Source organism: Orcinus orca, chromosome 12 (genome assembly GCF_937001465.1).
Source record: "Orcinus orca chromosome 12, mOrcOrc1.1, whole genome shotgun sequence".
Taxonomy (NCBI): domain Eukaryota; kingdom Metazoa; phylum Chordata; class Mammalia; order Artiodactyla; family Delphinidae; genus Orcinus; species Orcinus orca.
Window position 1 is genome coordinate 88,686,045 of NC_064570.1, and position 144,179 is coordinate 88,830,223.

At 44.2% G+C, this 144,179-nt stretch overlaps 1 long non-coding RNA gene across 9 annotated transcripts; it reads left to right on the top strand.

Annotated features, from left to right (window-relative positions):
- Window positions 1–970: 970 nt before the first annotated feature.
- On the top strand, window positions 971–108,725 carry LOC125960632 (uncharacterized). Of its 9 annotated transcripts, none has more exons than XR_007470490.1 (2): window positions 971–1,107; window positions 107,772–108,725. It is a non-coding gene; the product is annotated as an uncharacterized LOC125960632 (long non-coding RNA). The 9 variants fall into 9 exon arrangements; XR_007470491.1 differs by lacking the exon at window positions 971–1,107 and adding an exon at window positions 11,663–11,799; XR_007470492.1 differs by lacking the exon at window positions 971–1,107 and adding an exon at window positions 22,416–22,552.
- Window positions 108,726–144,179: the final 35,454 nt, after the last annotated feature.

Consider the following 144,179-nt stretch of genomic DNA (forward strand, 5'->3'; position numbering starts at 1 on the left):
TGTCCAACTTTTTGAGAAATTGGAACAATCAAGACTTACCTGTATGGAATGCTATTAACGATGTCAATTCCCGCGACAGTACCTTTCATCTGACACACTTAGGGACTGTTAACAGATTAAAAGTAGTAAAAGACGCGGATAGAGAGAATTTTCATTATCTTGTGCACTGAAATCTTGGATTTTCGTTGGTTTGAATGGGCCCGAAAATGTATTTTTTTTAGTAGGGACATAGAAGCCTCTAGCGGTATTCTTAATAAAGCAAGGTGAGTTATAAGCAATCATCTGATGGAGGGTACATGTACCACAGTCCAGTTTAAGAAAAATACAATATAAAAGTCTTACCATGGAAGAAAATCTTTATATGATCTTTTGTAAAAAAAAAAAAAAAAAGCTTCAAGAAACATAAAGACATGACACCATATTCAGTTTAAAGTCAATGACTTGTAAGCAAGGCAAAGCAAAGACAGTCTGATTAAGGCCGTTGCATTGTTGTGGCATCTTTTAGGTCTCACCCATTTCTGTGGCCTTTTTAGAACCTAAGCTTCTAGGGCACAGGGAACTTCATCTTGACGTAGGGCTGAGCAAATGCACGGAGCATTTCTCAATAAGTAGGCATTAAATTCTTAGTCCAGAAGGGGCCTTGAGATGCCCTCTCTTTACTCCTTGGTAGAACTGTTTTAACCATCCCCCGAAAACAGATTTTTTTCTTTAAATCTCAAAATTCAGAGATTCCACAATCAGAACTTCCTTCTCATATTGCCTTGTGGTCTGCTGTGGACATCTGTCGAATGGTGTGAACTCTGCGTGGGGAGTCTGGCCTACCCTCGAGGCCCATGGTTTGGGCTGCGGTGGTGCCATGCTGTGCTCAGGGGCCTTCTTTTTTGGAAGTCTGGGCTCCAGTGAGCCTTGGTCATGCTCTTTTATGGAACCTTGGGTGCTAGACCACTCTGACCCTCAGTCTCATTTGCAGGTTCTGGGGAGGATTAAATGAGCTCATGTGATATCCAGGTGACTGAGGCAGAGTCGGCTCGGGATGAATCTTTGCTTCGTTTTCATTAGCTGCGGAGAAGACGATGACAGCTTGGTGCCTCTCCAACTTTAATATGGGTATGCCTCTCTTGGGGATCTTGTTAAATGCAGGCTGGTATTCAGTAGTTCTGGGTGGGGCCTGGATTCTGTGCTTCTAACAAGCTCCTAGGTGACGGTGATGCTGAGGGCAAGGGTTTGGCACCTGCGTTTCTCCCTTTCCGGAAGAGCAGGATGTCTACTGCACCCCCACCCGAGAGGAGCAAACATCCGCAACGTGACTACTAGGAACCAGCTTCCCTCACAGGCAAGGGACCTGTACCACTGCTCCCAACCATTCTGTCTGAGGCGCAGCAAGCCAAAACACTGAAATGCTGAGGTTTGCAGCAAAGAGGAGGTTTATTCACAGGGCAGCCAAGCGAGGACGTGACGTGACAATAGGTCTCAAATCTGCCTCCCCAAAGGCAAGGGGCTTTGGGTATCTGTGGGATAAAGAATAAAGAAGCAGGGCAGTATGAGGCATGGGGAGCGTGAGGAAAGGTGATTGGAAAAAGGTGTGCTCATCATTGTTCTGAGCTGGCGTAACTAGGCTACAGGCCTCGGCACATTCTCAGGCTGGAGTTGGGGAAAACAGGAGCAGAATGGAAGATGACAGCGTGTGAAGGAGGTGTGGTGTCCATAGGTTCGGGGTCTGACGTGCTTCCTGCTGAAGCACCGATGCCCATCAAAGCCGTAAATGGGGTGCTGGGGAAAACAGGAGCAGAATGGAAGATGACAGCGTGTGAGGGAGGTGTGGTGTCCATAGGTTCGGGGTCTGACGTGCTTCCTGCTGAAGCACCGACGCCCACCAAAGCCGTAAATGGGGTGCTGGGGAAAACAGGAGCAGAATGGAAGATGACAGCGTATGAAGGAGGTGTGGTGTCCATAGGTTCGGGGTCTGACGTGCTTCCTGCTGAAGCACCGACGCCCGCCAAAGCCGTAAATGGGGTGCTGGGGAAAACAGGAGCAGAATGGAAGATGACAGCGTATGAAGGAGGTGTGGTGTCCATAGGTTCGGGGGCCGACGTGCTTCCTGCTGAAGCACCGATGCCCGCCAAAGCCGTAAATGGGGTGCTGGGGAAAATAGGAGCAGAATGGAAGAGGACAGCGTGTGAAAGAGGTGTGGTGTCCATAGCTTCCATATTAGAGGTACTGCCTGCCTGATCTGAGAGCAGAGAGTGAAAGTGGGAGAGCCTCTTCCTAGATTCTAACTCCTCTGAATTTATAGCACTGGCTCTGCCTGGCTTTATGACATATCCATTGTACGTGTCACTGAGAAAGAGTGGGCGGGGCAGGGGGTGAGGCAGGGGTCACATGCAAGCCCAGCTGGTGGCTTAACCCCGGCCCAAAGGCAAAGGGCGGGGCCCCTTCTGGACTTTCTAGTGGCTGGGACGTCTGGCTGTGGGTGGCAGGTGTTTGGCACCAGCTGGGCCACCATGCGGAGACTGTTGGAGACTGTGGAAGCCTCCTCCAGAGCTCACCCTTCCTGGGGACTGGCTCTGCAGGCCCCTCAGCCCTGCGTATGTATCGGCCAGGCCTTCCCCACCACAGGGCCCAGAGGCCAGAGCCTGCTCAGACCTGAGGGCAGGAGGCAGCCAGAGCTTACCAGGGTGTGGGCCACCTCGTCCGGAGACCTCCCCAGCTCCTCTGCGAGACCTGGAGACAGGATCGCCTTCTCCAGGGCTGCTCAGCTGCCAGCATCACCATGAGCCAGGTGGCCAGGGTTTCTGAGCAGGAGATGCAGAGCCCTGATCCGACTGGATGCTGCAGCCCATGATGTCCCTTCCTGGCAGATAGGTTCTTTCTTCACTTCTTGTTTGAAATTTGGTAAAAGAACATTTAACCCTTGGCCTGTCCTTCGGGGTATATAGATGGTAGTGGCTTAGCCGGGATTCGATCCAAGCCTGTGTGATTCCAGAGCTTGTGCTCTGGACTGTGGTGCCTCCTTATCGTATATGCTTCATGTGTTACTTGTTTTTTTTTTTCTTGTAGTCCTTACGGTACTTAGCCCTAAGTGCCATACCTGTAACGAACAGCTACACTGCCCTGTAGGAGGTCTTCTTTTGTTCAACGCCTGAATTGGTCATCCACCACACTGTGTTCTAATCTCAGAAGATACAGGTCAGGGACCACCAGTTGTCAGCATGGCACCATTCCATATTTCGAATTGAGGCTTGAAGCCCGTATTTTCCCTTTGTCTAGTTTGAAGGATCCAGATATGTAAAGATGATATTCTAGATAAATCATGGGCTATCCTGAAAGAAATTCACCAGTGAATTGTTCCGTATGGATTAGAAGCCAGCTTCTCTGGCCTTCCTGGAGTATATCCAGTAAGGCGTCTCATTCATGTCTAGAAAGCAACTATATCATTTATTGCAACTTCAGCGTGGAGCGATGTATTGGTATAAAGTACGATCAACACAATTTGGTCATTGTGAGTATGACAGCTAGGTCCACTCTTTACTACACATATGTAACTCTAGGGATTCTTACGCCCAAGAAGGAGGAGACGTACTCTTGGCTGTCTAGGACAAGGGAAGCATGTGTTGTTATTCAGGAGCTGGAAGCTTCAGCATGACAGGTAGGAATTGAACAATCGTGGTCTATACATCACTTGACCTTGCTTAAAACTTGTTTCTTTGGCTTGCTTCATTGGAGTGTTTTCTCCCTCCTGGGCTGACAGTGTCTGTTATGTATCACGCATGAGACATATAGAAGTTTCAGAACCCAAAATCATATAAATCAGTAAAAATGTATATATATATATATATATATATATATATATATATATATATAAAATCTATTGAAACTCACACTGGGCTTAATTCATATATTCCAAAATCATTTTGACCCTCTGCTCATGAGATTCTTTTTATGGTATGTCCCAGCAAATCTGGGCTTCCATCCCCAATAAATTTTGGGGTTGAAGGACACAAAAGCTTTTGCTCAGACCTAAATTCTGTCTGAAACAAAGGGAAATATTATAAGCCCTTTGTAACCTCTCCAAGAGCAGAAATGATTTACAGCTGTGGCATTGAACCATAATTCCTCGATCTCATTTGAGAAGAGTTCAGTTAGAAACAGTGTCTTGATTTCTTGTCCTGTTTTCTTGTCTTGCTTACCAACAATCCATTGTAGTTCATGAGTTAGTATGGCAGCAGGCTGAGTGTTCCCTGGAGCTCATTAAATGAAGTGTTTTTCCTAAAATGACGTTTGTCTGCTTGTTTTCAGCCCCTCTTCTTTCCTCTGCCCTTGACTATAACCAGAGCTCAGCAAAAGCTGAGTGACTTTGTGCAGACCTTACTTAGGCTCAGCCTTTTTTTCTTCATTATTTTATTCATGGCTCCTCCGTTTCATTGTTTGCCTTCTCGAAATGTGTTGAAATCTTTCTGTGGTTGATGACTTCCAAAATATCTTGGCTTTTATTGGTTGATTAATTTTGGTATTTCTACAGTTTTATTTAGATATGGTTTCAGGAGGAACAGAAAGTAAATATATTTCCTAGTCTGCCATCTTGAGCTGAAAATCCCTGTGGATTTTAGCATCCAATGTTCCCATGGGAAAACACCCAACCATGGCCTTAATAGATGTAACACTCAAGATTTCAGCTTTTCTTGAGCAATCACTAAGGATTTCATATGTGGTCATTTCTAATGGGGAAATTATAACTATCTCATGACGTTGATTTGAGGATTAAATTAGATAATGAACATGAAAATGCTTTGTAAGATTTAAAAATCTGTAAAACTGTTTTTTGTTATTATTTGATTTGTTGCTATTTCAACTTCACTTGACAGTTGTTTATGACCTTGCCTATGTGAGAAAATGCCCTCTGGGTTATTTTTTTGAAAGCCAGAATGTATTTTTCAACAGCTCAATGGAACTGGCATCATTTGTGAAGGTTAAGGGTGAAGGGGTAAATGTTTCTTGACACCTATCACTTTACAGTGTTTTCAGGAACTAACTGACTCATGTATTCCTCTTCCAAATTTGGTTGAGGACCTCCTACCAGCCACATGCTTTACGTCAGGTGTTGGAAAGCATTTTCTGGATTTTAAAGATCTTAGGCTTTGTGGGCCATATAGAGTTTCTGTAGCTTCTCCTCCTCTTTCCTCTTCAACAAGCTTTCTAAACGTGAGAACCATTATTAGCTCACAGTCCCACAGATCCAGGCTGAGAGCCTGATTTGATTCGTGGCCATTATTTGCCAATTCCTGCTCTGCGTCTTCACTGAGGAGGGGGACCATGTTTGAGTAATCAGTTCTTTGAATCAACTGTTGGTCTTCTGGGCCTTGTCCTTGCTCTCCTACAGTCTCTAATCAGCGTGGCATCCAGAGAGATCTTGTTAAAACATAAGTCAGATCATGTCACTCAAATTTCTTCAATGGCTTCTTCACAGAAAATGCAAAGTCCTCAGAGTGCCTCCACAGACCTAGAAATCTGGGTGTCTGTTTCCTCTCTGACTGTTTCCTTCTCCTCTCCAATTTGCTCGCTCTGTTTTCCACATGCTGACATCCTTTCTGCTCCTTGGATACTCCAAGCCTACTCTTGCCTCATTGACTTTCTGCCGCAGGCCAGCCGCAGAAAGAGGATTTCACCGCCCAGGGTCAGAAGGGAAGGGGTAAGGAACTGAAGTAGCACCGACGAATGGGGTCAGAAGCCCATGGGTCAGAAGGCTGCAATGAGAAGCCTAGTCACCGCAACAAAGAATAGACCCCCGCTCGCCGAAACTAGAGAAAGCTCGCATGCAGCAATGAAGACCCAATGCAGCCAAAAATAAATAAATAAAAAATAAAGTATAGAATCTTAAAAAAAATCTATAAAGAATATTACAAGAATAGAATCACAGGCCAGTTTCTCCTTTGAACATGCATGCAAAATGTGTAAAGAGAAGCACAAACTATATCCATGGTATGTAAAACAATCATATATCAGAATCAAAGTAGCTTTATTCTTCTGGCAATGCAAGGTTGCTTTAATGTCCAAACGTGAAACTGATCCCAGGAATGAATTAGAGTGGGAGAAAAGTCATTTAAAACAGAAATCTTGGGACTTCCCTGGTGGTCCAGTGTTTAGAACATGGCGCGTTCACTGCTGGGGCCCTGGGGTCCAATCCCAGGTCAGGGAACTAAGATCCTGCAAGACATGAGGCAGGGCCCCGAAAAAAAAAAAGGAAAGAAAGAAGTCTTAACCAGGAGAAGCACAAGATCGAATAAACATAACAGGTAACACCTTATGAAAAGTAGGTGAAGATTATGGAATATTCTAAAATTTAAAACAAAAAGAAACTTTTAAAGATTCAAAAGGATGTGACAAATATTGTACATAGGCCAAAATAAAATGAAATAAAATATACAAATGATGGGAGCCCAAAATTCCAGATGCCCAAGTCCTGTCTCTGAAGATTCTCATTCAATGGGTTCAGGATTTCCTCCTTATTGAAAAACCTACAGGTGATTCTGGTACGATTCCCAGACACAATGTAAAGCTTCTCTTTTACAGGAAAGAATACCAGATTATTTTGTTATCTTATAGTTATACTAACAGGTTGTACTATTGACGGATAAGTCTGCTGTGAAAATGCACCCCCACTAGGGATAAAAAAGGAACTAGTAGTCTCTACTGCTACTTGGTGGCAGCACGCATGTATTGCAAGGGCAATTATTGTAGCAATCCAAATTAGTGGAACATTTTAGAATTGGAAGACGACATACAGATCATCTAGTCAAGCTTCCAACTATTATAGTTGTGAAAACTAAGGCCCATATAAATGAAATGATTTATCTCCAAAGAGCATTAGTGAAAGTATGAAATAAAAAATATCTCTGAACTTTTAATTTAGTGCTGTTTTTATTAATCTCAAGTATTAGCTTAAACTTCAGTGTGACAGATTTGGGATTGAATTCCTGCTCACGTTTACTGATTGCGTGTCTTTTAGTAAGTTACTAAAACACTTTTTTTTTTAAATAGACGTATTAAATTATTTATCTTTGGCTGCCTAGGCTCTTCGTTGCTGTGCACGGGCTTTCCCTAGTTGCGGTGGGCGGGGGCTGCTCTTTGTTGCAGTACGCGGGCTTCTCATTGTGGTGGCTTCTCGTTGTTGCTGAGCACGGGGTCTAGGTGCGTGGGCTTCAGTAGTTGTGGTTCACGGGCTCTAGCACGCAGGCTCAGTAGTTGTGGCACATGGTCTTAGTTGCTCCGCGGCATGTGGGATCTTCCCGGACCCGGGCTCAAACGTGTGTCCCGTGCACTGGCAGGTGGATCCTTAACCAGTGCGCCAACAGGGAAGCCCTACTAATACACTTTTAACTTTGCTTTTCACGTATGTAAAATGGTGAGCCTTGACTGATATAGAATATGAGATAACCTAGCACTGTTCTTAACACATATATGTAGTTAAAACTTTTTGGCTCTCATCCCCCTTAAACAGCCTCTATCCTCTTAATAATGAATGTGTCTTTCAGCTAGCAGAGCACCCCAGAGCTGACCACATTCTGGCAAGAGATATAGGATTCTTTTTCTTACTGGGGGTTCTTTATACCTGATAGTTGAAGTGCACTTAAACATGAACAACTCTTGTTTATACTGTAGTAATGGATTTGATGGACGAATTTTAGAAAGTAATATGCAGGAATTGAGCTGCCTTACCCTCAAGAAATATAATTCGATAGTGGTGGCTAGAACGATAAACAGTGTTTGGACAGGGAGTCCATATTGGATGTGAACTTCCTGTACTCCCATTCGTCTATTAAGAATAAAGAGAATCCTTTCAAAATGTGTTTTAAAGGGCAGTTATTTCTTTCTGCCTCATTTAAGTTACCTGCAAGAAAAAGACAATCTCCTGCATCCTTGTTTAATAGGCTTTTAATGTAAAGCAGATAATTTTTTGCAACATTTCCCAAACTTTTCCTTATCGAATTGGCTGAGGCTTCTCAACGATTATCATTTCACAACAATATCTCCATCTTCAGCTTCTTTCAATGAATTGGCCTAATAGATGTGCCATTAAAACAGAGCTTCACTCTCAACGTATTTTTAATTTTGTATTCAAACGGTATGAAGGATTCAGCCATAACAGTGAGTGGATTTCTGATACATGCTACATGATGGATGCAACTAAGTGAAAGAAGGCTACATATTGTATGGTTCCATTTATATGAAATGTCCAGCAGTGGCAAATCCATACACACAGAAAAGATTCTACATTCGTGGTTGCCAGGGGTTTGGAAGAGAGGGAACTAGGGAATGACTCCTTAAAATGGGTGTAGGTTTCCTCTTGGTTGATGAAGATGTTTTGCAGCTCGGCAGTGGTGATAGTTGCACAACATTGTGACAGTAGTAAATTCCACTGAATGGTACAGTGAATTGTAAAATGATCCAAATGGTGAATTTTGTGTTATGTTCATTTTACTACAATAAAAAGGAGAAAGAATTCGGGAAAGACTTAGAGTTTGGGAAACTAAGGTGAACTGGTCAAGAAAAAGACAGCTCTATTGTTCAGTTTTCTCTCAGCTCTCCCAGTGCATTAATCCTCAGCAAAAAGTAGGCTGAACTTGTAGATGATAGTCATTCAACACAGTCCAGGGAAAAGTAAATAAAGTAAAACCCAACTCTTCTTCTTTAGCACATGTATGAAAGGTTAACTTGCTGCTCAGCCACGTGGACCTTCATGAAGACGTTTCACTTTAGGTGTCCTCTACTTCAGTACTTTACTCACAGCTCATTCACACATGTAGGCAACAGCATTCCTTAATTCGATGGAATCTGCAGCACTGGTTGTGATCAGTCTCATGAAAAGAAAAGGAAAGGTGGCGCGGAAGCCAAGGGAAGAGAGTTTCAAGACAGAGACGTTGTTTAAGATCTGACTCGGCTTGGCGGTCACAAAGATAAGGATTGAGAAGTAGTCCCCTGGACTTGTCAACGGAGAAATCATTGGGGGCTTCAAGGAGATCAGTTTCACGAGAGTAGTGGGGCAGAAACCAGATCGCAGTGTAGATGGGAGGGGAGAAATGGGGGGCAAGTCAAGAAATTGATGGCAAAGGGAAAGAAGGGAGGGGTGGATAGGAGGACAGGAGAATGGAATGGAGGAGAGCATTTCCTTGTGGCTCTTTAATATGGCTGGGAGGGGCCAAAAGAGAAGGAGAGCGTGAAGATGTAGGAAGAGGGGGTGGCATCCCGAGCCCAAGGAGGACTGGCGCCTGTCTTCAGCTGCCACCAGCTGGATGGTCCCTCCCTCTAGCTTTCCACGTAGGCTGTGGAAGTTGCCCCTTGCCTCCTTGGATCAGCTGCCCTTGATTCGTTCGTCCTTTTCTTATTTCTCAGCACATCTGGGTCCTACGTTATGTGAAGACAAACAAATCACCACTGATGCTTAATTTTCTTGAAAAATCCCCCAGGCAGGTACCATTTTGGAGAACTACCTATTGTGCCTCAGCAAGCCAAAGTAGCCCATTTTTCCTCTCTCATTGGGAGAGATTGCTGTTTCTTGGAGAACCTGATGAAGAGGGTGACTCGCGCTTAGGAATAACGTTGCTTGAAAAGTGCAAAAGGTGAGGTAGTTTGGCTCTGAGGGGCCTCTGAGGCCTGAGACTTCCTGAGAGATGGCAGACTCACAGCTCCCATTTCCCTCTGACCCTGGGCTATGAGCTCATCAAATGAGATGGTAAATAAAGTCACTGACATGGTTTAAAGGATAATTTTGTTCTCTCTTGTTCACTCAGAGCAAATTGAATGGAATTTGCATACAACATATGGATGAACCATCCATACGAGGGGGCTTGACCATATCCTCATGGTTCCCCTTCCCTTTTCTACATCTGGCCCCTTTAGCTCTGCAGACTTAACCCCACACCATCAGTCCACCCAGTCGGTCCACTGGACGTCTCTTCCTCTTTCGCATCTGGTCGTTGTCGTCACCTTGTTCTCCACTACCGCCTCCTGCAGTAGCTGTTAGGTCCAGAGAGGTTGGTTCACTGTGAGCAAGTAACTGTCAACTCCATGGACAGGTGGAAGTGACTTGGCAGCCGGGATGCGCCCACCCTGAGTTCATTATACCCATGAGGGTCAAGGAGAATGGGGATGCAGCTGGTCTGCAGAGCCCCGGCAGTTCTGAGACACATGTTCCTGGATCCACACGTTGCTCCGTACCCAGCCTTGCCTTTCTTTTTCTCTCTCTTGACTCCATCCAGGTTTCTGCTCTCCTTGTCCCTTTGGGGAGGGAGGCCAGTACCAGTCCAGGTGTAGTCCCCCAAAGCTTCCTACTTCCAAGCGTTACGTAGGCTTGTATATCCACTTGCTTGGGTTGCCCTGGCATTCGTGCCAACAAGTTGAGTGGTTTAAGCCCTAGGCTCTCTTTTCTGGCAAGAATGTGCCTAAAAATCTCCACCTCTGGTTTGGTGGCCCCTAAAAATTCCCAGTCAGTTTTGGTGAGGGGACACTTGGTGACAGTGTTGTCTTTCGAAATGAGTAGTTCCGTTACTGACGATACTTTGCTCCCCATACATTATTTATAAGGTTTCCCTGTTTGTATGTGCAAACTATTTGTGTGTATATTTTGAGAAATACATTGTACAGGCCTCTTTTTTATTTCTTCTGCACACCCTAGAGATGTCATAGAGGCGGTAAATGTGTCCAACTTTTTGAGAAATTGGAACAATCAAGACTTACCTGTATGGAATGCTATTAACGATGTCAATTCCCGCGACAGTACCTTTCATCTGACACACTTAGGGACTGTTAACAGATTAAAAGTAGTAAAAGATGCGGATAGAGAGAATTTTCATTATCTTGTGCACTGAAATCTTGGATTTTCGTTGGTTTGAATGGGCCCGAAAATGTATTTTTTTTAGTAGGGACATAGAAGCCTCTAGCGGTATTCTTAATAAAGCAAGGTGAGTTATAAGCAATCATCTGATGGAGGGTACATGTACCACAGTCCAGTTTAAGAAAAATACAATATAAAAGTCTTACCATGGAAGAAAATCTTTATATGATCTTTTGTAAAAAAAAAAAAAAAAAGCTTCAAGAAACATAAAGACATGACACCATATTCAGTTTAAAGTCAATGACTTGTAAGCAAGGCAAAGCAAAGACAGTCTGATTAAGGCCGTTGCATTGTTGTGGCATCTTTTAGGTCTCACCCATTTCTGTGGCCTTTTTAGAACCTAAGCTTCTAGGGCACAGGGAACTTCATCTTGACGTAGGGCTGAGCAAATGCACGGAGCATTTCTCAATAAGTAGGCATTAAATTCTTAGTCCAGAAGGGGCCTTGAGATGCCCTCTCTTTACTCCTTGGTAGAACTGTTTTAACCATCCCCCGAAAACAGATTTTTTTCTTTAAATCTCAAAATTCAGAGATTCCACAATCAGAACTTCCTTCTCATATTGCCTTGTGGTCTGCTGTGGACATCTGTCGAATGGTGTGAACTCTGCGTGGGGAGTCTGGCCTACCCTCGAGGCCCATGGTTTGGGCTGCGGTGGTGCCATGCTGTGCTCAGGGGCCTTCTTTTTTGGAAGTCTGGGCTCCAGTGAGCCTTGGTCATGCTCTTTTATGGAACCTTGGGTGCTAGACCACTCTGACCCTCAGTCTCATTTGCAGGTTCTGGGGAGGATTAAATGAGCTCATGTGATATCCAGGTGACTGAGGCAGAGTCGGCTCGGGATGAATCTTTGCTTCGTTTTCATTAGCTGCGGAGAAGACGATGACAGCTTGGTGCCTCTCCAACTTTAATATGGGTATGCCTCTCTTGGGGATCTTGTTAAATGCAGGCTGGTATTCAGTAGTTCTGGGTGGGGCCTGGATTCTGTGCTTCTAACAAGCTCCTAGGTGACGGTGATGCTGAGGGCAAGGGTTTGGCACCTGCGTTTCTCCCTTTCCGGAAGAGCAGGATGTCTACCGCACCCCCACCCGAGAGGAGCAAACATCCGCAACGTGACTACTAGGAACCAGCTTCCCTCACAGGCAAGGGACCTGTACCACTGCTCCCAACCATTCTGTCTGAGGCGCAGCAAGCCAAAACACTGAAATGCTGAGGTTTGCAGCAAAGAGGAGGTTTATTCACAGGGCAGCCAAGCGAGGACGTGACGTGACAATAGGTCTCAAATCTGCCTCCCCAAAGGCAAGGGGCTTTGGGTATCTGTGGGATAAAGAATAAAGAAGCAGGGCAGTATGAGGCATGGGGAGCGTGAGGAAAGGTGATTGGAAAAAGGTGTGCTCATCATTGTTCTGAGCTGGCGTAACTAGGCTACAGGCCTCGGCACATTCTCAGGCTGGAGTTGGGGAAAACAGGAGCAGAATGGAAGATGACAGCGTGTGAAGGAGGTGTGGTGTCCATAGGTTCGGGGTCTGACGTGCTTCCTGCTGAAGCACCGATGCCCATCAAAGCCGTAAATGGGGTGCTGGGGAAAACAGGAGCAGAATGGAAGATGACAGCGTGTGAGGGAGGTGTGGTGTCCATAGGTTCGGGGTCTGACGTGCTTCCTGCTGAAGCACCGACGCCCGCCAAAGCCGTAAATGGGGTGCTGGGGAAAACAGGAGCAGAATGGAAGATGACAGCGTATGAAGGAGGTGTGGTGTCCATAGGTTCGGGGTCTGACGTGCTTCCTGCTGAAGCACCGACGCCCGCCAAAGCCGTAAATGGGGTGCTGGGGACAACAGGAGCTGAATGGAAGATGACAGCGTATGAAGGAGGTGTGGTGTCCATAGGTTCGGGGTCTGACGTGCTTCCTGCTGAAGCACCGATGCCCGCCAAAGCCGTAAATGGGGTGCTGGGGAAAACAGGAGCAGAATGGAAGAGGACAGCGTGTGAAGGAGGTGTGGTGTCCATAGCTTCCATATTAGAGGTACTGCCTGCCTGATCTGAGAGCAGAGAGTGAAAGTGGGAGAGCCTCTTCCTAGATTCTAACTCCTCTGAATTTATAGCACTGGCTCTGCCTGGCTTTATGACATATCCATTGTACGTGTCACAGAGAAAGAGCGGGCGGGGCAGGGGGTGAGGCAGGGGTCACATGCAAGCCCAGCTGGTGGCTTAACCCCGGCCCAAAGGCAAAGGGCGGGGCCCCTTCTGGACTTTCTAGTGGCTGGGACGTCTGGCTGTGGGTGGCAGGTGTTTGGCACCAGCTGGGCCACCATGCGGAGACTGTTGGGGACTGTGGAAGCCTCCTCCAGAGCTCACCCTTCCTGGGGACTGGCTCTGCAGGCCCCTCAGCCCTGCGTATGTATCGGCCCGGCCTTCCCCACCACGGGGCCCAGAGGCCAGAGCCTGCTCAGACCTGAGGGCAGGAGGCATCCAGAGCTTACCAGGGTGTGGGCCACCTCGTCTGGAGACCTCCCCAGCTCCTCTGCGAGACCTGGAGACAGGATCGCCTTCTCCAGGGCTGCTCAGCTGCCAGCATCACCATGAGCCAGGTGGCCAAGGTTTCTGAGCAGGAGATGCAGAGCCCTGATCCGACTGGATGCTGCAGCCCACGATGTCCCTTCCTGGCAGATAGGTTCTTTCTTCACTTCTTGTTTGAAATTTGGTAAAAGAACATTTAACCCTTGGCCTGTCCTTCAGGGTATATAGATGGTAGTGGCTTAGCCGGGATTCGATCCAAGCCTGTGTGATTCCAGAGCTTGTGCTCTGGACTGTGGTGCCTCCTTATCGTATATGCTTCATGTGTTACTTGTTTTTTTTTTTCTTGTAGTCCTTATGGTACTTAGCCCTAAGTGCCATACCTGTAACGAACAGCTACACTGCCCTGTAGGAGGTCTTCTTTTGTTCAACGCCTGAATTGGTCATCCACCACACTGTGTTCTAATCTCAGAAGATACAGGTCAGGGACCACCAGTTGTCAGCATGGCACCATTCCATATTTCGAATTGAGGCTTGAAGCCCATATTTTCCCTTTGTCTAGTTTGAAGGATCCAGATATGTAAAGATGATATTCTAGATAAATCATGGGCTATCCTGAAAGAAATTCACCAGTGAATTGTTCCGTATGGATTAGAAGCCAGCTTCTCTGGCCTTCCTGGAGTATATCCAGTAAGGCGTCTCATTCATGTCTAGAAAGCAACTATATCATTTATTGCAACTTCAGCGTGGAGCGATGTGTTGGTATAAAGTACGATCAACACAATTTGGTCATTGTGAGTATGACAGCTGGGTCCACTCTTTACTACACATATGTAACTCTAGGGATTCTTATGCCCAAGGGAGGAGACGTACTCTTGGCTGTCTAGGACAAGGGAAGCATGTGTTGTTATTCAGGAGCTGGAAGCTTCAGCATGACAGGTAGGAATTGAACAATCGTGGTCTATACATCACTTGACCTTGCTTAAAACTTGTTTCTTTGGCTTGCTTCATTGGAGTGTTTTCTCCCTCCTGGGCTGACATTGTCTGTTATGTATCACGCAGGAGACATATAGAAGTTTCAGAACCCAAAATCATATAAATCAGTAAAAATGTATATATATATATATATATATATATATATATATACACACACATATATATATACACACACATATATATATATATATATATATATATATATATAAATCTATTGAAACTCACACTGGGCTTAATTCATATATTCCAAAATCAGTTTGGCCCTCTGCTCATGAGATTCTTTTTATGGTATGTCCCAGCAAATCTGGGCTTCCATCCCCAATAAATTTTGGGGTTGAAGGACACAAAAGCTTTTGCTCAGACCTAAATTCTGTCTGAAAAAAAGGGAAATATTATAAGCCCTTTGTAACCTCTCCAAGAGCAGAAATGATTTACAGCTGTGGCATTGAACCATAATTCCTCGATCTCATTTGAGAAGAGTTCAGTTAGAAACAGTGTCTTGATTTTTGTTTCTTTTGTTTCTTCCCTGTTTTCTTGTCTTGCTTACCAACAATCCATTGTAATTCATGAGTTAGTATGGCAGCAGGCTGAGTGTTCCCTGGAGCTCATTAAATGAAGTGTTTTTCCTAAAATGACGTTTGTCTCCTTGTTTTCAGCCCCTCTTCTTTCCTCTGCCCTTGACTATAACCAGAGCTCAGCAAAAGCTGAGTGACTTTGTGCAGACCTTACTTAGGCTCAGCCTTTTTTTCTTCATTATTTTATTCATGGCTCCTCCGTTTCATTGTTTGCCTTCTCGAAATGTGTTGAAATCTTTCTGTGGTTGATGACTTCCAAAATATCTTGGCTTTTATTGGTTGATTAATTTTGGTATTTCTACAGTTTTATTTAGATATGGTTTCAGGAGGAACAGAAAGTAAATATATTTCCTAGTCTGCCATCTTGAGCTGAAAATCCCTGTGGATTTTAGCATCCAATGTTCCCATGGGAAAACACCCAACCATGGCCTTAATAGATGTAACACTCAAGATTTCAGCTTTTCTTGAGCAATCACTAAGGATTTCATATGTGGTCATTTCTAATGGGGAAATTATAACTATCTCATGACGTTGATTTGAGGATTAAATTAGATAATGAACATGAAAATGCTTTGTAAGATTTAAAAATCTGTAAAACTGTTTTTTGTTATTATTTGATTTGTTACTATTTCAGCTTCACTTGACAGTTGTTTATGACCTTGCCTATGTGAGAAAATGCCCTCTGGGTTATGTTTTTGAAAGCCAGAATGTATTTTTCAACAGCTCAATGGAACTGGCATCATTTGTGAAGGTTAAGGGTGAAGGGGTAAATGTTTCTTGACACCTATCACTTTACAGTGTTTTCAGGAACTAACTGACTCATGTATTCCTCTTCCAAATTTGGTTGAGGACCTCCTACCAGCCACATGCTTTACGTCAGGTGTTGGAAAGCATTTTCTGGATTTTAAAGATCTTAGGCTTTGTGGGCCATATAGAGTTTCTGTAGCTTCTCCTCCTCTTTCCTCTTCAACAAGCTTTCTAAACGTGAGAACCATTATTAGCTCACAGTCCCACAGATCCAGGCTGAGAGCCTGATTTGATTCGTGGCCATTATTTGCCAATTCCTGCTCTGCGTCTTCACTGAGGAGGGGGACCATGTTTGCGTAATCAGTTCTTTGAATCAACTGTTGGTCTTCTGGGCCTTGTCCTTGCTCTCCTACAGTCTCTAATCAGCATGGCATCCAGAGAGATCTTGTTAAAACATAAGTCAGATCATGTCACTCAAATTTCTTCAATGGCTTCTTCACAGAAAATGCAAAGTCCTCAGAGTGCCTCCACAGACCTAGAAATCTGGGTGTCTGTTTCCTCTCTGACTGTTTCCTTCTCCTCTCCAATTTGCTCGCTCTGTTTTCCACACGCTGACATCCTTTCTGCTCCTTGGATACTCCAAGCCTACTCTTGCCTCATTGACTTTCTGCCGCAGGCCAGCCGCAGAAAGAGGATTTCACCGCCCAGGGTCAGAAGGGAAGGGGTAAGGAACTGAAGTAGCACCGACGAATGGGGTCAGAAGCCCATGGGTCAGAAGGCTGCAATGAGAAGCCTAGTCACCGCAACAAAGAATAGACCCCCGCTCGCCGAAACTAGAGAAAGCTCGCATGCAGCAATGAAGACCCAATGCAGCCAAAAATAAATAAATAAAAAATAAAGTATAGAATCTTAAAAAAAATCTATAAAGAATATTACAAGAATAGAATCACAGGCCAGTTTCTCCTTTGAACATGCATGCAAAATGTGTAAAGAGAAGCACAAACTATATCCATGGTATGTAAAACAATCATATATCAGAATCAAAGTAGCTTTATTCTTCTGGCAATGCAAGGTTGCTTTAATGTCCAAACGTGAAACTGATCCCAGGAATGAATTAGAGTGGGAGAAAAGTCATTTAAAACAGAAATCTTGGGACTTCCCTGGTGGTCCAGTGTTTAGAACATGGCGCGTTCACTGCTGGGGCCCTGGGGTCCAATCCCAGGTCAGGGAACTAAGATCCTGCAAGACATGAGGCAGGGCCCCGAAAAAAAAAAAGGAAAGAAAGAAGTCTTAACCAGGAGAAGCACAAGATCGAATAAACATAACAGGTAACACCTTATGAAAAGTAGGTGAAGATTATGGAATATTCTAAAATTTAAAACAAAAAGAAACTTTTAAAGATTCAAAAGGATGTGACAAATATTGTACATAGGCCAAAATAAAATGAAATAAAATATACAAATGATGGGAGCCCAAAATTCCAGATGCCCAAGTCCTGTCTCTGAAGATTCTCATTCAATGGGTTCAGGATTTCCTCCTTATTTAAAAACCTACAGGTGATTCTGGTACGATTCCCAGACACAATGTAAAGCTTCTCTTTTACAGGAAAGAATACCAGATTATTTTGTTATCTTATAGTTATACTAACAGGTTGTACTATTGACGGATAAGTCTGCTGTGAAAATGCACCCCCACTAGGGATAAAAAAGGAACTAGTAGTCTCTACTGCTACTTGGTGGCAGCACGCATGTATTGCAAGGGCAATTATTGTAGCAATCCAAATTAGTGGAACATTTTAGAATTGGAAGACGACATACAGATCATCTAGTCAAGCTTCCAACTATTATAGTTGTGAAAACTAAGGCCCATATAAATGAAATGATTTATCTCCAAAGAGCATTAGTGAAAGTATGAAATAAAAAATATCTCTGAACTTTTAATTTAGTGCTGTTTTTATTAATCTCAAGTATTAGCTTAAACTTCAGTGTGACAGATTTGGGATTGAATTCCTGCTCACGTTTACTGATTGCGTGTCTTTTAGTAAGTTACTAAAACACTTTTTTTTTTAAATAGACGTATTTAATTATTTATCTTTGGCTGCCTAGGCTCTTCGTTGCTGTGCACGGGCTTTCCCTAGTTGCGGTGGGCGGGGGCTACTCTTTGTTGCAGTACGCGGGCTTCTCATTGTGGTGGCTTCTCGTTGTTGCTGAGCACGGGGTCTAGGTGCGTGGGCTTCAGTAGTTGTGGTTCACGGGCTCTAGCACGCAGGCTCAGTAGTTGTGGCACATGGTCTTAGTTGCTCCGCGGCATGTGGGATCTTCCCGGACCCGGGCTCAAACGTGTGTCCCGTGCACTGGCAGGTGGATCCTTAACCAGTGCGCCAACAGGGAAGCCCTACTAATACACTTTTAACTTTGCTTTTCACGTATGTAAAATGGTGAGCCTTGACTGATATAGAATATGAGATAACCTAGCACTGTTCTTAACACATATATGTAGTTAAAACTTTTTGGCTCTCATCCCTCTTAAACAGCCTCTATCCTCTTAATAATGAATGTGTCTTTCAGCTAGCAGAGCACCCCAGAGCTGACCACATTCTGGCAAGAGATATAGGATTCTTTTTCTTACTGGGGGTTCTTTATACCTGATAGTTGAAGTGCACTTAAACATGAACAACTCTTGTTTATACTGTAGTAATGGATTTGATGGACGAATTTTAGAAAGTAATATGCAGGAATTGAGCTGCCTTACCCTCAAGAAATATAATTCGATAGTGGTGGCTAGAACGATAAACAGTGTTTGGACAGGGAGTCCATATTGGATGTGAACTTCCTGTACTCCCATTCGTCTATTAAGAATAAAGAGAATCCTTTCAAAATGTGTTTTAAAGGGCAGTTATTTCTTTCTGCCTCATTTAAGTTACCTGCAAGAAAAAGACAATCTCCTGCATCCTTGTTTAATAGGCTTTTAATATAAAGCAGATAATTTTTTGCAACATTTCCCAAACTTTTCATTATCGAATTGGCTGAGGCTTCTCAACGATTATCATTTCACAACAATATCTCCATCTTCAGCTTCTTTCAATGAATTGGCCTAATAGATGTGCCATTAAAACAGAGCTTCACTCTCAACGTATTTTTAATTTTGTATTCAAACGGTATGAAGGATTCAGCCATAACAGTGAGTGGATTTCTGATACATGTTACATGATGGATGCAACTAAGTGAAAGAAGGCTACATATTGTATGGTTCCATTTATATGAAATGTCCAACAGTGGCAAATCCATACACACAGAAAAGATTCTACATTCGTGGTTGCCAGGGGTTTGGAAGAGAGGGAACTAGGGAATGACTCCTTAAAATGGGTGTAGGTTTCCTCTTGGTTGATGAAGATGTTTTGCAGCTCGGCAGTGGTGATAGTTGCACAACATTGTGACAGTAGTAAATTCCACTGAATGGTACAGTGAATTGTAAAATGATCCAAATGGTGAATTTTGTGTTATGTTCATTTTACTACAATAAAAAGGAGAAAGAATTCGGGAAAGACTTAGAGTTTGGGAAACTAAGGTGAACTGGTCAAGAAAAAGACAGCTCTATTGTTCAGTTTTCTCTCAGCTCTCCCAGTGCATTAATCCTCAGCAAAAAGTAGGCTGAACTTGTAGATGATAGTCATTCAACACAGTCCAGGGAAAAGTAAATAAAGTAAAACCCAACTCTTCTTCTTTAGCACATGTATGAAAGGTTAACTTGCTGCTCAGCCACGTGGACCTTCATGAAGACGTTTCACTTTAGGTGTCCTCTACTTCAGTACTTTACTCACAGCTCATTCACACATGTAGGCAACAGCATTCCTTAATTCGATGGAATCTGCAGCACTGGTTGTGATCAGTCTCATGAAAAGAAAAGGAAAGGTGGCGCGGAAGCCAAGGGAAGAGAGTTTCAAGACAGAGATGTTGTTTAAGATCTGACTCGGCTTGGCGGTCACAAAGATAAGGATTGAGAAGTAGTCCCCTGGACTTGTCAACGGAGAAATCATTGGGGGCTTCAAGGAGATCAGTTTCACGAGAGTAGTGGGGCAGAAACCAGATCGCAGTGTAGATGGGAGGGGAGAAATGGGGGGCAAGTCAAGAAATTGATGGCAAAGGGAAAGAAGGGAGGGGTGGATAGGAGGACAGGAGAATGGAATGGAGGAGAGCATTTCCTTGTGGCTCTTTAATATGGCTGGGAGGGGCCAAAAGAGAAGGAGAGCGTGAAGATGTAGGAAGAGGGGGTGGCATCCCGAGCCCAAGGAGGACTGGCGCCTGTCTTCAGCTGCCACCAGCTGGATGGTCCCTCCCTCTAGCTTTCCACGTAGGCTGTGGAAGTTGCCCCTTGCCTCCTTGGATCAGCTGCCCTTGATTCGTTCGTCCTTTTCTTATTTCTCAGCACATCTGGGTCCTACGTTATGTGAAGACAAACAAATCACCACTGATGCTTAATTTTCTTGAAAAATCCCCCAGGCAGGTACCATTTTGGAGAACTACCTATTGTGCCTCAGCAAGCCAAAGTAGCCCATTTTTCCTCTCTCATTGGGAGAGATTGCTGTTTGTTGGAGAACCTGATGAAGAGGGTGACTCGCGCTTAGGAATAACGTTGCTTGAAAAGTGCAAAAGGTGAGGTAGTTTGGCTCTGAGGGGCCTCTGAGGCCTGAGACTTCCTGAGAGATGGCAGACTCACAGCTCCCATTTCCCTCTGACCCTGGGCTATGAGCTCATCAAATGAGATGGTAAATAAAGTCACTGACATGGTTTAAAGGATAATTTTGTTCTCTCTTGTTCACTCAGAGCAAATTGAATGGAATTTGCATACAACATATGGATGAACCATCCATACGAGGGGGCTTGACCATATCCTCATGGTTCCCCTTCCCTTTTCTACATCTGGCCCCTTTAGCTCTGCAGACTTAACCCCACACCATCAGTCCACCCAGTCGGTCCACTGGACGTCTCTTCCTCTTTCGCATCTGGTCGTTGTCGTCACCTTGTTCTCCACTACCGCCTCCTGCAGTAGCTGTTAGGTCCAGAGAGGTTGGTTCACTGTGAGCAAGTAACTGTCAACTCCATGGACAGGTGGAAGTGACTTGGCAGCCGGGATGCGCCCACCCTGAGTTCATTATACCCATGAGGGTCAAGGAGAATGGGGATGCAGCTGGTCTGCAGAGCCCCGGCAGTTCTGAGACACATGTTCCTGGATCCACACGTTGCTCCGTACCCAGCCTTGCCTTTCTTTTTCTCTCTCTTGACTCCATCCAGGTTTCTGCTCTCCTTGTCCCTTTGGGGAGGGAGGCCAGTACCAGTCCAGGTGTAGTCCCCCAAAGCTTCCTACTTCCAAGCGTTACATAGGCTTGTATATCCACTTGCTTGGGTTGCCCTGGCATTCGTGCCAACAAGTTGAGTGGTTTAAGCCCTAGGCTCTCTTTTCTGGCAAGAATGTGCCTAAAAATCTCCACCTCTGGTTTGGTGGCCCCTAAAAATTCCCAGTCAGTTTTGGTGAGGGGACACTTGGTGACAGTGTTGTCTTTCGAAATGAGTAGTTCCGTTACCGACGATACTTTGCTCCCCATACATTATTTATAAGGTTTCCCTGTTTGTATGTGCAAACTATTTGTGTGTATATTTTGAGAAATACATTGTACAGGCCTCTTTTTTATTTCTTCTGCACACCCTAGAGATGTCATAGAGGCGGTAAATGTGTCCAACTTTTTGAGAAATTGGAACAATCAAGACTTACCTGTATGGAATGCTATTAACGATGTCAATTCCCGCGACAGTACCTTTCATCTGACACACTTAGGGACTGTTAACAGATTAAAAGTAGTAAAAGACGCGGATAGAGAGAATTTTCATTATCTTGTGCACTGAAATCTTGGATTTTCGTTGGTTTGAATGGGCCTGAAAATGTATTTTTTTTAGTAGGGACATAGAAGCCTCTAGCGGTATTCTTAATAAAGCAAGGTGAGTTATAAGCAATCATCTGATGGAGGGTAAATGTACCACAGTCCAGTTTAAGAAAAATACAATATAAAAGTCTTACCATGGAAGAAAATCTTTATATGATCTTTTGTAAAAAAAAAAAAAAAAAGCTTCAAGAAACATAAAGACATGACACCATATTCAGTTTAAAGTCAATGACTTGTAAGCAAGGCAAAGCAAAGACAGTCTGATTAAGGCCGTTGCATTGTTGTGGCATCTTTTAGGTCTCACCCATTTCTGTGGCCTTTTTAGAACCTAAGCTTCTAGGGCACAGGGAACTTCATCTTGACGTAGGGCTGAGCAAATGCACGGAGCATTTCTCAATAAGTAGGCATTAAATTCTTAGTCCAGAAGGGGCCTTGAGATGCCCTCTCTTTACTCCTTGGTAGAACTGTTTTAACCATCCCCCGAAAACAGATTTTTTTCTTTAAATCTCAAAATTCAGAGAGTCGACAATCAAAACTTCCTTCTCATATTGCCATGTGGTCTGCTGTGGGCATCTGTCGAATGGTGTGAACTCTGCGTGGGGAGTCTGGCCTACCCTCGAGGCCCATGGTTTGGGCTGCGGTGGTGCCATGCTGTGCTCAGGGGCCTTCTTTTTTGGAAGTCTGGGCTCCAGTGAGCCTTGGTCATGCTCTTTTATGGAACCTTGGGTGCTAGACCACTCTGACCCTCAGTCTCATTTGCAGGTTCTGGGGAGGATTAAATGAGCTCATGTGATATCCAGGTGACTGAGGCAGAGTCGGCTCGGGATGAATCTTTGCTTCGTTTTCATTAGCTGCGGAGAAGACGATGACAGCTTGGTGCCTCTCCAACTTTAATATGGGTATGCCTCTCTTGGGGATGTTGTTAAATGCAGGCTGGTATTCAGTAGTTCTGGGTGGGGCCTGGATTCTGTGCTTCTAACAAGCTCCTAGGTGACGGTGATGCTGAGGGCAAGGGTTTGGCACCTGCGTTTCTCCCTTTCCGGAAGAGCAGGATGTCTGCCGCACCCCCACCCGAGAGGAGCAAACATCCGCAACGTGACTACTAGGAACCAGCTTCCCTCACAGGCAAGGGACCTGTACCACTGCTCCCAACCATTCTGTCTGAGGCGCAGCAAGCCAAAACACTGAAATGCTGAGGTTTGCAGCAAAGAGGAGGTTTATTCACAGGGCAGCCAAGCGAGGACGTGACGTGACAATAGGTCTCAAATCTGCCTCCCCAAAGGCAAGGGGCTTTGGGTATCTGTGGGATAAAGAATAAAGAAGCAGGGCAGTATGAGGCATGGGGAGCGTGAGGAAAGGTGATTGGAAAAAGGTGTGCTCATCATTGTTCTGAGCTGGCGTAACTAGGCTACAGGCCTCGGCACATTCTCAGGCTGGAGTTGGGGAAAACAGGAGCAGAATGGAAGATGACAGCGTGTGAAGGAGGTGTGGTGTCCATAGGTTCGGGGTCTGACGTGCTTCCTGCTGAAGCACCGATGCCCATCAAAGCCGTAAATGGGGTGCTGGGGAAAACAGGAGCAGAATGGAAGATGACAGCGTGTGAGGGAGGTGTGGTGTCCATAGGTTCGGGGTCTGACGTGCTTCCTGCTGAAGCACCGACGCCCACCAAAGCCGTAAATGGGGTGCTGGGGAAAACAGGAGCAGAATGGAAGATGACAGCGTATGAAGGAGGTGTGGTGTCCATAGGTTCGGGGTCTGACGTGCTTCCTGCTGAAGCACCGACGCCCGCCAAAGCCGTAAATGGGGTGCTGGGGAAAACAGGAGCAGAATGGAAGATGACAGCGTATGAAGGAGGTGTGGTGTCCATAGGTTCGGGGGCCGACGTGCTTCCTGCTGAAGCACCGATGCCCGCCAAAGCCGTAAATGGGGTGCTGGGGAAAATAGGAGCAGAATGGAAGAGGACAGCGTGTGAAAGAGGTGTGGTGTCCATAGCTTCCATATTAGAGGTACTGCCTGCCTGATCTGAGAGCAGAGAGTGAAAGTGGGAGAGCCTCTTCCTAGATTCTAACTCCTCTGAATTTATAGCACTGGCTCTGCCTGGCTTTATGACATATCCATTGTACGTGTCACTGAGAAAGAGTGGGCGGGGCAGGGGGTGAGGCAGGGGTCACATGCAAGCCCAGCTGGTGGCTTAACCCCGGCCCAAAGGCAAAGGGCGGGGCCCCTTCTGGACTTTCTAGTGGCTGGGACGTCTGGCTGTGGGTGGCAGGTGTTTGGCACCAGCTGGGCCACCATGCGGAGACTGTTGGAGACTGTGGAAGCCTCCTCCAGAGCTCACCCTTCCTGGGGACTGGCTCTGCAGGCCCCTCAGCCCTGCGTATGTATCGGCCAGGCCTTCCGCACCACGGGGCCCAGAGGCCAGAGCCTGCTCAGACCTGAGGGCAGGAGGCATCCAGAGCTTACCAGGGTGTGGGCCACCTCGTCCGGAGACCTCCCCAGCTCCTCTGCGAGACCTGGAGACAGGATCGCCTTCTCCAGGGCTGCTCAGCTGCCAGCATCACCATGAGCCAGGTGGCCAGGGTTTCTGAGCAGGAGATGCAGAGCCCTGATCCGACTGGATGCTGCAGCCCATGATGTCCCTTCCTGGCAGATAGGTTCTTTCTTCACTTCTTGTTTGAAATTTGGTAAAAGAACATTTAACCCTTGGCCTGTCCTTCAGGGTATATAGATGGTAGTGGCTTAGCCGGGATTCGATCCAAGCCTGTGTGATTCCAGAGCTTGTGCTCTGGACTGTGGTGCCTCCTTATCGTATATGCTTCATGTGTTACTTGTTTTTTTTTTTCTTGTAGTCCTTACGGTACTTAGCCCTAAGTGCCATACCTGTAACGAACAGCTACACTGCCCTGTAGGAGGTCTTCTTTTGTTCAACGCCTGAATTGGTCATCCACCACACTGTGTTCTAATCTCAGAAGATACAGGTCAGGGACCACCAGTTGTCAGCATGGCACCATTCCATATTTCGAATTGAGGCTTGAAGCCCGTATTTTCCCTTTGTCTAGTTTGAAGGATCCAGATATGTAAAGATGATATTCTAGATAAATCATGGGCTATCCTGAAAGAAATTCACCAGTGAATTGTTCCGTATGGATTAGAAGCCAGCTTCTCTGGCCTTCCTGGAGTATATCCAGTAAGGCGTCTCATTCATGTCTAGAAAGCAACTATATCATTTATTGCAACTTCAGCGTGGAGCGATGTATTGGTATAAAGTACGATCAACACAATTTGGTCATTGTGAGTATGACAGCTAGGTCCACTCTTTACTACACATATGTAACTCTAGGGATTCTTACGCCCAAGAAGGAGGAGACGTACTCTTGGCTGTCTAGGACAAGGGAAGCATGTGTTGTTATTCAGGAGCTGGAAGCTTCAGCATGACAGGTAGGAATTGAACAATCGTGGTCTATACATCACTTGACCTTGCTTAAAACTTGTTTCTTTGGCTTGCTTCATTGGAGTGTTTTCTCCCTCCTGGGCTGACAGTGTCTGTTATGTATCACGCATGAGACATATAGAAGTTTCAGAACCCAAAATCATATAAATCAGTAAAAATGTGTATATATATATATATATATATATATATATATATATATATATATATATATAAAATCTATTGAAACTCACACTGGGCTTAATTCATATATTCCAAAATCAGTTTGACCCTCTGCTCATGAGATTCTTTTTATGGTATGTCCCAGCAAATCTGGGCTTCCATCCCCAATAAATTTTGGGGTTGAAGGACACAAAAGCTTTTGCTCAGACCTAAATTCTATCTGAAAAAAAGGGAAATATTATAAGCCCTTTGTAACCTCTCCAAGAGCAGAAATGATTTACAGCTGTGGCATTGAACCATAATTCCTCGATCTCATTTGAGAAGAGTTCAGTTAGAAACAGTGTCTTGATTTCTTGTCCTGTTTTCTTGTCTTGCTTACCAACAATCCATTGTAATTCATCAGTTAGTATGGCAGCAGGCTGAGTGTTCCCTGGAGCTCATTAAATGAAGTGTTTTTCCTAAAATGACGTTTGTCTGCTTGTTTTCAGCCCCTCTTCTTTCCTCTGCCCTTGACTATAACCAGAGCTCAGCAAAAGCTGAGTGACTTTGTGCAGACCTTACTTAGGCTCAGCCTTTTTTTCTTCATTATTTTATTCATGGCTCCTCCGTTTCATTGTTTGCCTTCTCGAAATGTGTTGAAATCTTTCTGTGGTTGATGACTTCCAAAATATCTTGGCTTTTATTGGTTGATTAATTTTGGTATTTCTACAGTTTTATTTAGATATGGTTTCAGGAGGAACAGAAAGTAAATATATTTCCTAGTCTGCCATCTTGAGCTGAAAATCCCTGTGGATTTTAGCATCCAATGTTCCCATGGGAAAACACCCAACCATGGCCTTAATAGATGTAACACTCAAGATTTCAGCTTTTCTTGAGCAATCACTAAGGATTTCATATGTGGTCATTTCTAATGGGGAAATTATAACTATCTCATGACGTTGATTTGAGGATTAAATTAGATAATGAACATGAAAATGCTTTGTAAGATTTAAAAATCTGTAAAACTGTTTTTTGTTATTATTTGATTTGTTGCTATTTCAACTTCACTTGACAGTTGTTTATGACCTTGCCTATGTGAGAAAATGCCCTCTGGGTTATTTTTTTGAAAGCCAGAATGTATTTTTCAACAGCTCAATGGAACTGGCATCATTTGTGAAGGTTAAGGGTGAAGGGGTAAATGTTTCTTGACACCTATCACTTTACAGTGTTTTCAGGAACTGACTCATGTATTCCTCTTCCAAATTTGGTTGAGGACCTCCTACCAGCCACATGCTTTACGTCAGGTGTTGGAAAGCATTTTCTGGATTTTAAAGATCTTAGGCTTTGTGGGCCATATAGAGTTTCTGTAGCTTCTCCTCCTCTTTCCTCTTCAACAAGCTTTCTAAACGTGAGAACCATTATTAGCTCACAGTCCCACAGATCCAGGCTGAGAGCCTGATTTGATTCGTGGCCATTATTTGCCAATTCCTGCTCTGCGTCTTCACTGAGGAGGGGGACCATGTTTGAGTAATCAGTTCTTTGAATCAACTGTTGGTCTTCTGGGCCTTGTCCTTGCTCTCCTACAGTCTCTAATCAGCGTGGCATCCAGAGAGATCTTGTTAAAACATAAGTCAGATCATGTCACTCAAATTTCTTCAATGGCTTCTTCACAGAAAATGCAAAGTCCTCAGAGTGCCTCCACAGACCTAGAAATCTGGGTGTCTGTTTCCTCTCTGACTGTTTCCTTCTCCTCTCCAATTTGCTCGCTCTGTTTTCCACACGCTGACATCCTTTCTGCTCCTTGGATACTCCAAGCCTACTCTTGCCTCATTGACTTTCTGCCGCAGGCCAGCCGCAGAAAGAGGATTTCACCGCCCAGGGTCAGAAGGGAAGGGGTAAGGAACTGAAGTAGCACCGACGAATGGGGTCAGAAGCCCATGGGTCAGAAGGCTGCAATGAGAAGCCTAGTCACCGCAACAAAGAATAGACCCCCGCTCGCCGAAACTAGAGAAAGCTCGCATGCAGCAATGAAGACCCAATGCAGCCAAAAATAAATAAATAAAAAATAAAGTATAGAATCTTAAAAAAAATCTATAAAGAATATTACAAGAATAGAATCACAGGCCAGTTTCTCCTTTGAACATGCATGCAAAATGTGTAAAGAGAAGCACAAACTATATCCATGGTATGTAAAACAATCATATATCAGAATCAAAGTAGCTTTATTCTTCTGGCAATGCAAGGTTGCTTTAATGTCCAAACGTGAAACTGATCCCAGGAATGAATTAGAGTGGGAGAAAAGTCATTTAAAACAGAAATCTTGGGACTTCCCTGGTGGTCCAGTGTTTAGAACATGGCGCGTTCACTGCTGGGGCCCTGGGGTCCAATCCCAGGTCAGGGAACTAAGATCCTGCAAGACATGAGGCAGGGCCCCGAAAAAAAAAAAGGAAAGAAAGAAGTCTTAACCAGGAGAAGCACAAGATCGAATAAACATAACAGGTAACACCTTATGAAAAGTAGGTGAAGATTATGGAATATTCTAAAATTTAAAACAAAAAGAAACTTTTAAAGATTCAAAAGGATGTGACAAATATTGTACATAGGCCAAAATAAAATGAAATAAAATATACAAATGATGGGAGCCCAAAATTCCAGATGCCCAAGTCCTGTCTCTGAAGATTCTCATTCAATGGGTTCAGGATTTCCTCCTTATTGAAAAACCTACAGGTGATTCTGGTACGATTCCCAGACACAATGTAAAGCTTCTCTTTTACAGGAAAGAATACCAGATTATTTTGTTATCTTATAGTTATACTAACAGGTTGTACTATTGACGGATAAGTCTGCTGTGAAAATGCACCCCCACTAGGGATAAAAAAGGAACTAGTAGTCTCTACTGCTACTTGGTGGCAGCACGCATGTATTGCAAGGGCAATTATTGTAGCAATCCAAATTAGTGGAACATTTTAGAATTGGAAGACGACATACAGATCATCTAGTCAAGCTTCCAACTATTATAGTTGTGAAAACTAAGGCCCATATAAATGAAATGATTTATCTCCAAAGAGCATTAGTGAAAGTATGAAATAAAAAATATCTCTGAACTTTTAATTTAGTGCTGTTTTTATTAATCTCAAGTATTAGCTTAAACTTCAGTGTGACAGATTTGGGATTGAATTCCTGCTCACGTTTACTGATTGCGTGTCTTTTAGTAAGTTACTAAAACACTTTTTTTTTAAATAGACGTATTAAATTATTTATCTTTGGCTGCCTAGGCTCTTCGTTGCTGTGCACGGGCTTTCCCTAGTTGCGGTGGGCGGGGGCTGCTCTTTGTTGCAGTACGCGGGCTTCTCATTGTGGTGGCTTCTCGTTGTTGCTGAGCACGGGGTCTAGGTGCGTGGGCTTCAGTAGTTGTGGTTCACGGGCTCTAGCACGCAGGCTCAGTAGTTGTGGCACATGGTCTTAGTTGCTCCGCGGCATGTGGGATCTTCCCGGACCCGGGCTCAAACGTGTGTCCCGTGCACTGGCAGGTGGATCCTTAACCAGTGCGCCAACAGGGAAGCCCTACTAATACACTTTTAACTTTGCTTTTCACGTATGTAAAATGGTGAGCCTTGACTGATATAGAATATGAGATAACCTAGCACTGTTCTTAACACATATATGTAGTTAAAACTTTTTGGCTCTCATCCCCCTTAAACAGCCTCTATCCTCTTAATAATGAATGTGTCTTTCAGCTAGCAGAGCACCCCAGAGCTGACCACATTCTGGCAAGAGATATAGGATTCTTTTTCTTACTGGGGGTTCTTTATACCTGATAGTTGAAGTGCACTTAAACATGAACAACTCTTGTTTATACTGTAGTAATGGATTTGATGGACGAATTTTAGAAAGTAATATGCAGGAATTGAGCTGCCTTACCCTCAAGAAATATAATTCGATAGTGGTGGCTAGAACGATAAACAGTGTTTGGACAGGGAGTCCATATTGGATGTGAACTTCCTGTACTCCCATTCGTCTATTAAGAATAAAGAGAATCCTTTCAAAATGTGTTTTAAAGGGCAGTTATTTCTTTCTGCCTCATTTAAGTTACCTGCAAGAAAAAGACAATCTCCTGCATCCTTGTTTAATAGGCTTTTAATGTAAAGCAGATAATTTTTTGCAACATTTCCCAAACTTTTCCTTATCGAATTGGCTGAGGCTTCTCAACGATTATCATTTCACAACAATATCTCCATCTTCAGCTTCTTTCAATGAATTGGCCTAATAGATGTGCCATTAAAACAGAGCTTCACTCTCAACGTATTTTTAATTTTGTATTCAAACGGTATGAAGGATTCAGCCATAACAGTGAGTGGATTTCTGATACATGCTACATGATGGATGCAACTAAGTGAAAGAAGGCTACATATTGTATGGTTCCATTTATATGAAATGTCCAGCAGTGGCAAATCCATACACACAGAAAAGATTCTACATTCGTGGTTGCCAGGGGTTTGGAAGAGAGGGAACTAGGGAATGACTCCTTAAAATGGGTGTAGGTTTCCTCTTGGTTGATGAAGATGTTTTGCAGCTCGGCAGTGGTGATAGTTGCACAACATTGTGACAGTAGTAAATTCCACTGAATGGTACAGTGAATTGTAAAATGATCCAAATGGTGAATTTTGTGTTATGTTCATTTTACTACAATAAAAAGGAGAAAGAATTCGGGAAAGACTTAGAGTTTGGGAAACTAAGGTGAACTGGTCAAGAAAAAGACAGCTCTATTGTTCAGTTTTCTCTCAGCTCTCCCAGTGCATTAATCCTCAGCAAAAAGTAGGCTGAACTTGTAGATGATAGTCATTCAACACAGTCCAGGGAAAAGTAAATAAAGTAAAACCCAACTCTTCTTCTTTAGCACATGTATGAAAGGTTAACTTGCTGCTCAGCCACGTGGACCTTCATGAAGACGTTTCACTTTAGGTGTCCTCTACTTCAGTACTTTACTCACAGCTCATTCACACATGTAGGCAACAGCATTCCTTAATTCGATGGAATCTGCAGCACTGGTTGTGATCAGTCTCATGAAAAGAAAAGGAAAGGTGGCGCGGAAGCCAAGGGAAGAGATTTTCAAGACAGAGACGTTGTTTAAGATCTGACTCGGCTTGGCGGTCACAAAGATAAGGATTGAGAAGTAGTCCCCTGGACTTGTCAACGGAGAAATCATTGGGGGCTTCAAGGAGATCAGTTTCACGAGAGTAGTGGGGCAGAAACCAGATCGCAGTGTAGATGGGAGGGGAGAAATGGGGGGCAAGTCAAGAAATTGATGGCAAAGGGAAAGAAGGGAGGGGTGGATAGGAGGACAGGAGAATGGAATGGAGGAGAGCATTTCCTTGTGGCTCTTTAATATGGCTGGGAGGGGCCAAAAGAGAAGGAGAGCGTGAAGATGTAGGAAGAGGGGGTGGCATCCCGAGCCCAAGGAGGACTGGCGCCTGTCTTCAGCTGCCACCAGCTGGATGGTCCCTCCCTCTAGCTTTCCACGTAGGCTGTGGAAGTTGCCCCTTGCCTCCTTGGATCAGCTGCCCTTGATTCGTTCGTCCTTTTCTTATTTCTCAGCACATCTGGGTCCTACGTTATGTGAAGACAAACAAATCACCACTGATGCTTAATTTTCTTGAAAAATCCCCCAGGCAGGTACCATTTTGGAGAACTACCTATTGTGCCTCAGCAAGCCAAAGTAGCCCATTTTTCCTCTCTCATTGGGAGAGATTGCTGTTTGTTGGAGAACCTGATGAAGAGGGTGACTCGCGCTTAGGAATAACGTTGCTTGAAAAGTGCAAAAGGTGAGGTAGTTTGGCTCTGAGGGGCCTCTGAGGCCTGAGACTTCCTGAGAGATGGCAGACTCACAGCTCCCATTTCCCTCTGACCCTGGGCTATGAGCTCATCAAATGAGATGGTAAATAAAGTCACTGACATGGTTTAAAGGATAATTTTGTTCTCTCTTGTTCACTCAGAGCAAATTGAATGGAATTTGCATACAACATATGGATGAACCATCCATACGAGGGGGCTTGACCATATCCTCATGGTTCCCCTTCCCTTTTCTACATCTGGCCCCTTTAGCTCTGCAGACTTAACCCCACACCATCAGTCCACCCAGTCGGTCCACTGGACGTCTCTTCCTCTTTCGCATCTGGTCGTTGTCGTCACCTTGTTCTCCACTACCGCCTCCTGCAGTAGCTGTTAGGTCCAGAGAGGATGGTTCACTGTGAGCAAGTAACTGTCAACTCCATGGACAGGTGGAAGTGACTTGGCAGCCGGGATGCGCCCACCCTGAGTTCATTATACCCATGAGGGTCAAGGAGAATGGGGATGCAGCTGGTCTGCAGAGCCCCGGCAGTTCTGAGACACATGTTCCTGGATCCACACGTTGCTCCGTACCCAGCCTTGCCTTTCTTTTTCTCTCTCTTGACTCCATCCAGGTTTCTGCTCTCCTTGTCCCTTTGGGGAGGGAGGCCAGTACCAGTCCAGGTGTAGTCCCCCAAAGCTTCCTACTTCCAAGCGTTACGTAGGCTTGTATATCCACTTGCTTGGGTTGCCCTGGCATTCGTGCCAACAAGTTGAGTGGTTTAAGCCCTAGGCTCTCTTTTCTGGCAAGAATGTGCCTAAAAATCTCCACCTCTGGTTTGGTGGCCCCTAAAAATTCCCAGTCAGTTTTGGTGAGGGGACACTTGGTGACAGTGTTGTCTTTCGAAATGAGTAGTTCCGTTACCGACGATACTTTGCTCCCCATACATTATTTATAAGGTTTCCCTGTTTGTATGTGCAAACTATTTGTGTGTATATTTTGAGAAATACATTGTACAGGCCTCTTTTTTATTTCTTCCACACACCCTAGAGATGTCATAGAGGCGGTAAATGTGTCCAACTTTTTGAGAAATTGGAACAATCAAGACTTACCTGTATGGAATGCTGTTAACGATGTCAATTCCCGCGACAGTACCTTTCATCTGACACACTTAGGGACTGTTAACAGATTAAAAGTAGTAAAAGACGCGGATAGAGAGAATTTTCATTATCTTGTGCACTGAAATCTTGGATTTTCGTTGGTTTGAATGGGCCTGAAAATGTATTTTTTTTAGTAGGGACATAGAAGCCTCTAGCGGTATTCTTAATAAAGCAAGGTGAGTTATAAGCAATCATCTGATGGAGGGTAAATGTACCACAGTTTAACAAAAATACAATATAAAAGTCTTACCATGGAAGAAAATCTTTATATGATCTTTTGTAAAAAAAAAAAAAAAAGCTTCAAGAAACATAAAGACATGACACCATATTCAGTTTAAAGTCAGTGACTTGTAAGCAAGGCAAAGCAAAGACAGTCTGATTAAGGCCGTTGCATTGTTGTGGCATTTTTTAGGTCTCACCCATTTCTGTGGCCTTTTTAGAACCTAAGCTTCTAGGGCACAGGGAACTTCATCTTGACATAGGGCTGAGCAAATGCACGGAGCATTTCTCAATAAGTAGGCATTAAATTCTTAGTCCAGAAGGGGCCTTGAGATGCCCTCTCTTTACTCCTTGGTAGAACTGTTTTAACCATCCCCCGAAAACAGATTTTTTTCTTTAAATCTCAAAATTCAGAGAGTCCACAATCAGAACTTCCTTCTCATATTGCCATGTGGTCTGCTGTGGGCATCTGTCGAATGGTGTGAACTCTGCGTGGGGAGTCTGGCCTACCCTTGAGGCCCATGGTTTGGGCTGCGGTGGTGCCATGCTGTGCTCAGGGGCCTTCTTTTTTGGAAGTCTGGGCTCCAGTGAGCCTTGGTCATGCTCTTTTATGGAACCTTGGGTGCTAGACCACTCTGACCCTCAGTCTCATTTGCAGGTTCTGGGGAGGATTAAATGAGCTCATGTGATATCCAGGTGACTGAGGCAGAGTCAGCTCGGGATGAATCTTTGCTTCGTTTTCATTAGCTGCGGAGAAGACGATGACAGCTTGGTGCCTCTCCAACTTTAATATGGGTATGCCTCTCTTGGGGATGTTGTTAAATGCAGGCTGGTATTCAGTAGTTCTGGGTGGGGCCTGGATTCTGTGCTTCTAACAAGCTCCTAGGTGACGGTGACGCTGAGGGCAAGGGTTTGGCACCTGCGTTTCTCCCTTTCCGGAAGAGCAGGATGTCTGCCGCACCCCCACCCGAGAGGAGCAAACATCCGCAACGTGACTACTAGGAACCAGCTTCCCTCACAGGCAAGGGACCTGTACCACTGCTCCCAACCATTCTGTCTGAGGCGCAGCAAGCCAAAACACTGAAATGCTGAGGTTTGCAGCAAAGAGGAGGTTTATTCACAGGGCAGCCAAGCGAGGACGTGACGTGACAATAGGTCTCAAATCTGCCTCCCCAAAGGCAAGGGGCTTTGGGTATCTGTGGGATAAAGAATAAAGAAGCAGGGCAGTATGAGGCATGGGGAGCGTGAGGAAAGGTGATTGGAAAAAGGTGTGCTCATCATTGTTCTGAGCTGGCGTAACTAGGCTACAGGCCTCGGCACATTCTCAGGCTGGAGTTGGGGAAAACAGGAGCAGAATGGAAGATGAAGGCGTGTGAAGGAGGTGTGGTGTCCATAGGTTCGGGGTCTGACATGCTTCCTGCTGAAGCACCGATGCCCACCAAAGCCGTAAATGGGGTGCTGGGGAAAACAGGAGCAGAATGGAAGATGACAGCGTGTGAAGGAGGTGTGGTGTCCATAGGTTCGGGGTCGGACGTGCTTCCTGCTGAAGCACCGACGCCCGCCAAAGCCGTAAATGGGGTGCTGGGGAAAACAGGAGCAGAATGGAAGATGACAGCGTATGAAGGAGGTGTGGTGTCCATAGGTTCGGGGTCTGACGTGCTTCCTGCTGAAGCACCGACGCCCGCCAAAGCCGTAAATGGGGTGCTGGGGAAAACAGGAGCAGAATGGAAGAGGACAGCGTGTGAAGGAGGTGTGGTGTCCATAGCTTCCATATTAGAGGTACTGCCTGCCTGATCTGAGAGCAGAGAGTGAAAGTGGGAGAGCCTCTTCCTAGATTCTAACTCCTCTGAATTTATAGCACTGGCTCTGCCTGGCTTTATGACATATCCATTGTACGTGTCACTGAGAAAGAGCGGGCGGGGCAGGGGGTGAGGCAGGGGTCACATGCAAGCCCAGCTGGTGGCTTAACCCCGGCCCAAAGGCAAAGGGCGGGGCCCCTTCTGGACTTTCTAGTGGCTGGGACGTCTGGCTGTGGGTGGCAGGTGTTTGGCACCAGCTGGGCCACCATGCGGAGACTGTTGGGGACTGTGGAAGCCTCCTCCAGAGCTCACCCTTCCTGGGGACTGGCTCTGCAGGCCCCTCAGCCCTGCGTATGTATCGGCCCGGCCTTCCCCACCACGGGGCCCAGAGGCCAGAGCCTGCTCAGACCTGAGGGCAGGAGGCATCCAGAGCTTACCAGGGTGTGGGCCACCTCGTCCGGAGACCTCCCCAGCTCCTCTGCGAGACCTGGAGACAGGATCGCCTTCTCCAGGGCTGCTCAGCTGCCAGCATCACCATGAGCCAGGTGGCCAAGGTTTCTGAGCAGGAGATGCAGAGCCCTGATCCGACTGGATGCTGCAGCCCACGATGTCCCTTCCTGGCAGATAGGTTCTTTCTTCACTTCTTGTTTGAAATTTGGTAAAAGAACATTTAACCCTTGGCCTGTCCTTCAGGGTATATAGATGGTAGTGGCTTAGCCGGGATTCGATCCAAGCCTGTGTGATTCCAGAGCTTGTGCTCTGGACTGTGGTGCCTCCTTATCGTATATGCTTCATGTGTTACTTGTTTTTTTTTTTCTTGTAGTCCTTATGGTACTTAGCCCTAAGTGCCATACCTGTAACGAACAGCTACACTGCCCTGTAGGAGGTCTTCTTTTGTTCAACGCCTGAATTGGTCATCCACCACACTGTGTTCTAATCTCAGAAGATACAGGTCAGGGACCACCAGTTGTCAGCATGGCACCATTCCATATTTCGAATTGAGGCTTGAAGCCCATATTTTCCCTTTGTCTAGTTTGAAGGATCCAGATATGTAAAGATGATATTCTAGATAAATCATGGGCTATCCTGAAAGAAATTCACCAGTGAATTGTTCCGTATGGATTAGAAGCCAGCTTCTCTGGCCTTCCTGGAGTATATCCAGTAAGGCGTCTCATTCATGTCTAGAAAGCAACTATATCATTTATTGCAACTTCAGCGTGGAGCGATGTGTTGGTATAAAGTACGATCAACACAATTTGGTCATTGTGAGTATGACAGCTGGGTCCACTCTTTACTACACATATGTAACTCTAGGGATTCTTATGCCCAAGGGAGGAGACGTACTCTTGGCTGTCTAGGACAAGGGAAGCATGTGTTGTTATTCAGGAGCTGGAAGCTTCAGCATGACAGGTAGGAATTGAACAATCGTGGTCTATACATCACTTGACCTTGCTTAAAACTTGTTTCTTTGGCTTGCTTCATTGGAGTGTTTTCTCCCTCCTGGGCTGACATTGTCTGTTATGTATCACGCAGGAGACATATAGAAGTTTCAGAACCCAAAATCATATAAATCAGTAAAAATGTATATATATATATATATATATACACACATATATATATATACACACACATATATATATATATATATATATATATAAAAATCTATTGAAACTCACACTGGGCTTAATTCATATATTCCAAAATCAGTTTGGCCCTCTGCTCATGAGATTCTTTTTATGGTATGTCCCAGCAAATCTGGGCTTCCATCCCCAATAAATTTTGGGGTTGAAGGACACAAAAGCTTTTGCTCAGACCTAAATTCTGTCTGAAAAAAAGGGAAATATTATAAGCCCTTTGTAACCTCTCCAAGAGCAGAAATGATTTACAGCTGTGGCATTGAACCATAATTCCTCGATCTCATTTGAGAAGAGTTCAGTTAGAAACAGTGTCTTGATTTTTGTTTCTTTTGTTTCTTCCCTGTTTTCTTGTCTTGCTTACCAACAATCCATTGTAATTCATGAGTTAGTATGGCAGCAGGCTGAGTGTTCCCTGGAGCTCATTAAATGAAGTGTTTTTCCTAAAATGACGTTTGTCTCCTTGTTTTCAGCCCCTCTTCTTTCCTCTGCCCTTGACTATAACCAGAGCTCAGCAAAAGCTGAGTGACTTTGTGCAGACCTTACTTAGGCTCAGCCTTTTTTTCTTCATTATTTTATTCATGGCTCCTCCGTTTCATTGTTTGCCTTCTCGAAATGTGTTGAAATCTTTCTGTGGTTGATGACTTCCAAAATATCTTGGCTTTTATTGGTTGATTAATTTTGGTATTTCTACAGTTTTATTTAGATATGGTTTCAGGAGGAACAGAAAGTAAATATATTTCCTAGTCTGCCATCTTGAGCTGAAAATCCCTGTGGATTTTAGCATCCAATGTTCCCATGGGAAAACACCCAACCATGGCCTTAATAGATGTAACACTCAAGATTTCAGCTTTTCTTGAGCAATCACTAAGGATTTCATATGTGGTCATTTCTAATGGGGAAATTATAACTATCTCATGACGTTGATTTGAGGATTAAATTAGATAATGAACATGAAAATGCTTTGTAAGATTTAAAAATCTGTAAAACTGTTTTTTGTTATTATTTGATTTGTTACTATTTCAGCTTCACTTGACAGTTGTTTATGACCTTGCCTATGTGAGAAAATGCCCTCTGGGTTATGTTTTTGAAAGCCAGAATGTATTTTTCAACAGCTCAATGGAACTGGCATCATTTGTGAAGGTTAAGGGTGAAGGGGTAAATGTTTCTTGACACCTATCACTTTACAGTGTTTTCAGGAACTAACTGACTCATGTATTCCTCTTCCAAATTTGGTTGAGGACCTCCTACCAGCCACATGCTTTACGTCAGGTGTTGGAAAGCATTTTCTGGATTTTAAAGATCTTAGGCTTTGTGGGCCATATAGAGTTTCTGTAGCTTCTCCTCCTCTTTCCTCTTCAACAAGCTTTCTAAACGTGAGAACCATTATTAGCTCACAGTCCCACAGATCCAGGCTGAGAGCCTGATTTGATTCGTGGCCATTATTTGCCAATTCCTGCTCTGCGTCTTCACTGAGGAGGGGGACCATGTTTGCGTAATCAGTTCTTTGAATCAACTGTTGGTCTTCTGGGCCTTGTCCTTGCTCTCCTACAGTCTCTAATCAGCATGGCATCCAGAGAGATCTTGTTAAAACATAAGTCAGATCATGTCACTCAAATTTCTTCAATGGCTTCTTCACAGAAAATGCAAAGTCCTCAGAGTGCCTCCACAGACCTAGAAATCTGGGTGTCTGTTTCCTCTCTGACTGTTTCCTTCTCCTCTCCAATTTGCTCGCTCTGTTTTCCACACGCTGACATCCTTTCTGCTCCTTGGATACTCCAAGCCTACTCTTGCCTCATTGACTTTCTGCCGCAGGCCAGCCGCAGAAAGAGGATTTCACCGCCCAGGGTCAGAAGGGAAGGGGTAAGGAACTGAAGTAGCACCGACGAATGGGGTCAGAAGCCCATGGGTCAGAAGGCTGCAATGAGAAGCCTAGTCACCGCAACAAAGAATAGACCCCCGCTCGCCGAAACTAGAGAAAGCTCGCATGCAGCAATGAAGACCCAATGCAGCCAAAAATAAATAAATAAAAAATAAAGTATAGAATCTTAAAAAAAATCTATAAAGAATATTACAAGAATAGAATCACAGGCCAGTTTCTCCTTTGAACATGCATGCAAAATGTGTAAAGAGAAGCACAAACTATATCCATGGTATGTAAAACAATCATATATCAGAATCAAAGTAGCTTTATTCTTCTGGCAATGCAAGGTTGCTTTAATGTCCAAACGTGAAACTGATCCCAGGAATGAATTAGAGTGGGAGAAAAGTCATTTAAAACAGAAATCTTGGGACTTCCCTGGTGGTCCAGTGTTTAGAACATGGCGCGTTCACTGCTGGGGCCCTGGGGTCCAATCCCAGGTCAGGGAACTAAGATCCTGCAAGACATGAGGCAGGGCCCCGAAAAAAAAAAAGGAAAGAAAGAAGTCTTAACCAGGAGAAGCACAAGATCGAATAAACATAACAGGTAACACCTTATGAAAAGTAGGTGAAGATTATGGAATATTCTAAAATTTAAAACAAAAAGAAACTTTTAAAGATTCAAAAGGATGTGACAAATATTGTACATAGGCCAAAATAAAATGAAATAAAATATACAAATGATGGGAGCCCAAAATTCCAGATGCCCAAGTCCTGTCTCTGAAGATTCTCATTCAATGGGTTCAGGATTTCCTCCTTATTTAAAAACCTACAGGTGATTCTGGTACGATTCCCAGACACAATGTAAAGCTTCTCTTTTACAGGAAAGAATACCAGATTATTTTGTTATCTTATAGTTATACTAACAGGTTGTACTATTGACGGATAAGTCTGCTGTGAAAATGCACCCCCACTAGGGATAAAAAAGGAACTAGTAGTCTCTACTGCTACTTGGTGGCAGCACGCATGTATTGCAAGGGCAATTATTGTAGCAATCCAAATTAGTGGAACATTTTAGAATTGGAAGACGACATACAGATCATCTAGTCAAGCTTCCAACTATTATAGTTGTGAAAACTAAGGCCCATATAAATGAAATGATTTATCTCCAAAGAGCATTAGTGAAAGTATGAAATAAAAAATATCTCTGAACTTTTAATTTAGTGCTGTTTTTATTAATCTCAAGTATTAGCTTAAACTTCAGTGTGACAGATTTGGGATTGAATTCCTGCTCATGTTTACTGATTGCGTGTCTTTTAGTAAGTTACTAAAACACTTTTTTTTTTTAAATAGACGTATTTAATTATTTATCTTTGGCTGCCTAGGCTCTTCGTTGCTGTGCACGGGCTTTCCCTAGTTGCGGTGGGCGGGGGCTACTCTTTGTTGCAGTACGCGGGCTTCTCATTGTGGTGGCTTCTCGTTGTTGCTGAGCACGGGGTCTAGGTGCGTGGGCTTCAGTAGTTGTGGTTCACGGGCTCTAGCACGCAGGCTCAGTAGTTGTGGCACATGGTCTTAGTTGCTCCGCGGCATGTGGGATCTTCCCGGACCCGGGCTCAAACGTGTGTCCCGTGCACTGGCAGGTGGATCCTTAACCAGTGCGCCAACAGGGAAGCCCTACTAATACACTTTTAACTTTGCTTTTCACGTATGTAAAATGGTGAGCCTTGACTGATATAGAATATGAGATAACCTAGCACTGTTCTTAACACATATATGTAGTTAAAACTTTTTGGCTCTCATCCCTCTTAAACAGCCTCTATCCTCTTAATAATGAATGTGTCTTTCAGCTAGCAGAGCACCCCAGAGCTGACCACATTCTGGCAAGAGATATAGGATTCTTTTTCTTACTGGGGGTTCTTTATACCTGATAGTTGAAGTGCACTTAAACATGAACAACTCTTGTTTATACTGTAGTAATGGATTTGATGGACGAATTTTAGAAAGTAATATGCAGGAATTGAGCTGCCTTACCCTCAAGAAATATAATTCGATAGTGGTGGCTAGAACGATAAACAGTGTTTGGACAGGGAGTCCATATTGGATGTGAACTTCCTGTACTCCCATTCGTCTATTAAGAATAAAGAGAATCCTTTCAAAATGTGTTTTAAAGGGCAGTTATTTCTTTCTGCCTCATTTAAGTTACCTGCAAGAAAAAGACAATCTCCTGCATCCTTGTTTAATAGGCTTTTAATATAAAGCAGATAATTTTTTGCAACATTTCCCAAACTTTTCATTATCGAATTGGCTGAGGCTTCTCAACGACTATCATTTCACAACAATATCTCCATCTTCAGCTTCTTTCAATGAATTGGCCTAATAGATGTGCCATTAAAACAGAGCTTCACTCTCAACGTATTTTTAATTTTGTATTCAAACAGTATGAAGGATTCAGCCATAACAGTGAGTGGATTTCTGATACATGTTACATGATGGATGCAACTAAGTGAAAGAAGGCTACATATTGTATGGTTCCATTTATATGAAATGTCCAGCAGTGGCAAATCCATACACACAGAAAAGATTCTACATTCGTGGTTGCCAGGGGTTTGGAAGAGAGGGAACTAGGGAATGACTCCTTAAAATGGGTGTAGGTTTCCTCTTGGTTGATGAAGATGTTTTGCAGCTCGGCAGTGGTGATAGTTGCACAACATTGTGACAGTAGTAAATTCCACTGAATGGTACAGTGAATTGTAAAATGATCCAAATGGTGAATTTTGTGTTATGTTCATTTTACTACAATAAAAAGGAGAAAGAATTCGGGAAAGACTTAGAGTTTGGGAAACTAAGGTGAACTGGTCAAGAAAAAGACAGCTCTATTGTTCAGTTTTCTCTCAGCTCTCCCAGTGCATTAATCCTCAGCAAAAAGTAGGCTGAACTTGTAGATGATAGTCATTCAACACAGTCCAGGGAAAAGTAAATAAAGTAAAACCCAACTCTTCTTCTTTAGCACATGTATGAAAGGTTAACTTGCTGCTCAGCCACGTGGACCTTCATGAAGACGTTTCACTTTAGGTGTCCTCTACTTCAGTACTTTACTCACAGCTCATTCACACATGTAGGCAACAGCATTCCTTAATTCGATGGAATCTGCAGCACTGGTTGTGATCAGTCTCATGAAAAGAAAAGGAAAGGTGGCGCGGAAGCCAAGGGAAGAGATTTTCAAGACAGAGACGTTGTTTAAGATCTGACTCGGCTTGGCGGTCACAAAGATAAGGATTGAGAAGTAGTCCCCTGGACTTGTCAACGGAGAAATCATTGGGGGCTTCAAGGAGATCAGTTTCACGAGAGTAGTGGGGCAGAAACCAGATCGCAGTGTAGATGGGAGGGGAGAAATGGGGGGCAAGTCAAGAAATTGATGGCAAAGGGAAAGAAGGGAGGGGTGGATAGGAGGACAGGAGAATGGAATGGAGGAGAGCATTTCCTTGTGGCTCTTTAATATGGCTGGGAGGGGCCAAAAGAGAAGGAGAGCGTGAAGATGTAGGAAGAGGGGGTGGCATCCCGAGCCCAAGGAGGACTGGCGCCTGTCTTCAGCTCCCACCAGCTGGATGGTCCCTCCCTCTAGCTTTCCACGTAGGCTGTGGAAGTTGCCCCTTGCCTCCTTGGATCAGCTGCCCTTGATTCGTTCGTCCTTTTCTTATTTCTCAGCACATCTGGGTCCTACGTTATGTGAAGACAAACAAATCACCACTGATGCTTAATTTTCTTGAAAAATCCCCCAGGCAGGTACCATTTTGGAGAACTACCTATTGTGCCTCAGCAAGCCAAAGTAGCCCATTTTTCCTCTCTCATTGGGAGAGATTGCTGTTTGTTGGAGAACCTGATGAAGAGGGTGACTCGCGCTTAGGAATAACGTTGCTTGAAAAGTGCAAAAGGTGAGGTAGTTTGGCTCTGAGGGGCCTCTGAGGCCTGAGACTTCCTGAGAGATGGCAGACTCACAGCTCCCATTTCCCTCTGACCCTGGGCTATGAGCTCATCAAATGAGATGGTAAATAAAGTCACTGACATGGTTTAAAGGATAATTTTGTTCTCTCTTGTTCACTCAGAGCAAATTGAATGGAATTTGCATACAACATATGGATGAACCATCCATACGAGGGGGCTTGACCATATCCTCATGGTTCCCCTTCCCTTTTCTACATCTGGCCCCTTTAGCTCTGCAGACTTAACCCCACACCATCAGTCCACCCAGTCGGTCCACTGGACGTCTCTTCCTCTTTCGCATCTGGTCGTTGTCGTCACCTTGTTCTCCACTACCGCCTCCTGCAGTAGCTGTTAGGTCCAGAGAGGTTGGTTCACTGTGAGCAAGTAACTGTCAACTCCATGGACAGGTGGAAGTGACTTGGCAGCCGGGATGCGCCCACCCTGAGTTCATTATACCCATGAGGGTCAAGGAGAATGGGGATGCAGCTGGTCTGCAGAGCCCCGGCAGTTCTGAGACACATGTTCCTGGATCCACACGTTGCTCCAGACCCAGCCTTGCCTTTCTTTTTCTCTCTCTTGACTCCATCCAGGTTTCTGCTCTCCTTGTCCCTTTGGGGAGGGAGGCCAGTACCAGTCCAGGTGTAGTCCCCCAAAGCTTCCTACTTCCAAGCGTCACGTAGGCTTGTATATCCACTTGCTTGGGTTGCCCTGGCATTCGTGCCAACAAGTTGAGTGGTTTAAGCCCTAGGCTCTCTTTTCTGGCAAGAATGTGCCTAAAAATCTCCACCTCTGGTTTGGTGGCCCCTAAAAATTCCCAGTCAGTTTTGGTGAGGGGACACTTGGTGACAGTGTTGTCTTTCGAAATGAGTAGTTCCGTTACCGACGATACTTTGCTCCCCATACATTATTTATAAGGTTTCCCTGTTTGTATGTGCAAACTATTTGTGTGTATATTTTGAGAAATACATTGTACAGGCCTCTTTTTTATTTCTTCCACACACCCTAGAGATGTCATAGAGGCGGTAAATGTGTCCAACTTTTTGAGAAATTGGAACAATCAAGACTTACCTGTATGGAATGCTGTTAACGATGTCAATTCCCGCGACAGTACCTTTCATCTGACACACTTAGGGACTGTTAACAGATTAAAAGTAGTAAAAGATGCGGATAGAGAGAATTTTCATTATCTTGTGCACTGAAATCTTGGATTTTCGTTGGTTTGAATGGGCCTGAAAATGTATTTTTTTTAGTAGGGACATAGAAGCCTCTAGCGGTATTCTTAATAAAGCAAGGTGAGTTATAAGCAATCATCTGATGGAGGGTAAATGTACCACAGTCCAGTTTAAGAAAAATACAATATAAAAGTCTTACCGTGGAAGAAAATCTTTATATGATCTTTTGTAAAAAAAAAAAAAAAAGCTTCAAGAAACATAAAGACATGACACCATATTCAGTTTAAAGTCAGTGACTTGTAAGCAAGGCAAAGCAAAGACAGTCTGATTAAGGCCGTTGCATTGTTGTGGCATTTTTTAGGTCTCACCCATTTCTGTGGCCTTTTTAGAACCTAAGCTTCTAGGGCACAGGGAACTTCATCTTGACGTAGGGCTGAGCAAATGCACGGAGCATTTCTCAATAAGTAGGCATTAAATTCTTAGTCCAGAAGGGGCCTTGAGATGCCCTCTCTTTACTCCTTGGTAGAACTGTTTTAACCATCCCCCGAAAACAGATTTTTTTTCTTTAAATCTCAAAATTCAGAGAGTCGACAATCAAAACTTCCTTCTCATATTGCCATGTGGTCTGCTGTGGGCATCTGTCGAATGGTGTGAACTCTGCGTGGGGAGTCTGGCCTACCCTCGAGGCCCATGATTTGGGCTGCGGTGGTGCCATGCTGTGCTCAGGGGCCTTCTTTTTTGGAAGTCTGGGCTCCAGTGAGCCTTGGTCATGCTCTTTTATGGAACCTTGGGTGCTAGACCACTCTGACCCTCAGTCTCATTTGCAGGTTCTGGGGAGGATTAAATGAGCTCATGTGATATCCAGGTGACTGAGGCAGAGTCGGCTCGGGATGAATCTTTGCTTCGTTTTCATTAGCTGCGGAGAAGACGATGACAGCTTGGTGCCTCTCCAACTTTAATATGGGTATGCCTCTCTTGGGGATCTTGTTAAATGCAGGCTGGTATTCAGTAGTTCTGGGTGGGGCCTGGATTCTGTGCTTCTAACAAGCTCCTAGGTGACGGTGATGCTGAGGGCAAGGGTTTGGCACCTGCGTTTCTCCCTTTCCGGAAGAGCAGGATGTCTACCGCACCCCCACCCGAGAGGAGCAAACATCCGCAACGTGACTACTAGGAACCAGCTTCCCTCACAGGCAAGGGACCTGTACCACTGCTCCCAACCATTCTGTCTGAGGCGCAGCAAGCCAAAACACTGAAATGCTGAGGTTTGCAGCAAAGAGGAGGTTTATTCACAGGGCAGCCAAGCGAGGACGTGACGTGACAATAGGTCTCAAATCTGCCTCCCCAAAGGCAAGGGGCTTTGGGTATCTGTGGGATAAAGAATAAAGAAGCAGGGCAGTATGAGGCATGGGGAGCGTGAGGAAAGGTGATTGGAAAAAGGTGTGCTCATCATTGTTCTGAGCTGGCGTAACTAGGCTACAGGCCTCCGCACATTCTCAGGCTGGAGTTGGGGAAAACAGGAGCAGAATGGAAGATGACAGCGTGTGAAGGAGGTGTGGTGTCCATAGGTTCGGGGTCTGACATGCTTCCTGCTGAAGCACCGATGCCCATCAAAGCCGTAAATGGGGTGCTGGGGAAAACAGGAGCAGAATGGAAGATGACAGCGTGTGAGGGAGGTGTGGTGTCCATAGGTTCGGGGTCTGACGTGCTTCCTGCTGAAGCACCGACGCCCACCAAAGCCGTAAATGGGGTGCTGGGGAAAACAGGAGCAGAATGGAAGATGACAGCGTATGAAGGAGGTGTGGTGTCCATAGGTTCGGGGTCTGACGTGCTTCCTGCTGAAGCACCGACGCCCGCCAAAGCCGTAAATGGGGTGCTGGGGAAAACAGGAGCAGAATGGAAGATGACAGCGTATGAAGGAGGTGTGGTGTCCATAGGTTCGGGGGCCGACGTGCTTCCTGCTGAAGCACCGATGCCCGCCAAAGCCGTAAATGGGGTGCTGGGGAAAATAGGAGCAGAATGGAAGAGGACAGCGTGTGAAGGAGGTGTGGTGTCCATAGCTTCCATATTAGAGGTACTGCCTGCCTGATCTGAGAGCAGAGAGTGAAAGTGGGAGAGCCTCTTCCTAGATTCTAACTCCTCTGAATTTATAGCACTGGCTCTGCCTGGCTTTATGACATATCCATTGTACGTGTCACTGAGAAAGAGTGGGCGGGGCAGGGGGTGAGGCAGGGGTCACATGCAAGCCCAGCTGGTGGCTTAACCCCGGCCCAAAGGCAAAGGGCGGGGCCCCTTCTGGACTTTCTAGTGGCTGGGACGTCTGGCTGTGGGTGGCAGGTGTTTGGCACCAGCTGGGCCACCATGCGGAGACTGTTGGGGACTGTGGAAGCCTCCTCCAGAGCTCACCCTTCCTGGGGACTGGCTCTGCAGGCCCCTCAGCCCTGCGTATGTATCGGCCAGGCCTTCCCCACCACGGGGCCCAGAGGCCAGAGCCTGCTCAGACCTGAGGGCAGGAGGCAGCCAGAGCTTACCAGGGTGTGGGCCACCTCGTCCGGAGACCTCCCCAGCTCCTCTGCGAGACCTGGAGACAGGATCGCCTTCTCCAGGGCTGCTCAGCTGCCAGCATCACCATGAGCCAGGTGGCCAAGGTTTCTGAGCAGGAGATGCAGAGCCCTGATCCGACTGGATGCTGCAGCCCACGATGTCCCTTCCTGGCAGATAGGTTCTTTCTTCACTTCTTGTTTGAAATTTGGTAAAAGAACATTTAACCCTTGGCCTGTCCTTCAGGGTATATAGATGGTAGTGGCTTAGCCGGGATTCGATCCAAGCCTGTGTGATTCCAGAGCTTGTGCTCTGGACTGTGGTGCCTCCTTATCGTATATGCTTCATGTGTTACTTGTTTTTTTTTTTCTTGTAGTCCTTACGGTACTTAGCCCTAAGTGCCATACCTGTAACGAACAGCTACACTGCCCTGTAGGAGGTCTTCTTTTGTTCAACGCCTGAATTGGTCATCCACCACACTGTGTTCTAATCTCAGAAGATACAGGTCAGGGACCACCAGTTGTCAGCATGGCACCATTCCATATTTCGAATTGAGGCTTGAAGCCCGTATTTTCCCTTTGTCTAGTTTGAAGGATCCAGATATGTAAAGATGATATTCTAGATAAATCATGGGCTATCCTGAAAGAAATTCACCAGTGAATTGTTCCGTATGGATTAGAAGCCAGCTTCTCTGGCCTTCCTGGAGTATATCCAGTAAGGCGTCTCATTCATGTCTAGAAAGCAACTATATCATTTATTGCAACTTCAGCGTGGAGCGATGTATTGGTATAAAGTACGATCAACACAATTTGGTCATTGTGAGTATGACAGCTGGGTCCACTCTTTACTACACATATGTAACTCTAGGGATTCTTATGCCCAAGGGAGGAGACGTACTCTTGGCTGTCTAGGACAAGGGAAGCATGTGTTGTTATTCAGGAGCTGGAAGCTTCAGCATGACAGGTAGGAATTGAACAATCGTGGTCTATACATCACTTGACCTTGCTTAAAACTTGTTTCTTTGGCTTGCTTCATTGGAGTGTTTTCTCCCTCCTGGGCTGACAGTGTCTGTTATGTATCACGCATGAGACATATAGAAGTTTCAGAACCCAAAATCATATAAATCAGTAAAAATGTATATATATATATATATATATATATATATACACACACACATATATATATATACATATATATATATATATATAAATCTATTGAAACTCACACTGGGCTTAATTCATATATTCCAAAATCAGTTTGGCCCTCTGCTCATGAGATTCTTTTTATGGTATGTCCCAGCAAATCTGGGCTTCCATCCCCAATAAATTTTGGGGTTGAAGGACACAAAAGCTTTTGCTCAGAGCTAAATTCTGTCTGAAAAAAAGGGAAATATTATAAGCCCTTTGTAACCTCTCCAAGAGCAGAAATGATTTACAGCTGTGGCATTGAACCATAATTCCTCGATCTCATTTGAGAAGAGTTCAGTTAGAAACAGTGTCTTGATTTTTGTTTCTTTTGTTTCTTCCCTGTTTTCTTGTCTTGCTTACCAACAATCCATTGTAATTCATGAGTTAGTATGGCAGCAGGCTGAGTGTTCCCTGGAGCTCATTAAATGAAGTGTTTTTCCTAAAATGACGTTTGTCTCCTTGTTTTCAGCCCCTCTTCTTTCCTCTGCCCTTGACTATAACCAGAGCTCAGCAAAAGCTGAGTGACTTTGTGCAGACCTTACTTAGGCTCAGCCTTTTTTCTTCATTATTTTATTCATGGCTCCTCCGTTTCATTGTTTGCCTTCTCGAAATGTGTTGAAATCTTTCTGTGGTTGATGACTTCCAAAATATCTTGGCTTTTATTGGTTGATTAATTTTGGTATTTCTACAGTTTTATTTAGATATGGTTTCAGGAGGAACAGAAAGTAAATATATTTCCTAGTCTGCCATCTTGAGCTGAAAATCCCTGTGGATTTTAGCATCCAATGTTCCCATGGGAAAACACCCAACCATGGCCTTAATAGATGTAACACTCAAGATTTCAGCTTTTCTTGAGCAATCACTAAGGATTTCATATGTGGTCATTTCTAATGGGGAAATTATAACTATCTCATGACGTTGATTTGAGGATTAAATTAGATAATGAACATGAAAATGCTTTGTAAGATTTAAAAATCTGTAAAACTGTTTTTTGTTATTATTTGATTTGTTACTATTTCAGCTTCACTTGACAGTTGTTTATGACCTTGCCTATGTGAGAAAATGCCCTCTGGGTTATGTTTTTGAAAGCCAGAATGTATTTTTCAACAGCTCAATGGAACTGGCATCATTTGTGAAGGTTAAGGGTGAAGGGGTAAATGTTTCTTGACACCTATCACTTTACAGTGTTTTCAGGAACTAACTGACTCATGTATTCCTCTTCCAAATTTGGTTGAGGACCTCCTACCAGCCACATGCTTTACGTCAGGTGTTGGAAAGCATTTTCTGGATTTTAAAGATCTTAGGCTTTGTGGGCCATATAGAGTTTCTGTAGCTTCTCCTCCTCTTTCCTCTTCAACAAGCTTTCTAAACGTGAGAACCATTATTAGCTCACAGTCCCACAGATCCAGGCTGAGAGCCTGATTTGATTCGTGGCCATTATTTGCCAATTCCTGCTCTGCGTCTTCACTGAGGAGGGGGACCATGTTTGCGTAATCAGTTCTTTGAATCAACTGTTGGTCTTCTGGGCCTTGTCCTTGCTCTCCTACAGTCTCTAATCAGCATGGCATCCAGAGAGATCTTGTTAAAACATAAGTCAGATCATGTCACTCAAATTTCTTCAATGGCTTCTTCACAGAAAATGCAAAGTCCTCAGAGTGCCTCCACAGACCTAGAAATCTGGGTGTCTGTTTCCTCTCTGACTGTTTCCTTCTCCTCTCCAATTTGCTCGCTCTGTTTTCCACACGCTGACATCCTTTCTGCTCCTTGGATACTCCAAGCCTACTCTTGCCTCATTGACTTTCTGCCGCAGGCCAGCCGCAGAAAGAGGATTTCACCGCCCAGGGTCAGAAGGGAAGGGGTAAGGAACTGAAGTAGCACCGACGAATGGGGTCAGAAGCCCATGGGTCAGAAGGCTGCAATGAGAAGCCTAGTCACCGCAACAAAGAATAGACCCCCGCTCGCCGAAACTAGAGAAAGCTCGCATGCAGCAATGAAGACCCAATGCAGCCAAAAATAAATAAATAAAAAATAAAGTATAGAATCTTAAAAAAAATCTATAAAGAATATTACAAGAATAGAATCACAGGCCAGTTTCTCCTTTGAACATGCATGCAAAATGTGTAAAGAGAAGCACAAACTATATCCATGGTATGTAAAACAATCATATATCAGAATCAAAGTAGCTTTATTCTTCTGGCAATGCAAGGTTGCTTTAATGTCCAAACGTGAAACTGATCCCAGGAATGAATTAGAGTGGGAGAAAAGTCATTTAAAACAGAAATCTTGGGACTTCCCTGGTGGTCCAGTGTTTAGAACATGGCGCGTTCACTGCTGGGGCCCTGGGGTCCAATCCCAGGTCAGGGAACTAAGATCCTGCAAGACATGAGGCAGGGCCCCGAAAAAAAAAAAGGAAAGAAAGAAGTCTTAACCAGGAGAAGCACAAGATCGAATAAACATAACAGGTAACACCTTATGAAAAGTAGGTGAAGATTATGGAATATTCTAAAATTTAAAACAAAAAGAAACTTTTAAAGATTCAAAAGGATGTGACAAATATTGTACATAGGCCAAAATAAAATGAAATAAAATATACAAATGATGGGAGCCCAAAATTCCAGATGCCCAAGTCCTGTCTCTGAAGATTCTCATTCAATGGGTTCAGGATTTCCTCCTTATTTAAAAACCTACAGGTGATTCTGGTACGATTCCCAGACACAATGTAAAGCTTCTCTTTTACAGGAAAGAATACCAGATTATTTTGTTATCTTATAGTTATACTAACAGGTTGTACTATTGACGGATAAGTCTGCTGTGAAAATGCACCCCCACTAGGGATAAAAAAGGAACTAGTAGTCTCTACTGCTACTTGGTGGCAGCACGCATGTATTGCAAGGGCAATTATTGTAGCAATCCAAATTAGTGGAACATTTTAGAATTGGAAGACGACATACAGATCATCTAGTCAAGCTTCCAACTATTATAGTTGTGAAAACTAAGGCCCATATAAATGAAATGATTTATCTCCAAAGAGCATTAGTGAAAGTATGAAATAAAAAATATCTCTGAACTTTTAATTTAGTGCTGTTTTTATTAATCTCAAGTATTAGCTTAAACTTCAGTGTGACAGATTTGGGATTGAATTCCTGCTCACGTTTACTGATTGCGTGTCTTTTAGTAAGTTACTAAAACACTTTTTTTTTAAATAGACGTATTAAATTATTTATCTTTGGCTGCCTAGGCTCTTCGTTGCTGTGCACGGGCTTTCCCTAGTTGCGGTGGGCGGGGGCTGCTCTTTGTTGCAGTACGCGGGCTTCTCATTGTGGTGGCTTCTCGTTGTTGCTGAGCACGGGGTCTAGGTGCGTGGGCTTCAGTAGTTGTGGTTCACGGGCTCTAGCACGCAGGCTCAGTAGTTGTGGCACATGGTCTTAGTTGCTCCGCGGCATGTGGGATCTTCCCGGACCCGGGCTCAAACGTGTGTCCCGTGCACTGGCAGGTGGATCCTTAACCAGTGCGCCAACAGGGAAGCCCTACTAATACACTTTTAACTTTGCTTTTCACGTATGTAAAATGGTGAGCCTTGACTGATATAGAATATGAGATAACCTAGCACTGTTCTTAACACATATATGTAGTTAAAACTTTTTGGCTCTCATCCCCCTTAAACAGCCTCTATCCTCTTAATAATGAATGTGTCTTTCAGCTAGCAGAGCACCCCAGAGCTGACCACATTCTGGCAAGAGATATAGGATTCTTTTTCTTACTGGGGGTTCTTTATACCTGATAGTTGAAGTGCACTTAAACATGAACAACTCTTGTTTATACTGTAGTAATGGATTTGATGGACGAATTTTAGAAAGTAATATGCAGGAATTGAGCTGCCTTACCCTCAAGAAATATAATTCGATAGTGGTGGCTAGAACGATAAACAGTGTTTGGACAGGGAGTCCATATTGGATGTGAACTTCCTGTACTCCCATTCGTCTATTAAGAATAAAGAGAATCCTTTCAAAATGTGTTTTAAAGGGCAGTTATTTCTTTCTGCCTCATTTAAGTTACCTGCAAGAAAAAGACAATCTCCTGCATCCTTGTTTAATAGGCTTTTAATGTAAAGCAGATAATTTTTTGCAACATTTCCCAAACTTTTCCTTATCGAATTGGCTGAGGCTTCTCAACGATTATCATTTCACAACAATATCTCCATCTTCAGCTTCTTTCAATGAATTGGCCTAATAGATGTGCCATTAAAACAGAGCTTCACTCTCAACGTATTTTTAATTTTGTATTCAAACGGTATGAAGGATTCAGCCATAACAGTGAGTGGATTTCTGATACATGCTACATGATGGATGCAACTAAGTGAAAGAAGGCTACATATTGTATGGTTCCATTTATATGAAATGTCCAGCAGTGGCAAATCCATACACACAGAAAAGATTCTACATTCGTGGTTGCCAGGGGTTTGGAAGAGAGGGAACTAGGGAATGACTCCTTAAAATGGGTGTAGGTTTCCTCTTGGTTGATGAAGATGTTTTGCAGCTCGGCAGTGGTGATAGTTGCACAACATTGTGACAGTAGTAAATTCCACTGAATGGTACAGTGAATTGTAAAATGATCCAAATGGTGAATTTTGTGTTATGTTCATTTTACTACAATAAAAAGGAGAAAGAATTCGGGAAAGACTTAGAGTTTGGGAAACTAAGGTGAACTGGTCAAGAAAAAGACAGCTCTATTGTTCAGTTTTCTCTCAGCTCTCCCAGTGCATTAATCCTCAGCAAAAAGTAGGCTGAACTTGTAGATGATAGTCATTCAACACAGTCCAGGGAAAAGTAAATAAAGTAAAACCCAACTCTTCTTCTTTAGCACATGTATGAAAGGTTAACTTGCTGCTCAGCCACGTGGACCTTCATGAAGACGTTTCACTTTAGGTGTCCTCTACTTCAGTACTTTACTCACAGCTCATTCACACATGTAGGCAACAGCATTCCTTAATTCGATGGAATCTGCAGCACTGGTTGTGATCAGTCTCATGAAAAGAAAAGGAAAGGTGGCGCGGAAGCCAAGGGAAGAGAGTTTCAAGACAGAGACGTTGTTTAAGATCTGACTCGGCTTGGCGGTCACAAAGATAAGGATTGAGAAGTAGTCCCCTGGACTTGTCAACGGAGAAATCATTGGGGGCTTCAAGGAGATCAGTTTCACGAGAGTAGTGGGGCAGAAACCAGATCGCAGTGTAGATGGGAGGGGAGAAATGGGGGGCAAGTCAAGAAATTGATGGCAAAGGGAAAGAAGGGAGGGGTGGATAGGAGGACAGGAGAATGGAATGGAGGAGAGCATTTCCTTGTGGCTCTTTAATATGGCTGGGAGGGGCCAAAAGAGAAGGAGAGCGTGAAGATGTAGGAAGAGGGGGTGGCATCCCGAGCCCAAGGAGGACTGGCGCCTGTCTTCAGCTGCCACCAGCTGGATGGTCCCTCCCTCTAGCTTTCCACGTAGGCTGTGGAAGTTGCCCCTTGCCTCCTTGGATCAGCTGCCCTTGATTCGTTCGTCCTTTTCTTATTTCTCAGCACATCTGGGTCCTACGTTATGTGAAGACAAACAAATCACCACTGATGCTTAATTTTCTTGAAAAATCCCCCAGGCAGGTACCATTTTGGAGAACTACCTATTGTGCCTCAGCAAGCCAAAGTAGCCCATTTTTCCTCTCTCATTGGGAGAGATTGCTGTTTGTTGGAGAACCTGATGAAGAGGGTGACTCGCGCTTAGGAATAACGTTGCTTGAAAAGTGCAAAAGGTGAGGTAGTTTGGCTCTGAGGGGCCTCTGAGGCCTGAGACTTCCTGAGAGATGGCAGACTCACAGCTCCCATTTCCCTCTGACCCTGGGCTATGAGCTCATCAAATGAGATGGTAAATAAAGTCACTGACATGGTTTAAAGGATAATTTTGTTCTCTCTTGTTCACTCAGAGCAAATTGAATGGAATTTGCATACAACATATGGATGAACCATCCATACGAGGGGGCTTGACCATATCCTCATGGTTCCCCTTCCCTTTTCTACATCTGGCCCCTTTAGCTCTGCAGACTTAACCCCACACCATCAGTCCACCCAGTCGGTCCACTGGACGTCTCTTCCTCTTTCGCATCTGGTCGTTGTCGTCACCTTGTTCTCCACTACCGCCTCCTGCAGTAGCTGTTAGGTCCAGAGAGGATGGTTCACTGTGAGCAAGTAACTGTCAACTCCATGGACAGGTGGAAGTGACTTGGCAGCCGGGATGCGCCCACCCTGAGTTCATTATACCCATGAGGGTCAAGGAGAATGGGGATGCAGCTGGTCTGCAGAGCCCCGGCAGTTCTGAGACACATGTTCCTGGATCCACACGTTGCTCCGTACCCAGCCTTGCCTTTCTTTTTCTCTCTCTTGACTCCATCCAGGTTTCTGCTCTCCTTGTCCCTTTGGGGAGGGAGGCCAGTACCAGTCCAGGTGTAGTCCCCCAAAGCTTCCTACTTCCAAGCGTTACGTAGGCTTGTATATCCACTTGCTTGGGTTGCCCTGGCATTCGTGCCAACAAGTTGAGTGGTTTAAGCCCTAGGCTCTCTTTTCTGGCAAGAATGTGCCTAAAAATCTCCACCTCTGGTTTGGTGGCCCCTAAAAATTCCCAGTCAGTTTTGGTGAGGGGACACTTGGTGACAGTGTTGTCTTTCGAAATGAGTAGTTCCGTTACCGACGATACTTTGCTCCCCATACATTATTTATAAGGTTTCCCTGTTTGTATGTGCAAACTATTTGTGTGTATATTTTGAGAAATACATTGTACAGGCCTCTTTTTTATTTCTTCCACACACCCTAGAGATGTCATAGAGGCGGTAAATGTGTCCAACTTTTTGAGAAATTGGAACAATCAAGACTTACCTGTATGGAATGCTGTTAACGATGTCAATTCCCGCGACAGTACCTTTCATCTGACACACTTAGGGACTGTTAACAGATTAAAAGTAGTAAAAGACGCGGATAGAGAGAATTTTCATTATCTTGTGCACTGAAATCTTGGATTTTCGTTGGTTTGAATGGGCCTGAAAATGTATTTTTTTTAGTAGGGACATAGAAGCCTCTAGCGGTATTCTTAATAAAGCAAGGTGAGTTATAAGCAATCATCTGATGGAGGGTAAATGTACCACAGTCCAGTTTAAGAAAAATACAATATAAAAGTCTTACCGTGGAAGAAAATCTTTATATGATCTTTTGTAAAAAAAAAAAAAAAAGCTTCAAGAAACATAAAGACATGACACCATACTCAGTTTAAAGTCAGTGACTTGTAAGCAAGGCAAAGCAAAGACAGTCTGATTAAGGCCGTTGCATTGTTGTGGCATCTTTTAGGTCTCACCCATTTCTGTGGCCTTTTTAGAACCTAAGCTTCTAGGGCACAGGGAACTTCATCTTGACGTAGGGCTGAGCAAATGCACGGAGCATTTCTCAATAAGTAGGCATTAAATTCTTAGTCCAGAAGGGGCCTTGAGATGCCCTCTCTTTACTCCTTGGTAGAACTGTTTTAACCATCCCCCGAAAACAGATTTTTTTCTTTAAATCTCAAAATTCAGAGATTCCACAATCAGAACTTCCTTCTCATATTGCCATGTGGTCTGCTGTGGGCATCTGTCGAATGGTGTGAACTCTGCGTGGGGAGTCTGGCCTACCCTCGAGGCCCATGGTTTGGGCTGCGGTGGTGCCATGCTGTGCTCAGGGGCCTTCTTTTTTGGAAGTCTAGGCTCCAGTGAGCCTTGGTCATGCTCTTTTATGGAACCTTGGGTGCTAGACCACTCTGACCCTCAGTCTCATTTGCAGGTTCTGGGGAGGATTAAATGAGCTCATGTGATATCCAGGTGACTGAGGCAGAGTCGGCTCGGGATGAATCTTTGCTTCGTTTTCATTAGCTGCGGAGAAGACGATGACAGCTTGGTGCCTCTCCAACTTTAATATGGGTATGCCTCTCTTGGGGATCTTGTTAAATGCAGGCTGGTATTCAGTAGTTCTGGGTGGGGCCTGGATTCTGTGCTTCTAACAAGCTCCTAGGTGACGGTGATGCTGAGGGCAAGGGTTTGGCACCTGCGTTTCTCCCTTTCCGGAAGAGCAGGATGTCTACCGCACCCCCACCCGAGAGGAGCAAACATCCGCAACGTGACTACTAGGAACCAGCTTCCCTCACAGGCAAGGGACCTGTACCACTGCTCCCAACCATTCTGTCTGAGGCGCAGCAAGCCAAAACACTGAAATGCTGAGGTTTGCAGCAAAGAGGAGGTTTATTCACAGGGCAGCCAAGCGAGGACGTGACGTGACAATAGGTCTCAAATCTGCCTCCCCAAAGGCAAGGGGCTTTGGGTATCTGTGGGATAAAGAATAAAGAAGCAGGGCAGTATGAGGCATGGGGAGCGTGAGGAAAGGTGATTGGAAAAAGGTGTGCTCATCATTGTTCTGAGCTGGCGTAACTAGGCTACAGGCCTCGGCACATTCTCAGGCTGGAGTTGGGGAAAACAGGAGCAGAATGGAAGATGACAGCGTGTGAAGGAGGTGTGGTGTCCATAGGTTCGGGGTCTGACGTGCTTCCTGCTGAAGCACCGATGCCCATCAAAGCCGTAAATGGGGTGCTGGGGAAAACAGGAGCAGAATGGAAGATGACAGCGTGTGAGGGAGGTGTGGTGTCCATAGGTTCGGGGTCTGACGTGCTTCCTGCTGAAGCACCGACGCCCACCAAAGCCGTAAATGGGGTGCTGGGGAAAACAGGAGCAGAATGGAAGATGACAGCGTATGAAGGAGGTGTGGTGTCCATAGGTTCGGGGTCTGACGTGCTTCCTGCTGAAGCACCGATGCCCGCCAAAGCCGTAAATGGGGTGCTGGGGAAAACAGGAGCAGAATGGAAGAGGACAGCGTGTGAAGGAGGTGTGGTGTCCATAGCTTCCATATTACAGGTACTGCCTGCCTGATCTGAGAGCAGAGAGTGAAAGTGGGAGAGCCTCTTCCTAGATTCTAACTCCTCTGAATTTATAGCACTTGCTCTGCCTGGCTTTATGACATATCCATTGTACGTGTCACAGAGAAAGAGCGGGCGGGGCAGGGGGTGAGGCAGGGGTCACATGCAAGCCCAGCTGGTGGCTTAACCCCGGCCCAAAGGCAAAGGGCGGGGCCCCTTCTGGACTTTCTAGTGGCTGGGACGTCTGGCTGTGGGTGGCAGGTGTTTGGCACCAGCTGGGCCACCATGCGGAGACTGTTGGGGACTGTGGAAGCCTCCTCCAGAGCTCACCCTTCCTGGGGACTGGCTCTGCAGGCCCCTCAGCCCTGCGTATGTATCGGCCAGGCCTTCCCCACCACGGGGCCCAGAGGCCAGAGCCTGCTCAGACCTGAGGGCAGGAGGCAGCCAGAGCTTACCAGGGTGTGGGCCACCTCGTCCGGAGACCTCCCCAGCTCCTCTGCGAGACCTGGAGACAGGATCGCCTTCTCCAGGGCTGCTCAGCTGCCAGCATCACCATGAGCCAGGTGGCCAAGGTTTCTGAGCAGGAGATGCAGAGCCCTGATCCGACTGGATGCTGCAGCCCACGATGTCCCTTCCTGGCAGATAGGTTCTTTCTTCACTTCTTGTTTGAAATTTGGTAAAAGAACATTTAACCCTTGGCCTGTCCTTCAGGGTATATAGATGGTAGTGGCTTAGCCGGGATTCGATCCAAGCCTGTGTGATTCCAGAGCTTGTGCTCTGGACTGTGGTGCCTCCTTATCGTATATGCTTCATGTGTTACTTGTTTTTTTTTTTCTTGTAGTCCTTACGGTACTTAGCCCTAAGTGCCATACCTGTAACGAACAGCTACACTGCCCTGTAGGAGGTCTTCTTTTGTTCAACGCCTGAATTGGTCATCCACCACACTGTGTTCTAATCTCAGAAGATACAGGTCAGGGACCACCAGTTGTCAGCATGGCACCATTCCATATTTCGAATTGAGGCTTGAAGCCCGTATTTTCCCTTTGTCTAGTTTGAAGGATCCAGATATGTAAAGATGATATTCTAGATAAATCATGGGCTATCCTGAAAGAAATTCACCAGTGAATTGTTCCGTATGGATTAGAAGCCAGCTTCTCTGGCCTTCCTGGAGTATATCCAGTAAGGCGTCTCATTCATGTCTAGAAAGCAACTATATCATTTATTGCAACTTCAGCGTGGAGCGATGTGTTGGTATAAAGTACGATCAACACAATTTGGTCATTGTGAGTATGACAGCTGGGTCCACTCTTTACTACACATATGTAACTCTAGGGATTCTTATGCCCAAGAAGGAGGAGACGTACTCTTGGCTGTCTAGGACAAGGGAAGCATGTGTTGTTATTCAGGAGCTGGAAGCTTCAGCATGACAGGTAGGAATTGAACAATCGTGGTCTATACATCACTTGACCTTGCTTAAAACTTGTTTCTTTGGCTTGCTTCATTGGAGTGTTTTCTCCCTCCTGGGCTGACAGTGTCTGTTATGTATCACGCATGAGACATATAGAAGTTTCAGAACCCAAAATCATATAAATCAGTAAAAATGTATATATATATATATATATATATATATATATATATATATACACACACACATATATATATATACATATATATATATATATATATAAATCTATTGAAACTCACACTGGGCTTAATTCATATATTCCAAAATCAGTTTGGCCCTCTGCTCATGAGATTCTTTTTATGGTATGTCCCAGCAAATCTGGGCTTCCATCCCCAATAAATTTTGGGGTTGAAGGACACAAAAGCTTTTGCTCAGACCTAAATTCTGTCTGAAACAAAGGGAAATATTATAAGCCCTTTGTAACCTCTCCAAGAGCAGAAATGATTTACAGCTGTGGCATTGAACCATAATTCCTCGATCTCATTTGAGAAGAGTTCAGTTAGAAACAGTGTCTTGATTTTTGTTTCTTCCCTGTTTTCTTGTCTTGCTTACCAACAATCCATTGTAGTTCATGAGTTAGTATGGCAGCAGGCTGAGTGTTCCCTGGAGCTCATTAAATGAAGTGTTTTTCCTAAAATGACGTTTGTCTGCTTGTTTTCAGCCCCTCTTCTTTCCTCTGCCCTTGACTATAACCAGAGCTCAGCAAAAGCTGAGTGACTTTGTGCAGACCTTACTTAGGCTCAGCCTTTTTTTCTTCATTATTTTATTCATGGCTCCTCCGTTTCATTGTTTGCCTTCTCGAAATGTGTTGAAATCTTTCTGTGGTTGATGACTTCCAAAATATCTTGGCTTTTATTGGTTGATTAATTTTGGTATTTCTACAGTTTTATTTAGATATGGTTTCAGGAGGAACAGAAAGTAAATATATTTCCTAGTCTGCCATCTTGAGCTGAAAATCCCTGTGGATTTTAGCATCCAATGTTCCCATGGGAAAACACCCAACCATGGCCTTAATAGATGTAACACTCAAGATTTCAGCTTTTCTTGAGCAATCACTAAGGATTTCATATGTGGTCATTTCTAATGGGGAAATTATAACTATCTCATGATGTTGATTTGAGGATTAAATTAGATAATGAACATGAAAATGCTTTGTAAGATTTAAAAATCTGTAAAACTGTTTTTTGTTATTATTTGATTTGTTGCTATTTCAGCTTCACTTGACAGTTGTTTATGACCTTGCCTATGTGAGAAAATGCCCTCTGGGTTATTTTTTTGAAAGCCAGAATGTATTTTTCAACAGCTCAATGGAACTGGCATCATTTGTGAAGGTTAAGGGTGAAGGGGTAAATGTTTCTTGACACCTATCACTTTACAGTGTTTTCAGGAACTAACTGACTCATGTATTCCTCTTCCAAATTTGGTTGAGGACCTCCTACCAGCCACATGCTTTACGTCAGGTGTTGGAAAGCATTTTCTGGATTTTAAAGATCTTAGGCTTTGTGGGCCATATAGAGTTTCTGTAGCTTCTCCTCCTCTTTCCTCTTCAACAAGCTTTCTAAACGTGAGAACCATTATTAGCTCACAGTCCCACAGATCCAGGCTGAGAGCCTGATTTGATTCGTGGCCATTATTTGCCAATTCCTGCTCTGCGTCTTCACTGAGGAGGGGGACCATGTTTGAGTAATCAGTTCTTTGAATCAACTGTTGGTCTTCTGGGCCTTGTCCTTGCTCTCCTACAGTCTCTAATCAGCGTGGCATCCAGAGAGATCTTGTTAAAACATAAGTCAGATCATGTCACTCAAATTTCTTCAATGGCTTCTTCACAGAAAATGCAAAGTCCTCAGAGTGCCTCCACAGACCTAGAAATCTGGGTGTCTGTTTCCTCTCTGACTGTTTCCTTCTCCTCTCCAATTTGCTCGCTCTGTTTTCCACACGCTGACATCCTTTCTGCTCCTTGGATACTCCAAGCCTACTCTTGCCTCATTGACTTTCTGCCGCAGGCCAGCCGCAGAAAGAGGATTTCACCGCCCAGGGTCAGAAGGGAAGGGGTAAGGAACTGAAGTAGCACCGACGAATGGGGTCAGAAGCCCATGGGTCAGAAGGCTGCAATGAGAAGCCTAGTCACCGCAACAAAGAATAGACCCCCGCTCGCCGAAACTAGAGAAGGCTCGCATGCAGCAATGAAGACCCAATGCAGCCAAAAATAAATAAATAAAAAATAAAGTATAGAATCTTAAAAAAAATCTATAAAGAATATTACAAGAATAGAATCACAGGCCAGTTTCTCCTTTGAACATGCATGCAAAATGTGTAAAGAGAAGCACAAACTATATCCATGGTATGTAAAACAATCATATATCAGAATCAAAGTAGCTTTATTCTTCTGGCAATGCAAGGTTGCTTTAATGTCCAAACGTGAAACTGATCCCAGGAATGAATTAGAGTGGGAGAAAAGTCATTTAAAACAGAAATCTTGGGACTTCCCTGGTGGTCCAGTGTTTAGAACATGGCGCGTTCACTGCTGGGGCCCTGGGGTCCAATCCCAGGTCAGGGAACTAAGATCCTGCAAGACATGAGGCAGGGCCCCGAAAAAAAAAAGGAAAGAAAGAAGCCTTAACCAGGAGAAGCACAAGATCGAATAAACATAACAGATAACACCTTATGATAAGTAGGTGAAGATTATGGAATATTCTAAGATTTAAAACAAAAAGAAACTTTTAAAGATTCAAAAGGATGTGACAAATATTGTACATAGGCCAAAATAAAATGAAATAAAATATACAAATGATGGGAGCCCAAAATTCCAGATGCCCAAGTCCTGTCTCTGAAGATTCTCATTCAATGGGTTCAGGATTTCCTCCTTATTGAAAAACCTACAGGTGATTCTGGTACGATTCCCAGACACAATGTAAAGCTTCTCTTTTACAGGAAAAAATACCAGATTATTTTGTTATCTTATAGTTATACTAACAGGTTGTACTATTGACGGATAAGTCTGCTGTGAAAATGCACCCCCACTAGGGATAAAAAAGGAACTAGTAGTCTCTACTGCTACTTGGTGGCAGCACACATGTATTGCAAGGGCAATTATTGTAGCAATCCAAATTAGTGGAACATTTTAGAATTGGAAGACGACATACAGATCATCTAGTCAAGCTTCCAACTATTATAGTTGTGAAAACTAAGGCCCATATAAATGAAATGATTTATCTCCAAAGAGCATTAGTGAAAGTATGAAATAAAAAATATCTCTGAACTTTTAATTTAGTGCTGTTTTTATTAATCTCAAGTATTAGCTTAAACTTCAGTGTGACAGATTTGGGATTGAATTCCTGCTCACGTTTACTGATTGCGTGTCTTTTAGTAAGTTACTAAAACACTTTTTTTTTTAAATAGACGTATTTAATTATTTATCCATGGCTGCCTAGGCTCTTCGTTGCTGTGCACGGGCTTTCCCTAGTTGCGGTGGGCGGGGGCTACTCTTTGTTGCAGTACGCGGGCTTCTCATTGTGGTGGCTTCTCGTTGTTGCTGAGCACGGGGTCTAGGTGCGTGGGCTTCAGTAGTTGTGGTTCACGGGCTCTAGCACGCAGGCTCAGTAGTTGTGGCACATGGTCTTAGTTGCTCCGCGGCATGTGGGATCTTCCCGGACCCGGGCTCAAACGTGTGTCCCGTGCACTGGCAGGTGGATCCTTAACCAGTGCGCCAACAGGGAAGCCCTACTAATACACTTTTAACTTTGCTTTTCACGTATGTAAAATGGTGAGCCTTGACTGATATAGAATATGAGATAACCTAGCACTGTTCTTAACACATATATGTAGTTAAAACTTTTTGGCTCTCATCCCTCTTAAACAGCCTCTATCCTCTTAATAATGAATGTGTCTTTCAGCTAGCAGAGCACCCCAGAGCTGACCACATTCTGGCAAGAGATATAGGATTCTTTTTCTTACTAGGGGTTCTTTATACCTGATAGTTGAAGTGCACTTAAACATGAACAACTCTTGTTTATACTGTAGATGGACGAATTTTAGAAAGTAATATGCAGGAATTGAGCTGCCTTACCCTCAAGAAATATAATTCGATAGTGGTGGCTAGAACGATAAACAGTGTTTGGACAGGGAGTCCATATTGGATGTGTACTTCCTGTACTCCCATTCGTCTATTAAGAATAAAGAGAATCCTTTCAAAATGTGTTTTAAAGGGCAGTTATTTCTTTCTGCCTCATTTAAGTTACCTGCAAGAAAAAGACAATCTCCTGCATCCTTGTTTAATAGGCTTTTAATATAAAGCAGATAATTTTTTGCAACATTTCCCAAACTTTTCATTATCGAATTGGCTGAGGCTTCTCAACGATTATCATTTCACAACAATATCTCCATCTTCAGCTTCTTTCTATGAATTGGCCTAATAGATGTGCCATTAAAACAGAGCTTCACTCTCAACGTATTTTTAATTTTGTATTCAAACGGTATGAAGGATTCAGCCATAACAGTGAGTGGATTTCTGATACATGCTACATGATGGATGCAACTAAGTGAAAGAAGGCTACATATTGTATGGTTCCATTTATATGAAATGTCCAGCAGTGGCAAATCCATACACACAGAAAAGATTCTACATTCGTGGTTGCCAGGGGTTTGGAAGAGAGGGAACTAGGGAATGACTCCTTAAAATGGGTGTAGGTTTCCTCTTGGTTGATGAAGATGTTTTGCAGCTCGGCAGTGGTGATAGTTGCACAACATTGTGACAGTAGTAAATTCCACTGAATGGTACAGTGAATTGTAAAATGATCCAAATGGTGAATTTTGTGTTATGTTCATTTTACTACAATAAAAAGGAGAAAGAATTCGGGAAAGACTTAGAGTTTGGGAAACTAAGGTGAACTGGTCAAGAAAAAGACAGCTCTATTGTTCAGTTTTCTCTCAGCTCTCCCAGTGCATTAATCCTCAGCAAAAAGTAGGCTGAACTTGTAGATGATAGTCATTCAACACAGTCCAGGGAAAAGTAAATAAAGTAAAACCCAACTCTTCTTCTTTAGCACATGTATGAAAGGTTAACTTGCTGCTCAGCCACGTGGACCTTCATGAAGACGTTTCACTTTAGGTGTCCTCTACTTCAGTACTTTACTCACAGCTCATTCACACATGTAGGCAACAGCATTCCTTAATTCGATGGAATCTGCAGCACTGGTTGTGATCAGTCTCATGAAAAGAAAAGGAAAGGTGGCGCGGAAGCCAAGGGAAGAGAGTTTCAAGACAGAGACGTTGTTTAAGATCTGACTCGGCTTGGCGGTCACAAAGATAAGGATTGAGAAGTAGTCCCCTGGACTTGTCAACGGAGAAATCATTGGGGGCTTCAAGGAGATCAGTTTCACGAGAGTAGTGGGGCAGAAACCAGATCGCAGTGTAGATGGGAGGGGAGAAATGGGGGGCAAGTCAAGAAATTGATGGCAAAGGGAAAGAAGGGAGGGGTGGATAGGAGGACAGGAGAATGGAATGGAGGAGAGCATTTCCTTGTGGCTCTTTAATATGGCTGGGAGGGGCCAAAAGAGAAGGAGAGCGTGAAGATGTAGGAAGAGGGGGTGGCATCCCGAGCCCAAGGAGGACTGGCCCCTGTCTTCAGCTCCCACCAGCTGGATGGTCCCTCCCTCTAGCTTTCCACGTAGGCTGTGGAAGTTGCCCCTTGCCTCCTTGGATCAGCTGCCCTTGATTCGTTCGTCCTTTTCTTATTTCTCAGCACATCTGGGTCCTACGTTATGTGAAGACAAACAAATCACCCCTGATGCTTAATTTTCTTGAAAAATCCCCCAGGCAGGTACCATTTTGGAGAACTACCTATTGTGCCTCAGCAAGCCAAAGTAGCCCATTTTTCCTCTCTCATTGGGAGAGATTGCTGTTTCTTGGAGAACCTGATGAAGAGGGTGACTCGCGCTTGAAATAACGTTGCTTGAAAAGTGCAAAAGGTGAGGTAGTTTGGCTCTGAGGGGCCTCTGAGGCCTGAGACTTCCTGAGAGATGGCAGACTCACAGCTCCCATTTCCCTCTGACCCTGGGCTATGAGCTCATCAAATGAGATGGTAAATAAAGTCACTGACATGGTTTAAAGGATAATTTTGTTCTCTCTTGTTCACTCAGAGCAAATTGAATGGAATTTGCATACAACATATGGATGAACCATCCATACGATGGGGCTTGACCATATCCTCATGGTTCCCCTTCCCTTTTCTACATCTGGCCCCTTTAGCTCTGCAGACTTAACCCCACACCATCAGTCCACCCAGTCGGTCCACTGGACGTCTCTTCCTCTTTCGCATCTGGTCGTTGTCGTCACCTTGTTCTCCACTACCGCCTCCTGCAGTAGCTGTTAGGTCCAGAGAGGTTGGTTCACTGTGAGCAAGTAACTGTCAACTCCATGGACAGGTGGAAGTGACTTGGCAGCCGGGATGCGCCCACCCTGAGTTCATTATACCCATGAGGGTCAAGGAGAATGGGGATGCAGCTGGTCTGCAGATCCCCGGCAGTTCTGAGACACATGTTCCTGGATCCACACGTTGCTCCGTACCCAGCCTTGCCTTTCTTTTTCTCTCTCTTGACTCCATCCAGGTTTCTGCTCTCCTTGTCCCTTTGGGGAGGGAGGCCAGTACCAGTCCAGGTGTAGTCCCCCAAAGCTTCCTACTTCCAAGCGTCACGTAGGCTTGTATATCCACTTGCTTGGGTTGCCCTGGCATTCGTGCCAACAAGTTGAGTGGTTTAAGCCCTAGGCTCTCTTTTCTGGCAAGAATGTGCCTAAAAATCTCCACCTCTGGTTTGGTGGCCCCTAAAAATTCCCAGTCAGTTTTGGTGAGGGGACACTTGGTGACAGTGTTGTCTTTCGAAATGAGTAGTTCCGTTACCGACGATACTTTGCTCCCCATACATTATTTATAAGGTTTCCCTGTTTGTATGTGCAAACTATTTGTGTGTATATTTTGAGAAATACATTGTACAGGCCTCTTTTTTATTTCTTCCACACACCCTAGAGATGTCATAGAGGCGGTAAATGTGTCCAACTTTTTGAGAAATTGGAACAATCAAGACTTACCTGTATGGAATGCTGTTAACGATGTCAATTCCCGCGACAGTACCTTTCATCTGACACACTTAGGGACTGTTAACAGATTAAAAGTAGTAAAAGACGCGGATAGAGAGAATTTTCATTATCTTGTGCACTGAAATCTTGGATTTTCGTTGGTTTGAATGGGCCCGAAAATGTATTTTTTTTAGTAGGGACATAGAAGCCTCTAGCGGTATTCTTAATAAAGCAAGGTGAGTTATAAGCAATCATCTGATGGAGGGTAAATGTACCACAGTCCAGTTTAAGAAAAATACAATATAAAAGTCTTACCATGGAAGAAAACCTTTATATGATCTTTTGTAAAAAAAAAAAAAAAGCTTCAAGAAGACATGACACCATATTCAGTTTAAAGTCAGTGACTTGTAAGCAAGGCAAAGCAAAGACAGTCTGATTAAGGCCGTTGCATTGTTGTGGCATCTTTTAGGTCTCACCCATTTCTGTGGCCTTTTTAGAACCTAAGCTTCTAGGGCACAGGGAACTTCATCTTGACGTAGGGCTGAGCAAATGCACGGAGCATTTCTCAATAAGTAGGCATTAAATTCTTAGTCCAGAAGGGGCCTTGAGATGCCCTCTCTTTACTCCTTGGTAGAACTGTTTTAACCATCCCCCGAAAACAGATTTTTTTCTTTAAATCTCAAAATTCAGAGAGTCGACAATCAAAACTTCCTTCTCATATTGCCATGTGGTCTGCTGTGGGCATCTGTCGAATGGTGTGAACTCTGCGTGGGGAGTCTGGCCTACCCTCGAGGCCCATGATTTGGGCTGCGGTGGTGCCATGCTGTGCTCAGGGGCCTTCTTTTTTGGAAGTCTGGGCTCCAGTGAGCCTTGGTCATGCTCTTTTATGGAACCTTGGGTGCTAGACCACTCTGACCCTCAGTCTCATTTGCAGGTTCTGGGGAGGATTAAATGAGCTCATGTGATATCCAGGTGACTGAGGCAGAGTCGGCTCGGGATGAATCTTTGCTTCGTTTTCATTAGCTGCGGAGAAGACGATGACAGCTTGGTGCCTCTCCAACTTTAATATGGGTATGCCTCTCTTGGGGATCTTGTTAAATGCAGGCTGGTATTCAGTAGTTCTGGGTGGGGCCTGGATTCTGTGCTTCTAACAAGCTCCTAGGTGACGGTGATGCTGAGGGCAAGGGTTTGGCACCTGCGTTTCTCCCTTTCCGGAAGAGCAGGATGTCTACCGCACCCCCACCCGAGAGGAGCAAACATCCGCAACGTGACTACTAGGAACCAGCTTCCCTCACAGGCAAGGGACCTGTACCACTGCTCCCAACCATTCTGTCTGAGGCGCAGCAAGCCAAAACACTGAAATGCTGAGGTTTGCAGCAAAGAGGAGGTTTATTCACAGGGCAGCCAAGCGAGGACGTGACGTGACAATAGGTCTCAAATCTGCCTCCCCAAAGGCAAGGGGCTTTGGGTATCTGTGGGATAAAGAATAAAGAAGCAGGGCAGTATGAGGCATGGGGAGCGTGAGGAAAGGTGATTGGAAAAAGCTGTGCTCATCATTGTTCTGAGCTGGCGTAACTAGGCTACAGGCCTCCGCACATTCTCAGGCTGGAGCTGGGGAAAACAGGAGCAGAATGGAAGATGACAGCGTGTGAAGGAGGTGTGGTGTCCATAGGTTCGGGGTCTGACATGCTTCCTGCTGAAGCACCGATGCCCATCAAAGCCGTAAATGGGGTGCTGGGGAAAACAGGAGCAGAATGGAAGATGACAGCGTGTGAGGGAGGTGTGGTGTCCATAGGTTCGGGGTCTGACGTGCTTCCTGCTGAAGCACCGACGCCCACCAAAGCCGTAAATGGGGTGCTGGGGAAAACAGGAGCAGAATGGAAGATGACAGCGTATGAAGGAGGTGTGGTGTCCATAGGTTCGGGGTCTGACGTGCTTCCTGCTGAAGCACCGACGCCCGCCAAAGCCGTAAATGGGGTGCTGGGGAAAACAGGAGCAGAATGGAAGATGACAGCGTATGAAGGAGGTGTGGTGTCCATAGGTTCGGGGGCCGACGTGCTTCCTGCTGAAGCACCGACCCCCACCAAAGCCGTAAATGGGGTGCTGGGGAAAACAGGAGCAGAATGGAAGATGACAGCGTATGAAGGAGGTGTGGTGTCCATAGGTTCGGGGTCTGACGTGCTTCCTGCTGAAGCACCGACGCCCGCCAAAGCCGTAAATGGGGTGCTGGGGAAAATAGGAGCAGAATGGAAGAGGACAGCGTGTGAAGGAGGTGTGGTGTCCATAGCTTCCATATTAGAGGTACTGCCTGCCTGATCTGAGAGCAGAGAGTGAAAGTGGGAGAGCCTCTTCCTAGATTCTAACTCCTCTGAATTTATAGCACTGGCTCTGCCTGGCTTTATGACATATCCATTGTACGTGTCACTGAGAAAGAGTGGGCGGGGCAGGGGGTGAGGCAGGGGTCACATGCAAGCCCAGCTGGTGGCTTAACCCCGGCCCAAAGGCAAAGGGCGGGGCCCCTTCTGGACTTTCTAGTGGCTGGGACGTGTGGCTGTGGGTGGCAGGTGTTTGGCACCAGCTGGGCCACCATGCGGAGACTGTTGGAGACTGTGGAAGCCTCCTCCAGAGCTCACCCTTCCTGGGGACTGGCTCTGCAGGCCCCTCAGCCCTGCGTATGTATCGGCCAGGCCTTCCCCACCACGGGGCCCAGAGGCCAGAGCCTGCTCAGACCTGAGGGCAGGAGGCAGCCAGAGCTTACCAGGGTGTGGGCCACCTCGTCCGGAGACCTCCCCAGCTCCTCTGCGAGACCTGGAGACAGGATCGCCTTCTCCAGGGCTGCTCAGCTGCCAGCATCACCATGAGCCAGGTGGCCAAGGTTTCTGAGCAGGAGATGCAGAGCCCTGATCCGACTGGATGCTGCAGCCCACGATGTCCCTTCCTGGCAGATAGGTTCTTTCTTCACTTCTTGTTTGAAATTTGGTAAAAGAACATTTAACCCTTGGCCTGTCCTTCAGGGTATATAGATGGTAGTGGCTTAGCCGGGATTCGATCCAAGCCTGTGTGATTCCAGAGCTTGTGCTCTGGACTGTGGTGCCTCCTTATCGTATATGCTTCATGTGTTACTTGTTTTTTTTTTTTCTTGTAGTCCTTATGGTACTTAGCCCTAAGTGCCATACCTGTAACGAACAGCTACACTGCCCTGTAGGAGGTCTTCTTTTGTTCAACGCCTGAATTGGTCATCCACCACACTGTGTTCTAATCTCAGAAGATACAGGTCAGGGACCACCAGTTGTCAGCATGGCACCATTCCATATTTCGAATTGAGGCTTGAAGCCCGTATTTTCCCTTTGTCTAGTTTGAAGGATCCAGATATGTAAAGATGATATTCTAGATAAATCATGGGCTATCCTGAAAGAAATTCACCAGTGAATTGTTCCGTATGGATTAGAAGCCAGCTTCTCTGGCCTTCCTGGAGTATATCCAGTAAGGCGTCTCATTCATGTCTAGAAAGCAACTATATCATTTATTGCAACTTCAGCGTGGAGCGATGTATTGGTATAAAGTACGATCAACACAATTTGGTCATTGTGAGTATGACAGCTAGGTCCACTCTTTACTACACATATGTAACTCTAGGGATTCTTATGCCCAAGGGAGGAGACGTACTCTTGGCTGTCTAGGACAAGGGAAGCATGTGTTGTTATTCAGGAGCTGGAAGCTTCAGCATGACAGGTAGGAATTGAACAATCGTGGTCTATACATCACTTGACCTTGCTTAAAACTTGTTTCTTTGGCTTGCTTCATTGGAGTGTTTTCTCCCTCCTGGGCTGACAGTGTCTGTTATGTATCACGCATGAGACATATAGAAGTTTCAGAACCCAAAATCATATAAATCAGTAAAAATGTATATATATATATATATATATATATATATATATATATATAAAATCTATTGAAACTCACACTGGGCTGAATTCATATATTCCAAAATCAGTTTGACCCTCTGCTCATGAGATTCTTTTTATGGTATGTCCCAGCAAATCTGGGCTTCCATCCCCAATAAATTTTGGGGTTGAAGGACACAAAAGCTTTTGCTCAGAGCTAAATTCTGTCTGAAAAAAAGGGAAATATTATAAGCCCTTTGTAACCTCTCCAAGAGCAGAAATGATTTACAGCTGTGGCATTGAACCATAATTCCTCGATCTCATTTGAGAAGAGTTCAGTTAGAAACAGTGTCTTGATTTCTTGTCCTGTTTTCCTGTCTTGCTTACCAACAATCCATTGTAATTCATCAGTTAGTATGGCAGCAGGCTGAGTGTTCCCTGGAGCTCATTAAATGAAGTGTTTTTCCTAAAATGACGTTTGTCTGCTTGTTTTCAGCCCCTCTTCTTTCCTCTGCCCTTGACTATAACCAGAGCTCAGCAAAAGCTGAGTGACTTTGTGCAGACCTTACTTAGGCTCAGCCTTTTTTTCTTCATTATTTTATTCATGGCTCCTCCATTTCATTGTTTGCCTTCTCGAAATGTGTTGAAATCTTTCTGTGGTTGATGACTTCCAAAATATCTTGGCTTTTATTGGTTGATTAATTTTGGTATTTCTACAGTTTTATTTAGATATGGTTTCAGGAGGAACAGAAAGTAAATATATTTCCTAGTCTGCCATCTTGAGCTGAAAATCCCTGTGGATTTTAGCATCCAATGTTCCCATGGGAAAACACCCAACCATGGCCTTAATAGATGTAACACTCAAGATTTCAGCTTTTCTTGAGCAATCACTAAGGATTTCATATGTGGTCATTTCTAATGGGGAAATTATAACTATCTCATGACGTTGATTTGAGGATTAAATTAGATAATGAACATGAAAATGCTTTGTAAGATTTAAAAATCTGTAAAACTGTTTTTTGTTATTATTTGATTTGTTGCTATTTCAACTTCACTTGACAGTTGTTTATGACCTTGCCTATGTGAGAAAATGCCCTCTGGGTTATTTTTTTGAAAGCCAGAATGTATTTTTCAACAGCTCAATGGAACTGGCATCATTTGTGAAGGTTAAGGGTGAAGGGGTAAATGTTTCTTGACACCTATCACTTTACAGTGTTTTCAGGAACTAACTGACTCATGTATTCCTCTTCCAAATTTGGTTGAGGACCTCCTACCAGCCACATGCTTTATGTCAGGTGTTGGAAAGCATTTTCTGGATTTTAAAGATCTTAGGCTTTGTGGGCCATATAGAGTTTCTGTAGCTTCTCCTCCTCTTTCCTCTTCAACAAGCTTTCTAAACGTGAGAACCATTATTAGCTCACAGTCCCACAGATCCAGGCTGAGAGCCTGATTTGATTCGTGGCCATTATTTGCCAATTCCTGCTCTGCGTCTTCACTGAGGAGGGGGACCATGTTTGAGTAATCAGTTCTTTGAATCAACTGTTGGTCTTCTGGGCCTTGTCCTTGCTCTCCTACAGTCTCTAATCAGCGTGGCATCCAGAGAGATCTTGTTAAAACATAAGTCAGATCATGTCACTCAAATTTCTTCAATGGCTTCTTCACAGAAAATGCAAAGTCCTCAGAGTGCCTCCACAGACCTAGAAATCTGGGTGTCTGTTTCCTCTCTGACTGTTTCCTTCTCCTCTCCAATTTGCTCGCTCTGTTTTCCACACGCTGACATCCTTTCTGCTCCTTGGATACTCCAAGCCTACTCTTGCCTCATTGACTTTCTGCCGCAGGCCAGCCGCAGAAAGAGGATTTCACCGCCCAGGGTCAGAAGGGAAGGGGTAAGGAACTGAAGTAGCACCGACGAATGGGGTCAGAAGCCCATGGGTCAGAAGGCTGCAATGAGAAGCCTAGTCACCGCAACAAAGAATAGACCCCCGCTCGCCGAAACTAGAGAAAGCTCGCATGCAGCAATGAAGACCCAATGCAGCCAAAAATAAATAAATAAAAAATAAAGTATAGAATCTTAAAAAAAATCTATAAAGAATATTACAAGAATAGAATCACAGGCCAGTTTCTCCTTTGAACATGCATGCAAAATGTGTAAAGAGAAGCACAAACTATATCCATGGTATGTAAAACAATCATATATCAGAATCAAAGTAGCTTTATTCTTCTGGCAATGCAAGGTTGCTTTAATGTCCAAACGTGAAACTGATCCCAGGAATGAATTAGAGTGGGAGAAAAGTCATTTAAAACAGAAATCTTGGGACTTCCCTGGTGGTCCAGTGTTTAGAACATGGCGCGTTCACTGCTGGGGCCCTGGGGTCCAATCCCAGGTCAGGGAACTAAGATCCTGCAAGACATGAGGCAGGGCCCCGAAAAAAAAAAAGGAAAGAAAGAAGTCTTAACCAGGAGAAGCACAAGATTGAATAAACATAACAGATAACACCTTATGAAAAATAGGTGAAGATTATGGAATATTCTAAAATTTAAAACAAAAAGAAACTTTTAAAGATTCAAAAGGATGTGACAAATATTGTACATAGGCCAAAATAAAATGAAATAAAATATACAAATGATGGGAGCCCAAAATTCCAGATGCCCAAGTCCTGTCTCTGAAGATTCTCATTCAATGGGTTCAGGATTTCCTCCTTATTTAAAAACCTACAGGTGATTCTGGTACGATTCCCAGACACAATGTAAAGCTTCTCTTTTACAGGAAAGAATACCAGATTATTTTGTTATCTTATAGTTATACTAACAGGTTGTACTATTGACGGATAAGTCTGCTGTGAAAATGCACCCCCACTAGGGATAAAAAAGGAACTAGTAGTCTCTACTGCTACTTGGTGGCAGCACGCATGTATTGCAAGGGCAATTATTGTAGCAATCCAAATTAGTGGAACATTTTAGAATTGGAAGACGACATACAGATCATCTAGTCAAGCTTCCAACTATTATAGTTGTGAAAACTAAGGCCCATATAAATGAAATGATTTATCTCCAAAGAGCATTAGTGAAAGTATGAAATAAAAAATATCTCTGAACTTTTAATTTAGTGCTGTTTTTATTAATCTCAAGTATTAGCTTAAACTTCAGTGTGACAGATTTGGGATTGAATTCCTGCTCACGTTTACTGATTGCGTGTCTTTTAGTAAGTTACTAAAACACTTTTTTTTTAAATAGACGTATTTAATTATTTATCTTTGGCTGCCTAGGCTCTTCGTTGCTGTGCACGGGCTTTCCCTAGTTGCGGTGGGCGGGGGCTGCTCTTTGTTGCAGTACGCGGGCTTCTCATTGTGGTGGCTTCTCGTTGTTGCTGAGCACGGGGTCTAGGTGCATGGGCTTCAGTAGTTGTGGTTCACGGGCTCTAGCACGCAGGCTCAGTAGTTGTGGCACATGGTCTTAGTTGCTCCGCGGCATGTGGGATCTTCCCGGACCAGGGCTCAAACGTGTGTCCCGTGCACTGGCAGGTGGATCCTTAACCAGTGCGCCAACAGGGAAGCCCTACTAATACACTTTTAACTTTGCTTTTCACGTATGTAAAATGGTGAGCCTTGACTGATATAGAATATGAGATAACCTAGCACTGTTCTTAACACATATATGTAGTTAAAACTTTTTGGCTCTCATCCCTCTTAAACAGCCTCTATCCTCTTAATAATGAATGTGTCTTTCAGCTAGCAGAGCACCCCAGAGCTGACCACATTCTGGCAAGAGATATAGGATTCTTTTTCTTACTGGGGGTTCTTTATACCTGATAGTTGAAGTGCACTTAAACATGAACAACTCTTGTTTATACTGTAGTAATGGATTTGATGGACGAATTTTAGAAAGTAATATGCAGGAATTGAGCTGCCTTACCCTCAAGAAATATAATTCGATAGTGGTGGCTAGAACGATAAACAGTGTTTGGACAGGGAGTCCATATTGGATGTGAACTTCCTGTACTCCCATTCGTCTATTAAGAATAAAGAGAATCCTTTCAAAATGTGTTTTAAAGGGCAGTTATTTCTTTCTGCCTCATTTAAGTTACCTGCAAGAAAAAGACAATCTCCTGCATCCTTGTTTAATAGGCTTTTAATGTAAAGCAGATAATTTTTTGCAACATTTCCCAAACTTTTCATTATCGAATTGGCTGAGGCTTCTCAACGATTATCATTTCACAACAATATCTCCATCTTCAGCTTCTTTCAATGAATTGGCCTAATAGATGTGCCATTAAAACAGAGCTTCACTCTCAACGTATTTTTAATTTTGTATTCAAACGGTATGAAGGATTCAGCCATAACAGTGAGTGGATTTCTGATACATGCTACATGATGGATTCAACTAAGTGAAAGAAGGCTACATATTGTATGGTTCCATTTATATGAAATGTCCAGCAGTGGCAAATCCATACACACAGAAAAGATTCTACATTCGTGGTTGCCAGGGGTTTGGAAGAGAGGGAACTAGGGAATGACTCCTTAAAATGGGTGTAGGTTTCCTCTTGGTTGATGAAGATGTTTTGCAGCTCGGCAGTGGTGATAGTTGCACAACATTGTGACAGTAGTAAATTCCACTGAATGGTACAGTGAATTGTAAAATGATCCAAATGGTGAATTTTGTGTTATGTTCATTTTACTACAATAAAAAGGAGAAAGAATTCGGGAAAGACTTAGAGTTTGGGAAACTAAGGTGAACTGGTCAAGAAAAAGACAGCTCTATTGTTCAGTTTTCTCTCAGCTCTCCCAGTGCATTAATCCTCAGCAAAAAGTAGGCTGAACTTGTAGATGATAGTCATTCAACACAGTCCAGGGAAAAGTAAATAAAGTAAAACCCAACTCTTCTTCTTTAGCACATGTATGAAAGGTTAACTTGCTGCTCAGCCACGTGGACCTTCATGAAGACGTTTCACTTTAGGTGTCCTCTACTTCAGTACTTTACTCACAGCTCATTCACACATGTAGGCAACAGCATTCCTTAATTCGATGGAATCTGCAGCACTGGTTGTGATCAGTCTCATGAAAAGAAAAGGAAAGGTGGCGCGGAAGCCAAGGGAAGAGATTTTCAAGACAGAGACGTTGTTTAAGATCTAACTCGGCTTGGCGGTCACAAAGATAAGGATTGAGAAGTAGTCCCCTGGACTTGTCAATGGAGAAATCATTGGGGGCTTCAAGGAGATCAGTTTCACGAGAGTAGTGGGGCAGAAACCAGATCGCAGTGTAGATGGGAGGGGAGAAATGGGGGGCAAGTCAAGAAATTGATGGCAAAGGGAAAGAAGGGAGGGGTGGATAGGAGGACAGGAGAATGGAATGGAGGAGAGCATTTCCTTGTGGCTCTTTAATATGGCTGGGAGGGGCCAAAAGAGAAGGAGAGCGTGAAGATGTAGGAAGAGGGGATGGCATCCCGAGCCCAAGGAGGACTGGCGCCTGTCTTCAGCTCCCACCAGCTGGATGGTCCCTCCCTCTAGCTTTCCACGTAGGCTGTGGAAGTTGCCCCTTGCCTCCTTGGATCAGCTGCCCTTGATTCGTTCGTCCTTTTCTTATTTCTCAGCACATCTGGGTCCTACGTTATGTGAAGACAAACAAATCACCACTGATGCTTAATTTTCTTGAAAAATCCCCCAGGCAGGTACCATTTTGGAGAACTACCTATTGTGCCTCAGCAAGCCAAAGTAGCCCATTTTTCCTCTCTCATTGGGAGAGATTGCTGTTTGTTGGAGAACCTGATGAAGAGGGTGACTCGCGCTTAGGAATAACGTTGCTTGAAAAGTGCAAAAGGTGAGGTAGTTTGGCTCTGAGGGGCCTCTGAGGCCTGAGACTTCCTGAGAGATGGCAGACTCACAGCTCCCATTTCCCTCTGACCCTGGGCTATGAGCTCATCAAATGAGATGGTAAATAAAGTCACTGACATGGTTTAAAGGATAATTTTGTTCTCTCTTGTTCACTCAGAGCAAACTGAATGGAATTTGCATACAACATATGGATGAACCATCCATACGATGGGGCTTGACCATATCCTCATGGTTCCCCTTCCCTTTTCTACATCTGGCCCCTTTAGCTCTGCAGACTTAACCCCACACCATCAGTCCACCCAGTCGGTCCACTGGACGTCTCTTCCTCTTTCGCATCTGGTCGTTGTCGTCACCTTGTTCTCCACTACCGCCTCCTGCAGTAGCTGTTAGGTCCAGAGAGGTTGGTTCACTGTGAGCAAGTAACTGTCAACTCCATGGACAGGTGGAAGTGACTTGGCAGCCGGGATGCGCCCACCCTGAGTTCATTATACCCATGAGGGTCAAGGAGAATGGGGATGCAGCTGGTCTGCAGATCCCCGGCAGTTCTGAGACACATGTTCCTGGATCCACACGTTGCTCCGTACCCAGCCTTGCCTTTCTTTTTTCTCTCTCTTGACTCCATCCAGGTTTCTGCTCTCCTTGTCCCTTTGGGGAGGGAGGCCAGTACCAGTCCAGGTGTAGTCCCCCAAAGCTTCCTACTTCCAAGCGTTACGTAGGCTTGTATATCCACTTGCTTGGGTTGCCCTGGCATTCGTGCCAACAAGTTGAGTGGTTTAAGCCCTAGGCTCTCTTTTCTGGCAAGAATGTGCCTAAAAATCTCCACCTCTGGTTTGGTGGCCCCTAAAAATTCCCAGTCAGTTTTGGTGAGGGGACACTTGGTGACAGTGTTGTCTTTCGAAATGAGTAGTTCCGTTACCGACGATACTTTGCTCCCCATACATTATTTATAAGGTTTCCCTGTTTGTATGTGCAAACTATTTGTGTGTATATTTTGAGAAATACATTGTACAGGCCTCTTTTTTATTTCTTCCACACACCCTAGAGATGTCATAGAGGTGGTAAATGTGTCCAACTTTTTGAGAAATTGGAACAATCAAGACTTACCTGTATGGAATGCTGTTAACGATGTCAATTCCCGCGACAGTACCTTTCATCTGACACACTTAGGGACTGTTAACAGATTAAAAGTAGTAAAAGACGCGGATAGAGAGAATTTTCATTATCTTGTGCACTGAAATCTTGGATTTTCGTTGGTTTGAATGGGCCTGAAAATGTATTTTTTTTAGTAGGGACATAGAAGCCTCTAGCGGTATTCTTAATAAAGCAAGGTGAGTTATAAGCAATCATCTGATGGAGGGTAAATGTACCACAGTTTAAGAAAAATACAATATAAAAGTCTTACCATGGAAGAAAATCTTTATATGATCTTTTGTAAAAAAAAAAAAAAAAGCTTCAAGAAACATAAAGACATGACACCATATTCAGTTTAAAGTCAGTGACTTGTAAGCAACGCAAAGCAAAGACAGTCTGATTAAGGCCGTTGCATTGTTGTGGCATTTTTTAGGTCTCACCCATTTCTGTGGCCTTTTTAGAACCTAAGCTTCTAGGGCACAGGGAACTTCATCTTGACGTAGGGCTGAGCAAATGCACGGAGCATTTCTCAATAAGTAGGCATTAAATTCTTAGTCCAGAAGGGGCCTTGAGATGCCCTCTCTTTACTCCTTGGTAGAACTGTTTTAACCATCCCCCGAAAACAGATTTTTTTCTTTAAATCTCAAAATTCAGAGAGTCCACAATCAGAACTTCCTTCTCATATTGCCATGTGGTCTGCTGTGGGCATCTGTCGAATGGTGTGAACTCTGCGTGGGGAGTCTGGCCTACCCTCGAGGCCCATGGTTTGGGCTGCGGTGGTGCCATGCTGTGCTCAGGGGCCTTCTTTTTTGGAAGTCTGGGCTCCAGTGAGCCTTGGTCATGCTCTTTTATGGAACCTTGGGTGCTAGACCACTCTGACCCTCAGTCTCATTTGCAGGTTCTGGGGAGGATTAAATGAGCTCATGTGATATCCAGGTGACTGAGGCAGAGTCGGCTCGGGATGAATCTTTGCTTCGTTTTCATTAGCTGCGGAGAAGACGATGACAGCTTGGTGCCTCTCCAACTTTAATATGGGTATGCCTCTCTTGGGGATGTTGTTAAATGCAGGCTGGTATTCAGTAGTTCTGGGTGGGGCCTGGATTCTGTGCTTCTAACAAGCTCCTAGGTGACGGTGACGCTGAGGGCAAGGGTTTGGCACCTGCGTTTCTCCCTTTCCGGAAGAGCAGGATGTCTGCCGCACCCCCACCCGAGAGGAGCAAACATCCGCAACGTGACTACTAGGAACCAGCTTCCCTCACAGGCAAGGGACCTGTACCACTGCTCCCAACCATTCTGTCTGAGGCGCAGCAAGCCAAAACACTGAAATGCTGAGGTTTGCAGCAAAGAGGAGGTTTATTCACAGGGCAGCCAAGCGAGGACGTGACGTGACAATAGGTCTCAAATCTGCCTCCCCAAAGGCAAGGGGCTTTGGGTATCTGTGGGATAAAGAATAAAGAAGCAGGGCAGTATGAGGCATGGGGAGCGTGAGGAAAGGTGATTGGAAAAAGGTGTGCTCATCATTGTTCTGAGCAGGCGTAACTAGGCTACAGGCCTCGGCACATTCTCAGGCTGGAGTTGGGGAAAACAGGAGCAGAATGGAAGATGAAGGCGTGTGAAGGAGGTGTGGTGTCCATAGGTTCGGGGTCTGACATGCTTCCTGCTGAAGCACCGATGCCCACCAAAGCCGTAAATGGGGTGCTGGGGAAAACAGGAGCAGAATGGAAGATGACAGCGTGTGAGGGAGGTGTGGTGTCCATAGGTTCGGGGTCTGACGTGCTTCCTGCTGAAGCACCGACGCCCGCCAAAGCCGTAAATGGGGTGCTGGGGAAAACAGGAGCAGAATGGAAGATGACAGCGTGTGAAGGAGGTGTGGTGTCCATAGGTTCGGGGTCGGACGTGCTTCCTGCTGAAGCACCGACGCCCGCCAAAGCCGTAAATGGGGTGCTGGGGAAAACAGGAGCAGAATGGAAGATGACAGCGTATGAAGGAGGTGTGGTGTCCATAGGTTCGGGGTCTGACGTGCTTCCTGCTGAAGCACCGACGCCCGCCAAAGCCGTAAATGGGGTGCTGGGGAAAACAGGAGCAGAATGGAAGATGACAGCATGTGAAGGAGGTGTGGTGTCCATAGGTTCGGGGTCTGACGTGCTTCCTGCTGAAGCACCGACGCCCGCCAAAGCCGTAAATGGGGTGCTGGGGAAAACAGGAGCAGAATGGAAGATGACAGCGTATGAAGGAGGTGTGGTGTCCATAGGTTCGGGGTCTGACGTGCTTCCTGCTGAAGCACCGACGCCCGCCAAAGCCGTAAATGGGGTGCTGGGGACAACAGGAGCTGAATGGAAGATGACAGCGTATGAAGGAGGTGTGGTGTCCATAGGTTCGGGGTCTGACGTGCTTCCTGCTGAAGCACCGATGCCCGCCAAAGCCGTAAATGGGGTGCTGGGGAAAACAGGAGCAGAATGGAAGAGGACAGCGTGTGAAGGAGGTGTGGTGTCCATAGCTTCCATATTAGAGGTACTGCCTGCCTGATCTGAGAGCAGAGAGTGAAAGTGGGAGAGCCTCTTCCTAGATTCTAACTCCTCTGAATTTATAGCACTGGCTCTGCCTGGCTTTATGACATATCCATTGTACGTGTCACAGAGAAAGAGTGGGCGGGGCAGGGGGTGAGGCAGGGGTCACATGCAAGCCCAGCTGGTGGCTTAACCCCGGCCCAAAGGCAAAGGGCGGGGCCCCTTCTGGACTTTCTAGTGGCTGGGACGTCTGGCTGTGGGTGGCAGGTGTTTGGCACCAGCTGGGCCACCATGCGGAGACTGTTGGGGACTGTGGAAGCCTCCTCCAGAGCTCACCCTTCCTGGGGACTGGCTCTGCAGGCCCCTCAGCCCTGCGTATGTATCGGCCCGGCCTTCCCCACCACGGGGCCCAGAGGCCAGAGCCTGCTCAGACCTGAGGGCAGGAGGCAGCCAGAGCTTACCAGGGTGTGGGCCACCTCGTCCGGAGACCTCCCCAGCTCCTCTGCGAGACCTGGAGACAGGATCGCCTTCTCCAGGGCTGCTCAGCTGCCAGCATCACCATGAGCCAGGTGGCCAAGGTTTCTGAGCAGGAGATGCAGAGCCCTGATCCGACTGGATGCTGCAGCCCACGATGTCCCTTCCTGGCAGATAGGTTCTTTCTTCACTTCTTGTTTGAAATTTGGTAAAAGAACATTTAACCCTTGGCCTGTCCTTCAGGGTATATAGATGGTAGTGGCTTAGCCGGGATTCGATCCAAGCCTGTGTGATTCCAGAGCTTGTGCTCTGGACTGTGGTGCCTCCTTATCGTATATGCTTCATGTGTTACTTGTTTTTTTTTTTCTTGTAGTCCTTATGGTACTTAGCCCTAAGTGCCATACCTGTAACGAACAGCTACACTGCCCTGTAGGAGGTCTTCTTTTGTTCAACGCCTGAATTGGTCATACACCACACTGTGTTCTAATCTCAGAAGATACAGGTCAGGGACCACCAGTTGTCAGCATGGCACCATTCCATATTTCGAATTGAGGCTTGAAGCCCGTATTTTCCCTTTGTCTAGTTTGAAGGATCCAGATATGTAAAGATGATATTCTAGATAAATCATGGGCTATCCTGAAAGAAATTCACCAGTGAATTGTTCCGTATGGATTAGAAGCCAGCTTCTCTGGCCTTCCTGGAGTATATCCAGTAAGGCGTCTCATTCATGTCTAGAAAGCAACTATATCATTTATTGCAACTTCAGCGTGGAGCGATGTGTTGGTATAAAGTACGATCAACACAATTTGGTCATTGTGAGTATGACAGCTGGGTCCACTCTTTACTACACATATGTAACTCTAGGGATTCTTACGCCCAAGGGAGGAGACGTACTCTTGGCTGTCTAGGACAAGGGAAGCATGTGTTGTTATTCAGGAGCTGGAAGCTTCAGCATGACAGGTAGGAATTGAACAATCGTGGTCTATACATCACTTGACCTTGCTTAAAACTTGTTTCTTTGGCTTGCTTCATTGGAGTGTTTTCTCCCTCCTGGGCTGACATTGTCTGTTATGTATCACGCATGAGACATATAGAAGTTTCAGAACCCAAAATCATATAAATCAGTAAAAATGTATATATATATATATATATATATATATATATATATATACACACATATATATATATACATATATATATATATATATATATAGATATATATATATAAATCTATTGAAACTCACACTGGGCTTAATTCATATATTCCAAAATCAGTTTGGCCCTCTGCTCATGAGATTCTTTTTATGGTATGTCCCAGCAAATCTGGGCTTCCATCCCCAATAAATTTTGGGGTTGAAGGACACAAAAGCTTTTGCTCAGACCTAAATTCTGTCTGAAACAAAGGGAAATATTATAAGCCCTTTGTAACCTCTCCAAGAGCAGAAATGATTTACAGCTGTGGCATTGAACCATAATTCCTCGATCTCATTTGAGAAGAGTTCAGTTAGAAACAGTGTCTTGATTTTTGTTTCTTTTGTTTCTTCCCTGTTTTCTTGTCTTGCTTACCAACAATCCATTGTAATTCATGAGTTAGTATGGCAGCAGGCTGAGTGTTCCCTGGAGCTCATTAAATGAAGTGTTTTTCCTAAAATGACGTTTGTCTGCTTGTTTTCAGCCCCTCTTCTTTCCTCTGCCCTTGACTATAACCAGAGCTCAGCAAAAGCTGAGTGACTTTGTGCAGACCTTACTTAGGCTCAGCCTTTTTTTCTTCATTATTTTATTCATGGCTCCTCCGTTTCATTGTTTGCCTTCTCGAAATGTGTTGAAATCTTTCTGTGGTTGATGACTTCCAAAATATCTTGGCTTTTATTGGTTGATTAATTTTGGTATTTCTACAGTTTTATTTAGATATGGTTTCAGGAGGAACAGAAAGTAAATATATTTCCTAGTCTGCCATCTTGAGCTGAAAATCCCTGTGGATTTTAGCATCCAATGTTCCCATGGGAAAACACCCAACCATGGCCTTAATAGATGTAACACTCAAGATTTCAGCTTTTCTTGAGCAATCACTAAGGATTTCATATGTGGTCATTTCTAATGGGGAAATTATAACTATCTCATGACGTTGATTTGAGGATTAAATTACATAATGAACATGAAAATGCTTTGTAAGATTTAAAAATCTGTAAAACTGTTTTTTGTTATTATTTGATTTGTTACTATTTCAGCTTCACTTGACAGTTGTTTATGACCTTGCCTATGTGAGAAAATGCCCTCTGGGTTATGTTTTTGAAAGCCAGAATGTATTTTTCAACAGCTCAATGGAACTGGCATCATTTGTGAAGGTTAAGGGTGAAGGGGTAAATGTTTCTTGACACCTATCACTTTACAGTGTTTTCAGGAACTAACTGACTCATGTATTCCTCTTCCAAATTTGGTTGAGGACCTCCTACCAGCCACATGCTTTACGTCAGGTGTTGGAAAGCATTTTCTGGATTTTAAAGATCTTAGGCTTTGTGGGCCATATAGAGTTTCTGTAGCTTCTCCTCCTCTTTCCTCTTCAACAAGCTTTCTAAACGTGAGAACCATTATTAGCTCACAGTCCCACAGATCCAGGCTGAGAGCCTGATTTGATTCGTGGCCATTATTTGCCAATTCCTGCTCTGCGTCTTCACTGAGGAGGGGGACCATGTTTGAGTAATCAGTTCTTTGAATCAACTGTTGGTCTTCTGGGCCTTGTCCTTGCTCTCCTACAGTCTCTAATCAGCATGGCATCCAGAGAGATCTTGTTAAAACATAAGTCAGATCATGTCACTCAAATTTCTTCAATGGCTTCTTCACAGAAAATGCAAAGTCCTCAGAGTGCCTCCACAGACCTAGAAATCTGGGTGTCTGTTTCCTCTCTGACTGTTTCCTTCTCCTCTCCAATTTGCTCGCTCTGTTTTCCACACGCTGACATCCTTTCTGCTCCTTGGATACTCCAAGCCTACTCTTGCCTCATTGACTTTCTGCCGCAGGCCAGCCGCAGAAAGAGGATTTCACCGCCCAGGGTCAGAAGGGAAGGGGTAAGGAACTGAAGTAGCACCGACGAATGGGGTCAGAAGCCCATGGGTCAGAAGGCTGCAATGAGAAGCCTAGTCACCGCAACAAAGAATAGACCCCCGCTCGCCGAAACTAGAGAAAGCTCGCATGCAGCAATGAAGACCCAATGCAGCCAAAAATAAATAAATAAAAAATAAAGTATAGAATCTTAAAAAAAATCTATAAAGAATATTACAAGAATAGAATCACAGGCCAGTTTCTCCTTTGAACATGCATGCAAAATGTGTAAAGAGAAGCACAAACTATATCCATGGTATGTAAAACAATCATATATCAGAATCAAAGTAGCTTTATTCTTCTGGCAATGCAAGGTTGCTTTAATGTCCAAACGTGAAACTGATCCCAGGAATGAATTAGAGTGGGAGAAAAGTCATTTAAAACAGAAATCTTGGGACTTCCCTGGTGGTCCAGTGTTTAGAACATGGCGCGTTCACTGCTGGGGCCCTGGGGTCCAATCCCAGGTCAGGGAACTAAGATCCTGCAAGACATGAGGCAGGGCCCCGAAAAAAAAAAAGGAAAGAAAGAAGTCTTAACCAGGAGAAGCACAAGATCGAATAAACATAACAGATAACACCTTATGAAAAGTAGGTGAAGATTATGGAATATTCTAAAATTTAAAACAAAAAGAAACTTTTAAAGATTCAAAAGGATGTGACAAATATTGTACATAGGCCAAAATAAAATGAAATAAAATATACAAATGATGGGAGCCCAAAATTCCAGATGCCCAAGTCCTGTCTCTGAAGATTCTCATTCAATGGGTTCAGGATTTCCTCCTTATTTAAAAACCTACAGGTGATTCTGGTACGATTCCCAGACACAATGTAAAGCTTCTCTTTTACAGGAAAGAATACCAGATTATTTTGTTATCTTATAGTTATACTAACAGGTTGTACTATTGACGGATAAGTCTGCTGTGAAAATGCACCCCCACTAGGGATAAAAAAGGAACTAGTAGTCTCTACTGCTACTTGGTGGCAGCACGCATGTATTGCAAGGGCAATTATTGTAGCAATCCAAATTAGTGGAACATTTTAGAATTGGAAGACGACATACAGATCATCTAGTCAAGCTTCCAACTATTATAGTTGTGAAAACTAAGGCCCATATAAATGAAATGATTTATCTCCAAAGAGCATTAGTGAAAGTATGAAATAAAAAATATCTCTGAACTTTTAATTTAGTGCTGTTTTTATTAATCTCAAGTATTAGCTTAAACTTCAGTGTGACAGATTTGGGATTGAATTCCTGCTCACGTTTACTGATTGCGTGTCTTTTAGTAAGTTACTAAAACACTTTTTTTTTTTAAATAGACGTATTTAATTATTTATCTTTGGCTGCCTAGGCTCTTCGTTGCTGTGCACGGGCTTTCCCTAGTTGCGGTGGGCGGGGGCTACTCTTTGTTGCAGTACGCGGGCTTCTCATTGTGGTGGCTTCTCGTTGTTGCTGAGCACGGGGTCTAGGTGCGTGGGCTTCAGTAGTTGTGGTTCACGGGCTCTAGCACGCAGGCTCAGTAGTTGTGGCACATGGTCTTAGTTGCTCCGCGGCATGTGGGATCTTCCCGGACCCGGGCTCAAACGTGTGTCCCGTGCACTGGCAGGTGGATCCTTAACCAGTGCGCCAACAGGGAAGCCCTACTAATACACTTTTAACTTTGCTTTTCACGTATGTAAAATGGTGAGCCTTGACTGATATAGAATATGAGATAACCTAGCACTGTTCTTAACACATATATGTAGTTAAAACTTTTTGGCTCTCATCCCTCTTAAACAGCCTCTATCCTCTTAATAATGAATGTGTCTTTCAGCTAGCAGAGCACCCCAGAGCTGACCACATTCTGGCAAGAGATATAGGATTCTTTTTCTTACTGGGGGTTCTTTATACCTGATAGTTGAAGTGCACTTAAACATGAACAACTCTTGTTTATACTGTAGTAATGGATTTGATGGACGAATTTTAGAAAGTAATATGCAGGAATTGAGCTGCCTTACCCTCAAGAAATATAATTCGATAGTGGTGGCTAGAACGATAAACAGTGTTTGGACAGGGAGTCCATATTGGATGTGAACTTCCTGTACTCCCATTCGTCTATTAAGAATAAAGAGAATCCTTTCAAAATGTGTTTTAAAGGGCAGTTATTTCTTTCTGCCTCATTTAAGTTACCTGCAAGAAAAAGACAATCTCCTGCATCCTTGTTTAATAGGCTTTTAATATAAAGCAGATAATTTTTTGCAACATTTCCCAAACTTTTCATTATCGAATTGGCTGAGGCTTCTCAACGACTATCATTTCACAACAATATCTCCATCTTCAGCTTCTTTCAATGAATTGGCCTAATAGATGTGCCATTAAAACAGAGCTTCACTCTCAACGTATTTTTAATTTTGTATTCAAACAGTATGAAGGATTCAGCCATAACAGTGAGTGGATTTCTGATACATGTTACATGATGGATGCAACTAAGTGAAAGAAGGCTACATATTGTATGGTTCCATTTATATGAAATGTCCAGCAGTGGCAAATCCATACACACAGAAAAGATTCTACATTCGTGGTTGCCAGGGGTTTGGAAGAGAGGGAACTAGGGAATGACTCCTTAAAATGGGTGTAGGTTTCCTCTTGGTTGATGAAGATGTTTTGCAGCTCGGCAGTGGTGATAGTTGCACAACATTGTGACAGTAGTAAATTCCACTGAATGGTACAGTGAATTGTAAAATGATCCAAATGGTGAATTTTGTGTTATGTTCATTTTACTACAATAAAAAGGAGAAAGAATTCGGGAAAGACTTAGAGTTTGGGAAACTAAGGTGAACTGGTCAAGAAAAAGACAGCTCTATTGTTCAGTTTTCTCTCAGCTCTCCCAGTGCATTAATCCTCAGCAAAAAGTAGGCTGAACTTGTAGATGATAGTCATTCAACACAGTCCAGGGAAAAGTAAATAAAGTAAAACCCAACTCTTCTTCTTTAGCACATGTATGAAAGGTTAACTTGCTGCTCAGCCACGTGGACCTTCATGAAGACGTTTCACTTTAGGTGTCCTCTACTTCAGTACTTTACTCACAGCTCATTCACACATGTAGGCAACAGCATTCCTTAATTCGATGGAATCTGCAGCACTGGTTGTGATCAGTCTCATGAAAAGAAAAGGAAAGGTGGCGCGGAAGCCAAGGGAAGAGATTTTCAAGACAGAGACGTTGTTTAAGATCTGACTCGGCTTGGCGGTCACAAAGATAAGGATTGAGAAGTAGTCCCCTGGACTTGTCAACGGAGAAATCATTGGGGGCTTCAAGGAGATCAGTTTCATGAGAGTAGTGGGGCAGAAACCAGATCGCAGTGTAGATGGGAGGGGAGAAATGGGGGGCAAGTCAAGAAATTGATGGCAAAGGGAAAGAAGGGAGGGGTGGATAGGAGGACAGGAGAATGGAATGGAGGAGAGCATTTCCTTGTGGCTCTTTAATATGGCTGGGAGGGGCCAAAAGAGAAGGAGAGCGTGAAGATGTAGGAAGAGGGGGTGGCATCCCGAGCCCAAGGAGGACTGGCGCCTGTCTTCAGCTCCCACCAGCTGGATGGTCCCTCCCTCTAGCTTTCCACGTAGGCTGTGGAAGTTGCCCCTTGCCTCCTTGGATCAGCTGCCCTTGATTCGTTCGTCCTTTTCTTATTTCTCAGCACATCTGGGTCCTACGTTATGTGAAGACAAACAAATCACCACTGATGCTTAATTTTCTTGAAAAATCCCCCAGGCAGGTACCATTTTGGAGAACTACCTATTGTGCCTCAGCAAGCCAAAGTAGCCCATTTTTCCTCTCTCATTGGGAGAGATTGCTGTTTGTTGGAGAACCTGATGAAGAGGGTGACTCGCGCTTAGGAATAACGTTGCTTGAAAAGTGCAAAAGGTGAGGTAGTTTGGCTCTGAGGGGCCTCTGAGGCCTGAGACTTCCTGAGAGATGGCAGACTCACAGCTCCCATTTCCCTCTGACCCTGGGCTATGAGCTCATCAAATGAGATGGTAAATAAAGTCACTGACATGGTTTAAAGGATAATTTTGTTCTCTCTTGTTCACTCAGAGCAAATTGAATGGAATTTGCATACAACATATGGATGAACCATCCATACGAGGGGGCTTGACCATATCCTCATGGTTCCCCTTCCCTTTTCTACATCTGGCCCCTTTAGCTCTGCAGACTTAACCCCACACCATCAGTCCACCCAGTCGGTCCACTGGACGTCTCTTCCTCTTTCGCATCTGGTCGTTGTCGTCACCTTGTTCTCCACTACCGCCTCCTGCAGTAGCTGTTAGGTCCAGAGAGGTTGGTTCACTGTGAGCAAGTAACTGTCAACTCCATGGACAGGTGGAAGTGACTTGGCAGCCGGGATGCGCCCACCCTGAGTTCATTATACCCATGAGGGTCAAGGAGAATGGGGATGCAGCTGGTCTGCAGAGCCCCGGCAGTTCTGAGACACATGTTCCTGGATCCACACGTTGCTCCGTACCCAGCCTTGCCTTTCTTTTTCTCTCTCTTGACTCCATCCAGGTTTCTGCTCTCCTTGTCCCTTTGGGGAGGGAGGCCAGTACCAGTCCAGGTGTAGTCCCCCAAAGCTTCCTACTTCCAAGCGTCACGTAGGCTTGTATATCCACTTGCTTGGGTTGCCCTGGCATTCGTGCCAACAAGTTGAGTGGTTTAAGCCCTAGGCTCTCTTTTCTGGCAAGAATGTGCCTAAAAATCTCCACCTCTGGTTTGGTGGCCCCTAAAAATTCCCAGTCAGTTTTGGTGAGGGGACACTTGGTGACAGTGTTGTCTTTCGAAATGAGTAGTTCCGTTACCGATGATACTTTGCTCCCCATACATTATTTATAAGGTTTCCCTGTTTGTATGTGCAAACTATTTGTGTGTATATTTTGAGAAATACATTGTACAGGCCTCTTTTTTATTTCTTCTGCACACCCTAGAGATGTCATAGAGGCGGTAAATGTGTCCAACTTTTTGAGAAATTGGAACAATCAAGACTTACCTGTATGGAATGCTGTTAACGATGTCAATTCCCGCGACAGTACCTTTCATCTGACACACTTAGGGACTGTTAACAGATTAAAAGTAGTAAAAGATGCGGATAGAGAGAATTTTCATTATCTTGTGCACTGAAATCTTGGATTTTCGTTGGTTTGAATGGGCCTGAAAATGTATTTTTTTTAGTAGGGACGTAGAAGCCTCTAGCGGTATTCTTAATAAAGCAAGGTGAGTTATAAGCAATCATCTGATGGAGGGTAAATCTACCACAGTCCAGTTTAAGAAAAATACAATATAAAAGTCTTACCATGGAAGAAAATCTTTATATGATCTTTTGTAAAAAAAAAAAAAAAGCTTCAAGAAACATAAAGACATGACACCATACTCAGTTTAAAGTCAGTGACTTGTAAGCAAGGCAAAGCAAAGACAGTCTGATTAAGGCCGTTGCATTGTTGTGGCATCTTTTAGGTCTCACCCATTTCTGTGGCCTTTTTAGAACCTAAGCTTCTAGGGCACAGGGAACTTCATCTTGACGTAGGGCTGAGCAAATGCACGGAGCATTTCTCAATAAGTAGGCATTAAATTCTTAGTCCAGAAGGGGCCTTGAGATGCCCTCTCTTTACTCCTTGGTAGAACTGTTTTAACCATCCCCCGAAAACAGATTTTTTTCTTTAAATCTCAAAATTCAGAGATTCCACAATCAGAACTTCCTTCTCATATTGCCATGTGGTCTGCTGTGGGCATCTGTCGAATGGTGTGAACTCTGCGTGGGGAGTCTGGCCTACCCTCGAGGCCCATGGTTTGGGCTGCGGTGGTGCCATGCTGTGCTCAGGGGCCTTCTTTTTTGGAAGTCTAGGCTCCAGTGAGCCTTGGTCATGCTCTTTTATGGAACCTTGGGTGCTAGACCACTCTGACCCTCAGTCTCATTTGCAGGTTCTGGGGAGGATTAAATGAGCTCATGTGATATCCAGGTGACTGAGGCAGAGTCGGCTCGGGATGAATCTTTGCTTCGTTTTCATTAGCTGCGGAGAAGACGATGACAGCTTGGTGCCTCTCCAACTTTAATATGGGTATGCCTCTCTTGGGGATCTTGTTAAATGCAGGCTGGTATTCAGTAGTTCTGGGTGGGGCCTGGATTCTGTGCTTCTAACAAGCTCCTAGGTGACGGTGATGCTGAGGGCAAGGGTTTGGCACCTGCGTTTCTCCCTTTCCGGAAGAGCAGGATGTCTACCGCACCCCCACCCGAGAGGAGCAAACATCCGCAACGTGACTACTAGGAACCAGCTTCCCTCACAGGCAAGGGACCTGTACCACTGCTCCCAACCATTCTGTCTGAGGCGCAGCAAGCCAAAACACTGAAATGCTGAGGTTTGCAGCAAAGAGGAGGTTTATTCACAGGGCAGCCAAGCGAGGACGTGACGTGACAATAGGTCTCAAATCTGCCTCCCCAAAGGCAAGGGGCTTTGGGTATCTGTGGGATAAAGAATAAAGAAGCAGGGCAGTATGAGGCATGGGGAGCGTGAGGAAAGGTGATTGGAAAAAGGTGTGCTCATCATTGTTCTGAGCTGGCGTAACTAGGCTACAGGCCTCGGCACATTCTCAGGCTGGAGTTGGGGAAAACAGGAGCAGAATGGAAGATGACAGCGTGTGAAGGAGGTGTGGTGTCCATAGGTTCGGGGTCTGACGTGCTTCCTGCTGAAGCACCGATGCCCATCAAAGCCGTAAATGGGGTGCTGGGGAAAACAGGAGCAGAATGGAAGATGACAGCGTGTGAGGGAGGTGTGGTGTCCATAGGTTCGGGGTCTGACGTGCTTCCTGCTGAAGCACCGACGCCCACCAAAGCCGTAAATGGGGTGCTGGGGAAAACAGGAGCAGAATGGAAGATGACAGCGTATGAAGGAGGTGTGGTGTCCATAGGTTCGGGGTCTGACGTGCTTCCTGCTGAAGCACCGATGCCCGCCAAAGCCGTAAATGGGGTGCTGGGGAAAACAGGAGCAGAATGGAAGAGGACAGCGTGTGAAGGAGGTGTGGTGTCCATAGCTTCCATATTACAGGTACTGCCTGCCTGATCTGAGAGCAGAGAGTGAAAGTGGGAGAGCCTCTTCCTAGATTCTAACTCCTCTGAATTTATAGCACTTGCTCTGCCTGGCTTTATGACATATCCATTGTACGTGTCACAGAGAAAGAGCGGGCGGGGCAGGGGGTGAGGCAGGGGTCACATGCAAGCCCAGCTGGTGGCTTAACCCCGGCCCAAAGGCAAAGGGCGGGGCCCCTTCTGGACTTTCTAGTGGCTGGGACGTCTGGCTGTGGGTGGCAGGTGTTTGGCACCAGCTGGGCCACCATGCGGAGACTGTTGGGGACTGTGGAAGCCTCCTCCAGAGCTCACCCTTCCTGGGGACTGGCTCTGCAGGCCCCTCAGCCCTGCGTATGTATCGGCCAGGCCTTCCCCACCACGGGGCCCAGAGGCCAGAGCCTGCTCAGACCTGAGGGCAGGAGGCAGCCAGAGCTTACCAGGGTGTGGGCCACCTCGTCCGGAGACCTCCCCAGCTCCTCTGCGAGACCTGGAGACAGGATCGCCTTCTCCAGGGCTGCTCAGCTGCCAGCATCACCATGAGCCAGGTGGCCAAGGTTTCTGAGCAGGAGATGCAGAGCCCTGATCCGACTGGATGCTGCAGCCCACGATGTCCCTTCCTGGCAGATAGGTTCTTTCTTCACTTCTTGTTTGAAATTTGGTAAAAGAACATTTAACCCTTGGCCTGTCCTTCAGGGTATATAGATGGTAGTGGCTTAGCCGGGATTCGATCCAAGCCTGTGTGATTCCAGAGCTTGTGCTCTGGACTGTGGTGCCTCCTTATCGTATATGCTTCATGTGTTACTTGTTTTTTTTTTTCTTGTAGTCCTTACGGTACTTAGCCCTAAGTGCCATACCTGTAACGAACAGCTACACTGCCCTGTAGGAGGTCTTCTTTTGTTCAACGCCTGAATTGGTCATCCACCACACTGTGTTCTAATCTCAGAAGATACAGGTCAGGGACCACCAGTTGTCAGCATGGCACCATTCCATATTTCGAATTGAGGCTTGAAGCCCGTATTTTCCCTTTGTCTAGTTTGAAGGATCCAGATATGTAAAGATGATATTCTAGATAAATCATGGGCTATCCTGAAAGAAATTCACCAGTGAATTGTTCCGTATGGATTAGAAGCCAGCTTCTCTGGCCTTCCTGGAGTATATCCAGTAAGGCGTCTCATTCATGTCTAGAAAGCAACTATATCATTTATTGCAACTTCAGCGTGGAGCGATGTGTTGGTATAAAGTACGATCAACACAATTTGGTCATTGTGAGTATGACAGCTGGGTCCACTCTTTACTACACATATGTAACTCTAGGGATTCTTATGCCCAAGAAGGAGGAGACGTACTCTTGGCTGTCTAGGACAAGGGAAGCATGTGTTGTTATTCAGGAGCTGGAAGCTTCAGCATGACAGGTAGGAATTGAACAATCGTGGTCTATACATCACTTGACCTTGCTTAAAACTTGTTTCTTTGGCTTGCTTCATTGGAGTGTTTTCTCCCTCCTGGGCTGACAGTGTCTGTTATGTATCACGCATGAGACATATAGAAGTTTCAGAACCCAAAATCATATAAATCAGTAAAAATGTATATATATATATATATATATATATACACACACACACATATATATATACACATATATATATATATATATAAATCTATTGAAACTCACACTGGGCTTAATTCATATATTCCAAAATCAGTTTGGCCCTCTGCTCATGAGATTCTTTTTATGGTATGTCCCAGCAAATCTGGGCTTCCATCCCCAATAAATTTTGGGGTTGAAGGACACAAAAGCTTTTGCTCAGACCTAAATTCTGTCTGAAAAAAAGGGAAATATTATAAGCCCTTTGTAACCTCTCCAAGAGCAGAAATGATTTACAGCTGTGGCATTGAACCATAATTCCTCGATCTCATTTGAGAAGAGTTCAGTTAGAAACAGTGTCTTGATTTTTGTTTCTTCCCTGTTTTCTTGTCTTGCTTACCAACAATCCATTGTAGTTCATGAGTTAGTATGGCAGCAGGCTGAGTGTTCCCTGGAGCTCATTAAATGAAGTGTTTTTCCTAAAATGACGTTTGTCTCCTTGTTTTCAGCCCCTCTTCTTTCCTCTGCCCTTGACTATAACCAGAGCTCAGCAAAAGCTGAGTGACTTTGTGCAGACCTTACTTAGCCTCAGCCTTTTTTTCTTCATTATTTTATTCATGGCTCCTCCGTTTCATTGTTTGCCTTCTCGAAATGTGTTGAAATCTTTCTGTGGTTGATGACTTCCAAAATATCTTGGCTTTTATTGGTTGATTAATTTTGGTATTTCTACAGTTTTATTTAGATATGGTTTCAGGAGGAACAGAAAGTAAATATATTTCCTAATCTGCCATCTTGAGCTGAAAATCCCTGTGGATTTTAGCATCCAATGTTCCCATGGGAAAACACCCAACCATGGCCTTAATAGATGTAACACTCAAGATTTCAGCTTTTCTTGAGCAATCACTAAGGATTTCATATGTGGTCATTTCTAATGGGGAAATTATAACTATCTCATGATGTTGATTTGAGGATTAAATTAGATAATGAACATGAAAATGCTTTGTAAGATTTAAAAATCTGTAAAACTGTTTTTTGTTATTATTTGATTTGTTGCTATTTCAGCTTCACTTGACAGTTGTTTATGACCTTGCCTATGTGAGAAAATGCCCTCTGGGTTATTTTTTTGAAAGCCAGAATGTATTTTTCAACAGCTCAATGGAACTGGCATCATTTGTGAAGGTTAAGGGTGAAGGGGTAAATGTTTCTTGACACCTATCACTTTACAGTGTTTTCAGGAACTAACTGACTCATGTATTCCTCTTCCAAATTTGGTTGAGGACCTCCTACCAGCCACATGCTTTACGTCAGGTGTTGGAAAGCATTTTCTGGATTTTAAAGATCTTAGGCTTTGTGGGCCATATAGAGTTTCTGTAGCTTCTCCTCCTCTTTCCTCTTCAACAAGCTTTCTAAACGTGAGAACCATTATTAGCTCACAGTCCCACAGATCCAGGCTGAGAGCCTGATTTGATTCGTGGCCATTATTTGCCAATTCCTGCTCTGCGTCTTCACTGAGGAGGGGGACCATGTTTGAGTAATCAGTTCTTTGAATCAACTGTTGGTCTTCTGGGCCTTGTCCTTGCTCTCCTACAGTCTCTAATCAGCGTGGCATCCAGAGAGATCTTGTTAAAACATAAGTCAGATCATGTCACTCAAATTTCTTCAATGGCTTCTTCACAGAAAATGCAAAGTCCTCAGAGTGCCTCCACAGACCTAGAAATCTGGGTGTCTGTTTCCTCTCTGACTGTTTCCTTCTCCTCTCCAATTTGCTCGCTCTGTTTTCCACACGCTGACATCCTTTCTGCTCCTTGGATACTCCAAGCCTACTCTTGCCTCATTGACTTTCTGCCGCAGGCCAGCCGCAGAAAGAGGATTTCACCGCCCAGGGTCAGAAGGGAAGGGGTAAGGAACTGCAGTAGCACCGACGAATGGGGTCAGAAGCCCATGGGTCAGAAGGCTGCAATGAGAAGCCTAGTCACCGCAACAAAGAATAGACCCCCGCTCGCCGAAACTAGAGAAGGCTCGCATGCAGCAATGAAGACCCAATGCAGCCAAAAATAAATAAATAAAAAATAAAGTATAGAATCTTAAAAAAAATCTATAAAGAATATTACAAGAATAGAATCACAGGCCAGTTTCTCCTTTGAACATGCATGCAAAATGTGTAAAGAGAAGCACAAACTATATCCATGGTATGTAAAACAATCATATATCAGAATCAAAGTAGCTTTATTCTTCTGGCAATGCAAGGTTGCTTTAATGTCCAAACGTGAAACTGATCCCAGGAATGAATTAGAGTGGGAGAAAAGTCATTTAAAACAGAAATCTTGGGACTTCCCTGGTGGTCCAGTGTTTAGAACATGGCGCGTTCACTGCTGGGGCCCTGGGGTCCAATCCCAGGTCAGGGAACTAAGATCCTGCAAGACATGAGGCAGGGCCCCGAAAAAAAAAAGGAAAGAAAGAAGCCTTAACCAGGAGAAGCACAAGATCGAATAAACATAACAGATAACACCTTATGATAAGTAGGTGAAGATTATGGAATATTCTAAGATTTAAAACAAAAAGAAACTTTTAAAGATTCAAAAGGATGTGACAAATATTGTACATAGGCCAAAATAAAATGAAATAAAATATACAAATGATGGGAGCCCAAAATTCCAGATGCCCAAGTCCTGTCTCTGAAGATTCTCATTCAATGGGTTCAGGATTTCCTCCTTATTGAAAAACCTACAGGTGATTCTGGTACGATTCCCAGACACAATGTAAAGCTTCTCTTTTACAGGAAAAAATACCAGATTATTTTGTTATCTTATAGTTATACTAACAGGTTGTACTATTGACGGATAAGTCTGCTGTGAAAATGCACCCCCACTAGGGATAAAAAAGGAACTAGTAGTCTCTACTGCTACTTGGTGGCAGCACACATGTATTGCAAGGGCAATTATTGTAGCAATCCAAATTAGTGGAACATTTTAGAATTGGAAGACGACATACAGATCATCTAGTCAAGCTTCCAACTATTATAGTTGTGAAAACTAAGGCCCATATAAATGAAATGATTTATCTCCAAAGAGCATTAGTGAAAGTATGAAATAAAAAATATCTCTGAACTTTTAATTTAGTGCTGTTTTTATTAATCTCAAGTATTAGCTTAAACTTCAGTGTGACAGATTTGGGATTGAATTCCTGCTCACGTTTACTGATTGCGTGTCTTTTAGTAAGTTACTAAAACACTTTTTTTTTTAAATAGACGTATTTAATTATTTATCTTTGGCTGCCTAGGCTCTTCGTTGCTGTGCACGGGCTTTCCCTAGTTGCGGTGGGCGGGGGCTACTCTTTGTTGCAGTACGCGGGCTTCTCATTGTGGTGGCTTCTCGTTGTTGCTGAGCACGGGGTCTAGGTGCGTGGGCTTCAGTAGTTGTGGTTCACGGGCTCTAGCACGCAGGCTCAGTAGTTGTGGCACATGCTCTTAGTTGCTCCGCGGCATGTGGGATCTTCCCGGACCCGGGCTCAAACGTGTGTCCCGTGCACTGGCAGGTGGATCCTTAACTAGTGCGCCAACAGGGAAGCCCTACTAATACACTTTTAACTTTGCTTTTCACGTATGTAAAATGGTGAGCCTTGACTGATATAGAATATGAGATAACCTAGCACTGTTCTTAACACATATATGTAGTTAAAACTTTTTGGCTCTCATCCCTCTTAAACAGCCTCTATCCTCTTAATAATGAATGTGTCTTTCAGCTAGCAGAGCACCCCAGAGCTGACCACATTCTGGCAAGAGATATAGGATTCTTTTTCTTACTAGGGGTTCTTTATACCTGATAGTTGAAGTGCACTTAAACATGAACAACTCTTGTTTATACTGTAGATGGACGAATTTTAGAAAGTAATATGCAGGAATTGAGCTGCCTTACCCTCAAGAAATATAATTCGATAGTGGTGGCTAGAACGATAAACAGTGTTTGGACAGGGAGTCCATATTGGATGTGTACTTCCTGTACTCCCATTCGTCTATTAAGAATAAAGAGAATCCTTTCAAAATGTGTTTTAAAGGGCAGTTATTTCTTTCTGCCTCATTTAAGTTACCTGCAAGAAAAAGACAATCTCCTGCATCCTTGTTTAATAGGCTTTTAATATAAAGCAGATAATTTTTTGCAACATTTCCCAAACTTTTCATTATCGAATTGGCTGAGGCTTCTCAACGATTATCATTTCACAACAATATCTCCATCTTCAGCTTCTTTCAATGAATTGGCCTAATAGATGTGCCATTAAAACAGAGCTTCACTCTCAACGTATTTTTAATTTTGTATTCAAACGGTATGAAGGATTCAGCCATAACAGTGAGTGGATTTCTGATACATGCTACATGATGGATGCAACTAAGTGAAAGAAGGCTACATATTGTATGGTTCCATTTATATGAAATGTCCAGCAGTGGCAAATCCATACACACAGAAAAGATTCTACATTCGTGGTTGCCAGGGGTTTGGAAGAGAGGGAACTAGGGAATGACTCCTTAAAATGGGTGTAGGTTTCCTCTTGGTTGATGAAGATGTTTTGCAGCTCGGCAGTGGTGATAGTTGCACAACATTGTGACAGTAGTAAATTCCACTGAATGGTACAGTGAATTGTAAAATGATCCAAATGGTGAATTTTGTGTTATGTTCATTTTACTACAATAAAAAGGAGAAAGAATTCGGGAAAGACTTAGAGTTTGGGAAACTAAGGTGAACTGGTCAAGAAAAAGACAGCTCTATTGTTCAGTTTTCTCTCAGCTCTCCCAGTGCATTAATCCTCAGCAAAAAGTAGGCTGAACTTGTAGATGATAGTCATTCAACACAGTCCAGGGAAAAGTAAATAAAGTAAAACCCAACTCTTCTTCTTTAGCACATGTATGAAAGGTTAACTTGCTGCTCAGCCACGTGGACCTTCATGAAGACGTTTCACTTTAGGTGTCCTCTACTTCAGTACTTTACTCACAGCTCATTCACACATGTAGGCAACAGCATTCCTTAATTCGATGGAATCTGCAGCACTGGTTGTGATCAGTCTCATGAAAAGAAAAGGAAAGGTGGCGCGGAAGCCAAGGGAAGAGATTTTCAAGACAGAGACGTTGTTTAAGATCTAACTCGGCTTGGCGGTCACAAAGATAAGGATTGAGAAGTAGTCCCCTGGACTTGTCAACGGAGAAATCATTGGGGGCTTCAAGGAGATCAGTTTCACGAGAGTAGGGGGGCAGAAACCAGATCGCAGTGTGGATGGGAGGGGAGAAATGGGGGGCAAGTCAAGAAATTGATGGCAAAGGGAAAGAAGGGAGGGGTGGATAGGAGGACAGGAGAATGGAATGGAGGAGAGCATTTCCTTGTGGCTCTTTAATATGGCTGGGAGGGGCCAACAGAGAAGGAGAGCGTGAAGATGTAGGAAGAGGGGGTGGCATCCCGAGCCCAAGGAGGACTGGCCCCTGTCTTCAGCTCCCACCAGCTGGATGGTCCCTCCCTCTAGCTTTCCACGTAGGCTGTGGAAGTTGCCCCTTGCCTCCTTGGATCAGCTGCCCTTGATTCGTTCGTCCTTTTCTTATTTCTCAGCACATCTGGGTCATACGTTATGTGAAGACAAACAAATCACCCCTGATGCTTAATTTTCTTGAAAAATCCCCCAGGCAGGTACCATTTTGGAGAACTACCTATTGTGCCTCAGCAAGCCAAAGTAGCCCATTTTTCCTCTCTCATTGGGAGAGATTGCTGTTTCTTGGAGAACCTGATGAAGAGGGTGACTCGCGCTTGAAATAACGTTGCTTGAAAAGTGCAAAAGGTGAGGTAGTTTGGCTCTGAGGGGCCTCTGAGGCCTGAGACTTCCTGAGAGATGGCAGACTCACAGCTCCCATTTCCCTCTGACCCTGGGCTATGAGCTCATCAAATGAGATGGTAAATAAAGTCACTGACATGGTTTAAAGGATAATTTTGTTCTCTCTTGTTCACTCAGAGCAAATTGAATGGAATTTGCATACAACATATGGATGAACCATCCATACGATGGGGCTTGACTATATCCTCATGGTTCCCCTTCCCTTTTCTACATCTGGCCCCTTTAGCTCTGCAGACTTAACCCCACACCATCAGTCCACCCAGTCGGTCCACTGGACGTCTCTTCCTCTTTCGCATCTGGTCGTTGTCGTCACCTTGTTCTCCACTACCGCCTCCTGCAGTAGCTGTTAGGTCCAGAGAGGTTGGTTCACTGTGAGCAAGTAACTGTCAACTCCATGGACAGGTGGAAGTGACTTGGCAGCCGGGATGCGCCCACCCTGAGTTCATTATACCCATGAGGGTCAAGGAGAATGGGGATGCAGCTGGTCTGCAGATCCCCGGCAGTTCTGAGACACATGTTCCTGGATCCACACGTTGCTCCATACCCAGCCTTGCCTTTCTTTTTTCTCTCTCTTGACTCCATCCAGGTTTCTGCTCTCCTTGTCCCTTTGGGGAGGGAGGCCAGTACCAGTCCAGGTGTAGTCCCCCAAAGCTTCCTACTTCCAAGCGTTACGTAGGCTTGTATATCCACTTGCTTGGGTTGCCCTGGCATTCGTGCCAACAAGTTGAGTGGTTTAAGCCCTAGGCTCTCTTTTCTGGCAAGAATGTGCCTAAAAATCTCCACCTCTGGTTTGGTGGCCCCTAAAAATTCCCAGTCAGTTTTGGTGAGGGGACACTTGGTGACAGTGTTGTCTTTCGAAATGAGTAGTTCCGTTACCGACGATACTTTGCTCCCCATACATTATTTATAAGGTTTCCCTGTTTGTATGTGCAAACTATTTGTGTGTATATTTTGAGAAATACATTGTACAGGCCTCTTTTTTATTTCTTCCACACACCCTAGAGATGTCATAGAGGCGGTAAATGTGTCCAACTTTTTGAGAAATTGGAACAATCAAGACTTACCTGTATGGAATGCTGTTAACGATGTCAATTCCCGCGACAGTACCTTTCATCTGACACACTTAGGGACTGTTAACAGATTAAAAGTAGTAAAAGACGCGGATAGAGAGAATTTTCATTATCTTGTGCACTGAAATCTTGGATTTTCGTTGGTTTGATTGGGCCCGAAAATGTATTTTTTTTAGTAGGGACATAGAAGCCTCTAGCGGTATTCTTAATAAAGCAAGGTGAGTTATAAGCAATCATCTGATGGAGGGTAAATGTACCACAGTCCAGTTTAAGAAAAATACAATATAAAAGTCTTACCATGGAAGAAAATCTTTATATGATCTTTTGTAAAAAAAAAAAAAAGGCTTCAAGAAACATAAAGACATGACACCATATTCAGTTTAAAGTCAGTGACTTGTAAGCAAGGCAAAGCAAAGACAGTCTGATTAAGGCCGTTGCATTGTTGTGGCATTTTTTAGGTCTCACCCATTTCTGTGGCCTTTTTAGAACCTAAGCTTCTAGGGCACAGGGAACTTCATCTTGACGTAGGGCTGAGCAAATGCACGGAGCATTTCTCAATAAGTAGGCATTAAATTCTTAGTCCAGAAGGGGCCTTGAGATGCCCTCTCTTTACTCCTTGGTAGAACTGTTTTAACCATCCCCCGAAAACAGATTTTTTTCTTTAAATCTCAAAATTCAGAGAGTCCACAATCAGAAGTTACTTCTCATATTGCCATGTGGTCTGCTGTGGGCATCTGTCGAATGGTGTGAACTCTGCGTGGGGAGTCTGGCCTACCCTCGAGGCCCATGGTTTGGGCTGCGGTGGTGCCATGCTGTGCTCAGGGGCCTTCTTTTTTGGAAGTCTGGGCTCCAGTGAGCCTTGGTCATGCTCTTTTATGGAACCTTGGGTGCTAGACCACTCTGACCCTCAGTCTCATTTGCAGGTTCTGGGGAGGATTAAATGAGCTCATGTGATATCCAGGTGACTGAGGCAGAGTCGGCTCGGGATGAATCTTTGCTTCGTTTTCATTAGCTGCGGAGAAGACGATGACAGCTTGGTGCCTCTCCAACTTTAATATGGGTATGCCTCTCTTGGGGATGTTGTTAAATGCAGGCTGGTATTCAGTAGTTCTGGGTGGGGCCTGGATTCTGTGCTTCTAACAAGCTCCTAGGTGACGGTGACGCTGAGGGCAAGGGTTTGGCACCTGCGTTTCTCCCTTTCCGGAAGAGCAGGATGTCTGCCGCACCCCCACCCGAGAGGAGCAAACATCCGCAACGTGACTACTAGGAACCAGCTTCCCTCACAGGCAAGGGACCTGTACCACTGCTCCCAACCATCCTGTCTGAGGCGCAGCAAGCCAAAACACTGAAATGCTGAGGTTTGCAGCAAAGAGGAGGTTTATTCACAGGGCAGCCAAGCGAGGACGTGACGTGACAATAGGTCTCAAATCTGCCTCCCCAAAGGCAAGGGGCTTTGGGTATCTGTGGGATAAAGAATAAAGAAGCAGGGCAGTATGAGGCATGGGGAGCGTGAGGAAAGGTGATTGGAAAAAGGTGTGCTCATCATTGTTCTGAGCTGGCGTAACTAGGCTACAGGCCTCGGCACATTCTCAGGCTGGAGTTGGGGAAAACAGGAGCAGAATGGAAGATGACAGCGTGTGAAGGAGGTGTGGTGTCCATAGGTTCGGGGTCTGACGTGCTTCCTGCTGAAGCACCGATGCCCATCAAAGCCGTAAATGGGGTGCTGGGGAAAACAGGAGCAGAATGGAAGATGACAGCATGTGAGGGAGGTGTGGTGTCCATAGGTTCGGGGTCTGACGTGCTTCCTGCTGAAGCACCGACGCCCGCCAAAGCCGTAAATGGGGTGCTGGGGAAAACAGGAGCAGAATGGAAGATGACAGCGTGTGAAGGAGGTGTGGTGTCCATAGGTTCGGGGTCTGACGTGCTTCCTGCTGAAGCACCGACGCCCGCCAAAGCCGTAAATGGGGTGCTGGGGAAAACAGGAGCAGAATGGAAGATGACAGCGTGTGAAGGAGGTGTGGTGTCCATAGGTTCGGGGTCTGACGTGCTTCCTGCTGAAGCACCGATGCCCGCCAAAGCCGTAAATGGGGTGCTGGGGAAAACAGGAGCAGAATGGAAGAGGACAGCGTGTGAAGGAGGTGTGGTGTCCATAGCTTCCATATTAGAGGTACTGCCTGCCTGATCTGAGAGCAGAGAGTGAAAGTGGGAGAGCCTCTTCCTAGATTCTAACTCCTCTGAATTTATAGCACTGGCTCTGCCTGGCTTTATGACATATCCATTGTACGTGTCACAGAGAAAGAGCGGGCGGGGCAGGGGGTGAGGCAGGGGTCACATGCAAGCCCAGCTGGTGGCTTAACCCCGGCCCAAAGGCAAAGGGCGGGGCCCCTTCTGGACTTTCTAGTGGCTGGGACGTCTGGCTGTGGGTGGCAGGTGTTTGGCACCAGCTGGGCCACCATGCGGAGACTGTTGGGGACTGTGGAAGCCTCCTCCAGAGCTCACCCTTCCTGGGGACTGGCTCTGCAGGCCCCTCAGCCCTGCGTATGTATCGGCCAGGCCTTCCCCACCACGGGGCCCAGAGGCCAGAGCCTGCTCAGACCTGAGGGCAGGAGGCAGCCAGAGCTTACCAGGGTGTGGGCCACCTCGTCCGGAGACCTCCCCAGCTCCTCTGCGAGACCTGGAGACAGGATCGCCTTCTCCAGGGCTGCTCAGCTGCCAGCATCACCATGAGCCAGGTGGCCAAGGTTTCTGAGCAGGAGATGCAGAGCCCTGATCCGACTGGATGCTGCAGCCCACGATGTCTCTTCCTGGCAGATAGGTTCTTTCTTCACTTCTTGTTTGAAATTTGGTAAAAGAACATTTAACCCTTGGCCTGTCCTTCAGGGTATATAGATGGTAGTGGCTTAGCCGGGATTCGATCCAAGCCTGTGTGATTCCAGAGCTTGTGCTCTGGACTGTGGTGCCTCCTTATCGTATATGCTTCATGTGTTACTTGTTTTTTTTTTTCTTGTAGTCCTTATGGTACTTAGCCCTAAGTGCCATACCTGTAACGAACAGCTACACTGCCCTGTAGGAGGTCTTCTTTTGTTCAATGCCTGAATTGGTCATCCACCACACTGTGTTCTAATCTCAGAAGATACAGGTCAGGGACCATCAGTTGTCAGCATGGCACCATTCCATATTTCGAATTGAGGCTTGAAGCCCGTATTTTCCCTTTGTCTAGTTTGAAGGATCCAGATATGTAAAGATGATATTCTAGATAAATCATGGGCTATCCTGAAAGAAATTCACCAGTGAATTGTTCCGTATGGATTAGAAGCCAGCTTCTCTGGCCTTCCTGGAGTATATCCAGTAAGGCGTCTCATTCATGTCTAGAAAGCAACTATATCATTTATTGCAACTTCAGCGTGGAGCGATGTGTTGGTATAAAGTACGATCAACACAATTTGGTCATTGTGAGTATGACAGCTGGGTCCACTCTTTACTACACATATGTAACTCTAGGGATTCTTATGCCCAAGAAGGAGGAGACGTACTCTTGGCTGTCTAGGACAAGGGAAGCATGTGTTGTTATTCAGGAGCTGGAAGCTTCAGCATGACAGGTAGGAATTGAACAATCGTGGTCTATACATCACTTGACCTTGCTTAAAACTTGTTTCTTTGGCTTGCTTCATTGGAGTGTTTTCTCCCTCCTGGGCTGACATTGTCTGTTATGTATCACTCATGAGACATACAGAAGTTTCAGAACCCAAAATCATATAAATCAGTAAAAATGTATATATATATATATATATATGTATATATATATATACAGATATATATATATATACGTGTATATATATATATATATATATATAAAAATCTATTGAAACTCACACTGGGCTTAATTCATATATTCCAAAATCAGTTTGACCCTCTGCTCATGAGATTCTTTTTATGGTATGTCCCAGCAAATCTGGGCTTCCATCCCCAATAAATTTTGGGGTTGAAGGACACAAAAGCTTTTGCTCAGACCTAAATTCTGTCTGAAACAAAGGGAAATATTATAAGCCCTTTGTAACCTCTCCAAGAGCAGAAATGATTTACAGCTGTGGCATTGAACCATAATTCCTCGATCTCATTTGAGAAGAGTTCAGTTAGAAACAGTGTCTTGATTTTTGTTTCTTTTGTTTCTTCCCTGTTTTCTTGTCTTGCTTACCAACAATCCATTGTAATTCATGAGTTAGTATGGCAGCAGGCTGAGTGTTCCCTGGAGCTCATTAAATGAAGTGTTTTTCCTAAAATGACGTTTGTCTCCTTGTTTTCAGCCCCTCTTCTTTCCTCTGCCCTTGACTATAACCAGAGCTCAGCAAAAGCTGAGTGACTTTGTGCAGACCTTACTTAGGCTCAGCCTTTTTTTCTTCATTATTTTATTCATGGCTCCTCCATTTCATTGCTTGCCTTTTCGAAATGTGTTGAAATCTTTCTGTGGTTGATGACTTCCAGAATATCTTGGCTTTTATTGGTTGATTAATTTTGGTATTTCTACAGTTTTATTTAGATATGGGTTCAGGAGGAACAGAAAGTAAATATATTTCCTAGTCTGCCATCTTGAGCTGAAAATCCCTGTGGATTTTAGCATCCAATGTTCCCATGGGAAAACACCCAACCATGGCCTTAATAGATGTAACACTCAAGATTTCAGCTTTTCTTGAGCAATCACTCAGGATTTCATATGTGGTCATTTCTAATGGGGAAATAATAACTATCTCATGACGTTGATTTGAGGATTAAATTAGATAATGAACATGAAAATGCTTTGTAAGATTTAAAAATCTGTAAAACTGTTTTTTGTTATTATTTGATTTGTTGCTATTTCAACTTCACTTGACAGTTGTTTATGACCTTGCGTATGTGAGAAAATGTCCTCTGGGTTATTTTTCTGAAAGCCAGAATGTATTTTTCAATAGCTCAATGGAACTGGCATCATTTGTGAAGGTTAAGGGTGAAGGGGTAAATGTTTCTTGACACCTATCACTTTACAGTGTTTTCAGGAACTAACTGACTCATGTATTCCTCTTCCAAATTTGGTTGAGGACCTCCTACCAGCCACATGCTTTACGTCAGGTGTTGGAAAGCATTTTCTGGATTTTAAATATCTTAGGCTTTGTGGGCCATGTACAGTTTCTGTAGCTTCTCCTCCTCTTTCCTCTTCAACAAGCTTTCTAAACGTGAGAACCATTATTAGCTCACAGTCCCACAGATCCAGGCTGAGAGCCTGATTTGATTCGTGGCCATTATTTGCCAATTCCTGCTCTGCGTCTTCACTGAGGAGGGGGACCATGTTTGAGTAATCAGTTCTTTGAATCAACTGTTGGTCTTCTGGGCCTTGTCCTTGCTCTCCTACAGTCTCTAATCAGCGTGGCATCCAGAGAGATCTTGTTAAAACATAAGTCAGATCATGTCACTCAAATTTCTTCAGTGGCTTCTTCACAGAAAATGCAAACTCCTCAGAGTGCCTCCACAGACCTAGACATCTGGGCCTCTGTTTCCTCTCTGACTGTTTCCTTCTCCTCTCCAATTTGCTCGCTCTGTTTTCCACACGCTGACATCCTTTCTGCTCCTTGGATACTCCAAACCTACTCTTGCCTCATTGACTTTCTGCCGCACGCCAGCCGCAGAAAGAGGATTTCACTGCCCAGGGTCAGAAGGGAAGGGGTGAGGAACTGAAGTAGCACTGACGAATGGGGTCAGAAGCCCATGGGGTCAGAAGCCTGCAATGAGAAGCCTACTCACCGCAACAAAGAATAGACCCCCGCTCACCGAAACTAGAGAAAGCTCGCATGCAGCAATGAAGACCCAATGCAGCCAAAAATAAATAAATAAAACATAAAGTATAGAATCTTAAAAAAGCAACAAAAATCGATAAAGAATATTATGAGAATAGAATCACAGGCCAGTTTCTCCTTTGAACATGCATGCAAAATGTGTAAAGAGAAGCACAAACTGTATCCATGGTATGTAAAACAATCATATATCAGCTTTATTCTGGCAATGCAAGGTTGCTTTAATGTCCAAACATGAAACTGATCCCAGGAATGAATTAGAGTGGGGAAAGAAGTCATTTACAACTGAAATCTTCGGACTTCCCTGGTGGTCCAGTATTTAGAACATGACGCTTTCACTGCTGGGGCCCTGGGGTCCAATCCCAGGTCAGGGAACTAAGATCCTGCAAGACACGAGGCAGGGCCCCGAAAAAAACAAAAAAGGAAAGAAAGAAGTCTTAACCAGGAGACGCACAAGATCGAATAAACATAACAGATAACACCTTATGAAAAGTAGGTGAAGATTATGGAATATTCTAAAATTTAAAACAAAAAGAAACTTTTAAAGATTCAAAAGGATGTGACAAATATTGTACATAGGCAAAAATAAAATGAAATAAAATATACAAATGATGGGAACCCAAAATTCCAGACGCCCAAGTCCTGTCTCTGAAGAATCTCATTCAATGGGTTCAGGATTTCCTCTATATTTAAAAACCTACAGGTGATTCTGGTACGATTCACAGACACAATGTAAAGCTTCTCTTTTACAGGAAAGAATACCAGATTATTTTGTTATCTCATAGTTATACTAACAGGTTGTACTATTGACGGATAAGTCCGCTGTCAAAATGCACCCCCACTAGGGGTAAAAAAGGAACTAGTAGTCTCTACTGCTACTTGGTGGCAGCATGCATGTATTGCCAGGGCAATTATTGTAGCAATCCAAATTAGTGGAACATTTTAGAATTGGAAGACTACATACAGATCATCTAGTCAAGCTTCCAACTATTAAAGTTGTGAAAACTAAGGCCCATATAAATGACATGATTTATCTTCAAAGAGCATTAGTGAAAGTATGAAATAAAAAATATCTCTGAACTTTTAATTTAGTGCTGTTTTTATTAATCTCAAGTATTAGCTTAAACTTCAGTGTGACAGATTTGGGATTGAATTCTTGCTCACGTTTACTGGTTGCGTGCCTTTTAGTAAGTTACTAAAACACTTTTCTTAAAAATAGACGTATTTATTTATTTATCTTTGGCTGCCTAGGCTCTTCGTTGCTGTGCGCAGGCTTTCTCTAGTTGCGGTGAGCGGGGGCTACTCTTTGTTGCAGTACGTGGGCTTCTCATTGTGGTGGCTTCTCGTTGTTGCTGAGCACGGGGTCTAGGTGCGTGGGCTTCAGTAGCTGTGGTTCACGGGCTCTAGCACGCAGGCTCAGTAGTTGTAGCACATGGTCTTAGTTGCTCCGTGGCATGTGGGATCTTCCCGGACCAGGGCTCAAACGTGTGTCCCGTGCACTGGCAGGTGGATCCTTAACCACCGCGCCAACAGGGAAGCCCTACTAATACACTTTTAACTTTGCTTTTCACGTATGTAAAATGGTGAGCCTTGACTGATATAGAATATGAGATAACCTAGCACTGTTCTTCACACATATATGTAGTTAAAATTTTTTGGCTCTCATCCCACTTAAACAGCCTCTATCCCCTTAATAATGAATGTGTCTTTCAGCTAGCAGAGCACCCCAGAGCTGACCACATTCTGGCAAGATTTATAGGATTCTTTTTCTTACTGGGGGTTCTTTATACCTGATATTTGAAGTGCACTTAAACATGAACAACTCTTGTTTATACTGTATTAATGGATTTGATGGACGAATTTTAGAAAGTAATATGCAGGAATTGAGCTGCCTTACCCTCAAGAAATATAATTCGATAGTGGTGGCTAGAACGATAAACAGTGTTTGGACAGGGAGTCCATATTGGATGTGAACTTCCTGTACTCCCATTCGTGTATTAAGAATAAATAGAATCCTTTCAAAATGTGTTCTAAAGGGCAGTTCTTTCTTTCTGCCTCATTTAAGTTACCTGCAAGAAAAAGACAATCTCCTGCATCCTTGTTTAATAGGCTTTTAACATAAAGCAGATAATTTTTTGCAACATTTCCCAAACTTTTCGTTATCCAATTGGCTGAGGCTTCTCAACGATTATCATTTCACAACAATATCTCCATTTTCAGCTTCTTTCAATGAATTGGCCTAATAGATGTGCCATTAAAACAGAGCTTCACTCTCAACGTATTTTTAATTTTGTATTCAAAGGGTATGAAGGATTCAGCCATAACAGTGAGTGGATTTCTGATACATGCTACATGATGGATGCAACTAAGTGAAAGGAGTCAGGCATGAAAGGCTACATATTGTATGGTTCCATTTATATGAAATGTCCAGCAGTGGCATATCCATACACTCAGAAAAGATTCTACATTAGTGTTTGCCAGGGGGTTGGAAGAGAGGGAAATAGGGAATGACTCCTTAAAATGGGTGTAGGTTTCCTCTTGGTTGATGAAAATGTTTTGCAGCTAGGCAGTGGTGATAGTTGCACAACATTGTGACAGTAGTAAATTCCACTGAATGGTACAGTGAATTGTAAAATGATCCAAATGGTGGATGTTGTGTTAATTTCCTTTTACTACAATAAAAAGGAGAAAGAATTCGGGAAAGACTTAGAGTTTGGGAAACTAAGGTGAACTGGTCAAGAAAAAGACAGCTGTATTGTTCAGTTTTCTCTCAGCTCTCCCAGTGCATTAATCCTCAGCCAAAACTAGCCTGAACTTGTAGATGATAGTCATTCAACACAGTCCAGGGAAAAGTAAATAAAATAAAACCCAACTCTTCTTCTTTAGCACATGTATGAAAGGTTAACTTGCTGCTCAGCCACGTGGACATTCATGAAGACGTTTCACTTTAGCTGTCCTCTACTTCAGTACTTTACTCACTTGAGCTCATTCACACATGTAGGCAACAGCATTCCTTAATTCGATGGAATCTGCAGCACTGGTTGTGATCGGTCTCATGGAAAGAAAAGGAAAGGTGGCGCGGAAGCCAAGGGAAGAGATTTTCAAGACAGAGATGTTGTTTAAGATCTGACTCGGCTTGGCGGTCACAAAGATAAGGATTGAGAAGTAGTGCCCTGGACTTGTCAACGGAGAAATCATTGGGGGCTTCAAGGAGATCAGTTTCACGAGAGTAGGGGGGCAGAAACCAGACCGCAGTGTGGATGGGAGGGGAGAAATGGGGGGCAAGTCAAGAAATTGATGGCAAAGGGAAAGAAGGGAGGGGTGGATAGGAGGACAGGAGAATGGAATGGAGGAGAGCATTTCCTTGTGGCTCTTTAATATGGCTGGGAGGGGCCAACAGAGAAGGAGAGCGTGAAGATGTAGGAAGAGGGGGTGGCATCCCGAGCCCAAGGAGGACTGGCGCCTGTCTTCAGCTCCCACCAGCTGGATGTTCCCTCCCTCTAGCTTTCCACGTAGGCTGTGGAAGTTGCCCCTTGCCTCCTTGGATCAGCTGCCCTTGATTCGTTCGTCCTTTTCTTATTTCTCAGCACATCTGGGTCCTACGTTATGTGAAGACAAACAAATCACCACTGATGCTTAATTTTCTTGAAAAATCCCCCAGGCAGGTACCATTTTGGAGAACTACCTATTGTGCCTCAGCAAGCCAAAGTAGCCCATTTTTGCTCTCTCATTGGGAGAGATTGCTGTTTCTTGGAGAACCTGATGAAAAGGGTGACTCGCGCTTGAAATAATGTTGCTTGAAAAGTGCAAAAGGTGAGGTAGTTTGGCTCTGAGGGGCCTCTGAGGCCTGAGACTTCCTGAGAGATGGCAGACTCACAGCTCCCATTTCCCTCTGACCCTGGGCTATGAGCTCATCAAATGAGATGGTAAATAAAGTCACTGACATGGTTTAAAGGATAATTTTGTTCTCTCTTGTTCACTCAGAGCAAATTGAATGGGATTTGCATACAACATATGGATGAAATATCCATACGATGGGGCTTGACCATATCCTCATGGTTCCCCTTCCCTTTTCTACATCTGGCCCCTTTAGTTCTGCAGACTTAACCCCACACCATCAGTCCACCCAGTCGGTCCGCTGAACGTCGCTTCCTCCTTCGCATCTGGTCGTTGTCGTCACCTTGTTCTCCACTACCGCCTCCTGCAGTAGCTGTTAGGTCCAGAGAGGTTGGTTCACTGTGAGCAAGTAACTGTCAACTCCATGGACAGGTGGAAGTGACTTGGCAGCCGGGATGCGCCCATCCTGAGTTCATTATACCCATGAGGGTCAAGGAGAATGGGGATGCAGCTGGTCTGCAGAGCCCCGGCAGTTCTGAGACACATGCTCCTGGATCCACACGTTGCTCCATACCCAGCCTTGCCTTTCTTTGTTCTCTCTCTTGACTCCATCCAGGTTTCTGCTCTCCTTGTCCCTTTGGGGAGGGAGGCCAGTACCAGCCCAGGTGTAGTACCCCAAAGCTTCCTACTTCCAAGCGTTACGTAGGCTTGTATATCCACTTGCTTGGGTTGCCCTGCCATTTGTGATAACATGTTGAGTGTTTTCTGCCATAGGCTGCCTTTTCTGGTATCCTTCCTTCCTGAAATGTCAGAGGAAACCATTGAGAGGGCGTAACTGCCAGTTGACGTGAGAGCTGGACCCGGGCAATCAGAGTCTCCTCACCCCTTCCCCTGACTTTGGAATATACATTCTGCCTGCCTTTCCCACAGTGGGAACCATTTTTCAGAACTCAGCATTGAGAGAGTAATGTGTTCTTGAGACCATGTAGACAGTACACGTGAGTGAACCCTGTTAAGGTCTCTGTGTAAACTCAAGATCCTGGTGTATGGGTGCTGAGATCTATTCATCTTTCAGCTGAAAACAGCAAGCCTTGCAAGCAGGTTCCCTTGCTTGTTAAAACTGCCACTGACTAGTCTGGAGCGGGCTGCCTCTTTCTTCTGTCTCTCGTTGCCCTCTGTGTATAGGGGCCAGTTTTCACACCAGCAGATAATCTTAATGCTTTGTTTTCTTCGAAGTATGTACAAGTCAAATAATGCTTTTGTGAGGAAAATTATACAGCATTATACAGAGAACGAAACATACACTTTCCATTACATCTTTGATGTACTAGTTGGTGTTAAATTGCCATGTTTCTTCACCCGTGTTCTTTGGTCTGTTTTTTTCATTCATGTCTGTTTTTCTTCAGATGATTTTCTAGTAATTTATACAAATATGTGAATCTGGATAAACTAATATATTTTACTCTCAATTTCAGGTTGCATCCTTTCCTCTCCAACAATCCTTGGGGTGCTGTTTTCAATATGTCCATGCAGGAATTCAAAATAACAAAAATGTTTTTGAAAAATAATGTCGTAGGTTGACAGAGTGATTTATAAATTATAGCATACACTTATGCTCTTAATTCTTCCTCACAATCCTGCTTATCATGGCTGGAATTGCTGCTACACCTGTGGGGTCAGCTGGGGGCTGGCTGTAGTCAGGCCGGGGGCCTGACTGGGCCACATGTCTCTTATGCCCCAGCTAGTAACTGGGGCTTGTGCTCATGGGGGTAGCAGGGCTCTGAGAGGGAGAGTAGAAGCATCGTGGGGCCTAGCTCTGAGCTGGCACACCATCGTTTCTGCTGCCTTCTATTGGCCGTGGCAAGTCACCTAACTTCAAGGGAGGGGAAATTAACTCTGCTTCTTGATGGGAGAAGTTGGAATGTCACATTGCAACGAGTGAGGACACAAGGAGTCAACCTGGAGCCATTATTGCAATTTGGGATGGCGCTTGGTGCGTTCCTTGAGGAGATCGTCGAAAACCATTTTTCAAACATCACAGGTTCCTATAAATCTCCACCTCTGCTTTGGCAGCCCCTAAAAATTCCCACTCAGTTTTGCTGAGAGGACACTAGGTGACAGTGTTGTCTTTCCAAATGAGTAGTTCCGTTACCGACATTACATTGCTCCCTGTACATTATTTATAAGGTTTCTCTGTTTTTATGTGCAAAATAATTCTATTTTGAGAAATACATTGTACAGGCCTCTTTTTTTTTCTTTCACACACCCTAGACATGTCATAGAGGCAGTAAATGTGTCCAAATTTTTGAGAAATTGGAACAATCAAGACTTACCTGTATGGAATACTGTTAATGATGTCAATTCCCGCTACAGTACTTTTCATCTGAGACACTTAGTGTCTGTTAACAGATTAAAGGTAGTAAAAGATGTGGATCGAGAAAATTTTCATTATCTTGTGCTCTGAAAACTTGGATTTTCATTGGTTTGAATGGGTCTGAAAATGTATTTTTTTAAGTAGGGGCATAGGAGTAGGGGAATATCTCTACCTAGAGATAGAAGAGTATACACTTAGAGATAGAAAAGTATACTCCTATAGACAGAAGCATATACACCTATAGATAGAAGAGTATACACCTAGAGATATAAGAGTATACACCTAGAGATAGAAAAGTATACATCTAGAGCTAGAAGAGTATACACATAGAGATAGAAGAGTATACACCTAGAGTTAGAAGACTATACACCTAGTGAAAGAAGAGTATACTCCTAGATATAGAAAAGTATACTTCTAGAGATAGAAGAGTATACTCCTAGATATAGAAAAGTATACTTCTAGAGATAGAAGAGTATAATCCTAGAGATAGAAGAGTATACACACAGCGATAGAAGAGTATGCTCTTATAGATAGAAGAGTATACACCTAGAGATAGAAGAGTATACATCTAGGGATAGAAGAATATACTCCTAGAGATAGAAGAGTATACACCTAGGGATAGAAGAGTATACTCCTAGAGATAGAAAAGTATACACCTAGAGATAGAAGAGTATACACCTAGAGATAGAAGAGTATACACCTAGAGATAGAAGAGTATACTACTAGAGATAGAAGAATATACACTTAGAGATAGAAGAGTATACACCTAGAGAGAGAAGAGTATACACCAAGAGATAGAAGAGTATACTCCTAGAGATACAAGAGTATACACCTAGAGATAGAAGAGTGTACACCTAGAGATAGAAGACTATACACCTAGAGATAGAAGAGTATACTCCTAGAGATAGAAGAGTATACACTTAGAGATAGAAGAGTATACACCTAGAGATAGAAGAGTATACACCTAGAGATAGAAGAGTATACACCTAGAGATAGAAGAGTATACACCTACAGATAGAAGAATATACACCTAGTGAAAGAAGAGTATACTCCTAGATATAGAAGAGTATACTTCTAGAGATAGAAGAGTATACTCCTAGAGATAGAAGAGTATACACCTAGAGACAGAAGAGAATACTCCTAGAGATAGAAGAGTATACACCTAGAGATAGAAGAGTGTGCACTTAGAGAAGAGTATACACCTAGAGATAGAATAGTATACACCTTGAGATAGAAGAGTATGAACCTAGAGATAGAGCAGTATACACCTAGAGATAGAAGGGTATACTCCTAGAGATAGAAGGGTATACACCCAAAGATAGAAGAGTATACACTTCGAGTATGGACACTCTCCCTTACTAAGGCCATGAAACTACTCCTAACTCATGAAATGACAATCTATCTAAATCAGGTCTTGACATACTCTTAAGTGAGGCACTGACACTGTCCCTAACTACAACCCTGACACTGCCTCTCATTCAGGCACTGAAACTGTCCCTAAAAAAGGTCAATGCATTACTCCTAACTCTGGCCATAACTACTCTTTTTTTTTTCTTTGCATTTCATGGGCCCTCAGTGTTGTGGCCTCTGCCGTTGTGGAGCACAGGCTCCGGACACACAGGCTCAGTGGCCATGGCTCATGGCCCGAAACGCTCCGCGGCATGTGGGATCCTCCTGGACCAGGGCACAAACCCGTGTGCTCTGCTTTGGCAGGTGGACTCCCAACCACTGCGCCACCAGGGAAACCCCATAATTCTCTTAAATCATGCTCTGACACTGTGTGTAACTAAGGCCCTGAATATACTCCTATCTCAGGCACTGACTCTGTCACTAACTAAGACCAGGACACTACTCCCAACTCGGGAACGGACACTGTCCCTAACTAAAGCTGTGACACTAATCCTAAATCAGGCACTGGCACTCTGCCTAAATAAGGCCTTGACAATACTCTTAACTGAGGCACTGACACTGATCCTAAGACCTTCACACTATTGCTAATTCAGGCCATAACACTACTCCTAACTCAGGAACTCATTATCTCTCTAACAAATGCCCTGATACTACTCCTAACTCAGGCACTGACACTCTACCTAATTAAGGCCTTGAAATACTCTTAACTGAGGCACTGACACTGTCCCTAACTTAGGCCATCACAATAATCCTAACTCACGCACTGGCACTGTCCCTCAAAAAGGTCCTTACTCTACTCCTAACTCAGGCCATGACACTATTCCTAACTCAGGCAAGGACACTCTCCCTTACTAATGCCATGAAACTACTCCTAACTCAGGAACTGACACTATACCTAACTGAGGCCTTGACATACTCTTAATTCTGGCAGTGACACTGTCCCTAACTAAGTCCCTGACATGACACCGAACTCAGCCCGTGACAATACTCCGAAATCAGGCAATGACAGTTTCCCTAAGACCATGACACTACTCTTAACTCATGGAATGACACTCTACCTAACTAAGGTGCTGTTACTACTCCTAAATAAGGCACTGACACTCTCCCTAACTAAGTGTCTGAAACTACTCGCAACTCAGGCACTGAAATTGTCCCTACCTGTAGCCGTGACACTTATCCTAACTCAAGAATTGACACTGTCCCTAAGTAAGGACCTGATACTACTCCCAACATAGGCCATGACATGGTCGGTAACTTAGGCCCTGTTTCTACTCCTAAATCAGGGGCTGACACAATACCTAATGAAGGCACTGATGCTATTCATAACTCCGGCTTTGACACTGTCCCTAACTAAGGCCGTCACACTACTCCTAACACAGGTCCAACACTACTGGTAACTCAGGCACTGACTCTGTCCCAAACTAAGGCTCTAACCTTACTCCCAACTCAGGCACTGACACTGTCCCTAATTAAGGCCCTGACTCTACTCCTAAATAAGACACTGACACTTTCCCTAAATAAGGCCCCGACACTACTCCTAGTTCACGCACCGAATCTGTCCCTAAAAATGGCCCTCATATTACTCCTAACTCTGGCCCTATCTCTACTCCTAACACACGTACTGACACTGTGCCTAACAAAGGTCCTGACACTACTCCTAACTGAGGCACCGACACTGTCCCTAACTAAGACCAGGATGCTACTCCCAACTCAGGAACGAACACTGTCCCTAACTGAAGCTGTGACACTAACCCAAACTCGGGCACTCACACTCTGCCTAAGGCCTTGACAATACTCTAAACTGAGGCACTGACACTGTCCCTAAGGCCCTCACACTACACATAACTCAGGCCATAACAGTACTCCTAACTCAGGAAGTGACTTTCTCCCTAACAACGGCCTTGACACTACTGCTAATTCAGGCACTGACACTCAACCTAAGTAAGGCCTTCACATACTCTTAACTGAGGCACTGACACTGTCCCTAAGGCCCTCACATTACTCCTAACTCAGGCCATAACACTACTCCTAACTCAGGCATTAACATTGTCCCTAACTAAAGCCATGGACTTACTCCAAACTCAGGGACTGACACTATCCCTAAATAAGGCTCTGACACTACTACTAACTCAGGCCGTGACAGTACTCCTAATTCAGGCTCTGACACTCTCCCTGAAAATGGCATAGAGTATACTCTTACCCTAGGCACTGACTATGTCCATAACTAAAGCTCTAACACTACTACTAACTCAGGCAGTAACAACATCCCTAATTGAGACCCTGGCAAAACTACACTCTCAGGGACTGGCACTGTCCCTAAGTAAGGCCTTACGCTGCTCCCAACTCAGCCAGTGACACTACTCCTAACTTAGGCAAGGACAGTTTCCCTTACAAAGGCCATGAAACTACTCCTAACTCAGGAATTGACACTTAGTACCTAAGGCGTTGACATACTCTTAACTGAGGCACTGACACTGTAACTAACTAAGGCCCTGGCACTACTCCTAACTCAGCACGTGACACTACTTCTAACTCAGGCAATGACAGTGTCCTTAGCTAAGGCCATGACACTACTCCTAACTCAAGCCATAACACTACTCCTAACTCAGGAACTGACTTTCTTCCTAACAAAGGCCCTGATATTACTCCTAACTCAGGCACTGACAGTCTACCTAACTAAGGCCTTGAAATACTCTTAACTGAGGCACTGACACTGTCGCTAAGGCCCTCACACTACTGCTACCTCAGGCCATAACACTACTCTGAACTCAGGCACTGAAACTCTCCCTAACTAAAGCTCGGACACTACTAGTAACTGAGGCACAGGCACTATCCCTAACTAACACCAGGACGCTACTCACAACTCGGGAACGGACACTGTCCCTAACTAAAGCCATGAGACTAATCCTAAATCAGGAACTCACACTCTGCCTAACTAAGGCCTTGACAATACTCTTAACTGAGGCACTGACACTGTCCCTAACTAAGGCCTTCAAACTACTCCTAACTCAGGCCATAACACTACTCCTAACTCAGGAACTGACTTTCTCCCTAACAAAGGGCCTGATATTACTCCTAAATCAGGCACTGACACTCTACCTAAATAAGGCCTTGACATACTCTTAAATGAGGCACTGACACTGTCCCTAAATAAGGCCCTTACACTACTGCTAACTCAGGCCATAACACTACTCCTAACTCAGGCACTGACACTGTCCCTAACTAAGTCCTTGACACTACAACCAACGGAGACACTGACATTCTCCTTAACTAAAGCCGTGACACTAATCTTAACTCAGGCATTGACACGGTCCCTAACTAAGGGTCTGAAACTACTCGCAACTCAGGCATTGACACTGTCGTTAATTAAGGACCTGACATTACTCCCATCTCAGGCACTCACACTCTGCCAATCTGAGGCCTTGACAATACTCTTAACTGAGGCACTGACACTGTCCCTAACTAAGACCTTCACACTATTCCAAACTCAGGCCATAACAGTGTTCCTAAATAAGGAACACAATTTTTCCCTTACAGACCCTGATACTACTCCTAACTCAGGCACTGACACTCTACGTAATTGAGGCCTTGAAATACTCTTAACTGAGGCACTGACACTGTCCCTAAGACCCTCACATTACTCCTAACTCAGGCCATAACACTACTCCTAACTCAGGCACTGACACTGGCCCTAACTAAGGCCATATCAATACTCCTTACTCTGAAACTGACACTCTACCTAACTAAGGCGCTGATATTACTGCTAAATCAGGCACTGACACTCTCCCTAACTAAGGCCTGGACACTATTACTAAATCAGCAGTGACACTTTCCCTAACTAAGTCTGTGACACTACTCGCAACTCAGGCACTGATGCTCTCCTTATCTAAAGCCGTGACACTACTCCTATCTCTGGCATTGACACTGTCCTTAACTAATGGCCTGAAACTACTCAAAACTCAGTCACTGACACTGTCCCTAACTAAAGCCGTGACACTACTCCTATCTCAAGAATTGACACTATCTCTAAGTAAGGGCCTGAAACTTCTCCCAACACAGGGACTGACACTGTCCTTAACTAAGGACCTGATACTACTCCCAATGTAGGAAGTGACATGGTCTGTAACTTAGGCCCTGTTTCTATTCCTAAATCAGGCCCTGATAATATATCTTATGAAGGCACCAATGCTACTCAGAACTCAGCCCGTGACACTAATCCTAACTCAGGTATTGACACTGTCCCTAACTAAGGGACTGAAACTACTCGCAACTCAGGCACTAACATTGTCCTTAACTAAGGACCTGACATTAATCTCATCTCAGGCCCTCATACTCTGACTAACCAAAGCCTTGATAATACTCTAAACTGAGGTACTGACACTGTCCCTAACTAAGGCCTTCACAGTACTCCTAATTCAGGCCATAACACTACTCCTAACTCAGGAACTGACATTCTCCCTAACAAAGGATCTGATACTACTCTTAACACAGGCACTGACACAATACTTAACTAAGGCCTTGACATACTCTTAACTGAGGCACTGAAACTGTCGCTAAAGGCCTCACACTACTCTAAATTCAGGCCATAACACTACATCTATCTCAAGCACTCACACTGTTTCTAACTAAGGGCCTGACACTACTACTAACTGAGGCACAAACATTGTCCCTAAGAAAGACCCTCAAAATACTCCTAACTCAGTTCTTAATGCTACTCCTAACTCAGGCACTCATACTCTGCCAATCTAAGACCTTGACAATAATCTTAATTGAGGCAATGACACTGCCCCTAACTAAGGCCTTCACACAACTCCAAACGGAGGCCATAACACTACACCTATCGCAAGCACTGACATTGTCCCTAACTAAGTGCCTGACACTACTACTAACTAAGGCACAGACAGTGTCCCTATGACCGGGAAGCTACTCACAACTCGGGAACGGACACTATCCCTAAGTAAAGCCGTGACATTAATCCTAACTCAGGCACTCACATGCTGCCTCATTAATGCCTTGACAATACTCTTAATGGAGACACTGACACTGTCCCTAACAAAGGCCTTCACACTACTCCTAACTCAGGTCATAACACTACTCCTAAGTCCGGTCTTAACACTACTACTAACTCAGGAACTGACTTTCTCCCTAAGAAGGCCCTGATACTACTCCTAACTTAGGAACAGACACTCTAATTAATTAAGGTCCTGACATACACTTAACTGAGGCACTGACACTGTTCCTAAGGCACTCACACTACTCCTAACTCAGGCCATTACACTACTACTAACTCAGGCACTGACACTGTCCCTAAATAAGGCCCTGACACTACTATTAACGAAGGCACAGGCACTGTCGCTAACTAAGAACAAGAGGCTATTCACAACTCGGGAACGAACACTGTCCCTAACGAAACCCGTGAAACTATTCCTAATTCAGGAACTCACACTCTGCCTAACTAAGGCCTTGACAATACTCTTAATTGAGGCAGTGACACTCTCCCTAACTAAGGCCTTCACACTACTCCTAACTCAGGCCATAACACTACTCCTAACTCAGGCACTGACACTGTCCCTCACTAAGACCAGGATGCTTCTCATAATTCGAGAACAGACATTGTCCCTAACTAAACCCGTTACACTAATCCTAACACACGCACTCACACTCTGCCTCCTTAAGGCCTTCAAAACACTCTTAACTGAGGCACTGACACTGTCCCTAACTAAGACCTTCACACTACTCTTAACTCAGGCCATAACACTACTCCTAAATAAGGAACACACTTTCTCCCTAAAAAAGGCCGTGATAGTACTCCTAACTCAGGCACTGACACTCTACCTAACGGAGGCCTTGACATACTCTTAATTGAGGCAGTGACACTCTCCCTAACTAAGGCCTTCACACTACTCGTAACTCAGACCATAACACTACTACTAACTCGGGCACTGACACTGTCCCTAACTAAGGCCCTGAGACTCTAACAACTGAGGCACAGACACTGTCCCTAACTAAGACCAGGACGCCACTCACAATTCGGGAACAGACACTGTCCCTAACTAAACACTTTACACTAATCCTAACACAGGCACTCACACTCTGCCTCACTAAGGCCTTGAAAATACTCTTAACTGAGGCACTGACACTATTCCTGACTAAGGCCTTCACACTACTCCTAACTCACTACTCCTAACGAAATGACACTGGTGTTAACTAAGGCCCTGAACCAATTACTAAATAAGGCACAGACACTGTCCTTAAGAAAGACCCTCACACTACTCCTAATTCAGGTCTTAACGCTACTCTTAACTCAGGCACTGACACTGTCCCTAACTAAGGCTATGGCACTACTCCTAACACAGGCACTGACACTACTACTCACTAAGGCACAGAGTCCCTAACTAAGACCACGACGCTACTCACAAATCAGGAAAGGACACTGTCCCTAACTAAAGCCGTGACACTCATCCTAACTCAGTCACACACACGGTGCCTCACTAAGGCCTTGACAAAACTCTTAATTGCGGCACTGACACTGTCCCCAACTAAGGCCTTCACACTACTCCTAACTCAGGCCATAACACTACTCCTAACTCAGAACTGACATTCTCCCTAAAAAGTCTCTGATACTACTCCTCACTCAGGCACTGATGCTAACAAAGGCCCTGACACTACTACTACCTGAGGCACAGACACTGTCTGTAAGTAAGACCAGGACGGTACTCAGAGCTCTGGAATGGACACTGTCCCTAACTAAAGCCATGACACTAATCCTAACTCAGGTATTCACACTCAGCCTCCCTAAGGCCTTGACAACACACTTAACTGAGACATTGACACTGTCCTTAACTAAGGCCTTCACACTACTCCTAACTCAGGCCATAAAACTACTCCTAATTCAGGAATTGACTTTCTCCCTAAAAAGGCTCTGGTATTAATAACTCAGGCACAGACATTCTACCTAATTAAGGCCCTGACATACTCTTAACTGAGGCAAGAACACTGTTCCTAAGGCATTCACACTACTCCTAACTCAGGCCATAACACTACTCTTAACTCAGGCACTGACAATGTCCCTAGCTAAAGCCCTGACACTACTATTAACTGAGGCACAGACACGGTCCCTAACTAAGAACAGGATGCTATTCACAACTCGACAACGAACATTTTCCCTAACAAAACCAGTGAAAATAATTCTAACTCAGGCACTCAACCTCTGCGTAACTAAGGCCTTGACAATATTCTTAATGGAGGCACTGATACTGTTCTGAACTAAGACCTTTACACTACTCTTAACTCAGGCCATAACAATACTCCTATCTCAGGCACTGACACTGTCCCTAACTAAGGTCTTCACACTACTCCAAACTCAGGCCATAACACTACTGCTACCTCAGGAACTAACATTCTCCCAAAAAAGGCCCTGATACTACTCCTAACTCAGGTACAGACACTCTACCTAACTAAGGCCTTGACATACACTTAACTGAGGCACTCACAATGTCCCTTACTAAGACCAGGACACTACTCACAACTCAGATAGGGACACTGTCCCAAACTAAAGCTGTGACACTAATCCTAACTCAGGCACTCACACTCAGCCTCCCTAAGGCCTTGACAAGACTCTTCAAGCAGGTACTGACACTGTTCCTAACTAAGACTTTTACACTACTCCTAACTCAGGACATAACACTACTCCTAACTCAGGTATTGACACTGTCCCTAACTAAGTCCCAGAGACTACCAAAAACTGAGGCATAGACACTGTCCCTAACTAAGACCAGGATGCTATGCACAACTCGGTAACAGACACAGTCCCTAACTAAACCCATTACACTAATCCTAACACAGGCACTCACACTCTGCCTCACTAAAGCATTGAAAATACTCTTAACTGAGGCACTGAAACTATCCCTAACTAAGGCCTTCATATTACTCCTAAATCAGGCCATAACACTATACCTAACTCGGAACTGACTTTCTCCCTAAAAAGGAACTGATACTACCCCTCATTCAGGCACTGACACTGTCCCTAACTAAGGCCCTGACACGACTATTAACTGAGGCACTGACACTGTTCGTAAGGCATTCACACTTCTCCAAACTCAGGCCATAACACTACTCCTAGCTCAGGCACTGACAATGTTGGTAGCTAAGGCCCTGACACTACTATTAACTAAGGCACAGAGATTGTCCCTAACTAAGACCAAGATGCTATTCACAACTCCGGAACGAACATTGTCCCTAACGAAACCCGTGAAACTAATCCTAACTCAGGCACTCAACTTCTGCGCAATTAAGGCCTTGGCAATATTCTTAACAGACGCACTGACACTGCTTCTAACTAAGACCTTTACAGTACTCCTAAATCAGGCCTTAACACTACTCCGAACTCAGGCACTGCCCATGTCCCTAAATAAGACCAGTACGCTACTCACAACTCGAGAACAGACACTGTCCCTAACTAAACCCGTTACACTAATCCTAGCACAGCCACTCACACTCTGCCTCACTAAGGCCTTGAAAATACTCTTAACTGAGGCACTGACACTTTCCCTAACTAAGGCCTTCATGCTAATCTTAACTCAGGCCATAACACTACTCCTAAATAAGGAAAACACTTTCTCCCTAACAAAGGACCTGATACTACTCCTAACTCAGGCACTGACACTCTACCTAATTGAGGCCTTGTCATACTCTTAACTGAGGCACTGACACTCTCCCTGACTAAGGCCTTCACACTACTCCTAACTCAGGCCATAACACTACTCCTATCTCAGGCACTGACACTGGCACTAACTAAGGCCTTGACCCTACTACTAAAGAAGGCACAGACACTGTCCTTAATAAAAACCCTCACACTACTCCTAATTCAGGTCTTAATGATACACCTAACACAGGCACTGACACTGTCCCAAACTAAGGCCATGGCATTACTCCTAACACAGGCACTGACACTATCCCTAAATAAGGCCATGACACTACTACTAACTCAAGTCGTGATTCTATCTCAACTCACATCATAACACAATTCCTAACTAAGGTACTAACACTGTCCCTAACTCAGGCCATGACACTACTCCTAACTCAGGCACTGACACTGTCCCTCATAAGACCAGGACGCTACCCCCAGCTCGTGAAAGGACACTGTCCCTAACTAAAGCCATGACACTAATCCTAACTGACGCACTGACACTCTGCCTAACTAAGGCCCGGACACTATTCCTAACTCAGCACTGAAACTGTCCTTAATTAAGTCCGTAGTACTACTACCAATGTAGGCCCTGACACTCTCCTTAACTAAAAACATGACATTACTGTAAACACAGGTATTGACAATGTACCTAATTTAGGGTCTGAAACTACTTGCAACTCAGGCACTGACACAGTCCTTATCTAAGGACCTGACATTACTCCCATCTCAGGCACTCACACTCTGCCAGTCTATGGCCTTGACAATACTCTTAACTGAGGCACTGACACTATCCCTAACTAAGGCCTTGACACTACTCCAAACTCAGGACATTAATGCAACATCAGGAATGAGTTTCTCCCTAAAAAACGCCCAGATACCACTCCTAACACAGGCATAGACACTCTACCTAACAAAGGCCTTGACATACTCTTACTAAGGCACTGACCATGTCCCTAAGGCCTTCACATTACTCTTAACTCAGGGCATAACACTCCATCTATCGCAAGCACTGATATATTCCCTAACTATGGCCCTGGCACTACTACTAACTAAGGCACAGACAGTGTCACTAACTAAGACCGCGACGCTACTCACAACTCGGGAATGGACACTGTCCCTAACTAAAGCCGTGACACTAATCCTAACTCAGGCACACATACTCTGCCTCACTAAGGCCTCAACAATACTCTGAACTGTGGAACTGACACTGTCCCTAACTAACGCCTTCACACTACTCCTAACTCAGGCAATAACACTGCTCCTAACTCAGAACTGACCTTCTCCCTAAAAAGGCACTGATACTACTCCACACTCAGGAACTGACACTGTCCCTAACTAAGACCAGGACGCTACTCACAACTCAGGAATGGACACTGTCCCTAACTGAGGCCGTGACACTAATCCTAACTCAGGCACTCACACTCAGTGACCCTAAGACCTTGACAATTCTCTTAACTGAGGCACTCACACTGTCCCTAACTAAGGCACTCACACTACTTCTAACTGAGGCCATAAAACTCCTCCTAAATCAGTAACTGACTTTCTCCCGAAAAAGGCCCTGATACTACTTCTAACTCAAGGACAGACACTCTACCTACTTAAGACACTGACATACTCTTAACTGAAGCACTGACACTGTTTGTAAGGCACTCACACTACTCCTAACTCAGGCCATAACACTACTCCGAACTCAGGCACTGACAATTTCCCTAGCTAAGGCCCTGACACTACTATTAACTAAGGCACAGAGATTGTCCCTAACTAAGACCAGAACGCTATTCACAACTCGGGAATGAACATTGTCCCTAACGAAACCCGTGCAAATAATCCTAACACAGGCACTCACCCTCTGCGTGATTAGGGCCTTGAAAATACTCTCAGCGGAGGCACTGACACTGCTCCTAACTAAGACCTTTACACTACTCCTAACACAGGCCATAACACTACTCCTAACTCAGAAACTGACCATGTCCCTAACTAAGACAAGGACGCTACTCACAACTCAATTACAGACACTGTCCCTAACTAAAACCGTTACACTAATCCTAGCACAGGCACTCACACTCTGCCTCACTAAGGTCTTGAAAATACTCTTAACTGAGGCACTGACACTGTCCCTAACTAAGGCCTTCACACTACTCTTAACTCAGGACATAACACTACTCCTAAATAAGGAACACACTTTCTCCCTAACCAAGGCCCTGATACTACTCCGAACTCAGGCACTGACACTCTACCTAATTGAGACCTTGACATACTCTTAATTGAGACACTGACACTTTCCCTAACTAAGGCCTTCACACTACTGCTAACTCAGGCCATAACACTACTCCTAACTCAGGCACTGACACTGTCCCTCACAAAGGCCCTGAGACTACTAAAAACTGAGGCACAGACACTGTCTCTAAATAAGACCAGGACGCTTCTCACAATTCGGGAACGGACACTGTCCCTAACTAAACACGTTACACTAATCCTAACATGGGCAGTCACACTCTGCATCACTAAGGTGTTGAAAATTCTCTTAACTGAGGCACTGACAGTGTCCCTAATTAAGCCCTTCACACTACTCTTAACTCAGGACATAACACTACTCCTAAATAAGGAAAACACTTTCTCCCTAACAAAGGTCCTGATACTACTCCTCACTCAGGCACTGACACTCTACCTAACTAAGGCCTTGACATACTCTTAACTGAGGCACTGACAATGTCCCTAAAGCCCTCACATTACTCCTAACTCAGGGCTTAACACTCCATCTATTGCAAGCACTGATATATTCCCTAACTATTGCCCTGGCACTACTACTAACTAAGGCACAGACAGTGTCACTAACTAAGACCGCGACGCTACTCACAACTCGGGAAAGGAGAGTGTCCCTAACTAAAGCCGTGACACTAATCCTAAGTGAGGCACACACACTCTGCCTCACTAAGGCCTTGACAATACTCGGAACTGTGACACTGACACTGTCCCTAACTAAGACCTTTACACTATTCCTAACTGAGGCCATAACACTCGTTCTAACTCAAGCACTGACACTGTCCCTAACTAAGGCCCTGAGACTACTGAAAACTGAGGCACTGACACTGTCCTTAACTAAGACCAGGACACTACTCACAACTCGAGAACAGACACTGTCCCTAACTAAACCCGTTACACTAATCCTAACATAGGCACTCACAGTCTGCCTCACTACGGCCTTGAAAATACTCTTAACTGATGCACAGACACTGTCCCTAACTAAGGTCTTCACACTATGCTTAACTCAGGACATAACACAACTCCTAAATAAGGAATACACTTTCTCCCTAACAAAGGCCCTGATAGAACTCCTAACTCAGGCACTGACACTGTACCTAATTGAGGCCTTGTCATACTCTTAAGTGAGGTAGTGATACTCTCCCTAAGGCCTTCACACTACTCCTAACTCAGACCATAACACTACTCCTAACTCAGGCACTGACACTGGCCCTAACTAAGGCCCTGACACTACTACTAAATGAGGCATAGATACTGTCCCTAAGAAAGGCCCTCACACTACTCCTAACTCAGGTCTTAACACTACTACTAACTCAGGCACTGACACTGTCCCCAACTAAGGCCGTGGCATTACTCCTAACACAGGGACTGACACTATCCCTAAATAAGGCTTTGAGACTACTAATAATTCAGGCCGTGACACTACTCCAACTCAGGCCATAACACTACTGCTAACTCAGGCACTGACACTGTCCCTCCTAAGACCCAGTACGCTACTCCCAACTCGTGAACAGACACTGAACCTAACTAAAGCCATGACACTAATCCAAACTCTCACACTGACATTATGCCTAACTAAGCCCCGGACACTATTCCTAACACAGCACTGAAACTGTCCCTAACTAATCCATGATACTACTACCAACTCAAACACTGACACTCTCCTTAACTAAAGCCGTGAAACTACTCTTAACTCAGGCATTGACAGTGTCCCTAAATTAGGGCCTGAAACTGTTCACAACTCAGGCACTGACACTGTCCTTAACTAAGGATCTGAAATTACTCTCATCTCAGGCACACACACTCTGCCAATCTAAGGCTTTGACAATACTCTTAACTGAGGCACTGACACTGTCCCTAACTACACCCTTCACACTACTGCGAACACAGGCCATAACACTACTCCTACCTCAGGAACTGACTTTCTCCCTAAAAAATCCCTGGTACTACTCCTAACTCAGGCACTGAGACTCTACCTAACTAAGGCCTTGACATACTCTTAACTAAGGCACTGAGAATGTCCCGAAGGCCCTCACATTACTCTTAACACAGGCCATAACACTACACCTATCGCAAGCACTGACATTTTCCCTGACTAAGACCCTAAATATACTCCTAACTCAGGCACAGACACTCTACCTAATTAAGTCCCTGACAAACTCTTAACTGAGGCACTGACACTGTTCCTTAGGCACTCACACTACTCCTAACTCAGGCCATTACACTACTACTAACTCAGGCACTGAAACTGTGCCTAAGTAAGGCCCTGACACTACTCTTACCAACAGCACAGAGTCTGTCCCTCACTAAAACAAGGACGTTATTCACAAGTCGGTAACCAACACTGTGCCTAACGAACCCCTTGAAATTAATCCTACCTCAGGCACTCACGCTCTGCCTAACTAAGACCTTGACAATACACTTAACAGAGGCACTTACACTGTTCCTAACTAAGACCTTTAAACTACTTCTAACTCAGACCATAACACTACCGTTAACTCAGACACTGACACTGTCCCTAACTAAGGCCATAGCACTACTCCTAACACAGGCACTGACACTATCCCTAAATAAGGCCCTGACACTTGTACTACCTCAGGTCATGACACGACCCCAACACATGTCATAACACAATTCCTAATTCAGGTACTGACACTGTCCCTAACTAAGGCCATGACACTACTCCTATCACAGGCACTGACACTGTCCTCATAAGACCAGGATGCTACCCCCAAGTCGTGAACGGACACTGTACCTAACTAAAGCCATGACACTAATCCTAACTCACGCACTGACACTCTGCCTAACTAAGGCCCAGAGAGTATTCCTAACTCAGCACTGAAACTGTCTCTAAATAAGTCACTGATACTGCTACCATCTCAGGCACTGACCCTCTCCTTAACTAAATCCGTGACCCTACTGTTAACTCAGGCATGACACTGTCCCTAACTTAGGTCCTGAAACTCCTTGCAACTCTGCTCTGACACAGTCCTTAACTAAGGACCTGACATTACTCCCATCTCAGGCACTCACTCTCTGCCTCACTAAGGCCTTGACAGTACTCTTAACTGAGGCACTGACACTGTCCCTAACTAAGGCCTTCACACTACTCCAAACTCAGGCCATAACACTACTGCTATCTCAGGAACTGACTTTCTCTCTAAAAAAGGCCCTGATACTACTCCTAAATCAGGCAGTGACACTCTGCCTAACTAAGGCCTTGACATACTCTTAACTGAGGCACTGGCAATGTCCCTAAGTCCCTAACATTATTCTTAACTCAGGCCATAACACTACACCTATCACAAGCACTGACACTGTCCCTACTTAAGGCCCTGACACTACTACTAACTGAGGCACAGACACTCTCCCTAGCTAAGACCAGGACACTACTCACAACTCGGGAAATATCATTGTGCCTAACTAAAGCCGTGCCACTAATCCTAACACAGGCACTCGCACTCTGCGTCACTATGGCCTTGAAAATACTCTTAACTGAGGCACTGACACTGTCTCTAACTAAGGCCTTTACACTACTCTTAACTCAGGCTATAACACTACTCCTAAATAAGGAAAACGCTTTCTCCCTAACAAAGGCCCTGATACTACTTCTAACTGGCGCACTGACACTCTACCAAATTGAGGCCTTGACATACTCTTAACTGAGGCACTGACACTCTCCCTAACTCAGGCCTTCACACTACTCCTAACTCAGGCCACAACACTACTCCTAACTCAGGCACTGACACTGGCACTAAGTACGGCCCTGACACTATTAATAAATAAGGCACAGACACTGTCCTTAAGAAAGGCCCTCACACTACTCCTAACTCAAGTCTTAATGCTACTCCTAACTCAGGCACTGACACTGTCCCTCACTAAGGCTATGGCACTACTCCTAACACAGGCACTGACACTATCCCTAAATAAGGCCCTGACACTTCTACTAACTCAGGTGGTGACACTACCCCAACTCAGGTCATAATACTATTCCTAACTAAGCTACTGACACTGTCTCTAACTCAGGCCATGACACTACTCCTAACTCAGGCACTGACACTGTCCCTCATAAGACCAGGACGCTACTCCCAGCTCGTGAATGGACACTGTACCTAACTAAAGCTGTGACACTAATCCTAACTCACGCATTGACACTCTGCCTAACTAAGGCCCAGACACTATTCCTAACTCAGCACTGAAACTGTCCCTAACTAAGTCCGTGATACTACTACCAACTTAGGCACTGAAACTCTCCATAACTAAATCCCTGACATTACTGTTAACTCAGGCATTGACACTGTGCCTAAGGCCTTCACACTACTCCTACCTCAGGCCATAACACTACTTCTAACTCATTTATTGACACTTTCCCTTAGTAAGACCCTGACACTACAAGTAAATACGGCACAGACACTGTCCTTAAGAAAGGCCTTCACACTACTCCTAACTCAGGTCTTAGCACTACTCCTAACTCAGGCACTGACACTGTCCCTATCTAAGTCCAGGATGCTACTCTCAACTCGTTAATGGACCCTCTCCCTAACTAAAGCCATGACGGCAATCCTAACTCACGGCCTGACACTCTGCCTAAGACCCAGACAGTATTTCAAACTCAGCACTGAGACTGTCCCTAACTAACTCCGTGATACTACTACCAACCCAGGCATGGACACTCTCCTTAACTAAAGCCGTGACACTACATTTAACTCAGGCATTGACACTGTCTATAAATAAGGGCCTGAAACTTCTCGCAGCTCTGGCATTGACACTGTCCTTAACTAAGGACCTGACATTACTCCAATCTCAGGCATTCACATGCTTCCTAACTAAGGTCTTGACAGTACTTTTAACTCAGGCACTGAGACTGTACTTAAGACCCTCACACTACTCCTAACACAGGCTATATAACTACTCCTAACCCAGGCACTGAATCTGTCCCTAACTAATGCCCTGACACTACTACAAACTAAGGCACAGACACTATCCTTAGCTAAGACCTGGATGCTACTCACAATCCGGGAATGTACACTGTCCCTAACTAAATCTGTGACACTAATACTATCTCAGGCACTCACCCTCTGCCTCACTAAGGCCTTGACAGTACTCTTAACTGAGGCACTGACACTTGTCCCTAAGACCCTCACACCACACCTAACTCAGGCAATGACAATGTCCTTAAATAAGGTGATGACCCTACTTCTAACTCAAGCCTGAACACTATTCCTAACTCAGGAACTGGTTTCTCCCTAATAAAGGCCCTGATACTAATAACTCAGGCACTGACATTCTACCTAACTGAGGACTTGACATACTCTTAACTGAGGAACTGACACTGTCCCTAATGCCCTCACACTACTCCTCACTCAGGCCATAACACTACTCCTAACTCAGGAAATGACACTTGCCCTAACTAAGGCCCTGACACTATTACTTAATAAGGCACAGACACTGTCCCTAAGAAAGGCCCTCACACTACTCCTAACTCAGGTGTTAACACTACTCCTAACTCAGGCACTGACACTGTCCCTATTTAAGGCCATGGCACTACTCCAAATTCAGGGACTGACACTATACCTAAATAAGGCCCTGACACTACTACTAACTCAGGCTGTGACACTACTCCAACTCAGGCCATAATATTATTCCTACCTCAGGTACTGACACTGTCCCTATCTAAGGCCCTTACACTAGTCCCAACTCCGGCCATGACACTACTCCTAACTCAGGCATTGACACTGTCCCTACATAAGACCAGGATGCTACTGCCGACTCGTGAACGGACACTGTAGCTAACTAAAGTCGTGACACTAAGCCTAACTCACACACTGACACTCTGCCTAACTAAGGCCCGGACACTATTCCTAACTCAGCAATGATACTGTCCCTAACTAAGTCCATGATATTTCTACCAAGGTAGGCACTGACACTCACCTTAACTATAGCAGTAGTAGCAGTAGTAGCAGCAGCAGTAGTAGTGGTAGCAGCAGTAGCGGTAATAGCAGTAGTACTTGCCATACACTGGGATAATAGTAGTACTAGTAGCAGGGGTAGTAGTAGTGGCATCAGTAGTAGTATTAGCAGCAGTATTAGTAGTAGCAGTAGTGGTAATAGTAGTTTTATTTGGCATGCAGTGGGCCAGTAGTAGTACTAGTAGCAGCAGCAGTAGTAGCAGCAGTAGTAGTAGTAGCAGCAGTAATGGTAATATTAGAAGTTTTTGCCATGCACTGGGGTAGTAGTAGAAGCTGTAGTAGTAGTGGTAGAAGCAGCAGTAGAAGTGGCAGCAGCAGCAGAAGTAGTAGCAGCAGATTTGTCCTGCAGTGGGCCATAAGTAGTAGTAACAGTAGCAGCAATAACAGTAGTAGTAGTAGTAATAGTAGTAGTATTTGCCATGCACTGGACTAGAAGTAGCAGTAGTAGTAGCAGTAGTAGCAGCAGCAGCACTAGTAGTAATAGTAGTAGCATGACTATGAGTAGTAGCAGTAGTAGTAGCAGTATTAGCAGCAGCAGGAGCAATGGAAGTAATAGTAGTAGTATTTGCCATGCACAGGACTACTAGTAGTAGCAGTAGTAGCATCAGTAATAGTAGCAGCAGTAGTAGTTATAGTAGCAGTATTTGCCATGCACTGGACTACTAGTAGTAGCATTAGTAGTAGCAGTAAAAGCAAAATCAGTAGTATCAGTAAATTTGCCATGCACTGGGCTATTAGTATTGATAGTAGTAGTAGCAGTAGTAGCAGCAACAGCAGTAGAAGTAGCAGCAGCAACATTTGTACTAGTAGCAGTTGTAGTAGCAATAGTAGCAGCAGCAGCAGTAGTAGTAATAATAGTAGTATTTGCCATACACTGGTCTAGCAGTAGTAGTAGTAGCCGCAGCAGCAGTAGAAGAAGCAGCAGAAGGAGTAGGAGCAGCAGCAGTAGGAGGAGCAGAAGTAGTGGTAATAGTAGTAGTATTTGCCATGCACTAGGCTAGTAGTAGTAGTAGCAGTAGCAGCAAGAGCAGTAGTACTAGTAGATTTGCCAGGCACTGGGCTAGTACAATAGATAGTAGTTGTAGCAGGAGTGGCAGCTTCCGAAGTAGTAGTAATAGTCGTAGTGTTTACAATGCACTTGACTACTAGTATTAGCAGTACTAGCAGCAGCAGGTGTAGTAGTAATAGTAGTAGAATTTGCCATGCACTGGGCTAGTAGTAGTAGTAGCAGCAGCAGTAGAAGTAGCATCAGCAGTAGTAATAATAGCTGCAGTAGTGGTAATAGTAATAAAATTTACCATGCACTGGGCTAGTAGTAGTATTAGTAGTGGTAGCAGAAGCAGTAGAAGTGACAGCAGCATCACTAGTATTAGCAGCAGATTTGCCCTGCAGTGGGCCACTCGTAGTAGTAGAAATAGCAGCAATAGCAGTAGTAGAAGAATATTTGCCATGCACTGGGCTAGTAGTTTTAATAGTAGTAGAAGCAGTAGTAGCAACAGCAGCAGTAGTAGTAATTGTGGTAGTATTTGCCATGCACTGGGCTACTAACAGTAGCAGTAGTAGCAGCAGTAGTAGTAATAGTAGTAGTATTTGCCATGCACTAGACTACTAGTAGTAGCAGTAGTAGTAGCAGTATTAGCAGCAGCAGCAGCAATGGTAAATGTAGTAGTATTTGCTATGCACAGGACTACTAGTTGTAGTAGTAGAAGTAACAGTAATAGCAGCAGCAGCAGGAGTAGTAGTAATACTAGTAGTATTTGCCATGCACAGGACTCATAGTAGTAGTATTAGTAGCATCAGCATTAGAAGTAGCAGCAGCAGAAGTAGCAGCAGCACTACTAGTAGTAATAGCAGTAGTAGTAGCACTACTAGCAGCAGCAGCAGCAGTAGTAGTTATTGTAGTAATATTTGCCATGCACAGCACTACTAGTACTAGCAGTAGTAGTAGTAGCAGCAGCAGAAGCAGTAGTAGTAACAGTAGTAGTATTAGTCATGCCCTGGGCTAGAAGTAGTAGTAGTAGTAGCAGCAGCAATAGAATTAGCAGCAAAAGCAGTAGTAGTAGCAACAGTATTGGTAATAGTTGTACCAGTTTGCCATGCACTGGGATAGTAGTTATAGTTGTAGTAGTGGTATCAGCAGCAGTAGTAGTGGCAGTAGCAGCAGAAGCAGTAGCAGCATTAGTAGTAATAGTAGTAGTATTTGCCATGAACTGGACTACAAGAAGTAGCAGTAGTAGAAGCTTCAACAGCAGTACTTGTTATAGTAGTAGTATTTGCCATGCACTGGGCTAGTAGTAGTAGTACTAGCAGCAGTACTAATATTAGCAGCAGTAGTTGTAGTAGCAGCAGTATTAGTAAAAGTAGTAGTATTTGCCATGTACTGCGCTAGTAGTAAATCTAGTAGCAGCAGCAGTAGTAGTAGCAGCAGTAGTAGTAGTAGCAGCAGTTGTGGTAATACTAGTAGTACTTGCCATGCACTGGGCTAGTAGTAGTTGTAGTCGTAGTGGTAGCAGCAGCAGTAGAAGTGGCAGCAGTGTCAGTAGAAGTAGCAGAAGATTTGACCTGCAGCAGCCCAGTAGTAGCATAAGTATTAGCAGTAATAGGTGTACTACTAGTAAAGTTGCCATACACTGGGCTAGTTGTATTGATACTAGTAGTGGCAGTAGTAGCAGCATCAGCAGTAGTAGTAATAATAGTAATATTTGCCATGCACTGGACTACTAGTCATAGCAGTAGTAGTAGCAGAAGTAGCAGCAGTAGTAGCAGAAGTAGCAGCAGCAGCAGTAGTGGTAATAGTAGTCGTATTTTCCATACACTGGGATAGTAGTAGTAGTAGTAGCACAAGGAGCAATAGAAGTAGCAGCAGCAGTAGTAGTAACAGCAGTAGTAGTAGTAGAAGCAGTATTGGTAATAATAGTAGTATTTGCCATGCACTAGGCTAGTAGTAGTAGTAGCAGTAACAGCAAGAGCAGTAGTAGTAGTAGATTTTCCAGGCACAGGGCTACTACAATTCATAGTAGTAGTAGCAGCAGCAGCAGCAGTAGTAATAGTAGTAGTATTTGCAATGCACTGGACTACTAGTAGTAGCAGTAGTAGCAGAAGCAGGTGTAGTAGTAATGGTAGTAGTATTTGCCATGCACTGGGCTAGTAGTAGTAGTAGCACCAGCGGCAGTAGAAGAAGCAGAAGCAGTAGTAATAACAGCAGTAGTAGTTGTAGAAGCAATATTGGTAATAGTAGTAGTATTTGCCATGCACTAGGCTTGTAGTAGTAGTAGCAGTAGCAGCAAGAGCAGTGGTACTAGTAGATTTACCAGGCACTGGGCTAGTAGAATTGATAGTAGTAGTAGCAGTAGTAGCAACAGCAGCAGCAGTAGTAGTAATAGTAGAATTTGAAATACGCTGGACTACTAGTAGTAGCAGTAGCAGGTGTAGTAGTAATGGTAGTAGTATTTGCCATGCACTGGGCTAGTAGTAGTAGTAGCAGCAGCAGTAAAAGTAGCAACAGCAGTAGCAATAGTAGCTGCAGTAGTGGTACTACTAGTTGTATTTGCCATGCACTGGGCTTGTAGTAGTATTAGTAGTAACAGCAGAGACAGTAGAAGTAGCAGAAGCAGCAGTAGTAGTGGCAAAATATTATCCCAGCAGTGGGCCAGTAGTAGTAGTACAAATAGCAGCAATAGCAGTAGTATTAGTAGATTTGTCAAGAAGTGGGCTAGAAGTATTGATTGTAGTACTAGCAGTAGTAGCAGTAGCAGCAGTAGTAGTAATAGAAGTAGTATTTACCATGCACTGGACTACTACTAGTAGAAGTAGTTGTATCAGTAGTAGCAGCAACAGCAGCAGCATTAGTGATAGTAGTAGTATTTTCCATGCACTGGGCTAGTAGTAGTAGTAGTAGTAGTAGCAGCAGCAGTAGAAGTACCAACAGCAGCAGTAGTAGTAGCAGTAATAGTGGTAATAGTACTAGTATTTGCCATGCACTGGGCTAGTAGTAGTAGTAGTAGTAGTGGTAGCAGCAGCAGTAGAAGTGGCAGCAGCAGCAGTAGTAGTAGCAGCAGATATGCCCAGCAGTGGGCCAGTAGTAGTAGTAGCAGTAGCAGCAATAGCAGTAGTAGTAGTATATTTGCCATGCACTGGGCTAGTAGTACTGATAGTAGTATTAGCATTAGTAGCAGCAGCATCAGGAGTAGTAATATTAATATTTGCCGTGAACTAGACTATCATTAATAGCAGTAGTAGCAGCAGCAGCAGCAATAGTAGAAATATTATTTGCCATGCACAGGACTAATAGTAGTAGCAATAGTAGTAGCAGTAGTAGCAGCAGCAGCAGTAATAGTAGTAGAAGCAGTAATGGTAATAGTAGTAGTATTGGTCATGCACTAGGCTAGTAGTAGTAGTAGCAATAGCAGCAAGAGTAGTAGTAATAGTAGATTTGCCAGGCACTGGGCTAGTAGAATTGATAATAGTAGAAGCAGTAGTAGCACCATCCGAAGTAGTAGTAATAGTAGTAGTATTGCATTACACTGGACTACTAGTAGTAGCAGTAGTAAGAGCAGCAGGTGTAGTAGCAATAGTAGTAGTTTTTGCCATACACTGGGCTAGTAGTAATAGTAGTAGCAGCAGCAGTAGAAGTAGCAGCAGCAGTAGTAATAGTAGCTGCAGTAGTGATAATAGTAGTAGTATTTGCCATGCACTGGGTTAGTAGTAGTATTAGTAGTGGTAGCAGAAGCATTAGAAGTGGGAGCAGAATCAGTAGTAGTAGCAGCAGATTTGCCCTGCAGTGGGCCAGTCGTAGTAGTACCAATAGAAGCAATAGCAGGAGTAGAAGTATATTTGCCATGCAATGAGCTAGTAGTTTTGATAGTAGTAGAAGCAGTAGTAGTAGCAGCAGCAGTAGTAGTAAGTGTGGTAGTGTTTGCCATGCACTGGACTACTAGTAGTAGCAGTAGTAGTAGCAGTAGTAGCAGCAGTAGCAGTAGTAGGAATATTAGTAATATTTGCCATGCACTGGACTGTTAGTTGTAGCAGTAGAAGTAACAGTAGTAGCAGCAGCAGTAGTAGTAATAGTAGTAGTATTTGCCATGCACTGGGCTACTAGTAGTAGCATTAGTAGTAGCAGTATTAGCAACATCAGCAGCAGTGGTAATAGTAGTAGTATTTGCTATGCACTGGACTACTAGTCATAGTAGTAGAAGTAACAGTAGTATTAGCAGTAGAAGATGCAGCAGCAACAGCAGCAGTAGTATTTGCCATGCACTGGACTACTAGTAGTAGTAGTACTAGCAGCAGCACTAGAATTAGCAGTAGCAGTAGTAGAAGTAGCAGCAGTGGTACTAGTAGTAGTAGAAGCAGTGGTAGCAGCCACAGCAGTAGTAGTAATTGTGGTAGTATTTGCCATGCACTGGACTACTAGTAGCAGCAGTAGTGTTAGCAGTTGTAGCAGCAACAGCAGTAGGAGGAATAGTAGTTGTATTTGCCATGCACTGGACTACTAGTAGTAGCAGTAGAAGTAACAGTACTAGCAGCAGCAGCAGTATTACTAATAGTAGTAGTATTGTCAATGCACTGGTCTAGTAGTGGTAGTAGTAGTAGTGGTAACAGAAGCAGTAGAAGTGGCAGGAGCAGCAGTAGTAGTAGCAGCAGATTTGCCCAGCAGTGGGCCAGTAGTAGTAGTAGAAGTAGCAGCAATAGCAGTAGAAGTAGTAGATTTGCCTGCACTGGGGTAGTCGTATTGATAGTAGTAGTAGGAATAGAAGCAGCCGCAGCAGTAGTAGTAATATTAGTTGTATTTGCCATGCACTGGACTACTAGTAGTAACAGTAGTAGTAGAAGTAGTAGCAGCAGCAGCAGCAATAGCAGTAATAGCACTACTATTTGCCATGCACTGGGCTAGCAGTAATAGTAGTAATAACAGCAGTAGTAGAAGTTGCTGCAGCAGTAGTATAGAATCAGCAGTTGTGGTAATAGTAGTAGTATTTTCCATGCACTGGGCTAGTAGTAATAGTATTTGTAGTACTAGCAGCAGCAGTAGAACTAGCAGCAGTAGTGGTAATAGAAGTATTTGCCATGTACTGGGCTAGTAGCAGTAGTAGTGGTAGTAGCAACAGTAGAAGTGGCCACAGCAGCAATAGTAGTAGCACCTGATTTGCCCTGCAGTGGGCCAGTGGTGGTAGTAGCAGTAGCAGCATACAAGAATTAGTAGAAGATTTGCCATGCACTGGGCTAGCAGTATTGATAGTAGTAGCAGCAACAGTAGTAGTAATAATAGTAGTATTTGCCATGCAGAGGACTAAGAGTAGTAGCAGTAGTAGTAGCAGTAGTAGAGCAGCAGCTGCAGTAGTAGTTATAGTAGTAGTGTTTGCCATGAACTGGACTACTAGTAGTAACAGTAGTAGTAGCAGTATTAGCAGCAGCAGCAGTAGTAGTAATAGTATTTGCCAGGCACTGGACTACTAGTAGGACCAGTAGTAGGAGCAGTAATAGCAGCAGCAGCAGTATTAGTTATACTATTTGCCATGCACTGAACTACTAGTAATAGCAATAGTAGCAGCAGCAGCAGCAGTAGTAATAGTAGTAGTATTTGTCATGCACTGGACTAGCAGTAGTAGTAGTGGTAGCAGCAGCAATAGAAGTGGCAGCAGCAGCAGTAGAAGTAGCAGCACATTTGCCCAGCAGTGGGTCAGTAGTAATAGTAGTAGTTGTAGCAGACATAGCACTAGTACTAGCAGATTTGCCATGCACAGGGCTAGTAGTATTGATAGTAATAGTAGCAGTAGTAGCAGCATCAGAAATAGTAGTAGTATTAGTAGCATATACAATGCACTGGACTAGTAGCAGTAGTGTAGCATTAGTAAAATCATCAGCATTAGTAGTAATACCAGTAGTATTTGCCATGCACTGGGCTACTAGTAGTAGTAGTACTAGCAGCAGCAGTAGAAGTAGAAGCAGCACTAGTAGTAGTAGCAGCACCAGTAGTAATAGTAGTAGTATTTACCATGCACTGAGCTTGTAGTAGTAGTAGTTGTAGCAGCAGCAGTAGAAGTGGCAGCAGCAGCATTAGTACTAGCAGATTTGCCCTGTAATGGACGAGTAGTAATAGTAAAACTAGCAACAACAGCAGTAGGAGTAGTAGATTTGCCATGCACAGGGCTATTAACATTGATAGTAGTAGTAGCAGTAGTAGCAGCAGCAGCAGAAGTAGTAGTAATAAAGTAGCATTTTCCATGCACTGGATTACTAGTAGTACTGGTAGTAGTCGCAGTAGTAGCAGCAGCAGCAGCAGTAGTAATAGTAGTAGTATTTGCCATGCACTGGAATACTAGTAGTATCGGTAGTAGTAGCAGATGTAGCAGCAGCAGCAGTAGTGGTAATAGTAGTAGTATTTGCCATGCACTGGACTACTGGTAGTAGTACAATTAGCAGAAGCAGTAGAAGTAGCAGCAGCAGTAGCAGCAGCTGTAGTACTAATAGTACCAATAGTGGTAATACTAGTTGTATTTGCCATGAACCGTGCTACAAGTAGTAGCAGTAGTAGCAGCAGCAGCAGCAGTACTACTTATTGTAGTAGTATTTGCCATGCACTGGGCTAGTAGTGGTACTAGTAGCAGCAGTAGTAATAGTAGCAGCATTAGTAGTAGTAGCAGCAGTAGTAGTAATAGTAGTAGTATTTGCATGAAATAAACTTGTAGTAGTAGTAGTTGTAGTGGTAGCAGCAGCAGTACAAGTGGCAGCAGCAGCAGTAGTAGTAGTAGCAGCAGATATGCCCTGCAGTGGGCCAGTAGTAGTAGTAGTAGTAGCAGCAATAGCAATAGTAGTAGTATATTTCCCATGCACTGGGTTAGTAGTATTGATAGTAGTATTAGCAGTAGTAGCAGCAGCATCAGAAATAGTGATATTAGTATTTGCCATGCACTGGACTACCAGTGGTAGCAGTAGTAGCAGCAGAAGCATCAATAGTAATATTATTTGCTATGCACAGGACTACTACTAATAGCAATAGTAGTAGCAGCAGCAGCAGTAGTAGTAATAGTAGTAGTATTTGCCATGCAATGAACTAGTTGTAGTTGTAGCAGCAGCAGTAGTAGTAGTAGCAGTAGTAGTGATAATATTAGTAGTAGTTGACATGCACTGGGCTACTATTAGTAGTAGTGGTAGCAGCAGCAGTAGAAGTGGCAGCAGCAGCAGTAGTAGTAGCAGCAGATTTGCCCTGCACTGGGCCATAAGTAGTAGTAGCAGTAGCAACATAGCTGTAGTAGTTGTAGTAATAGTAGTAGTATTTGGAATGCACAGGACTACTAGTAGTAGCAGTAGTAGTAGCAGTATTAGCAGCAGCAGCAGTAGTAGTAATAGTAGTAGTATTTGCCGTGCACTGGACTACTAGTAGTAGCAGTAGTAGTAGCAGTATTAGCAGCAGCAGCAGTAGAAGAAATAGTAGTAGTATTTACCATGCACTGGGCTAGTAGTATTAGTAATAGTAGCAGGAGCAGTAGAATTAGCAGCTGCAATGTTAGTAGTAGAACCAGTAGTAGTTATAATAGTAGTATTTGCCATGCACTGGGCTGGTAGTAGTAGCATTAGTAGTAGCAGTATTAGCAGCAGCAGCAGTAGTAATAGTAGAAGTATTTGCAATGCACTGGACTACTAGTAATAGCAATAGTAGTAGCAGTAGTAGCAGCAACAGCAGCAGTAGTGGTATAGTAGTATCTGCCATGCACTGGATTAGTAGTAGTAGTAGAAGAACAGAAATAGCAATAGTAGTAGTCGGTTTGCCATGCACTGGGCTAGTAGTATTGATAGTAGTAGTAGCAATAGCAGCATCAGCACAAGTAGTAACAGCATTAATATTTGCAATGCACTGGACTACTAGTAGTAGCAGTAGTAGTAGCAATAGTAGCAGCAGCTGCAGCAGAAGTACAAATAGTAGTAGAATTTGCCATACACTGAACAACTAGTAGATGTCGTAGTGGTAGCAACAGCAAGAGAAGTGGCAGCAGCAACAGAAGTAGTAGCAGAAGATTTGCTCTGCAGTTGGCCAGTAGTAGTAGTAGTAGCGGTAGCAGAAATAGCAGTAGTAGTCATAGATTTGCCATGCACTGAGCTAGTAGTATTGATAGTAGTAATAGCAGAACCAGCAGCAGCAGTTGTAGTAATACTAGTAATATTTGCCATGCAGTGCACTACTAGTAGTAGCAGTAGTAGTAGTAGTAGCAGCAGCAGTAGTAGTAGTAATAGTAGCAGTATTTACCAGGCACTGGTCTAGTAGTAGTTGTAGTAGCACCAGCAGCAGTAGAAATAGCTGCAGCAGCAGTAGTAGTAGCATCAGTAGAGGTAATAGTAGTAGTATTTGCCATGCACGGGGCTAGTAGCAGTGGTAGCAGCAGGAGTAGAAGTGGCAGCAGCAGCAATAGTGGTAGCAGCAGATTTTTCCAGCAGTGGGCCAGTAGTAGTGGTATCAGTAGAAGCAAAAGGAGTAGTAGTAGTAGATTTACCATGCACAGGGATAGTAGAATTGATACTATTAGTAGCAGTAGTAGAAGCAACAGCAGTTGTAGTAATAGTTGTAGTGTTTACCATGCACTGTACTACTACTAGTAGCAGTAGTAGTAGCAGTAGTAGCAGCAGCAGCAGCAGTACTAGTAATTGTAGTATTATTTGTCATGCACTATGCTAACAGTAGTGGCAGTAGTAGCAGCAGCAGAAGTAGTAATTATAGTAGTAGTTGCAATGTCCTGGACTACTAGTAGTAGCAGTAGTAGTACCACTACTACCAGCAGCAGCAGCAGTGGTAGTAGTAGTTGTATTTACCATGAACTGGGCTAGTAGTAGTACTAGTATTAGCAGCAGCAGTAGAAGTAGCAGCAATAGTAGTAGTAGCAGTAGTAGTAGTGATACTAGTAGAATTTGATATACACTGGACTTCTAGTAGTAGTAGTTGTAGTAGCAATAGTAGCAGCAGAAGCAGTACTACTAATAGTAGTATTTGCCATGCACTGGACTAGTAGTAGTAGCAGCAGCAGTAGAAGTAGCAGCAACAGTACTAGTAGTAGCAGTAGTAGTAGCAGTAGTAGCAGCCACAGATGTAGTAATAATATTTGCCATGCACTGCATTACTTGTAGTACCAGTAGTAGTAGCAGAAGTAGCAGCAGCAGCGGTAGTAGTAATAGTAGATTTGCCATGCACTGAACTAATAGTAGTAGTAGTAGTAGCAGCAGCAATAGAAGTAGCAGCAGCAGTAGTAGTAGTAGCATCAGTAGTGGTAATAATAGTATTTGCCATGAACTGGGCTAGTAGTAGAAGTTGTAGTAGTAGTGGGAGCAGCAGGAGAAGAAGTGGCAGCAGCAGCAGTAAGAGTAGCACCAGATTTGCCCTGCAGTGGGCCAGTAGTAGTAGTAGCAATAGCAGCAATAGCAGTAGTAGTAGTATATTTGTCATGCACTGTGCTAGTATTATTGATAGTAGTAGTAGCAGCAACAGCAGTAGTAGTATTAATAATATTTGAAATGCACTGGATTACTAGTAGCGGTATTAGTGGAAGTAGTAACAGTAGCAGCAGCAGTAGTAGGAATACTAGTAGTATTTGCCATGCACTGGACTACTAGTAGTAGCAGTAGAAGGAGCAATAATAGTAGCATAAGCAGCAGAAATAGTAATAGTAGTAGTATGTGCAATGCACGGGACTACCAGTACTAGCAGTAGTAGTAGCTGCAGAAGCAGTAATAGTAATAGTAGTAGTATTTACCATGCATGAAGCTAGTAATAGTAGTGGTAGTAGTAGCAGTAGCAGTAGAACTAGCAGCTGCAGTAGTAGTAGTAGAAACAGTAGTGGTAATAGTAGTAGTGTTTGCCATGCACTGGGCTAGTAGTAGTAGTAGTAGTAGTAGTGGTATCAGCATCAGTAGAAGTGGCAGCAGCAGCAGTAGTAGTAGCAGCAGATTTGCCCTGCAGTTGCCAGTAGTAGTAGTACAAGAAGCAGCAATAGCAGCAGTAGTAGTAGATTTTCCATGCACGGAGCTAGTAATATTGATAGTAGTAGTAGCTGTAGTAGCAGCATCAGCAGTTGTAGTAAGAGTAGTAATATTTGCAAGGCACTGGACTACTAGTACTAGCAGTAGTAGTAGCAGGAGTAACAGCAGAATCAGCAGTAGTAGTCATAGTAGTAGTATTGTCGATGCACTGATCTAGGAGTTGTAGTAGTGGTGGTAGCAGCAGCAGCAGAAGTGGCAGGAGCAGCAGTAGTAGTAGAAGCAGATCTTCCCTGCAGTGGGCCAATAGTAGTAGTAGAAGTAGCAGCAATAGCAGTAGAAGTAGTAGATTTGCCTTTCACTAGGCTAGTAGTATTGATAGTAGTAGTAGAAGTAGTAGCAGCAGCAGCAGTAGTAGTAATAGTAGTTGCATTTGCCATGCACTGGACTATGAGTAGTAGAATTAGAAGTAGTAGTAGCAGCAGCAGCAGCAGCAGAAGTAGTAATTGTAGTAGTATTTGTCATCCACTGGACTACTACTAGTAGAAATAATAGTAGCAGTTTTAGCAGCAGAAGCAGTAGTAGTAATGGTAGTATTTGCCATACACTGCACTAGAAGTAGTAGTAGTAGTAGCAGCAGCAGTAGAAGTAGTAGCAGCAGTAGTAGTAGTAGTAGCAGTAGTAGTAATAGTAGTAGTATTTGCCATGCATAGGACTACAAATACTAGCAGTAGTAGTAGCAGCAGCAGCAGGAGCACTAGTAGTAATAATAGTAGTATTTGCCATGCCCTGGGCTAGAAGTGGTAGGAATAGTAGCAGCAGCAGTAGAATTAGCAGCAGCAGCAGTAATAGTAGCAACAGTATTGGTAATAGTAGTAGTAGTTTACCATGCAATGGGATAGTAGTAGTAGTTGAAGTAATTCTATCAGCCGCATTAGTAGTAGCAGCAGCAGCAGCAGCAATAGCAGCATTAGTAGTAATAGGAGTAGTATTTGCCATGCACAGGACTACAAGTAGTAGCAGTAGTAGCAGCTTCAGCAGCAGTACTAGTTATAGTAGTAGTATTTGCCATGCACTGGGCGAGTGGAAATAATAGTAGCAGCAGTAGTAATATTAACAGCAGCAGTAGTTGTAGCAGCAGTACTGGTAATAGTAGTAGAATTTGCCATGCACTGCGTTAGTAGTAGTTCTAGTAGCAGCAGCAGTAGTAGTAGCAGCAGTAGTAGTTGTAGCAACAGTAGTGGTAATACTAGTAGTATTTGCCATGCACTGGGCTAATAGTAGTAGTAGTAGTGGTAGCAACAGCTGTAGAAGTGACAGCAGCCTCAGTAGTAGTAGCAGAAAATTGACCTGCAATGAGCCAGTAGTATTATTAGCATTAGCAGTAATAGGTGTAGTACTAGTAGATTTGCCATACACTCTGCTCGTAGTGTTGATACTAGTAGTAGCAACAGCAGCAGTAGTAGTAATAGTAGTAGTATTTGCCATGCATTGGACTACTACTCATAGCAGTAGTAGTAGCACTAGTTGCAGCAGCAGCAGCAGTAGTAGTAATAGTAGTAGTATTTGCAATGCACTGTGCTAGTAGTAGTACTAGTAGCAGCAGCAGAAGTAAAAGTAGCAGCAAAAGTAGTGGTAGTAGCAGTACCAGTGGTAGAAACAGTAGGGGGAATAGCATTAGCACTTGCCATGCACTGAGCTATTAATAGTAGCAGCAGTAGTACTAGCAGCAGCAGTAGTAGTAGTAGCAGCGTTAGTAGTAGTAGCAGCAATAGTGGTAATTGTAGTTGTATTTGGCATGAACTGGGACAGTAGTAGTACTAGAAGCAGCAGCAATAGTACTAGGAGCAGTAGTAGTAGTAGCAGCAGTAGTGGTAATACTTGTAGTGTTTGCCATGAACTGGGGTAGTAGTAGTAGTAGTTGTATTGGTAGCAGCAGCAGTACAAGTGGCAGCAACATCAGTAGAAGTAGCAGCATATTTGCTTTGCAGTGTGCCAGTAGAATTATTAGCATTAGCAGTAAAAGGTGCAGTACTAGTGGAGTTGCCATGCACTGGTTAGTAGTATTGATACTAGTAGTAGAAGTAGTAGCAGCAGCAGCAGTAGGAGTAACATTAGTAGCATTTGCCATGCACTGGACTATTAGTAACAGTAGTAGTAGCAGCAGTAGCAGCAGCAGCAGTAGTGGTAATAGTAGTAACATCTGCCATACACTGGGTTAGTAGTAGTAGCAATAGCAGCAATAGCAATATTAGTAGTAGATTTGCCATGCACTGGGCTAGTAGTATTTATATTAGTAGTAGCAGTAGTAGCAGCATCAGCAGTAATACTAGTAGCAGTAGTATTTTTCGTACACTGGACTACTAGTAGTAGCAGCAGTAGTAGTGGTAGCAACAGAAATAGAAGTGGCAGCAGCAAAAGAAGTAGTAGCAGATTTGCTCTGCAGTTGGCCGGTAGTAGTAGTAGTAGTGGTACAGAAATAGCAGTAGTAGTAGTAGATTTGGCATGCCCTGAGCTAGTAGTATTGACAGTAGTAGTAGCAGTAGTAGCAGCAGCAGCAGTTGTAGTAAGAGTAGTAGTAATTGCCATGCACTTCACTACCAGTAGTAGCAGTAATCGTAACTTTACTAGCAGTAGCAGGAAGAGTACTAATAATAGTAGTATTTACCAGGCACATGGCTAGTACTAGTTGTTGTAGCACAAGCCGATGTAGAACTAGCATAAGCAGCAGTAGTGGTAGCATCAGTAGAGGTAATAGTAGTAGTATTTGCCATGCACTCGGTTAGAAGTAGTGGTAGCAACAGGAGAAAAAGTGGCGGCAGCAGCAATAGTAGTAGCAGCAGATTTGTCCTGCAGTGGGCCAGTACTACTGGTATCAGTAGAAGCAATAGGAATAGTAGTAGTAATTTTCCTATGCACTGGGCTAGTAGTATTGATACTTGCAGTAGCAGTAGTAGCAGCAGCAGCACTTGTAGTAATAGTAGTAGTATTTGCCATGCACTATACTACTAGTAGTAGCAGTAGTAGCAGCAGCAGTAGTAGTAATTGTAGTAGTGTTTGCCATGCACTGTACTACTAGTAGTAGCAGTAATAGCAGCAGCAGAAGTAGTAATTATAGTAGTATTTGCAATGCACTGGACTACTACTAGTAGCAGTAGTAGTAGCATTAGTAGCAGCAGCAGCAGCAGCAGTGATAGTAATACTAGTAGTATTTACCATGCACTGGGCTAGTAGTAGGAGGAGGAGCAGTAGAAGTGGCAGCAGCAGTAGTAGTAACAGCAGGAGTAGTGATACTAGTAGTATTTGATATACACTTGACTACTAGTAGTAGCAGTAGTAGTAGCAATAGTAGCAGCAGAAGCAGTAGTAGCAATAGTAGTAGTATTTGCCAGGCACTGGACTAGTAGTAGTAGTAGCAGCAGCAGTAGATGTAGCAGCAGCAGTAGTAGAAGTAGCAGCAACAGTACTAGTAGTAGTAGCAGTAGTAGCTGCAGCAGTATTAGTAATAGTATTTGCCATTCACTGCACTACTCGTAGTAGCAGTAGTAGTAGCAGAAGTAGCAGCAGCAGTGGTAGTAGTAATTGTAGTAGTAGTTGCCATCCACTGAAATAATAGTAGTAGTAGTAACAGCAGCAATAGAAGTAGCTGCAGCGGTGGTAGTAGTAGCAGCAGTAGTGGTAATAGTAGTAGTATTTGCAATGGACTGGGCAAGTAGTAGAAGTTGTCGTAGTAATGGTAGCAGCAGCAGTAGAAGTGGCAGCAGCAGCAGTTATAGTAGCAGCAGATTTTCCCTGCAGTGGGCAAGTAGTAGTAGTAGCAGTAGCAGCAGCAGCAATAGCAGTAGTAGTAGTATATTTGACATGCACTGGGCTAGTATTATTGATAGTAGTAGTAGCAGCAGCAGTAGTAGTATTAATAGTATTTGCCATGCACTGGATTACTAGTAGTAGCCGTAGTAGTAGAAGTAGCAGCAGAAGCAGCAGTAGTAGTAGTAATACTAGTAGTATTTGCAATGCACTGTGCTAGTGTACTACTATTAGCAGCAACAGCAGTAAAAGTAGCAACAGCAATAGTAGTAGAAGCAGTAGAAGTGGTAGGAGCAGTAGTGGTAATAGCAGTAGAACTTGCCATGTACGGGGCTAGTAGTAGTACAAGTAGCAGCAGTAGTAGTAGTAGCAGCCATAGTAGTAGTAGCAGCAATAGTGGTAATAGTAGTTGCATTTGGCATGCACTGGGCTAGTAGTAGTACTATTAGCAGCAGCAGTAGTAGTAGCAGCAGCAGTAGTAGTAACAGCAGTAGTGGTAACATTAGTAGTGTTTGCCATGCACTGGGGTAGTAGCAGTAGTAGTTATATTGGTAGCAGCAGCAGTAGAAGTGGCAGAAACATCAATAGTAGTGGCAGCAGATTTGCCCTGCAGTGTGCCAGTAGTAGTATTAGAATTAGCAGTAATAGGTGTAGTACTAGTAGATTTGCCATGCACTGGGTTAGTAGTATTGATACTAGTAGTAGCAGCAGCAGTAGTAAGAGTAGTAGTATTTTCCATGCAATGGACTAGTATTAGTAGCAGTAGTAATAGCAGTAGTAGTAGTAGCAGCAGCAGTAGTGGAAATAATATTAGTATCTGCCATGCACTGGGTTAGTAGTACTAGTAGCAGTAGCAGCAATAGCAATAGTAGTAGTAGATTTAACATGCACTGGGCTAGTAGTATTGATATTAGTAGTAGCAGTAGGAGGAGCATCAGCAGTAGTAGTAATAGTATTAATATTTGCAATTCACTGGTCTACTAGTAGTAGCAGTAGTGGTAGCAATAGTAGCAGCAGCAGCAGCAGTAGTACTAATAGTAGTAGTATTTGCCATACACTGGACTACAAGTAGTAGCAGTAGTACTAGTGGTAGTAACAGCAATAGTAGTGACAGCAGCAACAGAAGTAGTAGCAGAAGATTTGCCCTGCAGTTGGCCAGTAGTAGTAGTATTAGTGGTAGCAGAAATAGCAGTAGTAGTAGTAGATTTGCCATGCACTGAGCTAGTGGTATTGATAGTAGTAGTAGCAGTATTAACAGCAGCAGCAGTTGTAGTAATAGTAGTAGTATTTGCCATGAACTGCACTACAAGTAGTAGCAATAGTAGTAGCAGTAGTAGAAGCAGCAGGGGTAGTAGTAATAGTAGTAGTATTTACCAGGCACTGGGCTAGAAGTAGTTGTAATAGCACCAGCAGCAGTAGAAGAACCTGCAACAGCAGTAGTATCAGTAGAGGTAATAGTAGTAGTATTTGCCATGCACTGGGATAGTAGTAGTGGTAGCAGCAGGAGTAGAAGTGGCAGCAGCAGCAATAGTAGTAGCAGCATATTTGTCCTGCAGTGGGCCAGTAAGAGTAGTACCAGTAGAAGCAATAAGAGGAGTAGTAGTAGATTTACCATGCACTGGGCTAGTAGTATTTATACTAGTAGTAGCAGTAGTAGCAGCAGCAGCAGTTTTAGTAATAGTTGTTGTATTTGCCATGCACTTTACTACTAGAAGTAGCAGTAGTAGTAGCAGTAGTAGCAGCAGCAGCAGTAGTAGTAATTGTGGTTGTATTTCCCATGCACTGTACTACTAGTAGTAGCAGTAGTAGCAGCAGCAGTAGTAATTATAGTAGTGTTTGCAATGCTCTGGGCTACTAGTAGTAGCAGTGGTAGTAGCACTAGTAGCTGCAGCAGCAGCAGTGGTAGTAATAGTAGTAGTATTTACCAAGCACTGGGCCAGTAGTAGCAGTAGTAATACCAGCAGCAGGAGAAGTAGCAGCTGCAGTAGAAGTAGTAGCAGCAGTAGTAGTGATACTAGTAGTATTTGATATACACTGGACTAATAGTAGCAGTAGTAGCAGCAGTAGTAGCAGCAGAAGCAGTAGTATTAATAGTAGTATTATTTGCCATGTACTATTAGTAGTAGTAGCAGCAGCAGTAGATATAGCAGCAGCAGCAGTAGAAGTAGCAGCAACAGTACTAATAGTAGTAGCAGTAGTAGCAGCAGCAGCAGCAGTAGTATTAATAGTATTTGCTGTGCACAGCAGTACTTATAGTAGCAGAAGTAGCAGCAGCTGTGGTAGTAGTGACAGTACCAGTATTTGACATACACTGAACTAATAGTAGTAGTATCAGCAGCAATAAAAGTAGCATCAGCAGTAGTAGTAGTAGCAGCAGTACTGGTAATAGTAGTAGTATTTGCCAAGCACT